We start from the raw sequence: 144,179 nt of genomic DNA, 5'->3' as shown, positions 1-144,179 counted from the left end.
GAAGAGAAGGCTGAGGGGAGACATGATAGCTATGTATAAATATGTGAAGGGAAGTCATAGGGAGGAGAGAGATTAGGACATGGAACGACAGCTTCAAACTACAGGAAAGGAGATTCCACCTGAACATTAGGAAGAACTTTCTAACTGTGAGAGCTGTTTAGCAGTGGAATTCTCTGCCCTGGAATGTGGTAGAGCTCCTTCTTTGGTCCATGAGGTCTCTTCCAACTCTATGATTCTAAGAAGACCTTACCACCTCTCTAGGGGCCCTTCCAGGCCTGTAGCGAGGGGGGGGGGGTTTAGGGGTTCAACCCCCCCCCCCCCGAAATTTTTCAAGTTATAAAAAAAATCTCGTTTACTCATGAATTTTAACTGGTTAACCAAATCTCCATGCTAAGTCTATGAGATGCAAAACATTAAGAGTCCCTCCAGGCACTATCTCAAGCAGATATTGACAGGTTTGTAGCGGGGAGGGGTATGTGCTAGGGGTTCAAACCCCCACCCCCACCCCGAAATTTTCAAAACCCCTCCCGAATTTTTTTTCTGGCTACGGCCCTGGGCCCTTCTACACTGCCCTATAATCCAGAATATCGAGGCAGATAATCCATATTAGCTGCTTTAACCTGGATTATCTGAGTCTACACTGCCATATAATCCAGTTCGAAAGCAGATAATCTGTTTGCTTTTTTATCAACAGCAGCGAGAATAGTTTTTGCTAGAAGCTGGAAGTTAGACATGATCCCAAATACAAATGATTGGATTATTAAAATAATGGATATAAAAGACATGGACAAATTAACCTTTTTATTAAAAGAAAACAACGGCAAAGGAATGAAGAAAACAGACTGGTCACTTTTAGAACATTATCTTGAGAAACTTTAAAGATACAAGCGGGAAAGAAATTATTATTAATTTTGACATTGACAGTGTTAAGGTGTTATTTTACAGGAAGAGTAAGAGCGGAAGTCACAAAATTCCCAACCCAACATCCCCGTTTTTTGTTTGTTTGGGATTTTTTTTTTGCTGCTTTTCTTGCTTTCCTATACACATATTGTTCCCCCACTTTTATGTACATATTATCTTCTTTATATATATATATATATATATATATATATATATATATATATATATCTTTTCTTTTCTTTCTTCCTACTTTCTATACTTTATATTGTTCCCCCACTTTTTATGTATCTAAATCATTTTTTCTTTCTTAATAAAAAATTTTTTAAAAAAGAAAGCAAGCAGATAATCTGGATTTATACAGCTGTGAAGAAGAGGCCTAGGTCAGGAGTTGTCAAACTTTTTCATCCATAGAGCCCTTTTTAAAGCAAAAGTTTCTTGTGAAGCCCCAATAAATGTTTAAGATGGATGGGCAATAAAGGAGAAACTCTGCAGCAGAAGATTCTTCCTATGAGGGAATTGCAAGCATTTTTGGGCAACCTCAACTTTGCATGCAAAATCTCCCTTATAATTTTCGTTTCACCTGTTCTTCTGTATGAAAATCTCACAGAGCATGGAGGGGGACTTAAAAGTATCCCTTTACTTTTTTTTGTCTAACTTTACACCTTCTCCTTCTAGTTTGATCTTATGTCTGAGGCACCAAATCTCCAGGTACAGTCCAATATATTGAGGAGCCTTACGCCTTGGATGTACTTCTAAAACCATAAATAAATAAAATATTGCAAGCATTTTTCTCACACTAAACAATCATGACTGAATTGTGAACATGTAGCATTGAAAAATGCAAAAATCTCATTGCATTGAGATAATTCGTTGTTTTTATTAGCAGCCAAAGTTGGATGCCACAGAGAATCATCGGTATGGTGCTTTTTTCTGTATCATGTACTAATCTTTCCTTGTTATTTTAATAGGAAGAATTTATAGTGTTTTCATAGAACTTTTAAACATCAGCTTCAAGAAAAAAATCCATTAATGTTATGCCAAAATGAATTCTCTTCTTTCTCCAAAAGCTGCACAAATACATGTTTCCTTACATGGAAACTGCTCAACTTAACAGGGTGAAGCTGTCAATAAGCAGCATGATGTACTAAAAATAGTTTGTTTTCTGTCTTTAGCTTGCTGCCACCCAGATACTTAACATTTGGCCTGAAAAGGAGATAGAGAGGGATAAGGGAGATAGATTTAACCCCCCAAGGCCAAGTATGTTTCTCAATAAAAAGTATTTATTTCAGAGGTAGTGATGGCTTATCTCAAAGTGTATATTTACCACACTTCAGTCCCAGAACATCTCTCTTCAGACTGTGGTTCATAAGTTACTGGAGGAAACCACATGCTGTTAAGACTAAACATTCCTTGAGTAAGTCTCCATTAGGGAAAGCTGTGGAGAGGGCAGTTACTAAATTTTTCCAAATAAATAAAGCAAACAAGTTACTTCAGGAAGAAAATCACAGCTATATGATTTATGATAGCAAGTTGGTCTGCTGAATGTAGAATGAACCCAGTGAATTGGCTGTCACAGGCCACCCATGGCGGTCTGCTCTGCCTCCGATGCTTTGCCTCACACTTAAGTGGTACACAACCGCCAGGCATTGAGGCCTGTCTGGCCATCACAAATGTGGGCAGATTCCTAGCAAGTTCCACCAGCCTGCAACTTACCTCCAAGCTCTAGCATGGACTGATATTCATGAAAGAATATAGAGATCCTATTTACAACTTTCTGGCATTAGGCATGTACAGAGACATTTTTAAAAAGACTCCTCCAAAATCAATGTTTGCTTTGCTGAGGGCCTCTTTCGGTGTACATTGGAAACAATTTCACCTATCTAACACAGTTAAGTCATCCTGCCACTGGGTGCGACAGCCAGTAGTAGCTCCGAGTCCAGAATCAACAGCCTAATGTGCTTGAGCAATACCAGATCCCCTGGATGGAAAATTGTGCATGATACAAATGGTGTTTAGAGGTGATATGGTCAGGGCAAATACCGTATATACCCGAGTATAAGCCGACCTGAATACAAGCCGAGGCACCTAATTTTACCACAAAAAACTGGGAAAACTTATTGACTTGAGTATAAGCCAAGGGTGGGAAATGCAGCAGCTACTGGTAACTTTAAAAAATAAAAATAATCTCTGCCTCTTTCTTTCCTTCCTTCCTGAGTGCTTGCTTTGCTTCCTCTTTATCTGTCCTGGGCCCGGTTCTGTACATCTTTATTTATTTATTTATTTATTTATTTATTTATTTATTTACATCACTTTTACCCTGCCTTTCTCCCCAAGGGGACTCAAAGCGGCTTACAATAAATAGGCAAAAATTCAATGCCTAAAAACAATGTAAAAACAACAATTCATATAAAACAATCTACAAAACAACAATTCATATAAAACAGATACCGGCCGGACTCCGTACCCGATAGTTTCCATTGGTGCCTTGAGGCTGTTACTGGATGGTTACGTGCCAGCAGGTTGAGGGTGAATCCAGCGAAGACGGAGATCCTTTGGCTGGGCCGTCCGGGTGGGAGGGAGATCCAGCTGCCTACCCTGGACGGCGAGACACTACGTCCGTCATCTTCTGTAAAAAGTCTTGGTGTCTTATTGGACCCTCTGCTCACAATGGAGGCCCAGGTCTCTGCTGTGAGCAGATCTGCGTTTTTCCACCTACATCAGGCCAGGTGACTGGCTCCCTACCTATCTAGGAACGACCTGGCTACGGTGATCCAGGTGATGGTCATCTCAAGGCTTGACTACTATAACGCTCTCTACATTGGCCTTCCTCTGTCAGTGATCCGGAAACTGAAGCTGGTGCAAAATGTGGTGGCTCACCTTCTCGCCGGGGTGCCGGAGAGGTGGTGTATCACTCCAATTCTACAACAGCTGCACTGGCTACCGATAGAGTACCAGATTACTTTCAAGATACTGGTTCTAACCTTTAAGGCCTTACATGGTTTGGGGCCGGCGTACCTGAGGGCCCGCTTATCCCCCTACCAACCCTAGAGATTACTTCGGTCCGAAGACCAAAATTTGCTTGAAGTCCCTAACATACAGACTTATCATTTGTCTTCTACTAGGCAGAGAGCCTTCTCGATTGTAGCCCCTCATTTATGGAATGCCTTGCCAGTTGAAACTCGGACTATCCAAGACCTACTTGCCTTTTGGAAAGCTTGCAAAACCTTGCTCTTCCGACAAGCTTTCAATGGGTGAAAAACTCAGGGCTATGTCTGTTTTTATTGTTGCTTTTATTGTTGTTTTTATTGTTATTTTAAAGCTAAGTGTATTGTTTTAATCTATTTCTGTAAACCGCTCCGAGCCAAACTGGGACTAGCGGTATACAAGTCTAATAAACAAATAAATTAATTAAAATAAAATAAAATCACATTATATAAAATTTTAAACATGTCCAAGATTAGAAACATGTCCATCTTTATTTTTCTTTACTTAGATGAAGAGTTAGAAGACATGATCATCAAGTTTGCAGATGTCACCAAATTGGGAGGGATAGCTAATACTCCAGAACACAGGAGCAGAATTCAAAATGATCTTAACAGATTAGAGAGATGGGCCAAAACCATCAAAAGGAAGTTCAATAGGGACAAATGCAAGATACGCCACTTAGGTAGAAAAAATGAAGTGCATTATTAGAGGTTGGGTTGCCACTTTTTGGGGCTTTTATTGTGGTGTTTCTGCATGGAAGCAGGAGGGCGTTGGACTACATGGCCTTTGGGGGTCTCTTTCTACATCATCATCATCATCATCATCATCATCGGCTGGGGTTGCCACTTTCGGGAGCTTTTATTATGGTTTTCCTGTATGGGAGCAGGAGGAGGTTGGACTACATGGCCTTTGGGGGTCTCCTCCTACATGATGATGATGATGATGATTTTTATTATTATTATTCTTATAGGCTGGGTTGCCACTTTTGGGAGCTTTTATTGTGTTTTTCCTGCATGGGAGCAGGAGAGTGTTGTACTGCATGGCCTTTGGGGGTCTCTTCCTACATGATGATGATGATAATTATTATTATTATTATAGGCTGGGTTGCCACTTTTGGGAGCTTTTATTGTGCTTTTCCTGCATGGGAGCAAGAGGGGGTTGGACTACATGGCCTTTGGGGTCTCTTCCTACAACATCATCATCATTATAGGCTGGGCTGCCACTTTTGGGAGTTTTTATTGTGCTTTTCCTGCATGGGAGCAGGAGAGGGTTGCACTGCATGGCCTTTGGGGGTCTCTTCCTACTCTATTCTTCCCTCCGTGGAGCATGCCTTCTCTTGAAATGCACAAGCGTGTGGACAATTTCAACAGAAAGGAGGAAACCATGAAAATGAACAAAATCTGGCTTCCATTATTTAAAAACTCTACAATCAGAACAGTAAATAAAGAGCAAGACTCAAAAAGCAGGGGAATTCCAGACAAGAATCAATCAGTAAGCGGAGTTTATATATCTGTGGAATGTTCAGGGTGGGGAAAGAACTCTTGTCTGCTTGAGTTAAGTGTGAATGTTGCAATTGACCACCTTGATTAGCACTGAATGGGCTTACAGTGTCAAGGCCTGGCTTTTTTCTACCTGAGGGAATTCTTTGTTGGGAGGTGTTAGCTAACACCTCCCAACAAAGGATTCTCCCAGGCAGAAAAATGCCAGGCCTTGAACGGAGGGGGGAAGCGAAGGGGGGAGGGAGGAGGAGGAGGAGGAGGAGGAGGGAGCAAACACAGCCATCCTCCTGACTCTCACCCAATATGGCAGGGACAACACAGGAGAACAGAGGACCCTCACCCGAGTATAAGCTGAGGGACACTTTTTCAGCTTTAAGAAAGGGCTGAAAAACTCGATCTATACTCGAGTATATACGGTAGATCTCTTGGCTCCCTTTCTCTTTATTCCTATTATCAAATATACTATATATAGTCTTGTGGCTATATAGTTTCAGGCAAGCAGGTTCTGTGAATCTTTTGCAGAATTAATTTCCCACACTAGGCTTCACAATGGAAGATTCACAGAACCTGTCTTGCCTGAAATTATATAGCCACAAGACATATATACAGAATGGTGTACATCTGAAAGTAGGAATAAATGACACTATGGGTGCTTCAAGACATGACTTCAACATGGGTTTAAGTCCCCACAATATCCCCAAACCCGGGCTTTCCTTGGGAGAGTGGTTACATTCTAGCCCAATAACTATCAGGATAGAATGATAGTAGCCCCCCCCCCCCTCCATAAAGCGCAACAAAAGAACCCCTAAAAAGTAAAACAAACAAACAAACAAATAAACCCTTACCCAGCCACTATTACAGTCCTCCTCACAATCTCCTGGCATTTTTTTTGTGTCAGGAACAACTTGAGAAACTGCAAGTCACTTCTGGTGTGAGAGAATTGGCCTTCTGCAAGGACGTTGCCCAGGGGATGCCCGGATGTCTTAGACGTTTTTACCATCCTTGTGGGAGGCTTCTCTCATGTCCCCGCATGGAGGTGGAGGGTGTGAGGAGGACTGTAATGGTGGCAGGGCAAGGCTTTTTTTAACTTTGTAGGAGCCCCGGTGGCGAAGTGCGTTAAAGCACTGAGCTGGAGACCAAAAGGTCCAAGGTTCAAACCCTGGGAGCGGCGTGAGCGCCCGCTGTTAGCTCCAGCTCCTGCCAACCTAGCAGTTCGAAAACATGCCAATGTGAGTAGATCAATAGGTACCGCTCCGGCGGGAAGGTAACGCCTCTCCATGCTGTCATGCCGGCCACATGACCTTCGGCTTAGAAATGGAGATGAGCACCAACCCCCAGAGTCAGACATGACTGGACTTAACGTCAGGGGAAAACTTTATCTTTACTAGGGGTTCTTTTGGGGGCTGGTGGGAGGGTTTGGGCACCATCCCAGACTTTTGGGCTCCAAAAGCCCAAAAGGTTCAGGATAGCAAATGGAGACTCACCCTCAGGAAGTCCCAGAACTACCCAGAAATGAGTCCCCACAGGCCCAATGCCCCATTAGACCCAGACCTTTCAAGATTTAAAGTGGAATGATCCTGGCCTTGGCTGACCCAAAATAGAGCATCAACATGGAAATATGCCTCTGCGGGCTCATCCAGACAGCACCCATAATCCGGGAGCTCCCACGGTTTTACCAGAAGCATCCAAATAATATCTCCAGTAAAATCAAATTAATGTGAAAACCCTGATTTGTCCCAAATTAATTTGATATTACATTAGACTTGGGTCTTCCTGAAAGAGTTGGGTCTAATGAAGAATGAGCCCTTTGGGGACTGACCTCTCAATCAGCCTGGGACGACCTAGGATTCAGTCCGCACAGCCCAATTCACTTCTTCGAGCCCCTTCGGCCTGGAGACGCTAAGAGAGTACCCCCCCCCCCCCCAGAAACCTTTAAAATAAAAGAAAAACTTCTTAGAACATGTAAAATCAGTTGGTGAGTGTGTTAACTGAGCACAAAACTGATTGTTTGGGCTACACCTGGGGAACTAACTGAGCCAGGGAGTTTTGGCAACAGTTACATATAGTTCTCTGTGCATGAGCTTACCAAGAGGTTTGCTTTCAGGGCTGCTGGAAGATCTTCTACATGGACAACTAAGGACTATTTGATTTTCTCTCAAAGGACATTGTGTGAGACAATACAACTGTTCATATGACTGTATATATGTTGCTCTGCATTTTAAAAGAGTAAACTTCTTGTTCTTTACTGATCATCTGCATGGCATATTTTTTTCCCTGGCAAGACAATGTGTTGTAGTTGAGCCAGTAAGTAATGATGCAAGCAGTAGTAGGAATACCAGTAGAGGGAAAAGGGCTAATCGCAAGCAGGTGTCAGATGAAGAACAACAAAGGAAAAGGATCCGGGATATACTTATGGCACCTACTGATGAAGACACATTCGAAGGGTTTTCAAGTGGCGGGGAGTCAATGAGCGAGGAAGGAGATGTGGTGGATGGGAATAGAGGCCCTAAGAGGGTTACTCAGGAGCAGGAATCAGATGAAGAACGGGAGAGGAAGAAGATACGGGATATACTTACTGCTCCCACAGATGATGAGTAGTTTATGGGTTTCTCTGGGAATGATGGGTCTGGGAGTGATGAGGATAGGGAGAACACATGGATTGGACTAAGGTACAAGAGATAAGGAATATATGTGCAGAGCCAACTTCTAGTGACACGTTTGTGGGGGTTTTGGGACATGGGGATTGGCAAACGGGAGATACATCCGAGTCATGGGGAAACCTGTCTTGACAGGAGATGGAGGAACTGGAGAGATGGAAACAGGGGTTCATGTGTGAAAACAAGGACAGCTGTAAGAGATGATGATGGGGTCCACCAGCTCATCATCGGATAATGATGTGTAAGTTAAAAATAGGCTCTGAAATGGGAAATCTTTGCAGAAGGCAAAGTGTCAGTATTGTGTGGATTTGTTGCTGCTTGTTTTCCTGTTGGGTTTTGGGTTCAGGTTCTACAGCCTGGTGTTTGTGGTTCCTGTGGTTCTTCAACTTGGATTGGCTTATCGTGAGTGTGGCTTTCTCCCTTCCTGGACTCTTGGACTGATTCCACTATGGCTCTGTTTGACCACCTTGGAAACGATGTTTGTTTGGACTTCCTCTATGGCGACTCTGGGACCTTGGCTGGCTTGGACAACTCTTCTTTGCATTTAACTCTTTGGGTGCAGCGCTGCTTGTTGGAACTCTTTTGTTACAGCGCTGTTTGCTTGCTATTTGCTTTGACTGTGTTTTAATCCGGGTTATTTTCCGTTTGTTTTTTGGAGCTCAGTTTGGGCAAATTCTTTGTGTTTTGGCCAGAGACACTAAAGTTAAGTGTCTCTGAGCATATTTTTGTTTTGCAATAAACCTTTTGTTGGACTAAAAGGTGTGTGTGGCTCTTTAAGGCCTCTGTGTCTTGACACAATGTGTGGACTGGTCAAACATGAACTACACATGATTTTTCATTCCATCACAAAATTTACTCAGCTGCCATTATGCCTTTTGGCATGGTTTTTGAGATGTTAAAAACCTAAACAAAAATCTAAGATCAAATAAGATGAGGAAATAGTAGAGGTTATCTATCTGCTCATTGCCTCTTACCACTGCTTTAAACTTTTTTGTTTCAAAAAGTGTTGCAGATTGTAACTGGTCCAGCATTGGTCTGTAAGCTTCATCATGTATAAAGAACAAAATTAGATCTGAAGTTTCTGCAGACACATTGTCTCAAACAGGTTTCTAATACCCACGCTAGTTCCCTAAACCAATTTCTAATGATTGCACAGGGATTATCCAATATTCATGTTCCATGTGGTTGGATAAAAACTGCATGTTAAATAGCCATTCTCATCCTCACGTGATTTCTTCATCCATCTTTTACAGCATGTGAAGAAGTATAATATTTCTGCATGGAAAGATTTTCTGTTCAACAAATGTGGCTTCCTGTATAGTTCTTTGTGAAATTTGTACTTTTTTGCACAGAAAACAGCATTTTTATCCGTATTTTTTTATACAGAAAATGCTGTTTCCTTCAAAGAAAGTACTGTTTTCTATGGAGGAAACAGCATTTTTGAGGGTAGAATTGCACAATGTAGTGATCTTTATAACTATGTCTCCTAGGGCAGGTTCTCAGTTGTGTTTTTTCCTCACAAAAAATATCAGCCCAGATATTTTACTACAGTATAATTTATAATGAGGATCAAGCTTGTTCCTTTCTTTGCTAGACTCTATGTAGCTGGGAATTGACATGTTGTTGTTAAACTTCTGCCTTGACAATTTGACTGCCCTGCTTGAGAGATCTATCCCCCACATCTCACAACAAAATGTAATCCTCAAAAGACACGTATCAGGAGACCGATTTAAGAGTTCTAGGAAATAGACATTGTCTAGCAACAGTTGGGATACATGAGAGGCAACCTGACTTTTTTTTTGCATATAATTCTACCATGCATTTGGCAGTTCACCTAATGTTGATGAAAAGACCTTTAATAGATTTGTATTGTGCATAAATTGTTGTTGATAATAGTGATGTGTTTTAAAGAAGCTTTTCCATTAAATGCTTTTAATATCATGATTTAATTATGGTTCAACACGATAAACTATTATCTGCTTCTAAGCAGTATTTGATTGATTGATTTGCTTGTTTTAACTTATTTATTTTTAGTTGTGTTGTAAGTTGCTTTGGGTCCTAGTTCTGGAAGGAAGATCAGACATAAATTGAATAATTTAATTTCGAAGAACTGTGCTTCAGCTCCATATTTCAGTATCCATTTTTTCTCTCTCTCTAAAACTATCTAATCAGTGACTGATTGCATGTTTGTTTAACTTTCCATTTTCTGTAGCCTGGCATAGGACCATCCTCCACTAGTTAGATTTACCTCTTACCAGAAATGATGTAAGAAATCTATTTTAAAGTTATTTTAATTAACGTTTCTGGGCCTAATGTTGCAAGCAGCCGTTATGAAGTCATTCATGACACATACAGTTCAGGAGCCAAAACAAAGACTGTAAATGAAATTCCAAAAGGATGGAATAATGGTCAACGGAAGCAACATATATACAATTTGCTTTTTTTGTCTTTTTAACTAGATGAAAGAGGAAGCAGCAAACTGAGGCCCATCTACACTGCCATATAAATCCAGATAATCTGATTTGAAGTGGATTATATGGCAGTGAGTAGGAGCCCCAGTGGCGAAGTGCATTAAAGCGCTGAGCTGCTGAACTTACAGACCGAAAGGTCCCAGGTTCAAATCCTGGGAGCAGCTTGAGCGCCCGCTGTTAGCTCCAGCTCCTGCCAACCTAGCAGTTCGAAAACATGCAAATGTGAGTAGATCAATAGGTACCGCTCCGGTGGGAAGGTAACGGTGCTCCATGCAGTCATGCCGGCCACATGACCTTGGAGGTGTCTACGGGCAACGCCGGCTCTTTGGCTTAGAAATGGAGATGAGCACCAACCCCCAGAGTCAGACATGACTGGACTTAACATCAGGGGAAACCTTTACCTTTTATATGGCAGTGTAGACTAATATAATCCAGTTCAAAGTAGATAATGTGGATTCTCTGCTTTTATAATCTGGATTATATGGCAGTGTAGAACCAGCCTGGATGGTCCTTTGAGACCACATATAATCCAGATTGCTATATAATGCAGATTATCAAAGCAGATAATCTGGATTTTATACAGCAGTGTAGAAGGGGCCAGAGTTTCCTCCAATTCTCTTTTCCCTGAATTTCTATGGCCTGATCTACACAGTCTTATACCACAGAATCTAATCCCATGTTATCTGATTAGAACTGGATTATATGAGTCTATACTGCCAGATAATCTGAGATAAGTAGATAATCTAGGATCAGATCCTGGGATATAGGGTAGTGTAGATCCAGTCTAAGATATAGATAGCCTCATGGTTTTAAGTTACACGAGGATATAACCTCATTGAGTATTAGAAGAAACTTCTTGACAGTAAGCACAAATCAACAATGGATTGAGTTACTTAGAGAAGAAGGGGTCTTGTTCTCTGGACATATTAAAAAAGAAGCTAAGCAGCTATTTGCTAGGGAGGGACTGGAGTTGATGACCGATTGGACCTTTTTCAGTTCTATGATTCATTAGGCCCATCCAGACAGGCCCAAAACCAGGAACTGTCTTAGTTTTTACCAGAGGTGTCCCAACAGTACCTCCTGTAAAAACATATTAATTTGTAACAAAGGTGTCACTAGTTTAGAGTGTTCCCTCACTTATTGCTGGGGTTAGGTTCCAGGACCACCCGCAATAAGTGAAAATCTGCGAAGTAGGGACACTATATTTATTGTAATATTTATACATTATTTTAGTAGTTATACACTATATTAAGTCTTTATCAACCAATCGTGTGTTGATAAATCGCCTCCTTCTCCTCCCGTTGCCGCTTGGGCTCCTTTTCTCTTCCTTTGGCTTCTCCTTCCTCCCTTCCTTAGGCTGTAAATTGTAATTTTTTATGATTTATAATAGTCTTTTAGAATTTATTGAAAAACCGTGAAACAGCGAATCCGCAAAAAGTGAACCGCGAAGTAGTGAGGGAACACTGTATTCTGAATTAATATGACACTGCATTAGAACTGGGCATTCCTGAAAGGCCCAGGTCTAATCGGGCATTGGGCCTGTGGAGACTCACATCTGGGTAGTCTCAGGACTACCTGGGGGTGAGTCACCATTGCCACCCCAAACCTTTGGGAATCCTGGCACCCACCCCCTCCCCCTCAAGCCCCCCATTTACCTCTAAAAGTTAAGTAAAAGTTACCTGGCTACCATAAATTCCCGCCTCGCATCCTACTTGCACAAGAAAATGCACTCCCCCCTCCTTCCCTGATCTCCTGGTGCATCATTTTCTCAGGCCAGTAGAATGCGAGGAGGGAACTTATGGCAGCCAGGTAGCTTTTATTTAAGTTTTAGGGGAAAATTGTGGGCTTTCGGGTGGCTACATGCCATCCCAATTTTAACTGGAATGGCATGTAGCCTCCCCCCAGGAAAGCCCGGGGTATTTTTGCGGTAGTGGGGACTGAAACTTGTGTTGAAGAGGGTTTATATTAAACCCAATTGAGCACAGGTTTTAGTCCTGTCTGAAAGTGCCCTTTGATTCTAGATAATTCTAAGTCGAGCATCTTCAAATTACGGCCATCTAGTTGTTTTGACCTCCAACTTCAATAGGCAGCTTGTTTGATGGTTTAGGAATTTTGTGGGTTGGTGGGCCAAACAGTTTGAGGACTGCATTTTGAGAATAGCTGTTTTAGGTAATCTGCCTTTGTGATCAAAATCCATAGCATTCAGTGGGTTGAAGAAGTTGATCCTCTGAATTGCATGGTTAATCTAGACCACCAGAAAGACCCAGAATTTGGCCTACTGGAGTCTCTCCATCCCCTTCACACCCTCTCTGGCCCCTTCTACACTGCCATATAAAATCCAGATTATCTGCTTTGAACTGGATTACATGGTAGTGTAGACTCATATAATCCAGTTCAAAGCACATAATGTGGATAATCTGCTTTGATGATCTGAATTATATGGCAGTGTAGAAGGGGCCTAAGAGATCACTTGTCTCACTGCCAATCTATCCGGTAACTATGATCACCAGGAGAGGCAGTCTAGAAAGGGCCTCACAAGTAGCAAAGGAAGACAGCACATTGGTTCCAGTGCCAGTACAAGGATACTACTTTTGTGACCTGATTTCAGCTGCAATGGCATCATAAAATCATACAAAATATGTTTTCATCATACAGGATTTCCTGCATTATGCTTGGCATACCTTCCATTTCCTCTTACTTTATAGATCAGTAGTGTCACTAGGGTTGGTGTCATCTACAGACTTATCACATTGAGGCTATAACATGGGCACCCCTGGTATTCTGAAGTGAGCAGAATTAAGGGAAATGTAGTTTAGAGAGGGAAGGAATTATTTGCCACTGGGGTCCTCACCTTCCCAAACTACGTTTCCCAAAATTCTGTTCGTGCAAGAATGGGGCTGTTCACATTAAAGCCTTAAAGTTATAAGGCTTCTAGTGTTTGTGGTTATAACTCACTATAGGGATATTTATATTAAAATTATATTTCTACTGAAACACAGCATACATTTCATAGACAGTAATTTTGGTGTCACTACTCTCTGATGGTATCACTGGGTGAGGTCTGCAGACCTTGCACACAGTGATGTCATTGATATAGATACCAAATAAATATCCACCTGTTTAATCACTGATTTTCTACAAATAGATGGTGTATTTGAGGTCTAACACTCACTTTTAAACGATTAGATGTTGCTAAGAATGTCTAAGCATCTGATGAAATATTTTGAGGCTCACTGTCAACGTCCCATTGAACATCATGGCTCTGGGATTCTGGGAGTTGTCACCCCAAAAGGAAACTTTTCCAACCATATGTATCTGGTCACATTTGAATCCGTTCTTGTTGCTTGTTCCTGTTAATAGGCAAATCAATATATTGAAATGTTTTGATTAGATGAATATTGCTTTTATTATAATTTCTGAAAAATAATACCATATATTTGAACTTGCGGACCAAAAGGTGCCAGGTTCAAATCCTGGGAGCGGAATGAGCGCCCGCTGTTAGCCCCAGCTCCTGCCAACCTAGCAGTTCGAAAACATGCCAATGTGAGTAGATCAATAGGTACCGCTCCGGCGGGAAGGTAATGGCGCTCGATGCAGTCATGCCGGCCACATGACCTTGGAGGTGTCTATGGACAACGCTGGCTCTTTGGCTTAGAAATGGAGATGAGCACCAACCCCCAGAGTCAGACATGACTGGACTTAACATCAGGGGAAACCTTTACCTTTACCTAATACCATATATATACCTATTCTGAAATAAGTCCCACTAAGTTAAATTTGACCTACTCTTGCTTACATACACAGAAGATTGCAGACACTGTATAATGCAGAAATGGAGATAAGAGCTGTGTGCGGAATTCATTCCTACCGTTTCAATCGTTTTTCGTGTCTTCTGTTTCTTTGGGAGCACGAAACGAGAAGCCTCCTCCCCACACAAAAATCTGCTCAAGATGAAAGCCTGCTTTCGTCTGCAGCCGCGCGCCTCCTAGAACTTGTCTCCTTGACTTGGAAAGAGAGTGTGTGTGTAGCATGCGGCATGCAGGCAGGCCTGGAGAGTGCCGCTGAGTGTCTCTTACTCTAAAGTAGAAACAGCAGCAGGTAAGAAGCTGCCTTAAAGCGAGCGCTGGGAAGGGGAGCCTGGGTTGGAAGCCATCTCCCCCATAATGTTCAATTTTTCAGAGCCCCAAACCGAAAATAGAGATCTACCCTCCTGATTTCAGGAGGCTACCATAAAATGGATCAGGGGCCCCAACAAAAACCAGGACACAAAACGGGGCAAGGTTTACCCCAAATCCACAACCCTAGTGGAGAATATTTATTTATTTATTGCAACGTTTATATCCCACCCTCCTCACCCAAGAGGGGACTGAGGGCAGCTTACAATAAACACACATATAAAAATTATACAATACACTATAAATCAGATTAAAAATTATTAACTTACATCAACATTCATTAAAACATTCTAAAATACAAATGGACATGTTCAAGTTCAAAAGACTGGGTCTGTCAATTGAGTTCTGGCGTACATAATAACTGGCGCTGCTGATTCTTATTCGAAAGCCTGGCCCCACAACCAAGTTTTAACCTTCCTACAGAAGGATAGGAGGGAGGGAGCCTGCCTGACTTCACTGGGGAGGGCGTTCCATAGGCGGGGAGTCATCACTGAAAAGGCCCTGTCTCTCGTCCCCGCCAGCCGCACCTGTGAGGCTGACGGGACCGTGAGCAGGGCCTCATCTGATGATCTTAAGCTTCGAGATGGGTTGTAGCGGAAGACACGTTCGGACAGATAAGCTGGGCCGGAACCGTTTAGAGCTTTATAGGCTAAAGCCAGCACCTTGAATTGTGCTCTTTAGCTAATCGGTAGCCAGTGGAGCTGGCGTAACAGAGTAGTACGCTCCGTAAATGCCGCTCCAGTTATTAACCTGGCAGCCTCCCGCTGGACTAATTGAAGCTTCCAAACAGTCTTCAAAGGCAGCCCCAAGTAGAGTGTGTTGCAGTAGTCTAAACGGGGATGTAACGAGAGCGTGGACCACCGTGGCCAAGTCCGGCTTCCCAAGGTACGGTCGCAGCTGGCGTATGAGTTTTAACTGTGCAAAGACTCCCCTGGCCACCGCTGAGACCTGGGGCTCCAGGCTCAACGATGAGTCTAGGATCACCCCCAGACTGCGAACCTGCACCTTCAGGGGGAGTGTGACCCCATCCAGCACAGGCTGTAACCCAGAACCCTGATCGCTCTTCCGACTGACCAGGACCTCTGTTTTGTCTGGATTCAATTTCAATTTGTTGGCCCTCATCCAGTCCGAAACAGCGGCCAAACTGTTCAGGACCTGAACAGCCTCCTTAGTGACAGGTGAAAAGGAGTGACAGAGCTGGACATCATCTGCGTATAGATGACACTGGACCCCGAAACTCCTGATGATCTCTCCCAGTGGCTTCATGTAGATGTTAAACAACATGGGAGACAATACAGAGCCCTGCGAGACCCCACAAGTCAACGGTTGTGGGGCCGAGCAGGCGTCCCCCATGACACCATCTGGGACTTTACTTTACTTACTTACTTAGGCGATCCCTCGTAGCTCGAGGACGATTGTCTTCCATCTTGGGGGTGGGTTCTTAGGTGGCTGAAGAGACCGATTCTTGACCCGCATATTCTCCCGCAGTGAGGACATTGGTTTCCAGGTGGAAGGCGGTCCCGGTCGGGGTTAGCTTGACGCTCCTTCCTCTTGGCACGTTTCTCCCTTAAGCCCTCCGTTCGTGCCTCTTCGAACTCCGCAGCACTGCTGGTCACAGCTGATCTCCAATTAGAGCGCTCAAGGGCCAGGGCTTCCCAGTTCTCAGTGTCTATGCCACAGTTTTTAAGGTTGGCTTTGAGCCCATCTTTAAATCTCTTTTCCTGCCCACCAACATTCCGTTTTCCATTCTTGAGTTCGGAGTAGAGTAACTGCTTTGGGAGTTACTGGGAACTGGAGGGTCTGGGAACGACCCTCCAGGAATGAGTGGAGCCACTGCAGGACAGTACCTCCAAGCCCCATCCCCGCAAGGCGTCCCAGAAGGATACCGTGATCGACGGTATCGAAGGCCGCTGAGAGGTCCAGCAGAACCAGCAGGGACACACTCCCCCTGTCCAGTTCCCAGCGAAGATCATTGACTAAGGCGACCAAGGCTATCTTGGTACCATGCCCCGGCCTGAAGCCAGACTGTGCCGGATCCAGAAAATCAGTGTCAACAATAGTAGTGCTTTGAATATTGTTGCACTACAATTCCCACTTTTTCTTCACCATTGGTTATGCTGTTAAAGGCTGCTGGGACTTGCCATCTATCAACATCCCGAGTGCCTTCCCCACTATAAGATTGCCTAGTGATGTTAATAAAAGTGGGTCACATCTTCCCACCTTATGTGCAACACACTGAGATCACCGATTGCTCTCCTGCAACATCCATTAATAACCTTTTTCTAAGTGCTGGCTTTAAAAACTTTGCTAGGATCAACTGTCAAACTGTTTTAAAATACCACAGATGGGGAAAAAATGACAAGCAGCACAAGTGTTTATTCCTCATAATTCCTGTGCACATTAGTTATGAACAACAATGGAAAAAATCTTTAAAATGTCTGTTTAATAAAATGGTCAGAAATTCAGGAAATTGCAAATGAAATAAACAAATTACAACTGGCACGTATTAAAATGTCTATTTCTTTATACAACTTTTAGGATGAGAAAAATACAGATGTCTCATTTTCTGCAGAAATGTATTAATCTTAAAGTGATGCCAGGAATATAAATTACTGTCTACTAAATAAGTAGGGTTCCAAGTGCAGTAAAGCCATGTATTTTAATTTTCTAAACACTGTGCCATTGACTCAGCACTGTAAAGTCTTGCAGGTCCTTATAAAGGAAAACATTGGAAACTACCCATGATTCTATGTTTTGTCTCACAATCATGGACAAATAAAGCAAGTTGTAAATGCAAACAATTCACTCCTTGTACAAATGACACCATCAGGTTGTTTTTATACACCACCTCACTGGATTAGTGAGATCTCTGTGCAATGGCCAATGAATGCAAGGTTCTTCTAAACAGAGAATTGAGTGTGTGGTGAAAAAGGACACAAAGCTGTGGACTAGGATTATTATGTGAATTTCAGCTTCTCCAGGAACCGCAGGTTCAAAATCTAGTGTGTCTAGCTTTCTAGAAGGTCAGATAAGACACAAACAGGTTGAAGGCAAAATCATAGGCTTTATTCTCAATGGCCAAAAAGGCTGTCGGTGGAGACAACACTCCAAAAAACTGACTTATCGCAATTGCAAATACATAGAATGTTTATTTTATATTTTACAGCTATTCAAGACATATGCTAGCTCCTGATTAGTCCAGGAAGTGTCCAGCTAGAATCCATTCCTTGGTTGGTCCAGGTCTCCAGTCAATGTCATATCGGTTGGTCTTCATTGTGGCAAGAAAATGTAATAAACTATCAATGGATTATTTTGAAGAGTGTGTCCATTTATTTATCCACCCGAGAGAGAGAAATGATCAGGAAGGAATGTAGTGAAACAAGCAACAATGGACTGAAATAGGCCTTGATATCTCAGTTCTGGTTAATTAATACAATGAGTGCCAGACCAGAAAAACAAACAAGTGCTTATGATTTTTGATATTTTAGTGGGAGCCCCAGGAATGGGTCCGTTTTGGGGACATGGACAAGGAAATGTTCTCAGAAATAGATCTGGATCATGATAATTAGCTATTTCATCCTGAAGTTGGAGGTGTGGTGGGGCAACATTCCAGAGCAATTCACAAAAAGGTTGCTACAGGACAAAGGGGGAAGTCAAAATAGGCTCACTATATGTCACAATGGAGCCACATATCACAATTCATATTTTGAGTCCAATTTTAATAACCTGGTTTGAAATTATAAATGAGCCCCCTTGCATGCCATTATCATAAGGATGAGACTTGACCCAATACTTTTTAACATGTACATGAAAACACTGAGAGATAATCTGGAGGCATGGACAGAGTGGTATAAGTATATATTTCTCCAGACCTTCAAAAACTGCCTTAGATAAGGATAGTGTGTTCCCTCTGAATGAATGCTTGGAGGAGGTAACTGTTTGCATGAAGAAAAATAAATTGAATCTAAATCCACATAAGACAGAGGTGCATGCCACTAATGAAACTAACCTGAGGTTGGAGATGTGTTAACCAGTTCTGGATGAGGTTTCACTGTTTGCAGTTTGGGAGTGCTCCTAGATGTCTCTTCAAATGTTAGCCAAGATAGATGTGACTGTCAGAAGTCACCTAAAAATGGTCCTAAAAATGGTAGTGCACATGCTGAAAACCTCAAGGTTGGACTTCTACAATGTGCTGTGCATTGAGCTACCTCTGTGGCTATGCCCCTGGTGGCGTAGTGGGTTAAATCCTTGTGCCGGCAAGGTTGATGACTTGAAGGTTGGGTTGCTGACCTGAATGTTGCCGGTTTGAATCCAACCTGGGGAGAGTGCAGATGAGCTCCCTCTATCAGCTCCAGCTCCATGTGGGGACATGAGAGAAGCCTCCCACAAGAATGGCAAAAACATCAAAACATCCAGGTGTCCCCTGGGCAACGTCCTAGCAGACGGCCAATTCTCTCACACCAGACCTGCAATTTCTCAAGTTGCTCCTGACACGGAAAAAAAAATTCAAAGCATGGTTACTAGGTTGGCTATGGATACAACTTGGAAGGAGCATATTACACCTATGCTAAATCATTTCACTGGTTGCCAATTAGTTTCCAGGCAAAGTATAAACTGTTATAACCGTTAAAGCCTACATGGTTTGGGTCCAGGTTACCTACAGGATTGCTTTTCCCCATATAATCCTCCCTGTATACTTTGGTTCCCTGGAGGACGTTTACTTCAACCAGCCAGAACCTGATCAGGACCTTTTCATTAGCTGCAGAATGTGGAATGACCTGCCAACGAGATTTAACAGCTAAATGAGCTGTCAAAATTTAAAACATAATTACAGATCCAACTCTTCTGGCAGGCCTACCTCTTTTGCTGTCCCTAACAGTTGACTGGTAGAGACAAGAATTCTGCCTAAGCTTCTTACTCTTATGGGTTGGTGTGCATGTGTGGGAGAAACAAATTAGGATAATTGTGGCCCTAGCACACAACCCGGGATTTTTATTTTTTAAAGTTTTTTTTATTGTACTTACATCGTGCCCTTCTCACCCCTAAAGAGGGACTCAGGGTGGCTTACAAACTATGGCAATAATTCAATGCCGGATTCAGATAATAACAATAGCAATAAAAAAACAATATTATAAAACTTTAAAAAATCCACATACATATACATTAAAATAGTCTTTCAAATAATTAAAACATGTCAAACATATCAAACTTACATCCTTTGAGGCATAATTACAGGTCTTACAGTCCAGTGGCTTAAACAGCCAGAACCCTGATAAATAGCAGCTCAAATCGTTGTCATGCACAGCCCACCCCCACCCAAAATTAGTCCAATCCACCCTACACCCAATTGTCCTTAAGGAATGCCCAACCGGCTGATGAAAGACTCCCAAAAAGGCATCCAGCTGGTCCAGTCTATTTTGCCCAGACCGAGGGGGGGGGGGGGGTGCTGGTGGTGGTGGTGGCTTGCTAATAAAAATTCAAACACTGAGCAATGGTAAGCCACAGCATCTCCTCCAAGGGCAACAATGACAATGGTGGTAGAACAAGACAATAGTGGAACACATCAACTAAGGGGGCGATGGTGGAAGAGGCCCCAAGACTGCCTGTCTAGTTTGAATGCTGCAGCGGCAACACCAGAGGGGGTGACGATTTATTTTATTTATTTATTTACAGTATTTATATTCCGCCCTTCTCACCCCGAAGGGGACTCAGGGCGGATTACAATGAACACATATATGGCAAACATTCAATGCCAACACACAAACAACATACATTAGACAGACTCAGAGGCATTTTTAACATTTTTCCAGTTTCACGATTCCGGCCACAGGGGGAGCTGTTGCTTCACCGTCCAGTAGTGGCTGTACTTCCTCATTCCTTTCCTCGTGTTTTGCTGGCAGTTTTATGGTGTTGTAAATTAGCCTCCCGCATAAAGCGTCCCTAAATTTCCCTAATTGACAGGTGCAACTGTTTTTTGGGGCTGCATAGGTCAACAGCAAGCCGGGGTTATTAATGGTCGGAGGCTTAACCCGACCCGGACTTCGAACTCATGACCTCTCGGTCAGTAGTGATTTATAGCAGCTGGTTACTAGCCAGCTGCGCCACAGCCCGGCCCCTCTAAGGTCCAACATTAGAGGCAGCCCAATGCGGCCACTCATCAGAGGCTCCTCTCTCAGCTGCTCTTACCAGTTTGGGCTGCAAGGTTTTAAAATGGCCAGCAGCGTGTGGGAGAGTGAAGCTTCTCTGTCACTTCTAAGTAAAAACTGACTTTAATTAAAATATTTGATATCTGATTGATCTTAGAAACAAGGAATGCTATTGGGGGCAGTCCCTCCCATTGTATGTCAATGAAATCATAGAATCCTAGAGTTGGAAAGGACTGCAGCGGACATCTTGCATTCTCACACAAGTACGGAAAGAGTAGGCAATAAGTTTGCATCCCATCTGAAATCCTGTGGCTGCCTCCTACAGAATTCTGGGGCTTGTAGTTTAGTGAGATTCACTCTCTGGCTGAACATTTTAAAGCCACCCCCCCCCCTCCTAAATTACAAGCCCCAGAATTCTGCAGGAGGCAGCCACAGGATTTCAGATGGAATGCCTACTCTTTCACCTCTAGTGTGATACCAGCCACTGCCGCACAGGTTTACACAATCTATCGTTCCTGCAGAATGGAAGAAAAAAGAGGTCCTTTGCACTCCGACCTTTCAGTCAATGGGAACACAAATGACAGAGCCTTATGTAAGTGATGATGGGTCTCTTCTTATTCTTTTTGCGAGCAAAAGACTGGGAGGAACCATGGAGAATGTTTGTTATTCTTCTTCCTCTTGTCTTCTCTGCTTTGGGTGTCTAAATATACTGCAACAACAACTGAATTGCTGTGAGTTTCTCACAGCATTCTCTCCTGACGTTTCTCCTACATCTATGGCAGGCATCCTCAGAGGTTGTGAGGTCTGTTGGAAACTAGGCAAGTGGAGTTTATGTATCTGTGGAATGATGTCCAGGGTGGGAGATGATCTCTTCTGGAGATGATGGGAGTTGCAGGTCAAGTTTTCCTAATACAGTAGAGTCTCACTTATCCAAGCTAAACGGGCCGGCAGAAGCTTGGATAAGCGAATATCTTGGATAATAAGGAGGGATTAAGGAAAAACCTATTAAACATCAAATTAGGCTATGATTTTACAAATTAAGTGCCAAAACATCATGTTACACAACAAAACTGACAGAAAAAGTAGTTCAATACACAGTAATATTATGTTGTAATTACTGTATTTATGAATTTAGCACCAAAATATCACGATATATTGAAAACGACTACAAAAATGGCTTGGATTATCCAGAAGCTTGGATAAGCGGGGCTTGGATAAGTGAGACTCTACTGTATATTGCTCAATTACAGTAGAGTCTCACTTGTCCAACATGGACAGGCCGGCGGAGTGTTTGGATGGGCAAATGTGTTGGATAGTGGGGAGGGATTGGGGAGAAGCCTATTGAACACCAAGTTGGGTTATGATTTTGCAAATTGGGCACCAAGGCATCATGTACTACTGTATTTCATTTCGGGCTGTGGCGCAGGCTGGAGAGCAGCTGCAATGAATCACTGCAATGAATCACTCTGACCAGGAGGTCATGAGTTCGAGGCCCGCTTGGAGCCTATGTTTGTCTTGTCTTTGTTCTATGTTAAAAGGCATTGAATGTTTGCTTATATATGTAATGTGATCCGCCCTGAGTCCCCTTCGGGGTGAGAAGGGCGGAATATAAATGCTGTAAATAAATAAATAAAATAAATAAATATTTCATATTGTATATTTTATATTGCTATATTTTTATTGTATGATGTTGGCTTGGTCCCCATGTGAGCTGCCCTGAGTCACCTTGGGGAGATGGAGCGGGATATAAAAATAAAGTTGTTGTTGTTATGCTATGATGGTACATCTTAGGCAAGGGGCATTATGTATTTTTGAATAAACACATAAATAATACAGTAGAGTCTCACTTATCCAACATAAACGAGCCAGCAGAAGCTTGGATAAACGAATATCTTGGATAATAAGGAGGGATTAAGGAAAAGCCTATTAAACATCAAATTAGGTTATGATTTTACAAATTAAGCACCAAAACATCATGTTATACAACAAATTTGACAGAAAAAGTAGTTCAATACGCAATAAAAACTTGGCTCTTCCAAATAGCCTTTGAGGATTAATTATTGTAGGGCTGATCTATCTGCCCATCTAACAATAGGATGCCTGACCATGATTATTTTGCACTTTATTGACTGTTTTAACTGTGAAACTACCTCTCCCATGTTGAAGTTTTCTGCACTCTGGCCCAGGTCCGTGTTTTTAGCCTTCCCGTTTTTAATCATTTTATGCTGTATGCCGACTGTTTACTGTATGACTGTTTACTGATGTTGATGTTTTATTGATGCAACATTTGTTTTATTCTCGATATTTGTTTTATTGCTGCTGTTGTATTGTTGTCGGGCATGGCCCCATGTAAGCCGCTCTGAGTCCCCCCGGGGAGATGGGGCGGGGTATAAAAATAAAGTTGTTGTTGTTATTATTATTATTATTATTATTATTATTATTATTATTATTATTATTATTATAATGTTATGTTGTAATTACTGTATTTACGAATTTAGCACCAAAATATCACGATATACTGAAAACATAGACTACAAAAATGGTTTGGATAATCCAGAAGCTTGGATAAGCGAGGCTTGGATAAATGAGACTCTACTGTACTTGCAAGCATTGTAGCCCCTTCTAGGTTGCTAACTAGAGCAAATTATAGGGAGCGGACACCCCCTATTAAAACAGCTCCAATGGCTGTGGATAAGTTTCCGGTCCCAATTCAAGGTGCAGGTTATCACTTATAAAGCCCTAAATGGTTCGGGTCCAGCCTATCTTCGTGGTCGCACCTTCCCCTATGAACTGGCACAAGCTTTAGGATCTCCTGGGGAGGCCCATCTGTTGCTCCTGCATCTGTCACAAGCACGGTTGGTGGGGACGAGGGAGAGGGCCTTCCCAATGGTGCCCCCCCAGCTCTGGAATTCCTTCCCCAGGGAGATTAGATTAGCGCCCGTCCTGCAAACCTTCGGTAAAGCCCTGAAAACTTGGATGTTCCAATGTGCCTTTGATTAATCGGTTCATCAATGAACTTGGCAATTCTAGCCCTAACTTAATATCTGCCTTTTGCACTTTACTACCAGCCCCACCCTTGCAATTGTATTGCACAAGCCCTTGCCCCACTCTTTCAGCTCTGAACACACCCACTGTGCTCGGTTATTGGTTGTTGGTGGTTTATGTTTTTTTGTTTTAATTTATTGTAATTCAATGCATTTTATCATGCTATATTTTAATTCTGTTTCACTGGTCCTGGTCCTCATGTAAGCCACCCCAAGTCCCTTCAGGGAGATGGTGGCGGGATATAAGAATAAAGTTGTTGTTGTTATTATTATACATTTGAAGTTTGCCCAATTTCAGAAAAAATGTGTAAGATACTTGAAATCTTGATTTCATTTTTTTTAAAAAAAGAATTGCTTGTACGTTTTATAATTATTGGAAGCACTAGACTAGGTGCAGTTGTCTGATTGAGGGCGGGGGAGGGGGGAGGGGAGGAATGCTTCCAAATTTCAGACATAAAATTAAAGAAGTTTGGGGCAGACGGAATGTTTAAAATCTGGGGATCAGCATTTGGTGCAGGTAATTTGATCAAAGACACCAGACATCACAGAGCTTCCATCCCAGGCCAAGAAAGATGGAAATTTTTCAGTAGGCTATGTATTGATGCCAATATGCAGTGATGATGAATGAAAAGGTTTTAGATTTTTGTTTATTTCTGCTTCATTTGACACCAGAGCCAAAGAAATGTAAATTCTTTCATCCTTGGCAGAGTGGAGGAATGGTATTTTATTGAGAAAATATATGAAACAAAGCATACACTATAAAGGTCTCCACACTGTATAGTGCAAAGGGAATTTTCAAGGTTTTGAGTGTTTTAAAAAGGAATTCCTTTCTTCCTTTATGTGGGCAACCTTTTGTGGGAAAAGGGCCCTAATTCCACAGTTACAGAGTTACTAAAAGTTATAGTTACACTTGTACAAGAGTGAGAGTATCCTGCATCAATGTTGCAAACATAATATAATGTAGTATCCTGATGAAGAAGCCAGAGGACACACAAGGAGAGGTGAAGCACAGGGGTGAAAAACAATTATGTAAATTTTACCATCATGCACTTGGGCTGTATCTTTTCCAGGTTGCCTTAACCCAGTGGGTCTCAACCTGTGGGTCCACAGGTGCCTACAACTCCCAGAAATCCCATCCAGTTTACTAGCTGTTAGGATTTCTGGGAGTTGAAAGCCAAAACATCTGGAGACCCACAGCTGTAGAGCATCATGTTTCCTTTAACTTTAACTTAACTTAATATTTGGTTTCTTGTCTCTCTTTTGGCTATCAAAATATTGTCCCGATCTCAGGAAAAGGGTACACAGGCAAAGACCACCGTCTTCCATACATTTGGCTAATCCCGGTTTCTCCCAACAGGTCTGAAAGTTTCAGTAATAAACATAAATCAAAAACTTTCTTCCTTTGAATATTGCTTGATGAGATTCAACAAACACCCCATATTTGAAATAACCACTTTCAACATTGCTAGAACTTAAGCTTTAAGTGTGGCTAAACATTAAAATAAAATTAATTTTGTTCCAATCCATTGTTTGTTTGCACAACTAAAACATTTTGGACTTTTCAAAATAAGCAGTGCAACCTTGTATATATCCATTGAGAAGCACGATTCACTGAATTCAAAGCATGTCAATTCTTACCAAGTGTATTTTGAATTGCAGTATAACATAAATATACAGCATGAATCAATTTGCTCTGTGTCTTCATTGTAAGCTGCATGAAGAACTTGTCTCTCATTATTATAAAACTGAAGGACTAGTAAATGTTTACATTTTCTTTTGTCAGCAAGACAGGTTTTTATTTCAATTAAAATAAAATACACTTATAGTAATGTTGATTATAATCCTTTTCATGTTCATTATCTGGTGCAAAAGAAAAAGGAGAAAAAAAGATCTAGGAGGGAATTACCACTGTTGTCTCTCCACTCCTTTTCCTTTGCACATTTGATATGGCTTCCGTTGTGGAGGAAATGGGTGTGGGTGTTACTGCTACCAGCAAAAGCACTGATTTCAGTACTGGCACTCTTAAATTATCCTTGATTTGTGGGATGGGTCATACTGCCAGAAAAACATGGAGTAAAAGAGTAAAACAGGACCGCTATTTTGATATAGCTAATGCTATAAGGTAATTATTTCAGTTTTCTCTGAGATGCTTTTGCTTTGTTTGCCTCTCCAATTTTGGTCTTAATCAGTTACCGGAATGTGTTTTTCCCCATCCCTTTTGGGGTAATATTTCCCAGGTTTTAATCTTGATCACAATTGATCATTCTTCCTCCCTAAATGATAACCATTTTTAAACATCTGTTTAGTTTATACTGAAGAAATGGATTTTTGTTTTTTGCATTCTAGATTCTATCATGCCTCATGTTAATTCTTCTCTACACAGTATCTTAATTTTTTGTCCAATCCATGAATGTCTGCCATAGTCTTTTGCCTGCCTGGATTTCCCTGCTTGGGTGCCTTACTTGATGGTTTCTTGGTTTCAGAAGTTGGTGTTTAATTAACTGAATTCCTGGGTACGATGATGGCCTTGCCTTCTTGTTGACTGATTTCACTTAACACAAAGCAGAGGGTTCAGAAGCCTGAAGTGCCTGCTAATTCAAAAAGCCAAATCAGACATACGAGTTCGAAGGCAAAAACAGAGGTATTTATTCGCATTGGCCAGAGAGGATGTCAGCACAGAAAGTACTCCAAAGTATATTTGTATATTTTAAATTGTAATGATGAGGATGATGATGGTGATGAACTGGCATACCACAATTGTGAATCCAGAGCATTTTTATTTCATTTGGCAGCTATTCAAGAAACTCGCACCAGCTCCTGATGGGACAATAAATGGTCTAGCTAGAATTCATACTCCGGTTGTTGAGGATTCTGTGGAGCGTCTTCGCTGGTTGGCTCTTGGTGGTGGCATGAAATTCAATAAATTGTCATTGAAGCATTTGAAGTATCAGTTGGTTTAATGGTCTGCCTCCAAGAGATGCACAATCAAATACGATGTGGCAATATGCAAAAAGTTCCTTGGTGTATTTAATAGTCACGTTCTGGTGAATATAATACAGTTAGTCTAATGTACACAATAGACAATTGGGGATGATGTCCACTTCAATAGGTGAAACTAACTTGGGGCATGGGTGCTAGATCCTTTACAGAGATAACCCCTATCTTATTAATGGAAGCAGAGAACATTCTGATGTACACACGTTGAGTAATTTCTCCCCCTGTCCCCTTGTTCACTGTGAGAGGATTATGAAAATTGAGGCAGAGGTCCTGGGTGCAACCTGACAAAGTTCCAGAAGTGATTTATAACAAAGGTTAAGGCAGTGGTTCTCAGCCTCTGGGTCCTCAGATGTTTTAGCCTTCAACACCCAGAAATCCTAACAACTGGTAAACTGGCTGGGATTTTTGGGAATTGTAGACCAAAACACCTGGAGACCTACATGTTGAGAACCACTGGGTTAAGGTAAAACAGAAAACACAACTTGCTGGGTTTCACGAAGCCAGTTTCCATTTCAATTAATTGTATATATTTCATCATTTTGGGTTGCAGGGTGGGTTGATTTCTCAATTCCATATTGATTCTCAGAAACTGAAAGATCTTATTTTCTTCTTCAAATTCTTAGGGAGTGGGGTGAATTACAATGGAAATTAGATGATTACATGATTGGCATTATCTACTTATAAAAATATGAGCTTAGTGGAGATATCTCTCCTGACTACACACTTTCTGTGTATTCAAACTCCATTTTAAGTTTTTGTTCACAATTCTAAATATCTGGTTACATTTTGTGAGAAAGGAGACCCCTCTCGTCTTCACAATAGCCTCAGATTTCAGCCTAATAGTTCCAGCTTCAATTTATGCATCTGTTTTCCTTTCTCTCCCCACCCCACATCTTCTCAAGTCCCCCAGAGAGATAGGGCAGAATACAAATAAAGTTTTATATTTTTTCTCTTTTTCTCTTTATTTTTGTTTGTTGTTTGTTTTTAAGAACTTTATTTATTCCGCACACATACCCCTCTTCTTTCCTCTGTTCTTTCTTGATATTGTTGTGTGATGAATTACTCAGTGGGAGAATGAGTAATGGCTCCTCTGATAAAAAATGCATTCTCTATCAGAAAATATTTTTGGCTCTATTTTTATATTATCTACTTTTGGTTTTGGTATTAATCTATATGCGTGATTTAATGAAGAAATTGTGGGCACTCCCTTCCACTTTCCTAAATCATTTGACGTGCTTATTATATTTTTGCATTTTTCTTTCATTCAATTCCTTAATACTGTACTTATGTGATTTTATACGTTTTCTTGCGTATTGAAAGATTAATATAGCAACTGTAAACAGAATGATGATTTATGGAATTAGAAATTACATATGGCAATTTAGGAAATACATACAAATGTTTCCAGATGATTAAAGCTGTGGCAATCTTACTTCCTAAATACGTTTCCACTCCAGTTCAGTGAGTGATAATAGGCCTAGTTGACAGGGGTTTTTTTTATTAAAAAAAACAGTAGAAAGTTATTTGGAAAAGTTAATTGCCTTCATTAATGTTTTAGATCAAAGAGTGATGTTCCATCATTGTTTTAATAATTTTGTGACTTAGTAAAACTATTTCAATTTTGTTGATTTTAGCGAGGCTTTGAACCCTTTGCTTGACAGATGTACATCACCAAGAAAATAATCCTTGGTAAGAACTACTCTACAGGCATTTAAGATTGAACATGTTTTAACTGATGTGTGGAGAACCCTGAATGTAGGGATATACTTCAATTTCTCAGGCCCACCATAATTGTTTCAGATTAGATTATTTTTTAAACTTTGCATATTTGGTTGGTAATATAAATACATGTAAAATTAAATCTTTAATAATATTGGACCAGACCTTGTCTGTGAGCTGCCTTAGGTCCTATTTTGGGAGAAAGGTAGAATATAAATATAGTGGATGATGTTATTTCGGATATCAAAGAGGAAAGCAACATTTTATATACTTCATATGCAAACATAAATCGAGTTCTTTGCTGATCCAGCTTTAATTATGAAATGTATCAACAAGATATTCTTCTCTCATATTAACCCCCACTTCTCAGCACATTACAGCATTTTCTATCAGAAGGTACATTTGAAAGTACTGTAATGGCTAACGTCATAGTCCATTTAAAAAATGGAATATCTCCCTGATGGACTTCCAGTTAAATTGAAAACTTTTTCCAGTTCATCAGTGTCAAGACTACTTCAACTTTATAGCTTTTTTAAAGAATCTGACTCCCTCTTCTCAACATTAAGTAACACTTATATTACTCTGATACTAAAATATGGCAAGGGTTGACCTATATCATTAATTAGTGTTGACATAAAAGTGTTGATGGCTATTTGAGAATACATTACAAAAAAAAAAGAATTTCACATATCAAAAATAGGGTGCTAATAACATTTAAATGGTTGTGAATAATGAAAATTCAGATAGAGTTGATCAAGCAACTATATCCAATGTACTTTATTCTATCCCATCAGTTAGAAATGATTTCAACGTTTGCCTCCGTCCAAATCCCCTATCAATTGCAGCACTTTGGCTTTCTACTGCATTTTCTAGTTCACAATATACTCTTTGCACACTTTGGCCCAGTTCATTTTATAATTTTTACTCAGGTTTAGATTATGTTAAATTGATTTTACTGTTTTTAATATTTATTGAGTATCACCGTGATATGATGTGTTTTTATGCCATGTATTTTAAATTTTTTTGATGACTGTAATTACCCGGGCTTGACACCATGTAAGCCGCTCCGAGTCCCTTTGGGGAGATGGAGGCGGGGTATAAAAATAAAATTGTTGCTGCTGCTGCTGCTGTTGTTGTTGTTGTTGTTGTTATTATTATTATTATTATTATTTCTTTAAGCACTAAAAGTACATTGATTAAAAAGCTGGCTTAATTTGATTTCACTGAATTAGTTAAGTACTCAGGAGGGCTCTCAGCTGCTGCATGCCTTCTTCAAGCCATCCTCCTGGCATAAGGATGGGGAGGAGGGCGAGACACTCAGTGGCTGAGAGCGTTCCAGAGGGCTTTCAGCTGCTGCTGCTTCCTCCCTTGTCTTTTTGGCATTAGGATGCAGTGGACCACTATGTCCTTATGCCAGGAAGACAAGAAAAATAAGGAGGCCCTGAGATAAGCGCCCAGGGGGCAAAAAGTGCATGCTTTGTAACTTGACCAAAAAAGGTATGCATTACAGCTGCAGTGCGCTTAGAACTCCTCCTTTAAAAAGAAAAGTATTAGAATACGAAATCATCCAGCAATTAAAAGGAACACCAAATAAATAGATCACCCTTCCCTCAAGGCACTTCCACTTTTTATCCCACCTCAGCTTCCCTGGAGTGCATCTATGCTGTAGATGTTCTACAATATTAATTATACAAGGCTTTATTCTTCTTTGCCAAAGAATACTAGTGCCTCCCCAAACATCAAATCCCAGGATTCCATACCACTGGGCTATGGAAGTTAAAGTGGCTTCCCAACAGGAAGGCAACTAAATGTGATGGGTGTGCTGCCATCGTTTTCCATTTGCTCACCTTTGCCTCTCTTTGTATGGCAGAAGGAATGTAATTCTAGCAAAGCTAAATGCTCTGGGGAAACTCTCTCACGTTTTAGGCTCACCCTTCCCTTGGAGGCAAGAGGCACTGAAGAAAAATACATCTTTCTCCTCCACACCCTTTTCTTATTTGCCTCCTCTTTTCTTCTAGAGAGGTAGAGGAGTGCAACTGTGGCAAGGCTTGGCTGTGAGGGGAAATTCGTTTACTTCTCCAGCTTTCTCTCCCCCTTCAGATGGAGCACTAAAATTACCATAGATTTTCACTCTGCAATTTGCGCACTAGACTCAAATAAATGTGGAATTTTATATCCATAGTCTTGTTTAATTTTAGTTTCAATTTGCATTAACTCTTTTTTGAATTCCAATAACTATGACCAGGCCTGTAGCAAGGGGGGGGGGGGGGGTTAGAGGTTCAACCCCCCCCCCCGAAATTTTTCAGGTTATAAAAAAACCTGGTTTACTCATGAATTTTAACTGGTTAACCAAATCCCCATGCTAAGTCTATGAGACGCAAAACATTACGAGTCCCTCCAGGCACTATCTCAAGCAGATATTGACAGGTTTGTAGTGGGGGTGGGGGGTGCTCAGGGTTCAACCCCCCCCCCCCCCCCCCCGAAATTTTCAAAACACCTCCTGAAATTTTTTTCTGGCTACAGCCCTGACTATGACAACATTTGAAGCTCTGACATTTTCAAAATATTTGTATGAAGCAAAAGCAAGGGTAGAAGGTAGTAGTTTCACTTTCTGACAGCAAATATAAATTGGTCACTTGCTGCAACTGGCTTATCTATTCTTGGAATGTGGATTGTTAATTACAATTCTTTAATTTTTAGAATGATTTAGTTTTGAGTTTCCTTAGAAGTATCTTCAAATTAGTAATATTTTTTCAACTTGTAGATTACCTGGCCTTTACCCCTCTCCAGCAGCCCAAAATGAAAGGGGGGGGGGGGGTCTTAGCCAGCTAGCAAGTTTGCTTTTAAATCTTCTAGTTGACTTTAAACTGTTAAGTGAGAAGTAGAAAAAATTGCCTTCAGTTGAAGAGGTTCATTCTTCAATCAAGTTGATTTATAACACCAGTGGAATGATGGTCTATACAGGAGTTTTTTTTTTCAGTTTTACAGTTGAGGCAAATACTGCAGAGGGCCTAAGGTGGCAACCCAAGCCTCTGTCTTATCAGTTTTATCTTCCTTTGGGGATCACAGATCATTAAGAAAAATATTGGCTCATGGAGTTAGTTCTCTGATGCCATTTATGCCTAAAAGGCATAAACTGCCCATTTTGGAGACACCAAATTCGATTTTTCTGTGAATTGCTTCTCCTCCACATTAAGACAGAGTGAGTGAGAACTCTCACTCCAGGCCATGTCTCTAAATATTGCAGTGTTTTCAAGGCAACATGACAAGAAGTGATATTATACATTAGAGAATAGTATGACAATAATCACTCAAAGTGATCCCATAAGAATGAGCCCAAAATCAGAAGCAGACAACAGGGGCCTATTCCAATGTGTAAATTAATAACATTTTATTGTTGGAAATAGTATTTATTGCTAAATGCAGGACAGTTTAAGATAGGTATGTGAATATTGGATCAACTTATAATTGCATTGACAATAACTCCATGATGATTTCTCAAGAAACCATACCATTTATACATGTAAAAAAAGTTATGAAAATCTTAAAAGACACTTTATCTTTTGATTTGATTCTAAAAAAAAGGAACCAACAGACTTTCAGACTCTACTCAAGACTTTGAATACAGTCTCCACTGTCATATCAACCTTCAGAGTCTCCTTGCATAAAGTAAGATTTTAATCCAAAACCTATTGAGAAAATAAGCCTCTCTGAATACAATAGGATTCACTTCCAGGTAGCATTTCTGAATGTGTGGCTAATGTTTTCAAATTAAAATGTCAGGAATCCAAATTTCTGCAGTACTAGTTCTATGCTCCTAAGAACATTTTGGGAGCTTTGTTTTTTTTCTCAATTAATGGAGTTTTAAGAAAAAAAGCTTACATCTCAGTTACTATTCCTGAAGAACAAACAAACATTTAAGATCAGAACCTATGTTTTTGACTGTATTTCCGTTAGTGAAGATTATTCCTTCCACCTTTTGTTTGAAGTCAAACTTGTATGGCATAGTTTACTACAGCCATACAGCACTCTGATAAATATATTTAGTGTTGAAAATGAGGACATCAAAGAACTTCTATTTAATGAATTTTATACTTAACTAGGACTTAGCAATTACTGCAATTATTATTGAAATTATGTGGAAGCAGCGCATCAATAAATTCATTATCTTCAAATACCTCATTTGACTAAATTTCATAAGGCCATTTGTCTTGTTGACAGCATTGCAAAACTGAAAATCAACAAATGAGATCACTGAGCTCATTCTGAATTATTAATGCGATTCCAATCATCTCAAAGAAATTACCTCCAGCATTTAGTGTGGACACTTCTGTCATCTTAAAGTGACGTTTTATCTTGTTCCGTAACTGTTGCAGTATATTCTTCATTTAATAAGGAGTTTACCTGTTTCTGTGCACAAGAAAGGAACAATTCCAAACTGGATAGGCTACGCTGACGGATAACTTGATCAAGCTGCTGGGACAGAGGAAAATATATTTAGGAGAATGATCTGTTTATAGAAGGATATACAATTACATAAGAGATCAACATTTTACTGTACCTGTATCTTAACATTTAGAAATGGAGTATATTCTATATTGTACACTGCACATGACTGATTTACCTCTAACTTCAAATATGAAAGATTAAAACAAAAGCTACTAATGACTTTGTCCATGTGAAGATAACTTTGGTTATTATGAGGCAACCAATGGCTTTAGACTATTTATGTAGGCTGGTCTACTACAACAACAACAACAATAATAATAATAATAATAATAATAATAATAATAATAATAATAATAATAATAATAATTTTATTTTTATATCCTGCCACCATCTCCCCAGAGGGACTAGAAAGTTTGGCCATCCAAATGACAGAGCTGGAGATTTATAATCTGAAACATCTGGTTTCCAAAGCATGTCCAGTATTTCTCCACTCCTGCATTAAATAATATCATGGATTATCAGTGGGTTTCCCTTAAATCTATGGTGGTGGTGGTGGTGGTGGTGGTGGTAATAATAATAATAATAATAATAATAATAATACACTTTATTTATATTCTGCCCTATTTCCCTGAAGAGACTCATGGCAGATTCCAATTACAAAGAGGCAAACATTCAATGCCTGAATACAACAACCAATACAAACATAATAGGAAAAAATAAACCAGTATATAAGAACAAATTATAACATGGCATCTAAAATAAATTGTATCAACATGAAGTGAAACAACAAATAGAAACATCAAATAGCCAGAGCCGACTGCATTCCTTAGGAGTTAACTATTGCCAGAAATGTTAACTGGGCTAGCAAGGTAAACATGGCCCAGATACTGGTAGCAGATAGTGATCAAAGATATAGTAATATTATTATCTAATCCTCCTCCTCGTCATAAGCCAGTGAGCAGAAGTGTGTTTTCAGTTGTTTTTTGAAAGCAAGGAGGGAGGGGGGCATCCTTATTTCCTTAGGGAGGGAATTCCAGAAGTAGGGGGGCCATCACTGAGAAGGCCCTTTCTCTCGTTCCCACCAGTCATACTTGAGAGGGGGTGTGACCGAGATGTAGTGATGTCCAATTTATCAGGAAGAGTAAGATTTATATAATGAAGAATCTACTTTTACAAATGCTGAAAGAAATGGCCCATCATTCCCTCTTGTTAGTGAATTCTTCTAACATGGAAATCTGTCAGAAGCCAGTGGCCTCCAGATACTGCCATAACTAAATCCATTCATAGCAACTGGCTAGTGTGATTAGATTTATTTATGTAGTAATTAATATCTTAAATTACTCCCAGTATACAAATCTTTTGAAAAAAAAACCAATATAACAAGTCTCAGTATAAAAGTTAAAATACATTTAAAATACAATTAAAACTTGATTTAAAATGCAAGTGTCCTTCATCTACTAGCTAGCAAACACGTCCTTATTTACATAGGATTAGAGTTCTCCAAGGTTTTGATGGGGCATGTCACACTTTTTCTCATTTTGTTCTTAGCTTTATTGATACACTACCTATATTGTAATTAAAGCATAAAAAGCCACATTGAAGAATTAAAATATTGATAGACTGAAGAGTATCAACAACACTAGAACAATTTAGAACCAAAAATTAAAAATGATAAGGGATTTAAAAATGGTAAAAATTAAACTATACAACATGCTAAGGTTTGTTATATTTTAAATACTTTTAAACTGTTCTTATCAGTGCTTGATTTCCGAATGATCTTATTTGAGATGCTATTTTTCTCTTTAATTACTGATTAGATTTAGATGTGTATAATTTGTAATAATCTGTTTTGAAGTTCATCTACACTGATGTAAAAATTATGCTTGGCCTCTCATTTTCTTAGTTCACATTAGCTTCAGCAAAGACTTTGTTAAAAGTCATACAATCATAGTATGGCCTCATTTTCCCCTCTACCATTAGAAGTGCAGACTGAGAATTGGCTACTAGAGATATTAAAGCGTCTAAAGATTCTGCTTTTGAATTCTAAAAACTGGGTGAAAGAAAACTTGTCAACTTTATTTTGAGTTTTGGTTGAGGTTTGGAACCATCAGACTCTTGTGAGAACATTGTGAAACCAACCTATCAATTTGGGGGACAGATTGTGGCAAACCAAATAATTTTGTGAGCCCACAAACTATCTGTTTATATACTAGAAGCAGTTACTGCGTTTTCTGAATGCCCCCTATTGTTAAGCAAAAGTTCACTATTGTTAAGCAAAAGTGAAACTTCACTTCACCTTACCAGGCAAATATTGATCACCTTCAGGGACTACACCGAATTCCTTCTTTCCTCTCCTTTTCCTAATCATCATCATCATCATCATCATCATCATCATCATCATTCCGCTCCCACATACAGATGGTATGAACACTGGCAGCTGGTAGCTTGCATGCCAGTGGGCCCATGAATCCACCCTAGTTTTTCTTCTTCTAAATGTATATATGCTTGAGGCACCATATGATTACTTTCCAACAGCAGATGTCCATGCAAACTGCCCTTATAAACATGCTTGCCCTAATACCCAAATAGTAACTAGTTTCCTAAATGAAATTACACACTTAGTATTCATATTATATAGCATATAAAGATATTAGTCTACATCACAAGTTAGTACTAAGTACAGTAGTTTGGGGATATTAGAGGCAAAAGTACTTTGGCCACATAATGAGAAAACAGGAAAGCTTGGAAAAGATCATGATGCTGGGGAAAATGGAAGGAAAAAGGAAGAGAGGCTGACCAAGATGGATGGATGGTATCCGTGAAGTGACTGGCCTGACCTTGAAGGAACTGGGGGCGGAGACGGCCGACAGGGAGCTCTGGCGTGGGCTGGTCCATGAGGTCACAAAGAGTGGGAAGCGACTGAATGAACAACATCACCACAGTAGTTTTGTAAAACAGAGGTTTTTTATATATAATGGATTTCCAAAACCTGATCAACTGGTGTGATATGTCAGACACCTTATAATTTTACCAAGTGCCTTTTCTGTTTTCAAAAATATTTTACAAGACTCAAAAATATTATAATCTAAATAAATGCTTTCTTGGAAAAATAGCTTCCTAACCTTAAACATAATGAATTGTATGGACTGTGACAGAAATTGAGAAAATGGAAAGCTTTAAGAACTTTGCAATCCTCACAAGATGCCATATATTGTAGGGGAATTTCTTATCCTTTCTTCCACCACCTCATAAGGGTAGTACTTCTAAGTGAAAGAGGGAAAAGGTTGGAACTTCGTACATTTAGGGGTTTTCTTGCCAGATAGTTTGATCAAAATATATGACTGAGGTGCAGGATCAAAGTTTGTGGTGGAAAAACCTCAGTTCAAAAGAGTGAAAGCAGAGAAAAGAGGTAGCAGAATAGTCAGTAACATGGGAATAAAGGAAAGCTTGTAAGAGCAAGCTTTGTCCTATACTTAATAGGTTCTTTGATCCACAAATCCACTAAACATGAGCAGGAAAGGGCAGTAGGTAACTAGTCATGGTTGAGTGTAGTGCAGCAATATTTTAAGGAACAAGATTTTGGCCTGCCTCCTGAAAGTTCTGTGGTTTGATCTGGCACAGTAATACAGTCTAGATGAGGAGGATGCTGAAGAACTATGATGCTACCATTAGAAGCAGGACTTGTTACAACTCCTGGTTCTACTGCAGAATGCTGGGAGAAAATAGCATCCTGTTGCACCCTGACTGCCAGCAGAATATGCTTCCACTGCCTAGCTTGGCTGCTAAGAGATTTGAGGAGCTAGTCAGGAAACAATATTCATAGAACTCCTTTCCAGCACTACATTTCAAATGAGTTGATTTTCTCCCTATCAGTTTTCTTCACTATCCAGACTTTACATACAAATTGAAAATATAACTGTATAGACAGGCCTCTTCAACCCGTGGCCCCTCAAGGTGTTTGCGCATCCAACTTCCCAAAGCCCTAGCCACCTTGTTTAGTAGTCAGGAATACTGGGAGCTGAAGTACAAAACACCTGGAGGACCGTAGGTGGAAGAAGCCTAGTATAGAAAATCATAATTTCATTGTTCATTATTTTCCACTGATTTCTTGACTGCATCTCCATTGTAATGAATAAATGAACAAAATATCAAAAATCTTAAACTATTTAAATATCTTCAACACATACTTTAAAGTTATATACATAATCTGTCGTCATTATTTTTGTTTTCTTAATGTTGAACTGTAAACCTGCCTTTGAAATTGATTTTCTTCAGTAATTGTTCCAAACTTTTAATATTTTCTGCAAGCAATTGAGTACAGGCCTGGTCCAACGTGGAAGCGGACTAAGCCGCCACGTTGGGCGCACGTCAAGAGGGGGCACTGTCGAGCCCTCAACAACGCCCCTGTGTAAATTTACTGAGGAAGGAGGAGATGGAGGCGGCGGGAACCATTGCCTCCCTCCTCGGCGAAGGCCTCAACTGAGGCCTAGCTCTTCTTAGCTAGGCCTCAGTTGAGGCCTTTGCCGAGGAGGGAGGCGATGGTCCCTGCCGCCGCCGCCTCCCTACTCGGCAAACGCGGAAGCAAAATCTTAATTTGATACATAATAACCGACTTTGATTCAGAATTCTTTAAATTCCTTTCCTTTTTTGGGGCTTAATATTACATTTGTTTTCTAGTGTTCCTTTTTAAGTTTGGAGTTTTGCTGGACGAAGCACCCTCTCTTGAAAGCTTTACTCGCATCCCAAACTATTCTAGATAAGTAGAACTTACCAAAGATTACACAGAACATGAAGGACGGGCTATGAGTTGTTTTATAACAGTAAGGAAGGTTTATGATGTCATTAAAAATCAAAACAGGACAGGCACCTGATCCAGATGGTTTATTGGCTCTATTATAAATGCTTTGAGAATGAATTTTTATTACCTTTGCAATACTATTTTGCAGAATTGAAAGATTCCTGATATTTGGAAATAAGCTAATATAAGTATTAATACTGAATGACAACCAAGAGTTGACATTAACAGAAAATATTCAATAATTGCATTCAATAAGGCTAAACATTATTTATTATTCCAGCTGAAAGATTGAAAACAGTTTTCCAAGATCCTCTGAAGATGTCAGCCACAGTTGTAGGTGAAATATCAGGAGAAGATGTTGCTAGAACATAGCCATACAACACCCCGGTTTTCCAAGACTTTATCAATGGGGACCAGTGTAGGTTTTTACAGTGTGGGTAAAACTGCACTATAGACTACACTGAAAAGTAGTGTTTCTTGGGCTATCTGATGTAGAGAATCAGCAATTTCCCCCCAGTATGCCAGGAACCATATTGGTGTCCATTAACTGCCTCTTTCTTTCAGTCTTTCTGTTTTTCTTTCTTTCCGGGACGCTTTCCTATTTCCAGCAGCCGATGGCTCAGGGAATGGAACTAGCTTATCGAACATCACTTTAGACTATTGCTGGCATAGAGGATGACACTTTTATTATATAACTTGCACCACATTTCTATTTGCTTACTGAACAATTCAAAACATATTTTATCTCAAGCTGCATGTATCTGATGCACTACAGCCAATTGGTTTTTCTGAGGTGAGCCAGGTGTAACAACTCATTGTACACCAGAACTTTATACAAATCCCTTACTTAATCCTCTGGGTTTACACTCCTGTTTGAGTAAGAGCAAGCAGCAGTATCAAATGCTCTAGAATCTCAGTGTAAATGTTTTGTTAATCTTATAAAAGCCACAAAACAGGCCTAGCTGAATGAGCATGAAAGTGAGCTTGGGAACTCTCCATGACCTTGTCTGCACTATCACTCTTGGCACTGAGATGGTGGTCACAAGGTCATAAGAACTGGTAAAGTGACAGAAATTAACTTGTAAGACCTTTTTTATATGTATCAGTTGGACCAATCTGTGTTCTGCGGCATTTAGTGTTTCCAGTGCTTTGATCAGCAATGTTTGATACAGATCTCTATGACTGCAGATAGATTACAAAATTTTGTAAAAAAAAAAACTGTTTCCAAGTTTGGACATTTCAACAATCCAGCATGTTTTTACTTTTTAGTTTTAAAGTGTCTGGATGTTAGGGAATAAGCAGAACAATGAAGAAGGGTTGAAAGTACTTGAGAGAACAAGTTATTTAAAAACACTTGACAGCTACATGCTTAAAAGCAGAGAAAGAGATCTGTTAACATATGTTGGTGGTAAAATGTAAGTTTTGGAAAACTATCATTAACATTGCCTCTGAGAAAATATAAACAGATGTTCTGAAATTAAATCCTTGACTTTGCCCTCTGCATGCAGTTTGCATGTCAGGTTGTAGCTGAGACCTTGCATCAAATGCCAAATCAAACACTATGGAACAAGACAGAAGAACACCTTATTGTTGCTATTTAGTTATACAGTAGAGTTCCGGTTATCCCTTCCCTTCAGTAAAGGCCTGACAAGGGCTCGCCTCTTGGGAAGCACCCCGCGAGCGTTGCTAGGCAGCAGCAATTGCGGGGCGCTTCGTTCTCCCTCTCCCTCTCCTGAACTCGAACTCGGCGGCACCTCAAATAACACAGAGCCTTGGTTAACCGGAGCTCGGTTAACTGGGGCTCTACTTTATTAAATCATAGAAAAAGGACAGAGATCCATAAATCTGAGGCTTAAATATAGGCATATATCACTTAACAAAGCTGCTAACAAAGAAGCTCTTCCATATAAAGATTTGTGGTCATTAAGCGGAATACATGAGTATCAATCCTGGATGCTATAGAACAGGGGTCCCCAAACTAAGGCCCGGGGGCCAGATGTGGCCCTCCAAGGCCATTTACCTGGCCCCCACCCTCAGTTTTAGACTCAGGCTCATCCAAAGTCTGAAATGACTTGAAGGCACAACAACAACATTCCTACTTGATTATCCCATTGGCCAGAAGCAGGCCCACACTTCCCACTGAAATCCTGATTAGTTTACAGTATGTTGGTTAAAATTATTTTTATTTTTAAATATTGTATTGTTATTTCATTTACTAATATTGTAAATGAATGATATGGTAATAATATAATATATTTTGTATACATAAGATATTGATAATAATATTATAATATAATACAATATAATATTTATTTATTTATTACACTATTTCTACCCCGCCCTTCTCACCCAATAGGGGACTCAGAGCGGCTAATAATAATAATAATACAATATAATAATATTAAATATATATTATATATTAAATGTAATATTACTAATAATATTACGGTACAATGGTATAGTACAATATAGTAATATATAATGCTAATATTGTGCTATGTTAATAATATAATATATTGTATGCACATACAACTTGTAAGCCGCTCTGGGTCCCCTTCGGGGTGAGAAAGGGTGGAGTATAAATGTAGTAAATCAATAAATAAGTAATTGTTGCTGGGGGGGTTTTTTGCACCACAAATAAGACATGTGCAGTGAGCATAGGAATTTGTTCGTTTTTTTCCCCCAAATGATAATTCGGCCCCTCAACAATCTGAGGGACCATGAATCGGCCCTCCACTTAAAACGTTTGAGGACCCCTGCTATAGAAGGTTCAAATGTTTTTGTTTACTTATACGAAGGCTTGTTGTCTCACTATACATGTGCTTGTTGTTAGTTTTGAATCAAATGTTTGCTGAAAAATGTTGAATTGCTATTCTTTATCATCAAACACTATATTATATATAAATAAATGAATGTAGTTTCATTTGTAGAATGTAGATAGGCTTTTACAAATCACAACCAAACTGTTACATTCACAGTATGATACAAAGTAGTTACATTCACAATATAATGAAATTTGTTTTCTTCCTGAGAGATTAGTATACTCCTAATCCACAACTGGTTTCAACTCCCACATTGAGTCTTTGTCTGGTGGTTGGGTAAAGAGTTCTATTTCCAAACAATGATACTCTGCTTGAAATATTATTCCATTGTGAGTATAACAAATAAAAATTTAAGCAGAGTATCACTGTTTGGAGATAGAACTCTTTACTGAACCACCAGATGAAGACTCAATGTGGGAGTCGAAACCAGTTGTGGATTAGGAGTGTACTCATCTCTCAGGAAGAAATAAGAAAACAAATTTCATTATATTGTGAATGTAACTCATACCTTGAATGTAACAGTTTGATTGTGATTTGTAACAGCCTACTTGGAATCTACATTCATTTATTGTATGTAACATAATGTTTAATAATATTTAACATCTTGCTATTATTCCAATAGTGGATACTTGTCAGTTAATCCCCTTCCACTGCCGTTGCTCACTATCTCACTTCGTGTTACCCTCTGCCATACTGTTGCTCCCATTTTTCTTACTATTGGCCTTTATGCTGGTATGGTTTGCATGAAATTTTTGCTTCTTTCTATGGATGAGCCCAAGGCAGACCTTGCAGTTATAGTCAAACTACTGAAACTTCCTTTGATTGTATTCCCAGTAAACCCACTTTCTGGAATCTTTCATACGCGCCCAACAAAAAATGCAGTGAGGTGAAGAAGCTAGGCATGAGCGATCCATGAAAAAAATGGTTCTAAACTTGCTTCTAAAGTAGGGGGCGCTGGCGCTTCATGAGGACTCCCGCCCTCATTTTTTAGCTATCTTCTTCAAACTTGGTACAGTGGTAGAACCCACTTAACACTGCTAGCTCACCAAAATTCAGAACGTTTGCCTTATCCTCTGATTTTTGGTGAATTTTCATAGCTTTTATAATAAACCATTTTTAATAATTGCAGAAATCTGTTCCTGGTTTGAAAGTCTTATTTCCTGTTTAATTGGGTTGTCTTTACTTTGAAAGTCATTGTTCTATTTCAGAAACTTTGTTTTTGTGGCTGAAACTTTGTTAAATTGGTGGACAGTGTCCCAGCAAACCATGATATGCTCTATGCCCCCTGTGCAAAGACAAAGTTCAGGAAGTGTCATAAATTTTGCCATGTTTCTATGACAGAAACAATTAGGAAATGACATTTATCACCCAGGAACAGAAATCATAGTACACTATCAAATCATTCCTGACAGATGGCCATCAGCCTCTGAATAAGGAAATCAGTTCATGGTTTGAAAGTGCTATTTCCTGTTTCATTGGCTTTTCTGGGGCTGAGAGTGTGTGACTTGCCCAAGTGGGTGGGTAAGTGGGGAATCAAGCCACAATCGGAGTCCAACAGTCAAACCTCTCCCTCCCTCCCTCCCCCGCTCTCTCTAAACTTCTCATACCTTCCAAGAATTCACATACCTTATGAAAGTTTGGTCAAGATGGCCAGAGGAGGGCAACTAAAATGATCTAGGGTCTGGAAAACAAGCCCTATGAGGAGCGGCTTAAAGAACTGGGCATGTTTAGCCTGCAGAAGAGAAGGCGGAGAGAGAGGAGACATGAGGAGGGCCATGTGTGAGGGGAAGGAGGGCCATATGTGAGGGGAAGGGCCATATGTGAGGAGGGCCATATGTGAGGGGAAGTCATAGGGAGGAGAAAATAAGCTTGTTTTCTGCTGCCCTGACTAGGAACTATGGCTGCAAACTACAGGAAAGGAGATTTCACCTGAACATGAGGAGGAACTTCCTCACTGTAAGAGCTGTTCGGCAGTGGAAATCTCTGCCACGGAATGTGGTGGAGGCTCCTTCTTTGGAGGCTTTTAAGCAGAGGCTGGATGGCCATCTGTCGGGGGTGCTTTGAATGCGATTTCCTGCTTCTTGGCAGGGAGTTGGACCGGATGGCCCACGAGGTCTCTTCCAACTCTATTATTCTATGATTCTAAGTGAGGACAAAAGGAGGTGGGGAATGTTAAGAGGAGAGAGGGCCTGGGACATCTGGGAATTGTAGTTTCAAAGTGGGCATAGTACTATTGGAGAAACGTCTGCTTTAGCCCAATGCTTTTATAATTGGGGAAAATTCAGAGGCTTCGTTCTGCTTAATTTTTAAATCTATTGAGATGAAATTTGCCAGAATGGAAGCAGATATTCATAACTCTATGCCTATCAAGTTTCATAATGTTTGACCCATCCACTGATTTTTTGGGAATTTTCAAACAACATTTTTTTAGAATGCTACCAGAACAATGGCCCCGCCTCTCCGTCCCTCTTCCTTCCGCCCTGATTGGCTGAGAGGCATGCCAACATGGCTTCACCTCTCAGAGGGGCTACAGCTACATCCGAAGACATCAGAGACAGACGAAAAAAAGGTCCTTTTTATTCAAATTCTTAATATTTGGAAGGCAGTGAGCAGATGTTTCAAAACTCGTTTCAAAAGTGCTTTCAAACCAAATTTGAAACGAATTTATTGGACTAATGAAAATTTTGCCCAACCCTAGAAAAAGCACTATTAAAATAAGACCCCCATAAAGGAAGTTGATGTATTTCCCACTCCTCCTTCCAACTGGCTGGGTGAAGGATGCCCCGGCTGGCCTGCTGTTGTTCCACTAACCAGTTGCCCCTGTGGCAAAAGCCATTCATTCAATCAATCATGGGTACTTCACTGTTAGTTGCTTCTGTCCCTCACTGCTTTAGTCTCTCATTGTCTCCTTGGTCATTGCCACCAATGTTCTTAGCTTTTTATCTACCCAACACTGCTCTTGCTCTCACAACATTCCAAAAGTAACTGGTGAACATTAGACAGAACAGGTAGGACTTCTAACTTGAACTGGGTGAAGCCAAAATCTGAGTTATTCTGGTTAGGCCCCATCCGTCCATTGATTAAAAACCCAGATTGAATTCATTGACAGGTGGTTCCTGCTTCCCTGCAAGGCCATACTAAGCTGCCCTGACTCCTGGAAGGAAGAAGTCAGCTGGGTACCATGCTGAAGGGGCAACTGCCAGTATTCTGCTCCCATCTTGGACCACAATATCTCTGTGTACATCACAAAGAATACTTGTTAGCAAAGTATCCCAGTTAGCCAAAGGAAAGGTTAAGTCAATAATCACAGGTTTTCATATTTATCATTTTGTTATGATTAGCAATCAACCCTGATATCAAAATAATAGAATCTGAAGTATGGCTCTTCAAACGTTATTGAGTCATGAGGACTTTGTAGAAAATGCCAAGAAAGACAGCCTTTGAATATCTTGAGCCACTTTCAATAAGGAAAATTAATATTATTATTGTAGAATAAATACTATATGCGATTGTAGGTTATTATATTATAATTATTATAATGTATATTATAATAATGCAAATGCGGATGCGTCCATATCAAGCCACTTGCAACTGTGACAAAAAATACAAACTTACTCCAATTAACAATAACACCCCTTTCTGATACTTTTTTTACTGCTGCTGAACCCCATCTGTAAGTGCCTTAATGTTTTTTCTACTTTCTCTTTTAGATTCTGGACAACATGGCTCCTGACAAAAGAGCCCTTGAAAACTGACCTCTTTTCTTCTTGTTAAAACCAGTTTCTACAGAATCGAAGGCAGGCTCAGAAAGGCTGAAAGGGCTTCAGGAATCCTCCCAAAAAGGCTAAAAGTAATTTTCAGTGTTCTATGTGGAGCTATAGCGGGAGACTTCTCTAACAGTAGTGCACTAGATGGCATTTTCTCGTCAACTGTTCTCAGCCAATGTATTTTACAAACAAACACAAATTGAATTTTTGAAACACACACTTTTGGAGATGAAAATTAGCCAGAAAGTAGGTTTTGGCATATCCTTAATGGCCATGAGCTGCTGTATCAGAATTCATACTTGAATTGAAATGAGTGGAGTAACTTTGTGGACAACACATACAATTCTCTGTCAAATGTTTGTCATTAAATTTAGGGAATGGCACAGTAACAATGGTGTGCGTGTAAGCAAAACAAAAATATTTGCAAAGTTTGGCTTATATTTAATTTGAGGGTTAAATGTTTTCTGAAGTTGGCAGGTACAATTAATGTGTACCAAGCCACAGGCTGCGTTTCTTCGAATGCATTTTGTTCTTAGGAAACAGACACTGTTTTATGAAAGGAAAATGAGTGTCACAGTCAGCTTAACTTTGACTGTGGTGGGTCCTGAATCACGAGATCATAAAAACCATTCCTGTGAACATTTCTCATTTTAGAAACCTTTTTTGATCAGAGGACATTTCAGTTCTGATCGCTATTCTGCTTGACTTTTGTTGCACCCTCTTTGAATATACAGAACATCAGAAAGTAGATTACTCCATCCTGAATTTAACAAATAAGAGAAATATTCAAGTATATATTTTAGAGTAGGTCCTTATTTATCTCAGGAAATTCTCCTCAGAAAATTGGAATGAGAAGTAACTGGACGAAGCCAGGTTGCACCATAACACTATTAGTCAGCTATTATAATGTGCTGATTTGAAGAATTCAAATAAAAAGATGAGTTATACCAAGCTAAATCTTCTCAATATTTTTTCAATCCCTATCTGACCCCCCCCCCCCCCCCCAATTCCTGGCCTTAACAAATTGTTTAACAATTACTTGAGGGTTATATCCTAGCTCCACTGTGTTTTGCCTCAGTTTAACCACTTCACTGATACATACAGTTGTTTTTAATCCAAACTAAAATCAGTTTACAAAGCCACATGGGATGCCCTTCATATAATCACATTAGTAAGGGGGGAGGATGTTGCTACTGTGTGCATGTTTTCACCAATTTGATTTATTTATGTCCAGTCATATGAACACTGACTGTAATAGGCGAAGGTTTTATCAGTTCCTGCCATGCATGGACACATTCACATAATCAAATAGTCTTTATGTGTTCCTTTAATTGTGACCTGACCACCTATCTGCACACCTACTGCATTGACTGCATACCTGGGCAGAGACAGGAGACAGACAAGGTGACTTGGTATCCCCATACCACAAAGAACTTGCCACAATTTATTATGATCCACACAGTCAAAGGCTTTAGTCACTGTCCCTAACCATCTGAAAACAATGCTTTTGACTTTGTGACTATTAGTTAGTTATTCTTTCAAAATTTCTTCATTCATACACGTAATAAAAATGAAAATGTGTATGTATCTATGTGGCACAGACAGCCTCCAGTCCCCACAAACAGGCTATAATTCCCAGTGCTAAGGAGCCACCAAGTCACTCCATCAACTGACATTGCAGGTTACAGTGAACACAATGAACATGTAGCCCAACCCTTGCCAATGTCCTTCCCAAACACTACAGCCCACCACCCAAGGAATGTGTTCGTTTGGGGACCATTTCATCCTAGATTTTGCATTTTCCTTCACCACAGGCAGGCATCCCAGGGTTCTCCATTGCTGTGAAATTTGCATGACCCTGCCTACTGCCCTTCCCTTTCAAATCTGTCTGCATAACAAACACAGCAGAACTGAGCAGCAACTAAACTTACTGACGGAGTTTGGGGGACTGACTCCACAAGGTGGAAGTTGTAGTTCACCCTGCATCAAGTCAGAGCATTGTGACTCCTACTGGGGAATTTAGAGGAGTTGTAGTTCACCTACATCAAGAACACTATGAACCCAAACAATGATGGGTCTGGACCAAACTTGCACTACATACCCGACAGGTCCAGTTTGGAATACTGGTGGGTTTTGAGGGGAACTGGCCTGGACATTTGGGAATAGTACGTACTGGGATTTATAGTTTACCTGCACTGAATGAGCACTTCGAACCCCACCAATGATGGACTAGGACCAAACTTTGCACACAGAGCCCCCATAACCAACATAACATATTGGACAAGTATGGGGAAAAGGGAGTTATAGTTCACCTGCATCCAGAAAAACAGTGACCCCCTACCAACAATGGACCAGGACCAAACTTCACACAGAGAAGCCTCATAACCAACTGAACATACTGCAGGGGTTTGTGGGAATGGGCCTTGATTTTGGGAGTTGTAGTTCACCTGCATCCAAAGAGCATTGACCCCAGCCAATGGATCTGGACCAAACTTGGCACACAGACTCAACATAGCCTGCTGTGGATACTGACAGATGTTTTGGGACAATTGCCCCGGAAATCTGGGAGTTGTAGTAGTTCACCCCCATCCAGAGAGCACTGCAGCCAGGCAATGATCAGCCAAGGACAGATCTGGACCACACTTGGTACACAGATCCAAAATGGCCAACTTTGAATACTGGCAGGGTTTGGGGAGGATTGACCCACGATTCTGGGAATTGTAGTTCACCCACTCCAAACTGAAAATACTTAACATTCAAATACAAATAATGCCTTTTTCAAATAACCTGGGCATTGCCGGGTCCTCAAGCTAGTTTAGAAATTTAAAAAAGTCTAAATATTTGTATTAGTCCCTAACATTTCTAAACATCATGGCTTATGGAAAGAGCAATAATGCATAGGAAATTAATGCAGTGTTTGGAGGAGGACAGTTATACAATTGGTGACTTATCAACTGTTTTGGAACTAAGGAAACTGGTTTATGTTGAACTGGCTAGCTACTTTCAATCATCTTTATTGAAACTTGACATAGTCATACAGTTACATAGTCCAACAGTTTCCAGTCTTGCTCTATGATACTAAAATAGCCATCCTTATCAGATTATTCAGAAGAGCTGATCACTCATCTTAAAACCTGAGGCCAGGAAATAATCATTTCTTTTTGTACCAACACGGCCCTATTGGAACAAGTGTTCTACAGGAATAACTCACCCTTTTCTGTTCTTTGATATATTCCATTAATTCTTTTCTGGATTGTTGCACAGCTTCCTCTATAGCTTTCTCACATTTCTGTTGCTGTTCGATGAGTACTGCCTTTACGGTTGCCTGTTATTTTAAAAAAAGATGAGTACCCTGATTACAGTGCATACATATTTTGCTTTAAACAATAAAAAGCAGGAAGACTGGAAACATTTCTCTATTTAGTACATAACTGATCTGAACATCAGTCTTGAGTCCACATGGTTTGTGCTCCCCTTCCTGTTGTTTAACTATGGAAAGCAGAAATAACAAGTTTCTTACCAGCAACTTCAGTTCTTTGAGTGGTCATCTTTGAATTCAAACACAGGTATTGTTCTAAGCATGCACAAAAACAGTTGGGATCTACTACAGCTGAAGAGTATCTCTATATGAAAGTCCTGCTCCAGTGCTTTATCGTGACTGGCAATGAGTGCTGAAATGCTCAGTGAGGGAGACCATGCAACAAAGAATAGGTCAGAAAAGCAGAGACTGACAATTGGATAGAAAGAGGGAAGGAAGTATGAGTTGACAGACAACTTCTTGAAGAACCAGTTACAAGAAAGCAACCTATTCTTTTTTGTGGTCTCTGTGATCCAAACACCATCATGTACAGGCAAACTCCCATTCAGAAAACAAAAAGCCCTTAAAAGTCAATAACTTTTATTTAAGGAAAAAATTGACTAAACATTTGTTGTTTGGTTTGAAGGATGAAGGAATTCAATTTGGTCACAGGCTTCTATCCCATTTGTCAATGAGCAAAAACATTCCCTCTCTGGCCTCTTCTACACTGCCATATAATCCACATTATCAAATCAGATAGTCCACATTATCTGCTTTGAACTGATTATATGAGTCGACACAGCCATGTAAATCAAATCAGATAATCTAGATTTTATATAGCAATGCAGAAAGGGCCTTTATTAGAACATTACAACAATATAATGTTAGTCCTGTCTGTAGATCTTATCAACCTCCCAACAAAAATCTTTGTGTGGAACTTCCAAAAAATCAGCAAGAGCCCACATATCTTCCCTCTACTATTCTGGTAGTTTTTTCCCCAGTCCTGGAGGTCTACAAGTGCCAGTACAACCAAAGCCATTTGCTTGTTGCTTGCCGATCTGGCTATTAAATTTTCCGATTTCTGAGTTTAGGATTTCAGTTTTCTAGTTTCTGGTTCACTGTATATCTTTCATATATGCAGAGAGGTTTCTCCTCATTGATCTCGATTTGTCAAAAAAATTGGGCTAATTGAATGAGAATAATAGAGTTGGAAGAGACCACATGGGCCATCCAGTCCAAACCCCTGCCATGCAAGAAAAGAACAATCAAGGCACCCCCAATAGATGGCCATTCAGCTTCTATTTAAAAGCTTCCAAGGAAGGAGCTTCCACCATGATCTGGGGCAGGCAGTTCCACTGCTAAACAGCTCTTACAGTTAGGAAGTTCTTCTTAATGTTCAAGTGGAATCTCCTTTCCTGTTATTTGAACCCAGAAAACCAGCTTGCTCCCTCTTCCTTATGACATCCTTTCAAACATTTAAACTTTGCTATAATGTTTAATCTTCTCTTCTGCAGGATAAACAAGTTTCTACATCTTTGATCATTTTAGTCACCCTTCTCTGGACACATTCTAGCTTGTCAATATCCTTTCTGTATTGTGTTGTCCAGAACAGGACCCAATATCCCAAGTGAGGTCTGACCAAAGCAGAATAAAGTGGGGCTATTACTCCCTCAATCTAGACACTGTACTCTTATTAATGATGCCTAGAATCACACTGGTCATTCTAGCTGTTGACTGATGTTCAGTTTATGATTTACCAAGACTCCTAGACCCTTTCACATGTACTTTTTTCGAGCCAGGTCTCATTCATCCTCTATCTGTGAATTTTTATTGCCTAAATATAGTACCATACATTTCTCCCTGTTGAAATTCATTTTGTTACTTAGTTCTGGCCCAGCTCTCTAATTTCTTATGGTCATTTCAAATTCTGATCCGTCCCAATTTGATGTCATCTGCAAATTTGATAAGCATGTCTTCTATCCACAGAAGCCTTTTTTTTCTTTCCAGGATGAAGAGGAGCCACTGGTAAGCTATTTTTGGGTTTGGCCAATTAAACAATTCCCAAACTACCGGTCTAGCCCAGATTTTATTAGGTTCTTTGTGAGAATGTCATGGGGATCTTGTCAAAGGCTTTACTGGAATCAAGATATGCTACAGCATTCCCTTCATCTACCGAACTACAACTCCTCTAAATTCCCCAGTAGTCATCAGAGTGCTTTGACTTGATGCAGGGTGAACTACAACTTCCACCATGTGGAGTCAATCCCCAAACTCCTCCAGGAAATTTAGTTGCTGCTCAAGTCTGCTCTGTTTATTATGCAGACAGATTTGAAAGGAAAGGGCAGTAGGTGGGGTCATGCAAATTTCACATCAATGGGAGAACCCTGGGATGCCTGCCTGTGGTGGAGGACAATGCAAAATCTAGGATGAAATGGTCCCTAAATGAAAGCATTCCTTGGGTGGTGGCTCGTAGTCTTTAAGAAGGACATTGGCAGGGGTTGGGCTACATGTTCATGGAGCTCGCTTAACGGCAATGTCAGTGGAAAAGAGTGACTTGGTGGCTCCTCAGCACTGGGAACTATAGCCTGTTTGTGGAGACCGGAGGCTGTCTGTGTGAGCAGACACCCATGCCACATACAGATTTTCACTTTTATTATAGAATATAGATATAGATAGAATACAGATATAGATAGATAGAATATAGATATAGATATATAGATATAGCTATTGAAGGAGCAATATTGAAAGAGTACACACTAGAATAATTTTTTAAATTATGTAATAAAAACCATAAATATTTTAAATTAGCAATAAATGAGCATGATAAACAGGAACATAAAAACAACAAACCTCATTGCATTGTCTTTCTTCTTGGACTGCATTTTCAATAGCTTGAGCAATCTCTTTATGATCTTTTTTCCGCTCAGCTTTCCATATTTCCCTTTCTTCTGCGTGAAGTTTTTCCATGCTCTCCCTCTCTGCTTTTATTGCTGTCATAACTGAAGCTTGCATCTCCTCTTTTTCAATCTACAAATAAAAGAATGTGGACAAACTGAATATATATTAATACTTAAACTATTTATGTATATGTGTGCAAAGGGATGTTGCAAAACCTTACAGATTTAGGGAAAGAATTGTAGCATAAGTTTATATAGACTGCTTCATTAGATGCATAGGATAATGTGCCTATAGACAAAAATTTATGCCTATGAAATTAGCAGATGTATCTGTGAATTTTAACAGAAATTAAAAAACTTTGGGATGCCATGATAAGGTAAAAAATTCAGGTTTAATGATGGCCATTGAGGAACAAAGATTTTTTTTCGTGTCAGGAGCAACTTGAGTTGCTTCTGGAGTGACAGAATTGGCCGTCTGCAAGGACACTGCCCAGGGGACGCCTGGATGTTTTGATGTTTTTGCCATCCTAAAGCCAAGATGAGTAGATAACCGTATGAACATTGGAAGGAGTTCTTAGAATGTGGTATGATGCTGAGAAATAGAAAGGAGTAGTGATGAAATGGTCAAGAGAGCCCTCATGAGGCTGAGGTGTTAACTAAGGTTATAATATGTGTCGTGTGGCAGGAAACCATTATCTCTGTTCAAACCACTGCTGATGGACTGAAATTTGTGGATATATTATGCGGTTTCTCTTTCAAAACCCCTTTGGAGTTTTGTTTTGTTTTTTGTTCAAGGACTGCTGAGATGGAATGTTCTATGGTTTTATGAAATCCTATTGCTAATGTTTGATTTATATCTATTTATCCTCTGGTGCAAAGATTGGTCTGTTTGCCCAATGGACCTTGCTACAAAGCCGGTTGCCAATTCTGCCCATTCATCTATTCAGGAAATGTATAATCACAGGACCTAATCACATCACATACAATATCACCTTCAGCTGCTTATCCTTTAATGTGATATGTCATTTCAGTGAACAATGCCCTTCAGAATTTTACATTGGGCAAATAATCCAGCCTGTGCCAGAGAATAAAGGGACAGTACTGAAGACACAAAAATCAGTTTTAGAAGACCTTGGTGTTCTTTGATCTTTCATTGTAGTAATCCAAGAACAAAAAAAAACTGGAAATAAACTACAGAATTGGGATATAACCACAAACTCCTGTCCATCAACAGTGGGTTGAACACACAATGGTTTCCTAGTACAATAAAGATCACATAACACTAGCTAACACCCCAGCCGCATGAGATATGTCTTGCAGTATTAGAACACTACAACTGAGCATGATCATCACAAGAAAAAGGAAAGGATCAAATTTCATTACCTATGAATCTTCTATAACTCAAAAAGCATACAGGTCTAACAACCAATTTCAAGCTACCTTTATAGCAGCTGCCAAGGCTTCCTCATTGGTTTTCCTTTCAGTTTCCATACAATTTTCCAATATTTCCTACATAGTATGAAGAAAAAGATAAATCAAGCAGGAAAAATACGAGTTATTCAAAAGGATATTGTTTTTAAATATATATATTTACTACAGTGACTTTAAAATATTTTAATACACAATTTTTGTGGTTGTGAAGTTGAAGAAAATTCTCTCTCAAAACTAATTGGCAGCCAGAATAAAGATTTTACTTTTGTGAATGTTCCGCACTTTTTGCTTCAGCTCTTGTTTTATTTTCCCATGGAAACAAAGTAGTTTCTAGTTTTAGTTTTATGCTTGTTTTTGATGGGGCAAGACACTCACGCCTGGACTAGGTCAACACTGATGAGAGGGAGCCACTTTGTAATCAAGGAAATAATCTGGAGCCCAATTCTTACAAGGAAAGATCAGAAAAGGTGCCAAGGCAACCATAGCAGTTCGTGCTGGCTCTTGTCAAAACTGCACTGCCAAAATTACTGGTACTTGTGCCAAAGCCATATCCTTCTTCTGCATCCACCCTATTTACAATGCAATTGATATGTTTTCCTCCATCCCCAAAAGCCTCATTTCTCACTGAGTTGCAGCCGTATCAAGCTTATTTTGTTCTTTGTGATGGAAAAAGTGAAGATACTCTGATATATGGTCTCGTGACTCTCTATGATGCACAAGAACATTCTGGCACACACACACATCATAAACCAATCATAATTATTGTGGTAAACTACAAGGCAACTATACAGCTTCAGCAAAAATGGCCATAACCAATACGGATATAGCCTCCAAATGGTTGAGGATATCCAATGCAGCCTCCTGACAAGAAGTATTCTAAAATAAGAGGTCTATTAATCTCAATAACACTCTGACAGCAACAGCCTGAGAAATGCAGACTTCACATATATAAGATACCTTGTATTTCTGAAACTGCTGAAACAAAGACTCTTCTGATTTTTTACCCAGAACTTCACACTCCTTGTCCAACATATCAATAAGTTTTTGATGCTGTAAAAAAATGATCTTATTGCAATGATTTGTATTTTTAAAAATGAAAATGCATAAACATTTAAAACATTTGTTAAGTTAGAACAAATAGGACAACTGGTCTTTTCATTCAATGATGAACAAATGATATTAATTGTAGCTAGGAGGATTAAAGGAAATCATACATTGTATTCAGACTTGGAATTAAACACTAAAAGTTAGTATAACAGTTAGCCCCTGACACATCAGCTTTCTCACTATTTCAACACCTGATGGATTTACTTAAGCCTTTCTTTTTAAAAACGCCTTCTGCATTCAAGAGCCACTTGGGGGCATGTTAAAGACTGAAAAGATATGTGACAAAATTTAACATTCTATCCTTTACAGTTACTCTTTACTGCTACAAGTTGTCTAGAACTTATAAGACAATTCAATAAAAAAACCTTTTTATAAGGTAAATCTTCCTTTGCACTTTCCCCCATTTTGCATTCTAAATACCTATGATTGCCAACATGTCTATGTGTGTGAGTGATCCATTTCCCCCTGAACTTCAACATAACTCACAGTTTCTTCCTCTTTCGCCTCTGTAGTTACAACATAAACTTAAATGATAATAGTGACAGGTTTTTCTCGATGTCTTATTGATACTCTTGAGTCAGACTTTGCATTACATCCTTGACTGCTTGTGCTACATCTCTTCTCACTGTTAATGCATTTTTTCTTTTCATCTTCTGAATAAAAACAGTGTAAATGTCTGACTCAAAATAACCCATTCTTGCGTACCTTTGCTTGTTCACCCCAAGTGCTGAAATATCTATACATCCAATTTCTTCTTACTATGTCTCACCTCTTACATTCCACATTACTATGTGTGTTGTGCAGCTTCAGACTTTGCATTCACCTCTAACCATGTAAACAGCTGAACATCGGTTTGGCTTTAATCCAGTTAAGTTATTAGCCACAGGGCTACTCCTAGTCACTATTCTTTCCCAATAGCCCATTCAGTGCTTTCCAAACTCTAAATCTCATCTTCTGACACTATCTCGTTTCATGTGGTTTTCAACGTAATAGTTCTCAGAAGTGGTTTACCATTGCTTTCTTCTGCGCAACACTAACAAGTTTCAGCTATGGTGCCACTTTCGTCTGTGAGAGATTACCCCACCAGTGTCATCCCAATTACTGCTGTTGGCCACTTGCTGTTTGGCAGATTTAATCTGGCACCAAAAATCTATCTGACATGAGAGAACATTCCATTATCCGCCTAGCCTCCCTTTCCACTAACATGAAAAGTCAGTGCCATGGTGGGGCATGTTGACTGTATCTCTGTTTTTCCTCACCAACCAAACACTTTCCCTTCCACACTGTAGTAGTTCTCATCTATTAAAAAAGATGCAGGGATGACCCATGTAATTATAAACCAGTCAATCTTACTGATGTTCCAGGGGAAATATATGCCATATGTCTTTTGGAGAAACTGGAGAATGAAGAAAAGGAAAAAAAAATCTTCACTCACACCAAAACAAGTTGGTTTTTGTACAGGGCAATCAACAGTTCACTGAAAATACTTGGTGTTTTTATGGATTTAGAAGTTGCATTTGATTCCATCCCTAGGATACCCCTGTGGATTAAGCTACACTCTTGGGGAACTGAGTCACAATTAAATAGTATTATGAGCCTACACTCAGAAACAGCTCTAAAAACCAGAGCAAGCCGAAAGGGAAAATGAATGAGAGATTATGTCAGGAACAAAACTGATAATCCTATTTCTTCCCATTCATCCCATAATAGTATGTTTCCTACAATGTTGCTGCTAAAAATGATACTTCTCCTTCTACTTCCTCCAAGGCCATGGCCTGTTTATTTGCACTGTGATACCCCTCCCCTTTGTTGGCTTGTACTGTTGGCAGAGGTAGGGGAGAATTTTGGCAGGAGGAGAGGAGGGGGCAGAATCAGAAATATGAAAAGGCAGCTTTATAGAAAAGAAACCCAAAAGCAAAAGTTCAGAAATAGGCTACACTTTTCTTGCAAGCAGTTTTTAAAGCAACAAATCTAGATGAAATTGTTTGATGTAGAGTCAAATATAAACAATTATGTGGGTTTTGCTGATTCCTGTAAAAAATGCAAGTAAAAGAAACTCTTTCCTGGAATGTGAGTCAAAGAAGATAATGTAAACAGATTAAATCATGTTCACAATGAGCTTTTTTTATATATTAAGGTTGTTTGTCTGTAATGACAGGTACAGTTGTATAGTCACAGGTGCTTCAATAAACCCATCTACAAAAAAGTATTTAATTAAAATGTTTAAATAAATAATTAAATAAATCTAGCTCTAGAAGTGTTCGAAGAGACTATTGTGAAATGCCAGCAAGGTCTCTCTTCCTCTATTTTTATTTCATACAATTTTGCTCAAAGCAAAAAACCAAATCACAAAGATTTTGACTCATCTAAGTTGCTATGAAGATATTTTTGCTGATGCTATTGAGTTTGAATTATATAAATATTATTTATAACATGAACAATGTTTAGCTCATAAATCAATACTCAGTACCAATACTCAGTACCCCTTTCAGTTAGACGTTCCCAAATTAATTAGAATCCTTCAGAATATATGAAGACAAAAACCAGCGAGGATGGCAGGACAGAGAGCAAGGCCACCCCATATCTCAAAACATATCTCATACAGGAAAGTACATTTCTTAAAATAACTTGGATATTAACTGTATAGGACTGTATAGGTCATCACAATCACTTTGAATTCTCCATAGAAATGGCTGGGTAGCCACTTGAGCCATTGCAGCAAGGGAACTGTGTTTTTTCTGTACCAGCCCCAGTTAACAATCTGACTGTTATTCTTTAGACTACTGAAGTTTTCAAACACACTTCCATGAAGAGACCATTACAGTGATTCATACAAGATATAGCTAAGGCGGGTGTCACTGTGGTAAGTCTGATGTTCCAAGGAAAGAACTCAGCTGGCACATGAGCTTAACTGGGCAAATGGACTCCTGGCCATTACCAAGACCTGAGCTTGAAAGCTCAGGGTTGAATTCAGGAGCACTCTCAATCTGCGGACTTGAGGAAATGTAACCTCTCTGTCTTGCCTTTCAAGTGACCAAGGATAGCTGTTTTATCTGTGTTAAATTCAATGTGTCCACCCTCACCAAGTTCATTACTGACAAAAAGCAAAATTTAGGACCAAAACACCTTCTTTGTATTGAGAGGGAAATAGGTAATGGTTGAGTGACATCTGTATACTTATGGCATAAAATTAGAAACTCTGGACAACGTCTCCCAATAGTTTCACTTATATGTTAAGTATCATGAGAGATAGAACTGAGTTCTGGGGGACTCCATAAACTGATGGCCAAGGGGAACACACCAGAACCACTGTCTAGGTTTATCCCTAGAAGGAAGGAATGAACATATCTGTAAAACAGTGCCTCCAAATTCTATCCCAAAAAAGCAGCTCAGAAGGTTAGTAGGATGCCGAAAGCAACTGAGGGGTGAAGCAGAACCAAAAGGGAGTCACTCCCCCTTCCAGTTTCGAGCAAAGGTCATAAATGTGATCAAAGTAATCTCTGCTCCATAACCAGGCCCAAAATCCGATTGAAATCGATCAGGTCTCATCTTGAAACCCCTGGTAATAGGAAACCACCACATGCTTCAGTAACTAACCAAACATGGAATATAACCTGCAAATGAGTATACAAATTGATATTATATGGTGGGATCCAAGGAGGGTTTTTTAAATAATGACTTTATTTATTTCAGATAATTTTACCCCGCCTTGCTCCACCAAGCAGGGTTTTTAGTGGTCTGGGTTTTCCTCTCGTGGCCCACATGTAAAATACCTCCAAACCATGTTGATACAGGTCTATTAGTTAGCACTTTGCAGATGCAGCGGAGGCAAAAAGGAAATTTATAGTTGCTGCCTATATTGCCACATGGCGGGTCCTCAGATAAGCTTTAGATGGTGTTGAGAGGGCCTCACTAGAACTTTTCTGCCAATAAGTCTTTAGTCACATTTTACACCAGCTGCTTGGAAGGGATACTTTGATTTCACAACATGAGAAATGGTGCTCAGAAGCAATTGCGCCCACTGCCCTGGCCATTTCCCCATTCCAAAGATTGGCAAAAACTTTGACAGAGAAAGCAGTAAACTTTCTTACAATTTCTATGAAGGAATTCTAAAAATAAAAAAACACTAAAATATCTAATAAATATTCAATTACAATAAAATTCAATTTACTAACAACAATAGGGAAATTGTAATTAATTGTAAGAAATGTACTCAAAACAAAACAGCTATTCATCTCTTGCTTCAAACTACAGGAAAGGAGATTCCACCTGAACATCAGGAAGAACTTCCTCACTGTGAGAGCTGTTCGACAGTGGAACTCTCTCCCCGGGGCCGTGGTGGAGGCTCCTTCTTTGGAGGCTTTTAAGCAGAGGCTGGATGGCCATCTGTCGGGGGTGCTTTGAATGCGATTTCCTGCTTCTTAGCAGGGGGTTGGACTGGATGGCCCATGTGGTCTCTTCCAATTCTACTATTCTATGATTCTATGCTTACAAATCTGTATTAGAGCCTGTTTCATAAGAGTCTAATTCTTCTGAGCTGTCCTTATCTTCATTATCCCATAATATATCGTCTTTCAAGCCACCAGAGCATTTGTTGATGCAACATTTTTAAAAAGAGTGCTGCAATATTCTTTCTGGGATACACTTCTAAGCTGTTGATACCCATTTCTACCTATTGTGATGTTGTTCCTCTTTTTCTGAAAGGCATCAACAAAAGGTTGTCAGTCAACAGCCAAGATTCATATTCTTTTCTCAAATAATCCTTAAATGGTTTGGTGACTGAAGCGTAAAGTGGCTGCTGTTGGGTAGGAGTCACATACCACTAGGAATCAAAACTAAGTCACTACTTTTTTGCCTGATTTTATTTTTAACCTTTTCAGGCAAATTTCCATGATTTGCATCAAGTATTTACATGTTAGGTATGTTACGAAGACTTCCAGGCTGTTTATCCCAAACAACACCTAGCCAGTCTTCCACAAACTCTGCTATAATCCATCCATTTATCTGTGCACACACAATAACATATTTGGGGAAAATCTCATTTTTGATGTTTTTTCAATTTAAAATTAAATATGGTGGTCATTGTTAGACCTTGGACTTCTGATGACCAAATGAAAATTCAATTAGTGCAAAATCCACAGACTCAATCGCCACAATATGTATTTCTTGTGAATAGGAAGAGGCATGTAAGATTTCAGCCTAAATGGTCCAACAGATTTCCCTGGTTAGCCTAATTTCATGTAAAAGGTGCATTCTGTAAGTACTGTGTGGTGTTGGAGAAGAGGTTGGGGATAAAGGTGGTCATCAGAATCTTGGTGTATTGTTTGCTAAACCATCTGCGTGATGGAAAAAGGCAATACAAGTTTTCAATGGACACCAAAAAATAGAGTACCATCATAACAACTTGTGCTTGGTTAAAAACTTCTCAATAATTCACAGTGGAAAACATCTTGATGAAATAATTGGAAAGATTTCATGAAACCTTTTACCACTGATGTTCAAATGATGTCACAGGATCTTTGAGGGGTATTCTGAAACTAATGCTTGATTCATTTTCAGAGTCAATACTCAGGGAATCAGCTTGGTCAAAATACCATCAAACCTTTCTGAATTTCATTTTATGCATTTTAGATTAACAAAATAAAGCAGCACCACCGGTTACAGTTCCAATGTTGTGCAGTATCTTCTGGAAAGCAATTAGTTCACTGTCTCACTGATTACTATTCAAAGTAATGGTAGCAACATTATTGGAACAGTTTTGGAATTTGTGCATGAAAAATCGAGCTAGGGAAGCCTTAGTGCAGTCAGCCAATAATAGCTTGTGGGTTGTGTTTAGCAAATAAGCTTCAGACAAGGTGGTTTGTCTGAAGCTTATTTGTTAAATTACCGGCAAAGACCAGCTAGAAACAGAGATAAGAACCATAAAGATAGGAATGGGCTAAATCCTGAGTGGAACAGATAACAGTTAGGAATAGAGGAATTGATACAATGTTTGATCTGATGGAAGCTGGAACTATGGGAAATATTTGGGAGAAGTGCTACTTTTTTAAAAAAATAAGTTGCAATGTACTATGCATAGAACTCATGTAAGACTATATATTTAACTTAGTTGTTATACAAAATATCTTACTGGTTTTATTTTCTCCATCTTTATTTGGATGTTTGCATTTAAGAATTAATAGGAAGAACATACCATGCCTTGAACTAGGACCAAAATTGGTTACCACATTGAACTCAGCGATTAATGCATTCATGTGTCACCAGGGGGCTGAGATATTCAGGGCAAAAGGGACATATGAGAGTCAGAGGTCTAGTGCTGGAACTGTGGAGTCAGTCTGCGTAAATCAGATTATTGTTATCAGAAGGGAAATATTAACAATGATTGCGTTTCAAATGATTGAATTACAGCAAACAAACATCTTTGCAAATAAATATGTAGAATCAGTTCTAAAATCATGTTATGACTGCTCTGTGTCTTCAAGCTGTTTCTTATTAATGATGACATTAAGGTGAACCTGGCAAGATTTATTCAGAGGGTTTGTCTTTGCCTTCCTCTGAGGTTGAAAGGGTGTGACTTTCCTAAAGAAATCAAATGGGTTTCCATGGTTGAATCATAATCCAATGCTGTAGGCACTAAACCATGTCTCATAGCTTCAATGAGCTCTTGTCAGCCCTTGAAAGTTTGGGAAATAGGTGTGAATCTTACACTAGGCCATATAACCACAGCAGACCTGCAAGGTGAACATCTTCCGGTATGTTAGAACAAGGTAAATAAGAGAAATCATCAAGTGGATCAATAACTTTGGGACAGAGATAAGGACTGTGCTAGTTGGCTGGGACAAAGTGGGGTTAAGGGCATGCTGTGGCTGGTAGAGACACATCTAAGAAATAAGCAACTTAGTTATGATTACAGAGTAAAACAATATCTGGTTTTAGTTATGTTTTAAAATGGATATTATTTTACCCTTATAGACCAGGATAGGCAGCATCCAACCCACAGGCTGATGCAGTTAATGGGAGGTCCCGATCTATCCCACCAGCATCCACTCTAAGCAGTCTCCTTCCTGGGATCAAGCCCTTTTCTTCTGTACAGGAAATACTGCCTGTGCCAAACACCTCAGATGAATCCCCTAAAACCAATAATGATCTTTAAATGATAGAGATGGAAAAGGTCACCCAAATAGCCCCTATCTATATAAATTTGGGAATATTTGGAACACCCTGTTATTGAGGTCTGAAATTCATTGTATTCATATTTTCAAGTTTCAAGAAATTAATCTCATAATCTCATAATTAAATATTACACCCAAATGCAGCTGAACTACATATATTTCATGTATAATAATTATTACACATTTATTTATTCTAAAGAACTAGAACTACACAATTTCAAAAAATATTTCTTGCCTTGCATTTCTCAAAAAGCAGCCTCTCATTGTCATGCAGCAAACACATCTGAAAATGATGAAAATTCCAAAAACTATTTGTGACAAAACATGGAGGGTTACCTCCACTTTCTCTCAGAAAATTCCACAAGACAAGAACATGTTGTTCTTTCTGTCTGTTTGCTTTTTTGATTCCAGCCAAAATATGTACTTATAAGAACATATGTGCAAACATTTTTATTACCTGAGCAAGAAGCAGTCCTTCACACTTCTGTGCCTGTTTTACAATTGCAGATACATACTGCTTTTCAATGGCTTCTCCACGCAGTTGAACTACAGTTTGTAGTAAGGCCTGAAACAAAGAATATAACAGACCAGTATAAAGAGAGAAAACAATAAGCTTGGGCGGGGGTGGGGTGTCCTAACACATTTTGTATTAAGTAACATGTCCATACAAATGGAATCTAATTAGAAACATGCAATTTCTAAGAGAAAGTCATCTACAAGAGTATTTTATTCCTCAAACCAAAATTATTTTTTGGTTCTCATGTTCCTCAGAGAATCTTATACAGAAAAACTAGTAACAGACAGAGAAAGTGAGTAGTGTTGTTAAGCCTTAGGTTCAGTTAGACCACACAAGATGAAAAGCCTCTGAGCTCTGTGTGAGTGTGCGCACAGGGAGGAGGTGTGGGGGGAAGAGCCAGACATACTTCACTGGCTGACAAAACTCCACATCCTCTCAGCACACACTGTTAGATCCCATGGGCCAAGCATGATCTTCACAACCACAAGACAAGTAAAAACAGATGGGAGCTATGAGTTATTTAAAAATATAGAAGCAATGCCCCCAAAATAGTTCACTTGAACTGATGAAGAATCACCAACTGCAGCACCAAAGGCTAAAGACAAAAGCCCGTTGTGTCAAAACAATACCAAAACACAAGAGAAAAAGGAACAAAATGATGCGGCTCAGGGAAATTTAACCAATTAAAATAAGTGTAAGATAAAAGAAGTATTACGTGCATCATTCAGCTGATTAATAGTTTTACCAGTCTCGCCCACCCCTTCCATAGTGGCATTGCCTGATGCCAATGTCTTTTAATACCATGGGTTGTTTACATTATTATTTTCTCAAAGATATTTCATCCATTTTGGTTTAGGCACAAAAAGCAATGCTTAAATAAATTTGAGTTCTTAACTGCTTGAAATTGTAATTATGCTAAAAGAAACTTACAATATATATAACAGAATCCTGTCACGCACTTATATGTAAGCAAAGTATTTCAAATCACTTCCAATTCCAAACAATACTTTAATTTTGAAAAAAAAATAAAAGTGGATGGTGGTGGGATGCATTACGTAAGAGGGTGTTTACATGCAAGAACTCTGAAGCAAATTGTCACCATTTTCCATGTAGTTGTTTTTGCAAATGCTATACAAGAGTTTGCCCATGCCTAGTATACAATAACCTTAAAATATTAACACTTTGTAACTCAAGTACTGATTTAGCACAACTCCTAAAGTCTGAATGTATTTTCTTCTTCCTATCTATACAATGGAATCTGCAGAACATAATCAACTTAGTTTTGGAAACATAAATGAAAACAAAATGCTCCTTTGTTAAGAAAAATTTTCTGGAAAAGACACTGGCTTCTCATGTAGCTCAGTAAAGGATGTGCTGTTAAAAGAAACCAGAGAAAAACAAAACCTGGCACGCAAAATATACACATTTTCAAGGTGACACCAAATGACCATCAGGAGTTCAACAATGTTTTTAAGACAAATGTTTACCTATCATGCAAAATTATGCATATCTAACCCTGCTCACTTCACTTAATACTAATGCCAGGTTCTCTATTTATTTTTTTGTAACAAGGGTCTGACAGCATCATTTTTAAGGAATGTGGCCCAGTTTTAAATGTGCAAGGTTACACCCTTCTTACACATAATGACTTTCATGTCAACTTTGATTTTGTATCCAAAAACTGAATAGCTAATCAGTCAAACTTCTTAAGTTGTTTATAGTGATTGAGCAGACAATACTACAGTAGAGTCCCAGTTTTCCAAGATAAAGGGGCAGGCCCAATCTCGGATAACCAAACTGCTCGGATAAACCAGGAATCCGGTTTAGGGAAGCGCACTGAGATAGCTGCTGCCTAGCAACGCTCGCAGGGTGCTTCCCAAGGGGCGAGGGCTCACCGACAGGGAAGGCCTGTCCCTCCGAGAAACGAGGAACGTGCCACAGGTTTTTCTTGGCCAGGCCATTGCTGGAGGAAACTCTTTCTTCCAGCAAGAGCCTGGCCGAGGGAGATCCAGGGAGACGTCCCTGGGCCAAGCCCTTGCCCCTTGGGAAGCACCCCATGAGCACTGCTGCCTAGCAGCGCTCATGGCGTGCTTCCCAAGGGGCGAAGGCTCGGCCCAGGGAAGCGCCCCACGAGTGCTGCTGCAGCAGCAATCGCAGGGTACTTCCGGGGCACTTCCTCCTCCCTCTCCCTCTCCTTCTCTCGAGCTCCCTTCGCTCGAGAGAAGGAGAGGGAGAGGGAGGAGCGCTCCTAGCGGTGCCTTGGATAATACGGAGGCTCGGTTAACTGGGAATCAGTTAACCAGGACTTGGTTAACTGGGACTCTACTGTATATTCTCTATAGCAAATACGGCAATATTTGTTCAGTAACATTCCTACGAATGTTTTTGAACAATAAAGTATTGTAATTTAGAAGAGATAATACAGAGCAATGGTTTGAATTATATCCTTTTTGTCATCCAATTCTTCACTTTTCACATATGCTTAATCTCCATTTCATCATACTAAGTAGGATGAGAAAGGGACATGGAAAATAAAGATTTAATTTTTAAATTGATGGTGGCTGACTAAACTTGGCTCTGCAGATAGCTCTTAAATTTCCACGTTGGCACAGCCTTCAATAGCTAGTTGGCTAATCAAAGATCAAATTTTTCCAAGTTTTAAATCTCACAATAAAATCTACAGCTAACATCCAGATCACATATCAGGTTAAATAAGCTGATAGTTTTATTTGTTGTAGAAATAAAACTAAGCAAGTTATCCTCTGATCAATGTGCCAATATTGAGATGGAAAATAAAGTTACGTTTAGAACTGCTAGAGATTACCATTGTTATTTTTAAAAAACTCAAGTACAGTAGAGTCTTACAACCTCATCAGATGGCATGATTTTAGTGTCCTAGGAAACTTCCAGCCTGTCTGGAGGGCTGATGGGCTCACTGCCCATCAGATGACGTAAGGGAGCTTCCTGTGGAAGCCCCACCCTCAAGCAGGATGAAAGCGTCACTGGATATGATAGGGAAAGCATCGCCAAGAGGGAGCTGCACACAGGGCGGCAGATTCGCCCCAATGCTCCCTCTTTCCTTCCCAGAAGCCCGTCAAAGTGGGATGCTTCGCCAGATCTGATAAGGTTGTTAGTTAATTGGCACCTGTGATGATTGCTAGATGTTGGATAAAAGCAGTGAGGATTGCTTGAGAGTTACTATTAAAATAGGTCCAATTAATACTATACCCAATATTAAACCATACCATAAAGCTGTATTGACTTGATATTAATATTGAAATACAGCAATTAAAAGCAAATGAAGACAAATACAGGCAGTCTCCGAGTTACAAACATCCGATTTACAAAGAATAGTTAAAAACTAGTGTGAGACAACAGCAAGTGAGAGAAATCTATCCCTCGGAAAGGAAATTCACTCCTAAAAGAGTTATCATGGCAAAAATATGTCTCCACTGAACTTTCTCACCAATCCTTGTTTCCACATCAAGCTAAATTTTTCAAAATCTAATTATCACATGGAAAGTGATCTTCTGAACACAGACAGCAAAACAAACTCCACAGTGTTAACCCTTCTCTATGCTATCCAAAGCATGTGTGTGTGTGTGTGTGTGTGTGTCCATGTCCAGGGCAAGGTTATTGCCTGCTCAATACTAAAAATAAATATGTAATATGTGAATGATTAGTGAGTAGAAAGTTGGATTCCCTTTGAGGTTTCCCTTCAGTCAGGCAGAAAAGGGCCGACTCTTTCCAGAAAACATGCAGAAGTAATGTCTTCCTATTTTTGGAATATTCCCTCTCCGTTGAACTCACAGTATTAGTACAGTAATATCTTCCAGATCTCCTACTTGATTATAACTTCAATTTCCTAGTCTCAGTTAATGAGTATGCCTCCAGGAAACCAAAGGACACACCTGTTTGGGGTTCAGATTCTCCAAAGGCAAGGCAGTTTACAAAATCTGAAATGCAGATCAGATCTTCCCTTAACAAGGCAGTTAAAAAAAACAATACAAATGGAGCTGTTTATTTAGAATTGGAATTATCCCTCCTCCTAATCTGGGAGGTAAGGTTTGTTTTGTTTGTTTGAAAAAAACAAATCCGAGAATTAAGGGAAATTTTTTTCATCACATAATAGTCGCATCCCTCTTTTTTTGGTTAAAAAGGGATAAAGGTGCAGCTATTATGCGATGAAATACCATATAAAATTAATCCTGTGACTCTATGAAATATAGACTTGAGAATGAGAACAGAAGGAAGCACTATGGATAGACTCCATAAGAAGAACTGCTCAACTCTAGGGAATAAAAGTAAGATGACTATTAACCCAAATTTAAGCTTGCAACATAACATACAGACTATGCTTATAATATATAGCTAGGAAGAATTAAATGGGACACAGTGGTTATCATAATGGGTGTCCATGCAATTGTTTGATCAGCTGAAGAATTTCACCATGAGTTGTTGATCAATATAGCAACCTTGAAGTCAGGAAGGTATTTGCATTTATCTAGAGTTGCCAAGCTTTGCATATCACAGAAGGGTAATTCCTTTGAGCACAGCCAAAGTAGATTGACTTTAATTATAGGCTAAATTTAATTATGAGTTAACTTTAATTACAATAAAGGGAGGTACCTTCTGGACCATGAAATTGTCTGCAAGGCAAGTGGGGAATTTCTTGGACCTGATATTCTTGCCAGAATTTGTTTCCCAACAAATATCAGAATAGTTGAAATCTCCCATTACTATTATATTTCTCTTTTCTGAATGTGTGATCAACTATTCTAGGAAGACATCATCCGGGTCCTTAGTCTGGCTTGGAGGTCTGTAGTAACCCTTCACAGTGATATCTCTGATGCTTCTTTCCCCTTAATTTTTACCCAGATACTCTCAAACTGGCTCTCTCAAACTAGCTCCCAGAATTTACATCATGGACCTCATTACAGGTTCAAGAACCCTTGATATACCATGCAACTATTCCTCCTTTCCTGTTTGGTGTATTCTTCTTTAGTTGATGTCTTGTACTTTTTGCCGAGTTCTCTCTATAACAGTTCGGGTATTATCTCCTGACAAATTCCTCCCTACCTCCCATAACTCAGATTAAAATCTTCCTGATCAGGTTTATGAGATTCTTCACAAAAATGTTCTTGCCAACCATCTCTTGCCAGAAGCTTTATTAAAGCTCAAGACAATGTTCCAGGAAGCCGAATTGTTTCTGGTGGCATCATCTGCAAAGGCAATCCTTCTCTCCCTTTCATAGTGGCTATTATCAAGGGCAGTACTAGTCCCACTCTATTCTGCTTTAGTCAGACCTCATTTGGAATACTGGGTCCAGTTTTGGTTGCCACAGTTCATGAAGGTCATTGATAAGCTGGAACATGTCAATGTCCTTCAAGAAGGATATTGATTGCTTGAATGTATTCAGATTACAATTATCATAATAATCAAAGGTTTGGAAGCCAAGCACTATGAGGTATGGCTGAGGGAGCTGGGTGTTGGGTTATCTAAGCAATCATGCATGCATTTTCAATGTGGGATGGTTTATGTAGTTAGTTATGTCTGTTGCTTAGTAACCTGAGCCAAGCTGCATTCCAGAGTTGATGACACCATTTAAGGGTTTTGCATATGAAATGGGAAATGGGTGTATCCTTTCTGGGGACACACAGGAAGTGATGTACAGATGCCTCTTCCTGTCTCTTCCTCTTCGCTCCTGATCATGCCATGCTGATGTTCCTGTCTGTTAAGAGATATGTAGTTTCCTGAACTGTTTTTCTTTGGAACTAAGATGTTTTTGCCTGTATGACCATCATCATACAAGATTGTGAGTAAACATATTTTTGCTATTTTATTTGATGTCTCTGATGCTTATTTTATGCGCATGACTTTTTAAAGGGAAAGGGAGGCTGGATATTTTGTCTTATTGTTTAATTTCTTTTTACCTCTGCTCACATAAACCCCTAGTCTTCTGCGTTTTTACTGCTTCACTAATATTTAACCATATTGGAATCCTAATCTTAACAGGTTATGAAAATATATTCCTATTACTGGGTGTGTATAGCTTGGAGAAAAGAAGATTGGGAGGGGACATGATAGACATGTTTAAATATTTGAAAGGATGCCACACTGAGGAGGGGGCAAGCAAATTTCTGTTGCTGTGAAGACTATGACATGAAGCAATTGATTCAAATTGCAAGAAAAAGGATTCCACCTAAACATTAGGAAGATCTTCCTGATAGGAAGAGCTGTGCAGCAGTGGAATAAGATGGCTTGGAGAGTGGAGCTTTCTTCTCAAGAGGTTTTCAAGCAGAGACTGGATGGCCATCTGATGGGGGTGCTATGATTGTGTGTTCCTGCATGGCAGGGGATTAGACTGGATGGCCTTTGTGGTCTCTTCCAACTCTATGCTTCTGTGTCCAGAGGAGGGGAACCGAAATGGCAGACAGACTGGAAACCATGCCTTTTGAGTAGTGTGTATGTTTAGTCTGCAAAAGAGAATGATAAGAGATGATTCTGAATACAGCAGGACCTCATATCTTACATATCTATCTTCATTGCCATTTTCTATAATTTATTTGAGCCTTGAAATTGTTATAGCTCAATCTATGCATTCTTTAGCCTGTTATATGTGTATTCATCTCATATAATATCCCCTCTACTAAACTTTAAAGATATATAACCAGTGTATATCTATACTGAGTAAGTTGAGCAAATGTTTACATCCTTCAGTTCTAAAAGTCTGCATTAATGATAGAATCATAGAGCTGGAAGAGAGCTTGTGGGCCATCCAGTCCAACCCCCTGCCAAGAAGGAAAATTGCATTCAAAGCACCTCCAACAGATGGCCATCAAGCCTCTGTTTAAAAGCCTCCAAAGAAGGAGCCTCCACCATACTCCTGGGCAGAGAGTTCCACTGCTGAACAGCTCTCACAGTGAGGAAGTTCTTCCTAATGTTCAGATGGAATCTCCTTTCCTGTAGTTTGAAGCCATTGTTCCACATCCTAGTATCCAGGGCAGCAGAAAACAAGTTTTCTCCCTCCTCTGTATGATTTTTCCCTCACATACATGGCTATCAATAGTTCACAGAAAGTCTTCCTTTCATTGAAACACGACTTGAGAAAAATGACAGCTGACAGAATAGCCTCTCACTCATAGGAAGTGTAACTTTAGGGGAGAGGGGAATAAAACAGAGCTGACAAAAGGAGATATGAGAAACCATACTAAGGGAACGTGAATCTACTTCATGAACTTCAAAAGCAAAAACTACTTTTTATTTTGCTTTTTGAACTATAGGTTTCTTATTCTATTGATAGTTTCATTAAATTCAAATTTGACTTACTATTTGGGGGGATATGGAGTCTGATTTTTTAATAAACACAGGTCCTTGGGTACATTAAACCAGCTGTGAAAGTCTATAGTTTATGCTCTTTCATATGAAATCTCTTGAAGCTAAATTAAGAATACACTGTAATAACACATTGCTTTGTATGGAGTATGATATTTTTGTTAATTCTACACAGGACTTTCATTTCCACAATTAATGAATAATTTTGCAGAAGAATTTTCCAAGGGAAATATTGGCTAAGCTAATATTTAAAAGTTCAAAGTAGTAATATGTATGAAAAGCTTTAGTTAACATGTCTAAATAAGAGTGGGAAAATGTTCAGAAAATGTAAGTGAACATTTTATTATTGTTTATTCCACTTAAATTGAGTTTCCTTAAAAATAAAAAATACCACTTTGGTGCATCAATGATGGTGGTCTTTAAAAAAAAGTACAAAAATATGGAAAATCTTGTAATTGCTAACTTTTCAATTTCATTTCATTTAATCGCATAGTCAGAGGTCAAAGCGGTCAGCACTGGAGTACATGTCCCAGTGTGACACACAGGAGTCCCTTTGGGTAAGAAAGGCAGGATATAAATGTTGTAAATAAATAAATAAAGGAAGGCAGCAGATGGTTTTTGACATATACGCTAGAAAAGGTCTATCAGAGGGATGCAAACTCAATTGTTGCATCCCACCACATTTCACTTAGTTGCTTTACTGGTCTTTCTCTCTTCTACTTTAGCATGTGGATTGCTTTTCCTGAGAACCAGAAATAAAGTGTTTCAACTGTTTACACAGTTTCTTCATAGAATATGACTGAGAAAAAACTGAAATAAAAAGGTTACATGTTTTCACTGTTCGCCATTTCTAACCTACAAAAATATATATAACAATTTACACTGGATCAGTTTCTGAATTTGACACAATGGTAGAGTTCTTCCAGATTTTGAGGAGATAGGAAGTTGTGTCTTTTGGAAGCGGGTGTTTTGTTTGGATCACATGCTCTTTCTGAGCACACAGTATAGAGGTGCATGGCTTCTGCTCAGCCAATGGCTTTGGCGGAGATAGGGCTATTACCAAGACAGATGTTAAATATCTATTTTTTATTAATCCAAATTAGAAAAGCACTCAGAACAATGATCAACAGAGCAAATGCAATACAAGAAATATAAAATATTTTAATAAGTAGTTGACCAATGCAGCAGAAACAAAATCAGAGTTATATATTCTGTTCTCACCCAATTACTGCTTCTGCCAGAAGTCTTCTGCTGCATCTTATGCAGTATGCTTCATGTAAGGAAGAAAAGCTTAGGAATAGAGAAGCAGGAGAAACCTGAATCCTCCCAAAATGAGTAGAGTTCCCCAAGAACTCACTTTTAAGGGGGGGGGGGGGAGAGAAACACTTCCAGCATTATTTATGGCAGTCAATCAAACTATTTTTCTTCATAGCAGGAAAATGTATCTATGAGACTCTCTTTTGTTATTTTTAACACTACAATCTTCTAAAGTGATTAAGATTGAGGAAACACAATTCAAAAGAGGAGGACAGTAAATAGAAATCTTCTAGTAATAGGAATAAATTTAGGAAACAACTGAAAACTGGAATGTATCACTGTTGAAATTTAATACTGCTGGAATGTAACATTTACCTTGAATTCTTCTACGATAATAGTTAAGGCTTCGTGACCAGCCCTCCTCAAGTCTTCTAACTCAAGTTTATGCTTTTCCTGTAAGAAAATATGTAATTACACATATATGAATAGATACAGATATATATAGATATATATTCACAAACATACATGTATGTATATACAATATATACAATACACAAGCACTCACACATCTGTATATACAGACAAGCTTATGTGCAGGTGCCTAAAATTAATTAATAATACAATCTGGTCAATTTGCTAAAAACAGAAATGTAACATACTTTTTTGGTATAGTATGTTGGGACATGGGTGGGGCCAGACTCTGTCGGAACACACTTTTTCCAGACAAAAGTAAGTGTGAGCAGTCTTTCCCAACTTTCAGCAGTAATTCACTATTAAATACAATGCAACCCCCTTCTCTGTACCAACACAGTTCAACACCAAAGAAATACACTTTTTCAAACTCATTTTATTCTATTTGTCTATCCTTCTCCTATCCCACCCCCCAACTGAGAGCCTTTTAGATTCACCTGGTTGAAAACGGATCTCTTGACTCACACCTGCATTAGGGTAACTTACCAAGATGCTAATGAGAAGCCATCTGGTATGATGGCCATCCATATGAACAAAGCAGTGATTTGGAGAACAGTTTAACTAAAATGCTCCTCAACAGGTAGGTGGAGAGTGGGGTAGAAAAACAGAACAAAATGAATTGTCCAGATATGACTAAATTGAAACAGATGATTTTTCATTACAATCTGGTCAGTTACCCTAATGCAAGTGTGTGTCAAAAGATCAACTTTTAACCCATGAAACCTTCCAGGGGCTGCAATTAAGATGTATCTGTGGTAATGCATTTTGAAACATAACTGTCACATGAAAGTCAGTTTTCTGTGTCCACAATGTATGAACCGTTAATATCTTAAAGATAGAACCAAAATCAAACTGGCCAAAGATGCAGAAACAGGAAAATAAACTAACATTTCTGGACCCAAATGTTGTTTTCTGTGCAGAAAATGCTGTTCCTCCCCCCTTCACATAATTATATTCTACAGAACGTCTTAACTACACACACACTTCAAAAACTCTTCAGTTTTGACAACTTTCCCACAGCAAGGAAAAATGATAACATTATTCATTCTTCCTCAGTGAAAACAAAATAAATGAAAATGTATTCCTAACATATATATAGTATTCCACTATACAAGGTCAACCAAATTACTCCTATACATTGAGAGTTAGAAGTAGACATAACATATTTAATATTTAAACCTCCTTGCTTATACTAAATTTAAGGGTGATTCAATAACCAAAAGGCTTACTTCTTACAGTCACTCTGTTGGCTTTATAACTGCAACGAACCCTATTGAAATTTTCTAAGATTGCCCTTTTTAAAAGGTTCCAAGGCATTTTACCATTTTTTTTTATGCCCAGCTATATTAGTGCCCAATATGTTGAGGTCACTAAAGTTTAGTGCTCTGTGAGATAATTATATTAATTGTACATCTTGAAAGGAAAAGAAAATAATAATAATAATAATAATAATAATAATTTTATTTTTGTACCCCGCCACCATCTCCTCAGAGGGACTCGGGGCGGCTTACAGATATAAAACCAACATACAATAATATCAAATACAAAAACACACAAATAAATTTAAAAGGCATTAAAAATCACAATCATTATAAACACTTGAGAAACACAGCAATAAAAACATAAAATGAGCTGGGCAAAGTGCACTGAGTGGAATTTGTAAACAAGAAGGAAGTTAAGGTGCTACAAGGTCATGGGAAGAGCCTTAGACTGGGGTGAACACTGAGGCTATGTCAAGGAGTTAACCAACAGGTACAACTAGTCAGAAAAACCCGCTAGTACCAGGGTTTAGTATACAGTGGGCGGTACTTCTTCAAAGGCCTGTTTGAAGAGCCAGGTTTTCAGGCTCTTCCTGAACACTTCCAAGGTGGCAGCTTGCCTAATTTCCCTGGGGAACGCGTTCCAGAGTCGGGGGTCACCACGGAGGAGGCCCTCTCCCTCGTCCCCACCAACCGCGCTTGTGACGGAGGCGGAAGCGAGAGGAGGGCCTCCCCCGATGAATGAAGAGATCGTGCGGGTTCGTAGGGGGAGATGCGGTCAGAAAGGTAAGTGGGTCCCAAACCGTTCAAGGCTTTGTCTTCTCGAATGGCCCCACAATTGAGGAATGCATGTCTGCTAATATGCATGATTACAAGCCTTTCAAAAACTCTGAAGCCCAACTGTTTTTTATACTTTTTCGTGAGATTTTTTAAATTAGGCTGCTGCAGATTTTTAGTTACAATTAGCTTGGGTAACCGGTATTGCCCAGGTTATTTGAAAAAGTCAATTTTTTAATTGTCCAAAAGTTGGCGAACTACAATTCACATCATGCAAGGTTGTTGGTGAACTACAACTCACATCATGCCAGGTTAAGCTTGAGAAACTCCACAGGTGCTTAAAGTTTGTCATGTTGGGAAAGTCCGCTCTCTAGATCCATCACCAGTGGGGTTCAGTGTACTCTCTGGCTTGAGGGTGAACTACAGCTCCCACCATAGTGTGTCAATTCCCTCCAGTAGGTTAGGTTGGTCATGGTGGTTCAGTGTGCCTAGTTTGGTCCCTATCTATTGTCGGTGGTGGTCACAGTGTATCTGAGAGCCATGGTGGTGCAATGTGTTAAACCCTTGTGCCGACTGAACTGATTACGTGAAGACTGGCAGTTCAAATCCATGAAATGGGGTGAGCTCCTATCTGTCAGCGCCAACTTCCTATGCGCGGGCATGAGAAAAGCCTCCCACAGGATGGTAACACATCCGGGTGTCCCCTGGGCAATGTAGACGGCCGGTTCTCGGACACCAAAAGCAACTTGTAGTATATTCTCTCTCATTTTTTTATTTGATGCGACACTTTCTTTTATTTGGGGTGTTTAGTCCATTAATGTTGTTTGAATATAGCTTAATTCTCTGTGTCATCATCTATCTCTTTTTCCTCCTCACTGTCCGGTATCTCTCTGTCTGCGTCTGATTGGTTTGTGTAATCCTCTGGTGATTTCTCTCTTGGTCTTTTCTTTTGCCTACCTAGCTCATCCTCTTCTACTAGTTGTAGTTCTTCCCTTCTTTCCCCTTCCTCTTCCCCTTTTTGGGGGTTACCCCCCTTACCTTGCCCTTTTTCGCTTTTTAAAGGTTTTTTTCATAGAAGGCCTTTGCTTTATGCTCGCTTGTTATCCAATGTCTGCTTCCCTCCCAGGTCACCATCAGACCCTCTCTTCTCTCCCATTTGAATCTAATATTTCTTTTTAATTCATCCGACAGAAAGCACTTCCGCCTTCTTTCTAACACTGACATGGGATGTTCTTTTAGGATTGCAATTCTATTTCCTTTATAAAACATGGGGTTTCTTGCATTCTCTCTTAAGACCTCATCCCTTAAGCTCTTCCTCCCAAAATAGACAATTACATCCCTAGGGGCACTGAATCTTTTGGCATAATTTGATGGAATTCTGAACACTCTGTCTATATTCATTTCCACGCTCTCTCTGGATTTTTGGGAGATATGTGCCACTATTTCTACAATTGATTCTTATATTTTCATTTTCTGCCTCCTGCATATTTTGAAATCTTAATCGGAATTCCTTCTCTTTAGATTCCATAATTTCTTGTAATTTTAGTGAATTTATTGACTTTTCTAGAACTCCCATTTTTTTCTTCATCTCCTCCTGCTGGCTCTTCATTTGTATATTTTCTCTCCTTATTTCCTTGTTTTGTTATTTCTAAATCCTCTCTGATCTTATTTATTTCATATTTCACCAATGTTTGGAGTTCCTCCTTTATTTCTCTTTTCATTTTTATCATCCCTTCCTTGATTTTTGTGTACTGTCTGTCCTGTTTTCCTTTATCCTTTTTACCTCCATTTGTATTTTTAATATTTCTCTCATTACATCTTTCATACTATATTCTTCTGATAGTGATTATTTCCTTGCAGTTCCATTTTTCTCCTTCTCCTTTTCCATCTTAAGTTTTGGCATGGTCATTTCTTCTCTTTTTAGTTTTTTTTGGTTCTAAAGATTTAATTTATTTTCTCTCCACTTTGTTATCCTTTTTTTAAATTTTATTTTTGATTCTCTTACTGGGTTTGGTTTTAATAATAGTCTTTTCCCTTTTGTTTCTTGTTCTGAGTTTGTGCTATGCATTAAATTTATATTTTATTTATAAATTTTATTAATATTTTAAAAGAAAATTTCCCCTGTATTTTATTGCCTGTATTATCCTTTATTTTATTTGTCTTGTTTATTTTATTCATTTTGATTTTATTTAATTTGATTTAATTTGATTTCTTTGGTTTAATTTCATTCCTTTAATATCTATTATTACTTTTTGTCTGCATCTTGTTTTGTTTATTAAATACCTGAATATAGATCTTAATTTTATTTTATCTCATTTGTTTCTTACTTTTTTGTTTTGTTTTTTTGTTTCTAATCTATTTTCTTTAATACTGTTTATACTTGTTTTGTTGTTGTTTACTATTCTCTATTTTATGTATCTTTGTATATCTATATGATTCTGTTTCTTTTTATTATTTTTTATTATTTTATATTCTATTATTTTATGTTCTTCAATTATTTTGTTGTTGCCTGTCTTTCCTAGACCTCTTTCCTTCACTGAGGGAGCATAACAATTGTTTGAGTCCAGTATTGAATATATGTCTAGTGTCTCGTGTCTGTTGTCTACATTATTCCTAGTAATCCCCCCCCCCCTCCAACAGAACTTAGAAAAAGAACAGGGAAAAGGAAAATCTGGTAGCCCTGGTTTTTCCCTTCTTCCGGTTGTATCTTCTTTTTCTTCTTGGTAGAGTCACTTTTTCTTTCTTTCCTTCTCTCTTCACACCTCCCCCCCCCACTGGTCTGGCCTTCGCTGCTCTGACCTTCGCTTGCCAATGTATCCCTTTCCTCTGTATCCTGGTGTCTTTTTATTTCCTTCCTCTTATAATTGTTATTGTCTTACTTCTGCTCTTACTCTACACTGGCTTTGCCCCTTCTTCCTCTTCTCTGCTGCGTTGCACCCCGCTGCGTCATGTCGTGTCACATCACGTCATCCCACCTCTCCCCTATGCCACGTCGCCCCGCCTCTCTTCTTCTCCTCCCCTCTCTTTTATTTTGTTTGTTAGTTTGTTAGTTTCCCTCACAATTTCACAATTTCCCTCACCTCGCCGCCAACTGCTGTCAACCAAGATACACAGGGACCCTCGAGCGTCTCTCCAGTCCTTGTGTCCTCTCTACTGGCTTGGAGGAGGTTACAGCCCTCTTCTGGGTGAGTGTATATTTTCTCTTATCCCACAGGCCTTTGGGATTCCTTGCCGACCCTCTGTGATGCCCCATGGGCCTCAGAGTCCTGACCCTAGCGCCATTATGGACCATGGAGATGAAGACATGGGATTTCTGCCATCTCAGCAAGAGATTGGTCCGTTCCAGATGCCTTTTGTTGACAATTCTTGCCAAGAGCTCATTAAAACGGACCTTGAACAAGCTATCCCAAGCACTTCTCCCCCCTTCGCGAGAAGGGAATTCTTTGAGACTAGTCGCTCGGAAAAAGCGCAAACAAGAAAGAGCGCGAGATTAGCAGCCAGACAGAGTGCTAATTAGCTCGGTTCTCCTGGGAATTTTCAGGGAGGAACGCATCTGGATGAAGATGTTTCAGTTCTTTTCCCTTGGGAAAGAAGCCCTGGACACCTGTTTGTAGGAAGATTTGAAGTTCTTTAAAACTTCCCCGCACGGGTTAGCCCGCGCGGAGTCAACGAGTCAGTTGAAGGATTAACTTCGGTTCCAGCTAAGTGTGGACTGCATTTTGAGTCTGCTATCTCCAGTCTCTCCATGCCTTGCCTTGCCGTGTTCTTGACCGGTCTCACAGTGTTCCCAGCCTTGCATCTTGTGCCAAGTACCCAGTCTTGTCTTCAGTTTCCTGCCTTGGACTTACTTTGAACTCTAGTAAAACTTTTGGACGCTTTCCCCACTCTAACTGCTTGGAAGTTGAGTGTGTTTCAGTTTTGGGATTATAACTTTGAACTCTAATATTATATACTGGACAATATATTTCTGGACTATATTTGACCTTCCCTGAAAGGTCTATTGCTGAACTACAATTTCTACTTGTTTTTATTCTCCTATATTATTTCCTTAATAAAGATATTAGATTGTTATTGGCCTCCGTGTGTTGGTTCTTAGTGCTCCGCTACCAGGGCGTGACACCCTCTAGGTTCCCCTCCAATGTTGTATACAGCAGCTCTGAATCTCTTTTTTCTTGTTTGGATTCCCTTCTTCTTTCTCCTTAAAGTTTAAAATAGTGGCTGGTGTTCTGACCTAGCCTTAGCTAGGAGTCCTTACACTACGCTCTGCCTCCCTGCGGGCCTGTCTGAGTTTTCCCAAACCAGCCCCCTCGTGGGAGCTGGTTCGTCTGTTTGCCTTTCTGGCCCCTACGGGTTTTGCATCTCACCCACCTCAATCCGTTGGTGTGGGGGAGCCTTTGGCTCAACCGGGGCACCTGGTGAGGGCAGAACGCTGAGGGTTTGCGAGGAGCCTCAGCGTCCTGCTGCATCCGCCATCGTAGCCACTACCAGAAGTTGTTGACTTGCAGTATATTCTCAATTCTCTTCTGACACAATTTAAAAAAACAGTGCCTCCTGATGTAGATGAACTACAACTCCCAGAAATGAAGATCAGTCCTCTCTAACCCCTCCAGTAGGTTCAGTTGGTCATGGTGGTTCTATGTGCCAAGTTTGGTCCCGGTCTATTGTCGGTGGTGGTCACGGTGTCTCCGAATGTAGATGAACTACAACTCCCAGAAATGAAGGTCAGTTTCCTCAAATTCTTCCTGTATGTTCGGTTAGTCATGGGGGTTCTGTGAGCCAAGTTAGGTCCAGGCCCATTGTTGGTGGGAATCACAGTGCTGTTGATTGTAGCTGAAGTATAAATCCCAGTACCTACAACTCCCAAATGTGAAGGCCAATCCCCCCCTAAAATCCTTCCTGTATGTTATGGTGGTCATGAGGCTTCTGTTTGCTAAATGTAGTCCAGGTCCATTGTCAGTGGATGTTACAGTGTTGCGTTTTGATGCAGGGTGAACTACAACTTCCATCATGTTGAGTTAGTCCCCCAAACCCCTCCAGTATGTTTAGTTATTCAGTTGCTGATCAATTCCACTATTTGCTATGTGCCATAGAAAGGATAGGAAAAAGGTTAAGAGAGAAGCATTGGGCAAGGTCATGCAAATTCCATACCAATGGAGAAAGAGAGGAACACTGGGAAGTGTCTTTGGTGGAGGAAAAACAGAAAATCTAGGATGAAATGGTCCCCGTGTCTGTAGTGTTTGTGAAGGACATTAGCAGGGCTCTTGGAGATGTTCATAGTGCCTGCTATAACCTGCAACATTCCTTAGAGGGAGGACCATTGGTGACTCCTCAGCACTGGGAATTGTAGCTGTTTGTGGAGGCAGGAGCCTGTCTGTCTAAATGGACACCTGTGCCACATACGCACATACAGATTTTTACTTTTATTATGTGTTAGAATCTTGTATTTTATCCTTTATTTGAAATGCATTGTTATTTGCATTTTTCTAGAAAGCAGATTTGATAGCTGCTGCTTAAAGACTGCCTAAAACAGTTGAAATAACAAATAGGAAGCAAATGAACCTTATTTTCTTCTTCCTGGATTAGATTAAAATTCCATAATGGCTGATGTACAGGCTGACATATCTGAGAAATGTGCTACCAAGATTGTTAAAAGAGTCTAATCCTACTAAGTTGTATGCCGGCAAGTACATGTGCACACACCTGAAAATCCAAGAAAAAGAAACCTACCAATACCCACCATTTTTGCTCTCTGAGGTATGGAAGAAAGAAGTCACAGAGTAAAACAAGGGGAATGAATTATTTTAAAGCACAAAGCTAATTGCAAAAACCACTGGTAGAAAAGTTTAACATACGTGGAAAGATTGTTACCATGTGCCTGTACTGTATTTCACTGAGCAGCAAATAAGCTAAGCTAGTGACTAAGAAAGTACTTTTGTGTTGTCTTCAACAATTTTCTCACTACACCATATTGGCAAATTCCCATGACTTGTAGAAGTTCCCAGAACCCCATCTATAAATGTAGTGGCAGGTATAGTAGGTAGCTTTTTAACACTTATTTTTCACTAATAACGTTCTGTCTCCTCTATGTCTGGACCAAAAACCAACCTAAATATTTTGTTAGAAGATGGCATTTAACAGGAAGAAAGTCATATTACTTTTTAAAAGAAAACATAGATTTTCTAGTACTTTAGGTACAGAAAACAGCACTCTCCAAGATATACTACCAACCTTCATTAAACTTGCTGTTTATATCCATGTGTATTAAGTGAAACAACATTGTCCTACATTTAAGAGGAAATCCAAATGTCTTAGTTTCTAACTAAACGTGGAGCAGATTTGGGTTCAACATGGCAAAAAAGGCAACTGAAGCATCGCTCCCCCCAAATATGCCTTGGATCCAACCCAGAACAGTAACCTCTGCTTGGCAATCAGAGAAACAAGTTTGATTTATATGAGAATGTTATGGTAATAAACAGAGGAATTTAATTTAATGAAATACAGATACAGGATATAAACATAGGTATCCATATGAGAAGCGTAGTAAGGTGGGCAGGTGTGGTGTGTATTCACAGAAGATCACTAGAAGAACTACAGTTCCAGGTAAGCACCCTATGTTTCTTCTTAATGGTTTCTGTGAATGCACAGGGAGACAAGTGAACTACCACAAAGAGGAGAGTGACATTCTACAGTGGTTGGTCAAAGAAATCAGAGACAAGAATATCAAAGTAACAAGAAATGTACCTGAATATGTGAAGTGTGAAATATCAAAAATAAAGCATTTCAATATAAAATTTCAATTACTAAAATAAAGGTTACAGCAAATGTTAAAAACATAGAGCACCAATTCTCTTCATTGGTAGCAATAAAATACTGCAAGCAAATTGAAAATTGCACATAGGTAAGAGGGCACTGTAAGCATCAGAACATCATAAATGCCATATATAACACCATGTCGTAAGTGCATAAGTTGCTTGCAGTTGAGGGCAATATCAAAATGTAAAACAATAAACAACGAGGTCATAGAACCAGAACACTGATATGGTACTCCCCAAAAGGGCACATGACTTCAGAGTTACACACAATCAGTGCAAACATTGATTGAATAATCAGGCAATGCAGGAGAACAAAACTTTCCGACCAAAGGCAATGTCCCTATTAGCTGCAAAGTCCACCCTGTAATGGGACACAAAGGGAAAGGGTTGTGACCATGTCACAGCTCAAAAAATGTCTTGTAGAAGAACACCTTGTAAGAATGCAGCTGAAGCCGAAGTCGATCTTGTAGAATGGCTCCCGACAGTCTTCGGAACAAGGTCTCTCACCAGTGTATTGCTGTTGCCTGGAAGATGGAATGCAACTGGAAATAAGTTCTGAGGGATGCTAGAAGTCGAGGGATACACTGAAGAGGGTCCAAGACCTGGTACCACCCTTATTATTGATGTACTAGACAATTGTGGAGTTATCTGTGACAATGCAAATGTGTCAACATTGAAAAAGGAATTATAAGGCTACAAGATGCTTTTCCATTGTGAAGTGTTGATGTGAAGGGAGTTTTTCAGAGACCAATCTTCTTTATAGTTAAGCAGCAGCAGTGAGCTTTTCATGCTAGAAGGGAGGCAACTGTTGAGTTGGATGGGCAGACATTGGAATTTGTGAAAGGCATGCCAGCACAGACATTGTTCTGTGAGAGCCACCAGGCCAGGGGAATTGCAGACTGGCCAAGGGGTCTTTCAGGGAGTCGAAGAATGAGGCGATTTGAGAGGTCACAGGTGAGGTCTTCCAAACAGTGTGACTGAAGTTATAGAAGCTAGTGATGTGTGAGGTATTTGTTTCATATGTTTCATTCGTCTATTTGTTTAGTATCATCCATCTGAATGCATGCAACAAAAGATGCCATTTTCGGATGAAACAAAAGGCGACGTGAAAGAGAAAGCTTTTTTTCATTTTGCTTTCATTTTCCTTTCATTTCAGGCTGGGTATCACCCTACTATGTACACTGCGCAGATGCAGTTAACCCATTAGTGTGCTGTCGGAATCCTGCCCAGCTCGTCTCTGTAAAGCAGCCGAACACACAAATGTAGTCGAAAGGCAGTCCAAGGTCAACACAGTAATCAATCAGCTAAGCGAAAAGGAGACAGAAGGGTAAGCCGTATGTCCATTCTAATATTCCAAAGTCAGATTATCTCACCAACAGTTCCAGGAATACTCTACAATCCACGATCCAACATTGAAAGTACAGTCCATCTTTCAAGGGTTCAGGGCACAAGACATGATGCTCAAGGTTGTAGCTCAAAAACCGATGTTGCTACCAGTAGCTTAGGTATTCCAAACTTCAGCTATTTATGCAGATCTTTCAAGTGCTCCCACCTGCTGGCTCTCTTCACAGTCAAATGACTAAATCTTCGCACTTGAATCCCATCTGTCCTCAATTGTAGCCAGTCTGGAATACTTAACCTCTGGCCTCACAACTCAAGGTCAGATTCTGCCTTTGCTGTGAGCCCAGAGTTGCTGTGAGCCTAGAGGAGTAGTAAGTCTTTCAATGGCCACTTGAAGTTTGTTCAAAGGGGTTTTGACTTTACCTTTCCCTGAAGCTGTGACTTACCCAATATCAACCCGGGGGGGGGGGGGGTTGAACCCTGAGATCCAGAGTCATAGTCCAACACTCAAAACCACTACATCACACTGGCTCTTCATTCCTACTGAACATCATAGATAACCAATAATACAACAGATAAGCAAATTTTTGAGATATAATATACTAAAAACCACTGTCATGAACTTAACCACATTATAAGGAGTTTAATTTCAACAAACAGCAGGAGAGTCAGCCAAAGTCAAGAGTTCAATATCAGAGAAGCCAAATTCATGAGTCCTTGGAAGTCAATAACAAGACGTACAAACCACAAACAGAGATATGTGGGCCAATGCCAAGATCCAAAGTCCAAGTAGCTGAAGTCAACCTGCTGAAGCAACAGTGTCAAATCAGGAGTAAATGAGTCAGATAAATAAAAGCCAAGGACACAGTCCAGGGTCAGAAATCCCAGTAGTTAGAAGAGCAGCAGTCAGGTTTCAAGACAAGAAAAATTAATGTTGTCTGCCAGAAGAAGACTCAACATTGCGGTTTATTTATTCAACAATTTCAGATGTTGCTTGTTCAATTATAGATTCTCTGCTAATTTCGTAGACCTGCAATAATCTACTCGCTCCCTCCTAGGCTCCAAGCCTGTTCAGATGTGCTTGCTTCAGGTTGCTCAGAATGCTGGGGAATGGTTGTTTCTGCTGAATGCTCATCTTCAGCAATGGCTGAGCTAGGCTGGGGGGGGGGGGGGGCTGCTGGGAGTTGTTTATCTCCATCTCCTCTGTTGGCCCTTCCAACACCTTGTCCTCACTATCAGACCTGACCATGCCAACTACACAATTACATTCTGCCTACTACTACTCCTACAGAACTACAACTTAATACCTATTAAAATAACAGAACGCAAATACAAAACAAAAACACACATACACACAAAAATGAAACTAATGTGCAAACACAAGGACAGATTTACAAACGTTAAACCTACTATCTGATGTTTTTATTCCTTATTAGTCTACTCCTTCCGATGATGTTCCATCAAACCAGGCAAAGATACTTATCCTTCCTTACCTTCTAAACACCAATTTCAGTTGCAGAGTCACATCCCAAAATGGTGGAGAGTAAGGCGGGAATACACGGAGTACAAAAATAGAATTGGGTGCCCATCTATGTCCACCCACCTCACCCAGTTCCCCACCAGCAAGTGAATATTGGAGAGGCCATTAGCTGAAATTTGGATTTGAAAAGTGAGGGAGAATTGGTACCTTTGATGGCTTGATGGAGCTTTAAGGTCATTCATCCTGCTCTAAGATCTGTTCAGGATTAAAGTTACAAAAGTTCGGCCCCATATCCAACATGGCAACCCAAAATTAATCCCAAACAATGTATAATATCAATTAAAATGTTACCATATTAATTTTCAAAACACTATTAGTGTATTAGTTTATTATCTCATGATTCAATCCCAACTTCACATTGGGTACACTAAAGTCTGATTAAAGACACAGGAAATGGGATTGGGAGGTCATGTTGTTCCTAAACTTCCTAAGCAATTAACATAAACTACCTCACTGAAATATAGCCCTTTAAAAACATTATGCCATTGGCCCTTCTTACTCTAAACTGTAATGAAGTAATTCTAGTCTTGGATTGTTCTAAATAAAAAACCCGAACCATTTTTATCCTACCAATCAATGAAGATGATACTTTACTGAATAATATTTGCCCGTCTTCTAACCATAATAGGGATATTATGAACTAAAACTAAAATAATTCATCCAACTTTAAAATATGCAAGAAAACAAGGGTGGGAGGTGAATAAAGAAGTATTTAAGTGCTTCCAAATCAAATCCATAGTTTAAGTTTAAATCAAAAGGACAAAGATAGTTTTAATAGAAACATAACTGTTTGAAATCAAAGTCCAAACCCACATAAGTAGCATTTTTAAGAACAAGAGCCTGCTGACATTCAAATTATAACAATCTAAAAATCATTTGAATAATAATTATAATTAAAGATTTCCAAAGACATAAATGGAAAGCATAAACTGCTGTATGCAAATCGCTCAATCCCCTATATACAGATCTTGTATTTACAGTATGTCATTGTTACTTTATCCTCAGTCAGCAATGAGAGTTCTCCTCGATGAAAAAGGTTTAAGAAAAACTAACTCCACAGTAGCCATCTCTGATTTTATCTTGCAAACATTTCAGCTCTGAAACTGTGACAGATACTCCACTTACACCCTTTTTGGTCTTATGACTTACAAACATTTCCTTTTCATTCTCTTTATGTGTATCTACTTAATCTGAACATTTCATAAAATACATTGTATCCTAGCTCTGGCTGTAATTCACTAGATATGATGAGGCAGAGGTCATAGGAGAAAAGATGTATGGCCTCTAAGGGTCCTTGCAATCACTCTTATCTAACAGTCAGGTACATCACTTATAAGGCTGCCTACACTTGTGCTTGCTGACAAATCATCCCATCCATTGTCACAGTGATTACCTGTAGAAGGACTCAACACCCAATGCTCCACATCAGTCTCCTGATTGCCTCCAAGGACAAAGAGTACATATATAGAACCAGACTGGCCAGTAGTCCCTCCTGAATGGTTGTAAGGCTTCTCAATTCCAGCTGTGTTGCTGTGGGTTAGTCTTCTTCGGAAGAATACACCAAGACAAACAATGAGTGAAGATACCATACGGCTTTATTGTTCGGAATACAAGAGTCTACTCTACTGCCCATCTATATAGGCCCTAGCTACAGTGTTATAAATCATTCTTAGAGTCCTGGCGCCTGGAGGTTGCCCATTCTCACATTCCAGAGTCCCTTTCCCCCCACCTCAGGGCAATTGAGTTTTATGGCTGGTTCATATGTCCTATCCTCCCTTTTGGCCCATGGCCATGGGTTCTGTGTCAGCACTCTGTGTCCGGAGATGGCATGAGATGGGGATCATGACATCGGTGGAGGATAGAGCTTAATGAGTGAGCACATATAGTGATGTTACTCCTCTGTCCATACAACAATGATACGACAACATTGTATTGGTGGTGGCACATGAACTTCTAAATAGTTACACAGAAATACACCAGAATCATTTCAGAGAAAATAGGCATTAATTTAGAAGTGCATTTGTCAACATTATTGCCAATAAAGAACTTCGCAGTTGTATCAATAGTTGGGCACTGGAGGTTTGTGGGAAAAAGACACACAGAAAAGCTCACACAAACTGACCTACCCCACCTATTCTTGCTCATGAAAGCTTTACACTATGATAATTTTGTTAACCTTCTGAAGGTGTTACAAAATGTTTTGCTATTTTTACTAAAAGCGAACAGAAGTGGTAAGTCAGAATTGGCCCCCTACAAACTTATCTGGAATGTTACCAAGGCTTCCTTAGTCACTGATTCACGTTGACTATTTCTTAACTATTTAAGAGTTAATACGCAGCTGTTTCTGCTGGAAAAAAATGTTGCTAAGCTGGGTATTTTTCATTTACTAAGTTTACTTTGCATGTAGCCACAGGTGCTAGCCTCAGCACTGCAGAAAGCAAACAGCTGAAGACAAAACTGAATTGGAATAAAAGGCTATACAATATTTTATGATGTTCAATGATTCATCCAAACAAAATTCCAAATGGCCATGTTAAGTCCTTGACGTAAGTACATAGGAACTAAAAATGATTTTGCCTAGAACTATGATGGTGAACCTGTTTATCTGCTGATATTGTTCAAACTCAGCCCTTGCAATCCAGACCAACAACGAAGAGATTTGGGAGTAGTCATTTCTCAAGATTTGCAGCACAACAATAAAAACAGAAATAGAAATATGTATATACCCAAAGTGTACATGGATTCCAATGAGACAGTTGTATAAAATTACATTACATTCCTTAAAATCAGGAATGATTAATCTTTTGAGGTTAGCTGTAAAAACATATACTTCTGGTATCAGTGTAAAAGATTCACAACTTCAACATTTTTAGTTGTGTATACAACTTGTTACTGAATTATGAAACAAAACTTTATGGCCATGTGTTGATTTGGATTGTTTGTGGATGAGAGCAACACCTATAGAGCAACTCTAGATCACACTAAAAGTCACACTAGTCCTATTTTCTATGTGTACATAGTCAGTCGCCTGTAGGAAGCCTTTCAGAAGAACAGGAACATTACTGTATTCCTTACTGTATCAGAAGCAAAGAAAAATGGTTGGATATCTAAAGTTTGGTCATCTACAGTAAACTAACACCCAAGTTCAAGAAGACTTATGTTCACTGACACCATGATGAAATGTTGCAGCTCTGTGAAGCCACGGTAGCGATGCCACTATGCCCTTGAAAATGGAATGTGAAACACAATACTGGAAGACTACCACTGAAGAACATTTTTTGCAGAGGGCTAACAAGGATGTCTGATGACAAGACAATGCCTGCACCAAAAACTGTTCCCAATGAAAAAGTATTTCATTGTTTTATAATTTAATTACCTTTTAAAATATTGTCTATCATTTCAATAAATGTTATTTAAATTTCCTTTACCTATGACAGGGGTCTGAAATGACTTGAAGGTATACAACAACAATCCTAATTAACTTGACTATCTCATCAGCCAAAAGACCTACACTTCCCACTGAGATATTGGTAAGTTTATGTTGATTAAAATTGTTCTTAATTTTAGTATTGTATTGCTCTTATATTTATTTATTTATTTTTGCACAACAAGATATGTGCTGTGTGCATAGGAATTTGTTCATTTTTCCCCAAACAATATTCTGCACTGCCCCCCCCCCCCCCACAGTCTGAGGGACCATGAACCAACACTCTGCTTAAAAAGTTTGAGGACCTCTAACCGATAGTATACTAGTGGTTCCAAAATCACTGTCCCTGCTCATTGGAGTCTAAAACCAAAAGTGGAAAATAAAAGAATCCAAGCTTTTACTGATTTTATGGGTAAGCTTCAACCGAAAATTTAGATACTTGTTTCTGTTTCTGGCATATAAAATATGTAATGTTATTGTTGTCATTCAAGTCATGTTATTACTAAAAACATTTTTCTTTAGTGTGGCAAAGAGTAGAAAAATAAAGGCTGGTTTTGAGGCATAGTCATTGGCATTGAAGTTGCAGCATGTGTTCTCAGCACTTATCCTAAACTTCACTTAAGATTGTTCACTTTGCCAGTAAAAACCATCTTCCCTTTCTGCTAGCCAAACTGGCCAATTCCTAATTTATAGACGAATGCATATCTTCTTCTCAAAGGGCTACATTAATTGTGTGCTGATGGAGTGCTGCTTGTGGTGGTGGATTACATTAATGGGACTGTGACATTCTTGAAAACTGTCTTGGCTCTATAACTTTGTACAGTTCACTGGTTATACTGAACAAAAATGCTACAAAAGAAAGAAAGAAAGAGTATCATGGTATTATAAGAATATGCCGGTGAACTTATACCAGTGTCAGAACTTGTGATCTTTAATATTTGTGTATTTTTTTTCTTCCGTCTCTATATCTAGCACATTCTTGTTTTCTGAGACTTGTAAAATGTATCACAAACAAATGTTTCAGAGGTTTTTGATTAAAGTAAATGCTTGTTATATCAAAATGGCTATCAGTATAAGAATTAAAAGGAATTATTTCCTTTACATGAATTGTAATCAAAACAGAAGCCAACCTATGTAAATAAATAAATAAATCTGCTTTCATTCAAGTGAGTATCAGATTAACACTGAAAAGATGTGCCAGTGTTGTGGTTCAGTCTGATGATGAAGGGAGATTTGAAAGGGGATTTGGGTTTCAGCAGTCTGTTCCAGGAAATGTGAAACAGCAGTTTGAACTGCAATTTCTCCCTGGGAATGTTGACGATTCTGAAATGCAGGTGGATTTGGGAAGTGTTGATGGCTTAGAAAAACTGATGGAACAGGGGAATGTGGAAAGCTCTAAGTTTAGCAGAGATGCTGCTGAAGTTTGTGATAAGGATGACCTTTCACAGGAGTCTGAGAATTGTCAATATCAACAAAGCCCAGATAGCAATGAGGGGGATGAATTCGTGTTAGACAGGGATTCCAGGTTGAAGTTGAGACCAGGCCCCAGATGCTCCGTGAGAATTGGAGGCAGGTGTGGGGGAGCTTGAGCCCAGAGGAATGTGTTTCTAGCTTGCAAGGAGGGCTTAAAGGAGATGTAATTTGGAAAGATTTCAGTCAGAGCAACATCGCTGTTGGAGATTCAACTCTTGCTTAGTTTCGGTTCATGCCTCGTCTCATGTTTAGAATCTGTGTTTGGATCATACTTTTGGAAGCTCATGTTACCTAGTTTCTTCAGAACTATTCTTCAGAAAATAACCTTGCTATTTTTGGGACTCTGTACTATTATCTACAAAGACTCTGAACTGTGTTTTATGGATTGCACTTGCACTTGGATTACTGCTTTCTTTATTGCTTTTTATTAAGTTTTGATATTCTTTATCAATAAACTGGAAAAATCAAGCCTGCTGTGGTGGGGTGTGTGTGTTGTAGCAAGGTGAACCAGTGCAGAGGTGCGACAGTTTGCGCTGACTCAAAAAATCAAAATCCTTGCTCTTCACCAGCCACCATGAATCCAGCTGACATTCAACAGATGCAACAGCAGATCCTGGTGTTGCAGACGGAGTTGGCCGTCCTAAGGCAGACTTCAAAGACTCCTTTGGCTATGCCAGACAAATACTGTGGGGAAGCCAAGTGGGTGGCGGAGTTCATAGGACAATGTGACTCCTACATCACCGCACACATCAGAGATTTTCCCACTGAGAAGGCCAAAGTGGCATTTATCTACAGTTTGCTTGGGGGGCCTGTTTTGCCTTGGGCTACTGCATTGCGAGCAGCTCGCCCCCCCGTAATGGCTACTACTTGTGCCTTCATGGACCATCTGTGGGCCACCTGGGGGAGTCCAGCTACGCAGGAAGTTGCGGACCATAAGTTGCGGGGTTTGACGCAGAAGGAGGGCCAGTTGGCCCAGTACATCCCGGAGTTCCGTGTTTTGGCGCAGCAGCTCACCTGGAACGATCCTGCGTTCATGACCCAGTTCAAGGGGGGCTCATTTATTTGGACGATTTCCTGATTTTTTCTCTGAATCAACAGGTGCATGATCAGTAGGTGCGCGATGTACTCCAGCGCCTTTGGACTGTATGCCAAACTGGAAAAATGCACCTTTGATTTGAGGGAAGTGGACTTTCTGGGATGCCGTATTTCAGCTGAGGGGATCTCCATGGACCCTGCCAAAGTCTCAGCAGTGCTAGACTGAAGTCCCCCATGAACAAGAAAGATGTCCAATGGTTCACGGGTTTTGCCAACTATTACTGCAAGTTCATTCCTGATTTTGCCAAATGGGCTGACCCATCACCCAGTGTCTGAGGGGAAAGGCACCTTTCCAGTGGACTAAGGAAGCCAAGGGAGGGTTTCAGAAGCTCAAGAGACTGTTCACTTCCCAGGCAATCCTGCGACATCCTGATCTTGCCACTCCATTTGTGGTCCAGGCTGACGCCTCGGATGTGGCAATCGGAGCCGTTTTGCTGCAACCTGTGGACGAACATCTGTAACCCTGCGCATACTACTCCCGACAGCTGACGGTGCCAGAGCGGAACTATACCATTTGGGAGAAGGAGCTGTTAGGCATCAAGTTTATGTTCGAGACTTGGAGACATTGGCTGGAAGGAGCTTGACACCCTGTGGAGGTCCATACATATCATCATAACCTGAAGTACCTGCGTACCTCTCGAAAACTTAATCAGCGGCAGCAATGCTGGGCCCTATTCTTAGAGCGTTTTGACTTCCAAGTCCGTTATGTGCCTCTGGCACGGAATAGGCAAGCTGACGCGTTGACTCGTAAGCTGGAGTACACTCGGGAGCAGGAGGACACTCCAGAATCCTGCATTTTGCACCCTGAGAACTTTGCCGTGGCAGCTGCTGTGGCGAAAGACCTTGCCAACGGACCTGAGGACTTAGAGCAGCCACCTCCCCGACCTGTTGCGAGTGGTTCCTTGGCTGACAGAATCCGGGCTTGCCAGGAAGAAGACCTGTGGGTACAAGAAAAGCTGATTGCCGGCCTGTCTTTCCCTTTCCATGTGGCGGATGGCCTGATCTGCAATCGCTCCTGGGTGTACATGCCGCCTGGGCCACAGCGGGCTGAAATTCTGAAGTTGTGTCACAACACTCAGCCTGCAGGGCATTTTGGAATTTTTAAACCATGCAACTGGTGTTACTGGATTTTTGGTGGCCTAAGGTTCAGCGAGAGGTGGAGAAGTATGTGGCCAGTTGCCCGGTGTGTCAATGCACCAAGAATCCTGTGGGCAAGCCAGCAAGTTTGCTACAACCTTTGCCTACCTCGGCTTGACCCTGGGAAATAGTCTCTGCAGACTTCCATAACAGATTTGCCCTTGTCTCAGGGATTTACAACTGTCTTGGTGGCCATGGACCTGTTCACCAAGATGAGTCATTTCATTCCTTATTCTAGATTGCCTACAGCCAAGGAGATGGCAGATTTGTTCCTGCGCCAGGTTTTCCGCCTACATGGACTACCCAAGAGCCTTGTCACTGATCGGAGTGCTCAATTCACTTCGCATTTCTGGAACTACAACGTCAACTGGGCATTGAAGAGCACATGTCAACCGCGCATCATCCGCAGGTGGATGGTCAGACCGAGAAAACCAATGCCACTCTTGAACAGTATCTGAGATGTTTTGTGAACTATCAACAGTACAATTGGTCATCGTTGCTGAGGTGCGACAGCCAGCTTATACTGAAAAGCCAAAGAGGTCAGTATAACTGAAGTTTAGACTTTCTGAATATAGTATTGCTCATGGAAAGCGATTTTCTCTTTTGGAAGTTGATAATGATCGCCAAGACACAGTGGGGAGAGGGATATTTGTTGATTCCTTAGGTATAATTTGCAGGTGAAAAGATGATTGTGCCCAACAATAACATTTACTGAAAAAGAATCTGAATGTCTTCCTTAATATAATTTGACTCAAGCTTGAATATTATAAAACATTAAAAAGGTCCATATATAGCCTTATGAAAAAGAAAAGCCATTACCTGAATCTTGTCATACTCTTCCTGGTGTGAAATTAATTTATCTTCATTTTCTTTGAGAAAATTTGTTTCCAAAATTTCGTATTTTCCCAAAAGATCTTTTAACTCCTAAAATAAATAAATAAATAAATAATACTATTTAAGAAGTAGTGTTCGTGAAATGCTAGGTCAACCATCCACACAATATTACTAGATAAAGCATGACCATATACACTGGCTCTGGTGGTGGCAGTAAGCTCCTCTCCTTGCGTTCCTGGGCAGCAAAATGGGCACATTGACTGGGGGCTGGTGGGAGCAACAGCTTTGGAACAGACCTACAGCATCACTGGAGCTCAGGAACTAAGGGAGAGGAGTATGTAGCTGTCACTGCCACTGTCAGAGCTGGTGAAGGAGCTGGAGTATGAACATGGGCCTTTGCAGGTCAAGAAGGGGTTGATGGCAGTGTCTGAAGCAGCAGCAACAGATGAGATGGGAGGAGGAAGCCTTCTCTTTAGACATTTCTATAGCCTTCTAGTGCTGGCGGATCTAGAAACACCTAGAGATTTTTTTTTCAGACACATATAGGGTGGCACCAGTAATCTGCAAAGAATCAAATTAGTAAATACCTCCCCACCAAAAAAAATGTGAAGAGAAAACTGGAATAATTATCTAGCATTATGTCAGACCTTTATGAATGCCTGGACTGAAAAACAGCAGCTGCAACCAGAGTTAACTGGCTCTCTAAGGGGTACTGTCACTTGCCTCTCCATATCAAAATCTATAGTTTAGGTCCCAAAATGTGCTCTCAATTTATATCTGAGGTGGACTTTTACACAAATATATATGGCAGTTAATCCCCTTGCTAAAGATCAATGAGGTGCTGTTTTTAAGTTCAGCAGCATTAGAAGTAGTTCATTGACCTCATTAACTTTATACATTAAATGAAAGACCCCAGAGCACCAATAAAATAGTGTTTTTCAACCTTGCTCTCAAAACACACCCTGAATTTTTTCTAATTTACCACACTGAGTAGGGATAGCAAACATGAAAAGAAAGCAAAATGGTTAGAATTTCAATACTAACAGCAACTAAAGACAAGATATTGAACTGGAAAGTTTTAGATAACCTTACATGTGGCTATTGTTGCCAGCTATAACTACAATGAAACTATCCACAAATTTTAAAGAATGATTCTGCAGAGTTGTAGCTCTACCTGTTTTATTCTACATTTTTCATCATCAGCTGTCTTAAGTTTAACTTCTAGAGTTGAAAGAGTTTGTTGAAAATGCTTGTCTGAATCATTCAATCCCAATTCTTCATCACCATTCTCATCTGTCACTGCTTCTAAATCTTCAGTTAGATTCAAAGAGGAAACCGCTACTTCCAATGAGGGAGAGGTTGATAATGGAGTCTATTTCAGAAGGAAAAGAAATGTACAAATATTGCAAAAGAAAATTACAATGCTGCACAATATTCATGCATTCCCAAAGTATACCTTATATTTTAGTTGCATGCAGATATTCTTCCATACTAATCTAAAGTCTAAATTCCAAACAAGGAATGTTGTCATATTTCCAAGAACCCTACAGCTCACTCTGTATGCCCCAAAGTAACTTCAGGTTGATGTTTCCCAAAAAGCATTCCTTACTTTACCAAGCAGTAAAGTAAAGTATTTTGCCACAGAGGTACATGGCAAAAACAGTCATCTGTTTGGGCATGGTTCCCATGTAAGCCTCCTCGAGTCTCTTTGGGGAGATGGAGGCAGGTTATAAGAACAAAGTTGTTGTTACGGTTGTTGTTGTTATTATTATTGTGGAGAGGGGGAGGTAATACTATGATCAAGTATGCCTGAGTTTTTAGAACCACCTGAAGTGGCTCAGTGGGTGCTAGCAACTGTATATACAAAATGAAAGATTAAAATTACTATTACATCCCATGGAACTATAGCAAAATATATAATATTGAAAATTTGATCATTTCAATTCTATTAATATCAATTTCTGTTTCAAAATACACATATCACCTTGCCATAAGCTAAAACAGAATGAAAATGTTGGCTCATATGATTCACCGAAATCTAATTGTGGCTAATACTAACAGGCATAACTTAATCATTGTTAAGTTGTTCCAGGGTTTCAACAAACTCCACTTGCTTTTTAGAGATTAAAAAAAAACTGGAATCAAAATTGCAGCCCCCAATTTTGCCTACAAAAAATAAATTTCTCTCTTCTCCTTGCCAAATAATCTCTCAGCAAAGAGGTTCGCTTTTCAATCCTACACATGCTTACTGTGGTACTAATATCAGTGGCTATATTTTCAAATAAATAGCTATGGGACTGCAGATTAAACAAATTTATTTTGATTGAGATTTTATATATATATAGATAGATATAGATATATAGCACAACAGAATTTTCTTCTCCTCCCCTTTCTTTCCTTGGCAGCCTCTACACCATTTGAAAAACTGCTCCAAAGAGGTTCTTAGCATGCTAGAGCCAGTTCTGGGGTAAATTAGTATCTGCAGTGTGTGTGTGCGTGCTGGGGAGGGGGTGCTGACCCTACTATTGCCACTGATTTTTGCCATTCTGCCAGAAGTCCATTGTCTTATCCTGTCCAGATGTTTTTACCTGCTTTTTCAGATCATCTGAATTTAAAACGCTGTTTGAAGGTTGACTATCTAACCGAATATCATCAACTGAAGAAACAGCTACATGAGAAGAATCCAAGCAGGAGGAAGTGACAGGTTGCTCCAGAAGAATTTCAGCAGAAACTGTTTGAGGCATATGGATTTCAGATACTGTATTTAAATGAAAATAGGAAACAAAAAGGAATACCACTGAAGAGAATGTTTTCCTAAACAGCACTGCACATAATAATGAAAAAATGGACAAGAAACCTACCAGCACAAAACTGTGACATGACACAGACTTTATCACAAGTGCCCACTTGTCGTGCATTTTTGCCATGGTATGCTCAACTGTTGTAACACCAAATAGGGGGAATCCAACCAAACTACAGTAGTAGCGTTTTCATGATGATATAGAAAAGGAAAAAAAAAACTTCCACAGACTCTTGCTCTGCATTGCCATTTAAAGTGAAAAATTACAGTAGAAGGTCGTGAGTATAGGCGCATGTCAAATAAATTTGGATGGAGGTTCTGGATTATTACTTTCCAAGTCCACTTTTGATTTCAAAATTAAAAACATTAGTATCAAGGGTATCAACCTGGGAGAACAAGTTGTAAGAGATTGAGTACCAACAACAAATATAGTTCAAAGTCAACTTGTGCCATTCCATTGTCTCTTCTTTCATTGCAATTAGCCAAAAGGGTAGAATGATAAAAAGGATAGAGGGAAACTCCCTCTCTTCCTTTTCCCTTTCTCCACAACTAAATTTAAATACCTGCAGGAAATGCTGCCCAAGGAATAGCAGGAGAAGTAGTCTGTGGTTCACCACTTCCATCTTTAAAGGTTTCTGCTGCCTGAAAATGCAAGGTATACTTTTAAATTTCAAGGCAGGCACTTATCTATAGTTTCTTTTGATCCTGCACGGTAGTTATTTCATTTACAATAATCTATACAGTACTTCACAGATTAAAATTGTTTTATCATTTTCTAACATGAACCTTTGTAGATAAGACTGTCAAAGTTGGAAGATAAACTATATGCATTTTAATGTATACTATATATAATGTATATAATCCCCTCCTCCATTAATCATGCAAGCAATTTTAGCACTTCACTGGGGGAGAGGGGGGACGATAAAAATATTTCCCTCTAAATTCACAATTTATGATCTGAAAATTCGTAATTCATTTCATTCACAATTTGGGCTCCAAAAGCTCCAAAGGCCTTTACTCAAGCACATACAGTTTCACAACTAATGATTCAAAAAGATTTATAACTAGCTTTGATTTATCCACAACTCAATGGAGTGTTCAAAAAACAAAACAAACAATTCAAATATCACTAGTCTTGTGCTTTCGGGGCAAAGCTTGCCCAGTTCCGTGTCCTGATTTTCATTTGGGGCCCCAAATTTGTTTTCAATAGCTTCCCAAAATAGGGGGGGGGGGGCGGTTTGGATCGGGCCCCTGAAATTTAAACCATTATGGAGGGAGTATCCCACCCACTGCCTCCACTCTCTGGCATTATTTATACCTGCTGGCACCTGCTGTTGCTCCTCTGGAGTATGGCGTTCAACTGCAGGTGCGCTCGGGCCTGCCCTCACACCCTGCCAGCCACCACACATGCCCTGCCACACTCTCGGAGTGTGTGTGTGCATGTGGCGGGGCCTGCAAGCTGGCCCAGAGCTTGCCTGCAAGCTGCGCCAGCCACCAAACATGTTCTCGGAGTGTGTGTGTGTGTGGCAGGGCCTACAGGCAGGCCCGGAGCATGCCTGCAGCTTAGCTCCAGGCAAGGAGACCATTTTGGCTCGACACGAAAGCAGGCTTTTGTGTTGAGCAGATTTCCATTTCAGGAGGGGGCTTCCTGTTTTGTGCTTCCAAATAAGCAGAAGACACAAAAGAAACAGGAAAAACGGCAGGAACAAATTTCGCGCACATGACTAATTATCACCAATATGTGAGTGTGTTTACTTAGCTAATTTTCAAATGCAGTTAATATCCAAAATTGGACAATGAAAGTACACTTTAAGGAGCAATTAAAAAGAAAATATGGTAAAACAGATTATAGTAATTCATAATATTCAATTTAAAACTAACCACATGGAACATTGGAAGCATTCACAACGACCACCTCAAATTTAAACCAGATAAATCGGGGTGTGCAACTGGCAAGGACTGCATCTCCTTGCTCCAATGAGTCACACCTCCTATCTTCTGCCCATCCCCAAAACAATTTGGGTGGGACAGGAAAAAATGTTTGGCCTCAATGGCCAACAGGATCTCCAAGACTCTGGATGTTATTGGCAATTTTATGAGGTTTAGGACCCTTTTTCCTGCCTCTTCCTTTTAGTCTCCACAGCGTCCCCTCCCCCCACCAAAGTAATGTTTCATTAAGGATGAAAGAATCTTAAAGAGGTAGGGTTCTTTCATCTTCCAATTCTCCAATATAGGTTAATAAGATGTCCAGAGTGACAATAAGGCATTCCATAATTACAGACTGGAGGGTGCTAGTGCCCTGGGGTGGGGTGGGGGATCAAATACATACAGTCAAAAAATTAAGGTTGCAGGAAAATAAGCTAACACCCCCCCCCCCGCCGCCGCCGCCGTCGCCGATTAAACATGAAGTGCTTCAGTACTATCCCTTCAAATCCCTCCATCCTTCTATGAAATTAGTAAAATCAAATTTTAAGTTATGCAAAATAATATGTAAAATAAATATTAGCTCCATACCTCAAATCCTCCAAAGTCATCATCATCCATTATTCAGGAAATAGCTATAGAGGATACAAGATATTAATCCACAACTCTCTTCCACATTGATACTTCTTTCTCATTATACTACAGACCAAAACTTCTTAAACTGTGGATCGCATAACTGAATGTGGGGGTTGTGAAAAATTTAGCAACAGTAAAAGGTTTCTGAATTCCACCTGATGTCTGTTTAAACATTTACATTAATCTGTTAACAACAATGTGCAGTGTATAACACTGGACTCTCCAGCAAATGCTTCATCTGTACTTCCTAAAAAGGGGAAATCAGCCTACCTTCTTTAGCAAGCTTTGTAAATGTGAATTCTGCTTGATGTTTTCAATTTCAGAAATTCTTCCCTTCAAATTTTGATTCTGAAAAAACTAAGTTGAGTTCATAAATCATACTCAATTGAACTCAAAAACATCAGTAAACTCTTTAAATGTTCAGGAAGAATTTACCTAGTTATCAAGTGACACAGGTTTAAAACTTGAGTTTCCTTTTAAAACGTTAAATGAATTTTGTTTTAGGATTAGGGCAGAATTTGCAATGATTTCTCAAATGGCTTGAAACAGAATTATGGTATCTTGTACTACATATTTAGGCAAAATGGAGTTCTCGGGATTGGTGATTATAAAATCGTAATAGTGATAAACTCTGAAAATTCTCCCAAAATTGAATACTTTATGTAAAAATAAACAAGCACATCCATCTCATTAGGATGCAAATTTGATTTGATCTTTAATGAATTGAAAAATATGTATATCAAATAATTATTTTAATACAAATTTAATTACAATTTATTATCAATAAATGTTTGATTTCTATACTTATATATCCGGGGTTGCATAAAAAGTTGTCAAGCAAAAAGGTGCCACAACTGAAAAAATGTTTAAGAAGCCCTGCCATGGACAAGTAAGTTAGAGAATCTTTTTAATAATACTTCACTAAATGATTTCTTTGTTTTTAAGTCATTGCACTACCAGAATTTAATACATAACCTTTAAGTTTGAAAGAGACAATGAACACTTCTCAGGTTATCAGGGTCTATCCTTTTCACCTGTTAAGTCATAGAAATGGACTGAAACTTTGCACAAGTTGAAAGATATACTTTTTCTTTACTTGAGCCTGCATCAAGTGACATACACTAAAAAGCCAATTCATCTGACCATATTATTTGTTTGTTTCCTTATCCCCTAGTTTTACAACCATTGTTTGTTGTTGCTGTGTGCCTTCAAGTCATCTCCAATGTGGGACAACCCAAAGGTGCAGGCCTGTAGCCCGGTTGGGGGAGGGTTAAGGGTGTTTCGGGTTTTAACAGGTTAACCTGTTAAAATTCATGAGTAAACAAGGTTTTTATTGTTTTTTAACCTGAAATATTTGGGGGGGGGGGGGGTGAACCCTTTACTCACCCCCCACAAACTGGCTACAGGCCTGCAAAAGTGACCCTATCCTACCCTCTGGAAGGCGTGACTTAAATTTACAAGAAACTATGACACCAAAGAAAATTTTTACAAAATGATACATAGATGGTATATAACACCAGAACAGCTATCAAAGATGTGTAAAAGGTCCAACCTATATTGGAAATGTAAACAGAAGATTGGAACTTTCTACCATTTGTGGTGGACTTGCCCAAGAGCAAAGAAATTCTGGACAAAAACACACAGAGATATTGAAACTACTTTAAAGATCAAAATCTCACTGAAACCAGATTTTTTAAAAATGGGATTGTTAGACAAACAAATATTAGAACAACAGGAAATATTTTTTCTTCAAATGATGGCAGCAGCTGAAACGGAATATGCAAAGTTATGGAAACAACAAACTATACCAACATCAGAAGACTGGATTACAAAAGTTTTTGAGATGGGTGAAATGAACAAATTAATTTTTGCTCTACAACAAGTAAACACCCCAAAATTTCAGGTAGAAACCTTTCATGGAATTTATAAAAAAACTAGCTTTGCCCGGCCACGTGTTGCTGTGGCTTATGGGAATCATTTGTTGGCCAGGTGGAATAGCAGTGAATAGCCTTGCAGCCTCAGAGCCTGGCCATTTTCTGGAGTAGCTGGAGTAGCACCCTCAATCAAAGAGCCGCTTTGAAGCCTGGCTACTTCCTTAGTAGGGGAATCCTTGTTTGGCCAGCTTGAACTGCACTGAACAGTCTTGCCGCTTAAAAGCCTGGCTGTTTTCTACATAGGGCATCCTTTCTAGGCCTGGTTGTATGGGACAGAGTAGCCTCGTGGCTTCAGAGCTTGGGGGTTTTCTATCTAGGGGAAATCTTGGTTGGCCAGGTTGAATAGCACTGAATAGCCTCGCTGCTTGCAAGCCTGGCCGCTTTCTACCGTGGTATCCTTGGTTGGCCAGGTTGAATAGCAATTAATCTCAGAGTGGCAGGTATGAATGCTGCAATTGGCCACCTTGATTAGCATTTAATGGCCTTGCAGCTTCAAAGCCTGTTTGTTTCCTGCCTGGGAGAATCCTTTGTTGGGAAGTGTTAGCTGGCCCCAATTGTTTTCTTTCTGGAATTCCCAATTTCCCTGCTTTCAGAGTGTTGCTCTTTATTTACTGTCCTGGTTTTAGAGATTACATTGTTCTGTATTATTATACCACAGTAAATATTTCATATTACAGTAGAGTCTCACTTATCCAACATTCTCTTATCCAATGGTCTGGATTATCCAACGCAGTCGGCCTTTTAGTAGTCAATGTTTTTGTAGTCAGTGTTTTAAATACATTGTGATGTTTTGGTGCTAAATTCGTAAATACAGCAATTACTACATAGCATTACCGTGCATTGAACTACTTTTTCTGTCAAATTTGTTGTATAACATGATGTTTTGATGTTTAATTTGTAATTTGACGTTCAATAGACTTTTCCTTAATCCCTTCTTATTCAACATATTTGCTTATCCAACATTCTGCCGGGGTGATTATGTTGGATAAGTGAAACTCTACAGCATATTTATAATCTTATATATGCTATCTGCTTAGAAATGGATTATATGAGGCTCTGTCTTCACAGCTGTATAAAATGCACACTGAAGTGGCAGTTCAATGCAGATAACAGAAGACTATAAATGGGTAATATAGCTGTGTGGAAGGGCCTTGAGTCTACACTGCCATATAATCCAGTTCAAATCAGATAATCTGTATTTTATAGGCAGTGTGGAAGAGGCCTGATTGAAAAGGCCCTGGGCACCATTAAATGGCTGAGTGGGTTGCTAGGAGACAAAGTGGGTGGAGCTTAGCCTTCTAACTGGCAGCAATGGGAAAGAAACAGTTATTCCTCTCCCTCTTAGGACTTTTTCTTGTTTTTTTATGTAAAAAAAACAGTCCGGAGGACCATGTCTGTTGTGGCCAAATTTGGTGTGTCTTGGTTGTGTACTTTTGTTGTTTAAGTTAAGGGAAAAACTATCAGAACATACATATATATATATATATATATATATATATATATATATATATCGTTGTTTGAGTCCACAGTGGTCTCTGGATGTAGGTGAACTACAACTGCCAAACTCATGGTCAATACCCACCAAACCCTTCAAAAAAAAAAAAAAAGAGATCAGATGAGTCTGGAATGACTTGTTTTTGAGAAATACATGTTGACTATTTACGATGACCGCATTCATTTCTAAGTGTTTGCAGACCACATCTTAATCATCTTTTCCAGGATCTTACCTGGTATCAATGTGAGGCTGACTAGATTATAATTGTTTGGGCTGTCAAATCAAATCAAATCAAATCAAATCACGTTTTACTGATTAGCCTATCGGCTGTATCAAAACATTTAACACATAGACATACATACAACATACAACACACAACCCGCGATAAAAAGAGAAGTTAAAATAAACAAGCTGTTAACAAGACCCCGTTCAGGTCAAATATCTGCATCACCTCCACAGTTTACCCCAATTGATTCCAGATATGCAATTCTCAGCTGTGTTGCTTTGAATAGGAAAAGGGCTGTTTTGTCTGTTATTTTAGGATTCTGGCCGGCAAACAAAAATGAAATTTTAATATGTGGGTCCCAGTGTGTTTTGTGAATAATGTATGGTCCGAGGCATTGGTCCCTCTCTTTCTTATACAATTCACAGCCGAACACAACATGTGCGATATCCTCCACCTCTGATGCTCCACAAATACAAATATGTTTGGGTTATCCTTTTTTCCCTTCTTGAAGATAGGGACTACATTTGCCCTCCTCCAATCTGCTGGGACTTGTTCTGTTCTCCAAGAATTCTCAAAGATGATTGCCAGTGGTTCCAAAATGACTTCTGCTAGTTCCTTCAATGCTTTTGGATTCATTTAGAGTGGCCAGTTATTCCTGAATGACTTGTTTCCCTATTTGGAGTTGGATTTCCCCTAATCCTTTGTCCACTCCATGTTGCTGAGATTGAGGATGGCTTTCTTTTTGTTTTTATGTCAAGCCGCTTCAAGTCCCAGTTTGGGAGATAAAGCGAGGTATAAATAAATATAGTAGTAGTAGTAGTAGTAGTAGTAATTTTAATTGGAACTTACTGTAAAAGCCTCTGTGCCCTTATTAAAAATGGCTACCATAATCTCACTGTAAAAAACTCCCCTGGTTTGGGAAAGGAAAAGATAATGAGGTAGGAGTACCTCTCTTAATCTGCCTCTTTTCACTTTCTTTGCACTGGGTCCTTCCCTATTCCAGCACTCATCCGTGCATACGTCAAGTCGGGGGGGGGGGGGGGGGGGTGTAAAAAAATAATTCAATACACACAAATATAGTTCAGCTTTACAATTTATACTGTTGTTTCCACACCACATTTTTCTATTTAATATATTTCTTCAGTTCTAAGATACCATTAACTGAAAGATGCACACTAATTTTAATACCACCTAAAAGTGCTTATGTGTGTGCGTGTGTGTATGCATCCGCTATTCTAAGATACACCCTGTTCTTAAGGATGTTTATATGGGGTGAAAGGGCATCTCAAAATTGAAGAAATACAGTATTAGCTAAAATAATCTTATCCCACTAGATCTCAGGGTAAGTTGTAAATTTCCGACTTACCCTACAAAGCAATTAAAAGGGCTGAAAAACCACACAAAATGAATGAAAAAAATAGAACAATACTTAAGGTAATATGGATATGCCAAAAAGTCTGGCACTTTTATTTAGGAATCCTTTTCTGGGGAACAGAGTGGAAGCCACAAAAGTGTTGCCCAGTGGTCTCCTTTTCCTAATTTCCCCCATCATTTCAATACATGTTTGAAGGACATTAAAAGAACACATTCATCTATCCATTCTTAAGGGATCAAGCAGAGTCCTCACTTGGATTTAGTTCTAGTTATGTCAACATGTAATTAAATCTGACTGAAAATGTCAATCTATGACATCACTACATTGGCTAGCCATTTCCTGATCAGCTGGATTATGTCACTAGGCATGAAGAATTTTTTTAAAAAAAATAAAGACAAGTAATTGCCAACAAAAAGGCAAGAAGAGTGATGATATAACTTTGGGAACATTTTTGATAGCTTGAAAAAGGACTGCTTATGCTGAAATGTGGCACATCACAAATATTTAGTACAACCGGTCTCTTAAATATTCAAGGAAAATCTTAAATCTCAATGTCAAACTACAGCGATCTAAGGATTGTTCTTTCCACATTCACCTACAAAAATGTCCACCTGAATCACTACAGATTTTTCAATATATATGTAACCATAATGTGAATTCTAAAACAAATATAACTGAGATTTAACTATACTATTTAAACACAAAGCAAATGAATCACATTTTCTGGAATGGACTATGAAGATCTCTATTGCAAAGGCTATTTTTAGAGTGAATAGTAATGGAATTGATTTTATCTTTTACTAGAGTGACTGGTAACAGAACCAATTTTTTTAGAGAGATTGTGGGGTCTTTCTCTGGATGTCTTCAAAAATAATCTGGACAGCTACACTGTGTAACAGTTATGCTATAGGTGGAATTCTTGCATTGAGCAGGAAGTGGATTTGGCCCCTTCCAACTTTGTGTGTGTGCATGTATGTTTATATCTATGTATTTTTGTATTTTCCAAGATGGCTCCCATTTCCATAGAGCACTGTGACTCCCGCAAAAAACTGATCTGGACCAAATTTGGCACACATATTCACCATGACCAACAGAAAATACTGGAGGGTATTTGGGGATGTGGGACAATGGGAATTGCAGTTCACTACACACCCAGGGAGAAATTCCAGAGAGCACTGTAATCCCATTGATGATGGATCTGGACCAAACGTGGCGCACATACCCACCATGACAGAAAATACTAGAGGGATCGGGGGCAGGGGGAGAGAGATTGATCCCGGATGATAGCAATTATAGTTCACCATGCATAAAGAACTTCCAGAGAGCACTGTGACCACCATTGATGATGGATATGGGCCAGGCATGAGCAAACTTTGGTCCTCCGGATGTTTAGGACTTCAACTCCCATAACACCTAACAGCCAGTAAGCTGGCTGGGATTTCTGGGAGTTGAAGTCCAAAACACCTGGATGGTCGAAGTCTGGAAGTCTGGACCAAACCTGTCACACATAACCAACATGGCCAAGAGAAAATACTGGAGGGGTTTGGAAGGTGGGATTAACTTGGGATGATGGGAGCTGCAGTTCACCTCACATTCGGAGACCACTGTGAACCCCAATGATGATGGATCTGGACCAAATTTGGCACACATACCCACCATGACCAACTTTAATTACTGGAGGGATCTGCAGGAGATCTGCCCAGGATTATGGGAATTACAGTTTACCTCACATCCAGAGAGCACTGTGACCACCACCAAAGATGGTTCTGGATCAAACTTGGTACACATACCCATCATGACTAACTTGCAGTTTGGAAGCAATCACAGATTATGAAGGGAGTTGTAGTTTACCCACATCCTTATGCATTTTCAAATGGAAATATTTATATAATAATATAATAATATACTTCAAATATTTATCATTATAAATTACATAACCCAAGCATCGCTGGGTACATAAGCTAGTTCTTTCAATAAAAGTAGGTCACGGATCCTATAGGACACTGATGTTTCTAAATAGTTTCACTTTTGAATTCACGTCTTGACAATCATTCACACACTGTATATAGGACAGATATTTTCAGATTATGCTACCCAGTACTATAGTTCTATGGACAATTATATCTCTAAAAGGACTATCATAAATAGATTTTTGTATGCTTATTTGTGTATAGTGTGTGTGCCCTCAAGCCACCTATCCATCTAGGGTGCCTTTACATGGTTTTCTTCGATAATGAATACTCATAGGTAGCTCTAATTGTTATCTAAAATTTATGAACAAAATTGATTTTTGATATTTTTATTCCCAATCTTGCTTAATTCTGGAATGGGGTTTTCCCAGCACAAGGGCACCATCTTGTGGACACACAAGCTTACTGGGAGACTGGTGTCTTCAGAACCTATGGAGTTAGAAAGAAGGTATACTTTCCGCTATCTTCAAAAAGTGGTGGAACCACCAAGAGAATATTTCCTTTTCTGCTTATTCAAAATGAAAATAATTTCTGTAACAATCAAAAATATATTTTTTCAGGTCAAGCCACCACGTTGGAATCCAATACAGAATAGCCAATCACGTTCTCAAATGGAATCAGGTGCTCACTAAATATTCTTGGAGAAGACTATGTCTAAGTCATCACCAATGGACAAATTTGCTCTTTTGATTCATTGATCTTTCTTTAGTTTCCACAACAAAGAAGCATCAATAATAGGTCTGTATCACGCCTGGCCATTATTGCATGACAACTCTTGATCACAAGAGAATCTGGGAAATTTAAGTTCTTCAGTACGCAATCCAGTTCACTTTTAATATACAAGTTTTAAATGTCTAAAATATTCACATTCTAGCACATTAGTACAATAACATACAATTTCTTATTTGATAAATCCACTAATCAATAATTAGAAATGTTAAATTATTTGTTGATGATGTGTGCATTTAATTTAAAGAAAGTATAATCAAAGGAAATCTTTCTTCTTTTATTCCAAAAGAAATAATGTACTTGTAACAGAACTTGAAAAAGAAAAGGAAGTGGGTGGGATCTTTCCCAAAACATCAACTCACAGTTTCCAACTAAAAAGGCAAATATCTTATAGCTAAGCTTTAATGGTGAGTGAGCAATCCAGTCCTGGCTACAGTTATATCACCAAAGCAGTAATATGTATGAATAGGAAGTTGAAACGTAAAGCTTTGAGGTATAATTTAACATAGGTGTGATTTTAACTAATCAAGGTGAGATGTTAACTCTTGGTCATTAAGATGAGAATATCATCCTTAAGATGTGTAGAGAGAAATTTAACTTTCAGTATGAAAATATAATAAAAGGGATGGAAATATGGTGCGAGGTACCATCCCACATTAGGAAATTGGTGCTGGAGAAATAACATTATTGACAGAAGACATATACACACTCCAAGCATTTAATAAATATTCACTTCAATTGAGAGCCAGGAATCCAAGATGTACCATTAGCCATTCACTCAATAACCAAAGGTGGAAAAAATGACCATTGTTGTTTTTTGTTGTTGTTTTTTTTTGTTTTTACACTCTGCCAGGATAATGTAAGTAAAAAGAAAAAAAACCACAAGGTCATATGTTCTACTTGGACATTAGAAGAAGAAAGTATTGGGAACCAATAGAATCATAGAATCATAGAATAGTAGAGTTGGAAGAGACCACATGGGCCATCTAGTCCAACCCCCTGCTAAGAAGCAGGAAATCGCATTCAAAGCACCCCCGACAGATGGCCATCCAGCCTCTGCTTAAAAGCCTCCAAGGAAGGAGCCTCCACCACGGCCCTGGGGAGAGAGTTCCACTGTCGAACAGCTCTCACAGTGAGGAAGTTCTTCCTGATGTTCAGGTGGAATCTCCTTTCCTGTAGTTTGAAGCCATTGTTCCGTGTCCTAGTCTGCAGGGCAGCAGAAAACAAGCTTGCTCCCTCTTCCCTATGACTTCCCTTCACATATTTGTACATGGCTATCATGTCTCCTCTCAGCCTTCTCTTCTGCAGGCTAAACATGCCCAGCTCTTTAAGCCGCTCCTCATAGGGCTTGTTCTCCAGACCCTTAATCATTTTAGTCGCCCTCCTCTGGACGCTTTCCAGCTTGTCAACATCTCCCTTCAACTGTGGTGCCCAAAATTGGACACAGTATTCCAGGTGTGGTCTGACCAAGGCAGAATAGAGGGGGAGCATAACTTCCCTGGATCTAGACGCTATTCCCCTATTGATGCAGGCCAGAATCCCATTGGCTTTTTTAGCAGCCGCATCACATTGTTGGCTCATGTTTAACTTGTTGTCCACGAGGACTCCAAGGTCTTTTTCGCACACACTGCTGTCAAGCCAGGCGTCCCCCATTCTGTATCTTTGATTTCCATTTTTTCTGCCGAAGTGAAGTATCTTGCATTTGTCCCTGTTGAACTTCATTTTGTTAGTTTTGGCCCATCTCTCTAGTCTGTCAAGATCGTTTTGAATTCTGCTCCTGTCTTCTGGAGTGTTAGCTATCCCTCCCAGTTTTGTGTCGTCTGCAAACTTGATGATCGTGCCTTCTAACCCTTCGTCTAAGTCGTTAATAAAGATGTTGAACAGAACCGGGCCCAGGACGGAGCCCTGCGGCACTCCACTTGTCACTTTTTTCCATGATGAAGACGACGCATTGGTGAGCACCCTTTGGGTTCGTTCGCTTACAGATCCACCTAACCGTAGTTTTGTCTAGCCCACATTTTACTAGTTTGTTTGCCAGAAGGTCGTGGGGGACTTTGTCGAAGGCCTTACTGAAATCCAGGTACGCTACATCCACAGCATTCCCTGTATCGACCCAACTCGTAACTCTATCGAAAAAAGAGATCAGATTAGTCTGGCATGACTTGTTTTTGGTAAATCCGTGTTGACTATTAGCAATGACCGCATTTGTTTCTAAGTGTTCGCAGACCACTTCCTTAATGATCTTTTCCAGAATTTTGCCTGGTATTGATGTGAGGCTGACCGGACGGTAATTGTTTGGGTCGTTCTTTTTTCCCTTCTTGAAGATGGGGACCACATTCGCCCTCCTCCAATCTGCTGGGACTTCTCCCGTTCTCCAAGAACTCTCGAAGATAATTGCCAGTGGTTCTGAAATAACTTCCGCTAGTTCCTTCAGTACTCTTGGGTGTAGCTGATCTGGCCCTGGGGACTTGAATTCGTTTAGAGAGGCCAGGTGTTCCTGGACAACTTGTTTCCCTATTTGGGGTTGGATTTCCCCCAATCCTTCGTCCATTCCGTGTTGCTGAGGTTGAAGATGGCTTTCTTTTTCTGAGAAGACCGAGGCAAAGAAGGCATTAAGTAGTTCTGCCTTTTCCCTGTTCCCTGTCGCCATCACCCCATCTTCTCCTTGCAATGGCCCTATCGCCTCCTTTTTCTTCCTTTTTCTACCAACGTAAGCAAAAAAGCCTTTTTTGTTGTTTTTTATGTCCCTGGCAAGCCTGAGCTCATTTTGCGCTTTAGCCTTGCGAACCTTTTCCCTACAGGTGTTGGCTATACGTTTGAATTCTTCTTTGGTGATTTCTCCCCTTTTCCACTTCTTGTGCATGTCACTTTTGAGCTTTAGCTCAGTTAGAAGTTCTTTGGACATCCATTCTGGCTTCTTTGCACTTGTCTTATTTTTCTTCTTTGTTGGCACTGTTTGCATTTGCGCCTTGAGTATTTCACTTTTGAAAAACTCCCATCCATCCTTAACTCCCTTGTTTTTTAATATCGGCGTCCATGGAATGCCGCTCAGTAATTCCTTCATTTTTTGGAAGTCAGCTCTCTTAAAGTCCAGAATGCGTGTTTGACTTGTCTTAGTTTCAGCATTCCTTTGTATTGCAAACTGCAGGAGCACATGGTCACTTGCCCCTAAGGATCCAACCACTTCAACTGTATTGATCAGGTCTTCCACATTTGTTAAGATTAGATCAAGAGTTGCTGATCCCCTTGTTGCCTCTTCTACCTTCTGGACCATAAAATTATCTGCAAGGCAAGTGAGGAATTTGTTGGACTTTGTACTCTTGGCTGAGTTTGTTTTCCAGCAGATATCGGGATAATTGAAATCGCCCATGACTACTGTATCTCTTCTTTGTGCCTGTTTGGTCAGCTGTTGACAGAAGGCTTCATCAAGTCCTTCATCCTGACTCGGAGGTCTGTAGTAGACACCCACGACAAGATCTTTTTGAGTCCCGGTTCCCTTGATTCTTATCCAGATGCTTTCAAGCTGGTTTCCCGGATTACAGTCTTGCATTTCTTCTGCAACGTAACTGTTTTTGACATATAAAGCTACCCCCCCTCCTCTCCCCTTTGTTCTATTTCTGTGAAAGAGGTTATAGCCCTCAATGGTTAAATTCCAGTGATGGGAGTCATCCCACCAGGTTTCAGTGATGCCTATGACATCGTATGTGTGGTGCTGTGCTAGGAGTTGGAGTTCGTCTTGCTTATTTCCCATGCTCTGAGCATTAGTGTAAAGACATGTAAGCCCCTGTGACCTCCCCTCGAACTGTTTATTTGGGATTATTGTGCTCTCTGTACTTGGTCCTTGCTGTGTTTGTGCAGCCCTCCGTTTAGCCTTTCGGCGGTTCCCTGTGGTCGTGGGTAATATAGTGTTCGCCAGGCTGTTGTTCCCCTCCCCCAGTGGATCTAGTTTAAAGTGCGCCTGATGAGGTTTGTGAGTCTGTGTGCAAAAAGATGTTTTCCTACTTGTGTGAGATGCACCCCATCGCTTGCCAGTAGTCCATCCTCTTGGAAGAGTAGACCATGGTCAAGGACGCCAAAATGCTCCTCTTGACACCATTTTCTGAGCCAGTTATTGACCTGTACTATTTTTCCGGCCCTTGTAGAGCCGTGTCCTACAACAGGGAGGAGGGATGAAAAGATCACATGTACATTATACAGTTTTAGCTTTGTTCCCAGAGCTCGAAAATCATTTGTGATCTTTTGAAAAGTATGCCTAGCGGTGTCATTGGTACCTACATGAATCAACATAAGGTGGGGAGGGTGATGGGGCTTTAGGAGCCTGCTGAGCCTCTGAGTGATATGGTGTATTTTTGCCCCCGGGAGGCAGCATGTTTCTCGAGCCATCCCATCCGGTCTGGAAATGATGGCTTCCGTTCCTCTAAGGAGGGAGTCACCTACTACCAAGACCTGTTTCCTTTGAGGATTGACAGGGTCCCTTTTGTGCAAGACAGTGTGTATGTCCCCTGAAGAGTGTTCCTGTTGAAGTGAATCATGTAGGTGTAAAGTGTTGTCCTCCTCCTCAACATCCCCAGTGCATTCATCAATGACAATCCATTGAGATACATCCGAGAGCCCATTACTCTCCCAAGGATGTTCCTGTTGCTCCTGGTCTATGATTGGGGATGGAGAATTTGCATGATTACATAAGTGTGACTGTGGTGATGCACTGTCCCCGTCAGGGCTATCCCCTGCGCATTGATCCAGGGTGGTCCACTGAGTGGTATCTAAGAAACTGTGGTCCTCCACAAGATGTGTTTCCTGATTGTATGTTAATGATGTAAGAATTTCAAATCTGTTGTGTAAATGCAGCTGAGGAGAGGAGTTCTGCGGAGGCTGCCTGGTCCTGCGTCTCCTTCTATGGGTGACCTCCTTCCAAGCCTGAGGGTTGTCTACCTTTGAGTTGATCTCCCCATAAGGTTCCTGATCATGGTCTTGGTGGTGTTGGTGTGATGCAGGCTGCTGATCTACAGCAGCGTGTTGTGCAGTGTCCAAGAAGAGCTCGAGTGCCTGAATGTCCTTAAGGGTCTTAATACGGTGCTCGAGCTGTTGGATCCTCTGCTCCATCAGAGTCATCTGTTTGCATTTGGAGCAGATGTAGTTGTCTAGTTTTTGTGTGAAAAAGCGGAACATGCCACAGCTGGTGCATGTGATGGGAATGTTTTGCTTTTGTTGCATCTCTTGGTGAGCGTGGTGGCCAAGTGGGATCTTTGTACAGTTAAGTAATATGCACGCACTTTATGTGCAAACTGCAACAAACCACCTCTTTGTGTATTTGTTTATGTTGCTTTGTTTCCTGTATGTACTGCAAAGGATAGTTAGTAAAGGTGCCTTTTTCGTGCGCGCCGTCAGGCGCGCTCGACACTGGCAAATAAAGCTTTCCCAGAAACTCAATTAACAGGGGACAATGCCTGCTGTCAATCAACTTAAGTACCTGGCTCTCTTTCAACACAACAGTCACACAACAGTTAGACTTTGACCACAGGAGCCAAGCCCACACTCAGTTTAAACTCTTAGCCAAATCTTAGCCAAATCCTACCTGAAGCCAGGGAGCAAAAATGTCCTCCTGCTGCCTCTGCTTCTGCGAGAACCAACTGCCCTTCTGGGATCAGGCTCTGGCAGAAACTCACACTGGCAAATAAAGCTTTCCCAGAAACTCAATTAACAGGGGACAATGCCTGTTGTCAATCAACTTAAGTACCTGGCTCTCTTTCAACACAACAGTCACACAACAGTTAGACTTTGACCACAGGAGCCAAGCCCACACTCAGTTTAAAATCTTAGCCAAATCCTACCTGAAGCCAGGGAGCAAAAATGTCCTCCTGCTGCCTCTGCTTCTGCGAGAACCAACTGCCCTTCTGGGATCAGGCTCTGGCAGAAACTCACACTGGCAAATAAAGCTTTCCCAGAAACTCAATTAACAGGGGACAATGCCTGTTGTCAATCAACTTAAGTACCTGGCTCTCTTTCAACACAACAGTCACACAACAGTTAGACTTTGACCACAGGAGCCAAGCCCACACTCAGTTTAAAATCTTAGCCAAATCCTACCTGAAGCCAGGGAGCAAAAATGTCCTCCTGCTGCCTCTGCTTCTGCGAGAACCAACTGCCCTTCTGGGATCACTGCCCTTCTGGGATCAAAGTGAGCACTCTTGAAAACAAAGCTGTGGTGCTGTAAGCAAAGAGCTTACAGCACCACAGCTCCGGCTCAAGCTCTTCATACACACTATGATAATCTCCTTCCACAGAGTATTTAGTCAGGATGGATAACCAACTTCTGAAGAATCATTTGCAAAGTCTGGGGAAATCAGAATATAAGAAAAGGATAAAATGTATTGCACATCATTACACTGAACACCTCTTCTGCATCTTCAAGAAAACCAATGACTAATTTCAAGCAAAAGCAATTAAGATATGTTAATTTCTAAACTGCCAAAAGACGTTATTACCCCATCAAATGAAAGGGGAAAAAACAAAGAATCTCAGGCAAAAAGCCATCCAGGCATCATGTTTTCAACTGAAAATCATCTCTGACAATCATGAGTAGCAGCCAAGAGGCTTGACCAACGTTACCTTCCTTGATATACTTTCTCTCCCCAACCATCATTATTAAAGACTGCAGCATAGAAAGCCGGGCAACTCAATAGTCACCTAAAAGATAGTCATTTTTGATCCCCCTGCCCCTGAACTGCTTCCATTCCAAATAGTTGTTACAAGTGCTATGTAACTTGTGCCTGAGTTCAATGATTTTCCTTCATCTTTTCTCCTTTTATACTCTTACTTTTCGATTCGAAAAGCGATAACTCATCTAATGTAAGGCATTCTGATGTCTCTTTTATTTCAGTGGGGTCAAGTTTTTTTCCAGCTCTTAAAAAAGTCATGTTCTCCATGACATTGCTCAATACATGTTTCTCAGCTGTATTCATTTCATATAGAATATATTTCCCTAAAAATATTTTGCATGTTTCATGTGTTATGATGCTTTAGGTAGATTTTTAACCCATTATCAACAAACTGACTTAACATGACAAGTTGCCATAAGCAACACAGAAACCACGCTAGTCAACTGTAATCCAAAGAGCAAGCTGAGGACTGAACAGAGCTAGAACAGGGATGCCATAGTGAAAAGAAACATGCTTATATTCCTTGGTTAAGAAAGATATGGTGCCCTATATCTCATATTAAATATTACTATGGGGAAGCAACTGCTGACTAGTGCTTTTTTATGAATACCTTGAGTGAAACAGATGTCAATGGAAAAATGTTCCTAGAAAAAACAAGTTCTATTGAAAAGCAGGTCTTAGGAAAAGATCTCTTAGCAGTTGGAAGCAAGCCACTCCCTGCTTTTGATATACTTTAAATGTTTTATTATGTTATTTAACTGCCATTTTATTACTAACTTTTTTCATTGTTCTAAAGATTACTGATTTAAATTGAAAGCTTCCTAAAGATTCATTTTAATAGCTAGAAGTACTCTTCATCTAAGTAAATGTCTAACTTATCTACCTTCAACCAGGAAGTGAATCAGTTAAAGGGGGGGGGGGGGGGGCTTGAGAAATTTTGTGAATCTTTTGTGTTGTCGAATTTTGTGAATCTTTCTTTGCTCCCTACTCCTTTACTCCATGTCTTAAAATTGCCAATCAGGTGGGAATCATACCTAATCCACACTCTGAAGCAGCTCATTCTGTTGTTTGGATGTCCAGCACCATGATCTGCAAAATGAGATGATGCTTATGAAAAGATTATCAAGTCTGCTTGTGTACATTGTAGCTTTTATTTTTATATTGCTATTAGGCAGTTGTGTAATCTATATATATAAAAGGATAATTAAATTTCGGCCTAGGACAAAACAACAAAACTAAACACCCCACAACCAAACACTGACTACAAAAAATTGATTACTAAAAGGAAGAATGTGTTGGATAATCCAGAACATTGGATAAGCAAATGTTGGATAAGTTAGATTCTACTATAATATGAAATAATTACTGTGGTAGAATAATTCAGAATAATATAATCTCTAAAACCAGGACAGTAAATAAACAGCAACACTCTGAAAGCAGTGAAATTGGGAATTCCACAAAGGAAACAATCGGGGCCAGCTAACACCTCCCAAGAAAGGATTCTTCCAGAAAGGAAGCTGAGAAGGGAGTGAAGCAGTGTGTATTACCAAAGTCATTATTATTACTATCATTACTACTACTACTACTACTATTATTATTATTATTATTATTATTATTGTGTTGCTGTGAACCGTGAAAATGAATACAATCTGGCTCCAAGAATTCAAAAACACTAAAGTCATAATATATAAAAATTACTGTTGCCAGTCACTCTGGTATAATAAAACAATACAATACAATACAATCTCTAAAATCAAAACCCTAAATAAAGAACAACACTCTGAAAACAGGGGAATTCCACACAGGAAACAATCAGGGCCAGCTAACACCTCCCAACAAAAAATTCACTCAGGGAGGAAACAGCCAGGCTTTAAAGCTCCAAGGCCATTACATGCTAATCATTTTGCCTAATTGAAGCATTCATACTTGCCTCCAACAGACAAAAAAACCACAATCAGAAATATTGTATATTCACAAGCTTTAGGAAATAATATCCCCTGATGGCACAGCATGTTAAAGCGCTGAGCTGCTGAACTTCTGGACCGAAAGGTCACAGGTTTGAACTGGGGGAGCACAGAGAGCCCCCACTGTTAGCCCCAGCTTCTGCCAACCCTAAAGTTCAAAAACATGCAAATGAGAGTAGATGAATAGGTACTGCTCCGGCAGGAAGTTAACGCCGCTCCATGCAGTCATGCCACATGACCTTTGAGGAGTCTACGGACAACGGCAGCTCTTCGGCTTAGAAATGGAGATAAGCACCAACCCCCAGAGTCAGACACGGCTGAATTTAATGTCAGGGGAAAACCTTTATCATTTACCTTAACTGCCAACAATTCCTCAATACTTTAATTCCCATACCACCATACTTCACCACAGCAATGCGTGGCTGGGCACAGCTAGTTAAAATATAAAGTTGAAACAAGGTATGAACTAATAAGAACTGCACAGTAGTCCCTACTATTTAATAAAATTACATTTTATCCTTCATCAGCTTTACTAAAACCAGATGTTTCAGTTATTTAGTTTAGCCTAACTAAACATAGATGAGTGTTCTTTCATATGATCCAATGTTGACATGGATCAAAAATATCCTTAATTCAGGACTTCATTAATTCTGAAATATTAAAGTATATTTTAAATTTAATTTTACGTAATGAAATCAAACCTTTATGAGAAAGCACACAACTAACTACTGCAATGCCCTAACATTGAGGAAATCTTAAAAGACTTTGATACCCTATTTACTCAAATCTAATGCTCACCTTTTTTGACTAAATGACCTCACCAAAATTGGGGTGTGCATTAGATTCGCGACATATGGTAATTTTAGTGCTGAGCCAAAGCAAAAGGGGAAGCTGCTTCCAGAGTACCTGGAACTCCTATTTGTGGGATGGCATGTCTCATTTAATGGCCCAATGCTATGCAATCCTAAAATTTGTAGTTTGGTGAGTAATTAGTATTCTTTGGCAGAGAAGTCTCAAGGTCTTGTCAAACTACAGCCCCCATGATTCCATAGCATTGAACCAAATGGATTCATTCTACAGCATTGATGCTGCTCAAGGTTTTCTTTTCTATTGCTGGAAGCTTCGGTGCTGTAACACTTTTGGTTTAAAGAAGGAATTCTAAGCAAGCAGAAACTGTAATGCACACCTTTTTGGCCAAATTACAAAAAGTGCACTTTTTGCCACTGCATATTACATTTGGTCGCAAATATTTTTTTGGTTTCAGGGTTTTAAAGTGCATATAAGATTTGATGATTAATTAGACTTGAGTAAATATAGATAGTTCTTCAGCCGTTTTTGTTACCCCCATTCCGTTTTTAAAATAAAAAGTGCCTTAAAGCTTGAAGAACTGGACATCTCTCAGCACATCTCCATAGTCAATCAGACCAGATTTCTGCCCAAGTCAATTGTCAACAATTTTGTAGTACTGTGTAAAGAGCTTCAGCATACCTCCTTATGCAACATCAAAAAAGCAATAGCCATATTCTAAGCTGCAGTGACACTAGTGTAAAGCCCCAAGAGAATTCTAGCCAAAAAGTGATGTTAAAATTGAGTACTCATATTTGCTCAGCTCTCATGTTAAATCTTTTTATACCATGGTATATTATTTGTTATCTGTCATAGAGGGCAAACACACTCCTTACTAGATCACTTCATTTGAGTAGAATAAACATAAAACCTTTTTGTGTATGGAATCTGTACAAACAAATACAATAATCTTCACTCACTAACTCTGGTATCCTTGTAATGCATTCATTCCCACATTTGCACTCCCTCCCTGCTAGCTGTTTCTGATGGCATAGATGAGATGTCTGGATGAAAAAGTGAACACACTGAGCTAGTGAGCTGGTCTAAGCAATATAAAACCAACTTGCCATCTCTCTCAAAAAATGGACTTATTACCATCTTCAATAGATTTGAATAGAAAGGTTGACTAGAAAGGAGAGATAAGAAATTTGTTTACAAGCATATTGTTGTTGTTGGTTGTTAAATTCTAAAAAAAAATCCAGTGAAAACACGTATTATACCAAAAATACGTTTTAACTTTCACTTTTCATAAAATCTGGTATTTTTTAAACAGATTTGTATGGAAATAGAACTGTGCTTCTCAGCACAAATCCAAATTTCCTTTCCAGCACTTAAAAGAATGGAAAAGGGGCTTTCCAAAATTCACAAGTTTTGTTGGGATTGGAGGGCTGCGTGGGGTTGGAACTAAAGAAAGCTTGGATAGCAAGTTCAATTTTATGATAAAATTAGTGCAGAAAGATAACTTCTGGGCTGTAGAGGAGATGGTAGACTTCTTCTGAAGAAATCTTGACAAGAAAAGCATACAATAGTGTCAATATGGCATTGATTTGAAGGCACACACAAACATGACTTTCTTAAAAACAGTGGGTAAAGCATAATATCTAAAAAGCTGAGATGCTCAGAAATAAAACTTCATACACAGCCTGTACATAAGGAAATTTTGTTTTTGTCACGTCTGTTGCTATTCTTTTGTAGAACATGGCATTGCCTCTTTTAATCTCATACAACCTTTGAGATCAGGACTAGGTCAGAGACAGCAACAAAGGCTGGATGGCCATCTGTCAGGGGTGCTTTGGTTGTGCTTTTCCTGCATGGCAGGAGATTGGACTAGATGGCCCATGTGGTCTCTTCCAACTCTATTATTCTGATTCTATGAACTCACCCACACCCACCCAAGAAGCAGTCCAAGCCCAACACAATAACTACATGTTACATGTTAGGTAAAAGTAAAGGCTTTCCCCTAGTCTAGTTGTGTCCGACTCTGGGGGTTGGTGCTCACCTCCATTTCTAAGCTGAAGAGCTGGCATTGTAAGTAGACACCTCCAAGGTCATGTGGCCAGCATGACTGCATGGAGCACCGTCATCTTCCCTGCCGGAGCGGTATCTATTATCTACTCACATCTGCATGTTTTCAAACTGCAAGGTTGGCAGAAGCTGGAGCTAACAGCAGGAGCTCACCCCACTCCCCTGATTTGAACTGCAGACCTTTTGGTCAACAAATTCAGCAGCTCAGCGGTTTAACCCACTGCCCCACTGGGGTATCCTGCATATTAAATATTGTCAAATATGAAATTCCATTTTATAACTTGCTTGTGCACATGTTGTCCTTTTAACAGCAACAAAGCCATCGGATTGTATGCAGGAATTCTCTACATCACATGTATCAAACTCAAGGCCTGCAACATCATTATACATGGCCCTACAACACCTGTATTCCTCATCATTAGACATCATGACTAAAGCTGATGAGAACTGTGATACAGTAACACCTGAAAGGCTGAATTTCTGTTTAATCAGGGCAGTGGGGTTTGGATTAAAATACAAAAACTTGTGCTTATGATGCCCGACTTCAAATGTCCTTTATTCTTTCCCCAACCTCAGAACCACAGGTGTTGCTGGGTTGCTATTCCCATTCTCCCCTGTCCACATGGAAGATAATAAAAAGTGATGGCCATTGTCATTCAATAACATCTGGAGACCCAAAGATGGTAAAAACTAAAGAGCAATGATTTACTGGATTACTGTAACATCCTCTGAAGAGTGCTCAGAAACTTCATCTGGTCCAAAGAGTTGCAGCCAGGTTGCTCACTGGGGCTGGCTACAGGGAGCGGACAACCCCCCTGTTGCAGCAGCTCCACTGGCTGCCGGACTGTTTCTGGGCACAATTCTAAGTGCTTGTTCTGACCTTTAAAGCTCTAGATGGTTCAGGTCTAGACTATTTGGCTGACTGTTTCTCCTTGTATGAACCTACCCAGGCCTTAAGATCCCCTTCAGAAGAGACCATTCTCTCGGTCCCACCTCCATCTCCAGCTCCATTTCTAAGGCAAAGAGCCAGCGTTGTTCACAGACGTCTCCAAGGTTATGTGGCCAGCATGACTGCATGGGGTGACGTTACATTCTGGCCGGAGCATTACCTATTGATCTACTCACCAACCTTTTGTTCAGCAAGTTCTGCAGTTTAGCAGTTTAACCCACTGCGCCATCACGGCCCCTAATAATAATGACCACCATGTAAAAATAAAATTAGCTTTCTGTATCAATGGAGAGAAAAAGTGGTATATAAATAACCATAATAATAATAATGACCATTATGATAGAAAATAGTGGTCTTTCTGTATCCACGGATTCTCCATCCATGGATTCAACAGCCCTTATCAACCATAAGGCTGATGTTTGGAGTTCACATAGCTGTTTTATATACTAGTGGTTTTATTTTATATTGTACTGTATGTTTATGTTATGTATTGTTTTAGGCACTTTGTGCCATATGTAAGTTGCCCTGAGTCCCTTTGGGGAGATGGAAGTAGGGTGCAAAAATTATTATTATTATGTGGCCCTCGTTGAAAATGGGTTTGACACCTCCTGCTCTACATTCTAGAGCAGGTATGGGCAAACTTCAGCCCTCCGGGTGTTATGGATTTCAATTCCTAACAGCCGGAATTGTGGAGTGGAGTGCCGCAGGGTTCCGTCCTGGGCCCAGTTCTGTTTAACATCTTTATTAACGACTTAGACGAAGGGTTAGAAGGCACGATCATCAAGTTTGCAGATGACACCAAACTGGGAGGGATAGCCAACACTCCAGAAGAAAGGAGCAGAATTCAAAACGATCTTGACAGACTAGAGAGATGGGCCGAAACTAGCAAAATGAAGTTCAACAGGGACAAATGCAAGATACTTCACTTCGGCACAAAAAATGGAATGCAAAGATACAGAATGGGGGACGCCTGGCTAGACAGCAGTACATGTAAAAAAGATCTTGGAGTCCTTGTGGACAACAAGATAAACATGCGCCAGCAATGTGATGCGGCTGCTAAGAAAGCCAATGGGATTCTGGCCTGCATAAATAGGGGTATAGCATCTAGATCCAGGGAAGTCATGCTCCCTCTCTAATTTGCCTTGGTCAGGCCACACCTGGAATACTGTGTCCAATTCTGGGCACCGCAGTTGAAGGGAGATGTTGACAAGCTGGAAAGCGTCCAGAGGAGGGCAACTAAAATGATCAAAGGTCTGGAGAACAAGCCCTATGAGGAGCGGCTTAAAGAACTGGGCATGTTTAGCCTGCAGAAGAGAAGGCTAAGAGGAGACATGGTAGCCATGTACAAATATGTGAGGGGAAGTCATAGGCAGGAGGGAGCAAGCTTGTTTTCTGCTGCCCTGCAGACTAGGACACGGAACAATGGCTTCAAACTACAGGGAGATTCCACCTGAACATCAGGAAGAACTTCCTCACTGTGAGAGCTGTTTGGCAGTGCAAGTCTCTGCCCCGGACTGTGGTGGGGGCTCCTTCCTTGGAGGCTGGATGGCCATCTGTCGGGGGTGCTTTGAATACGATTCCCTGCTTCTTGGCAGGGGGTTAGACTGGATGGCCCATGAGGTCTCTTCCAACTCTACTATTCTATTATTCTAAGTCCAAACAGCTGGAGGGCCAAAGTTTGCCCATGCCTGTTCTAGAGGGAAAAGGAAAGGGAGAATACCCCAAATCACCATAACTTTACGAATTTCAGGGCATTATATCCAAAAGCCATGTACAGCCATTCAAAAACAGTAAGGACAGTTAGTTTCCCAAGAGAGAAATTACAAGGGGGTGATGCAGTCAGTCAGAGCAGGCCGACCTGGAAGATCTCTTAACTGTACCTTGTAAGGTGTGCTGCTTGGCTACGGGAGAGGCTAAGGGCCTGTGGGAAGGAAAGGCTGCGGTGAGGAGGGGGCCCAACCGAGAAGGCGTCGAGAGCAGCAGCGCGGAGACCGGGATGCCTCTCAGGGCAAAGCCTGGCTCCGAACGCGGCCTGCCAGGGTTTTCCTGAAAGGGAAGCCAAGGCCTCGCGCCAGGTCTTAAGAGAGGAGTCGCACGCCGCTTTGAGTCTCACTTGAAGGACTGCTCCTGCGCTCTTCACGACCTCCTCTAGGGAATCATCCGTCCGCTTCCGCCTAGCACGCCACGCCCCCTCCTCCGCCCCAAGGCGCGCGCATGCGCCTCCTCGTGGCGAGACCACGCCCACCCCACGTGCCGCGTCCTATCAGCGCCAACAGAAGCAGGCCCGCCGGCGGCGCGTGTCCCAGGTCGCTCTCCGGTTCCAAAGTCACGTGGCAACCAAAGGCGGGGGAATTCCCAAGCACGCGAGGGCCTAGGCTTGCATCCAGTCGCTGACGGGTCCTACAGTTGACTTCCCCTGAAATCCTAAGGGGATGGTTGTATTCTTCTAGGGAACCCACAGCCCATGAGTCCGGCCCCTTTTAGTGTACTGTGTTGACTTTCTACCCAGGAGAAATGTGTTTATATCATGTGTTGTCGAAGGCTTTCATGGCCGGAATTACTGGATTGCTGTGAGTTTTCCGGGCTGTATGGCCATGTTCCAGAAGCATTCTCTCCTGACGTTTCGCCCACATCCATGGCAGGCATCCTCAGAGGTTGCGAGGTCTGTTGGAAACTTGGACAAGGGAGGTTTATATATCTGTGGAAGGTCCAGGGAGGGATAAAGAACTCTTGTTAGTTGGCAGCAAGCGTGATTGTTGCAATTACAGTAGATGTGGGCGAAACGTCAGGAGAGAATACTTCTGGAACATGGCCACACAACCCGAAAGACATACAACAACCCCAATTACAGTAGAGTCTCACTTATCCAACATAAACGGGCCAGCAGAACATTGAATAAGCAAATATATTGGATAATAAGGAGGGATTAAGGAAAAGCCTATTAAACATCAAATTAGGTTATGATTTTACAAATTAAGCACCAAAACATCATATTATACAACACATTTGACAGAAAAAGTAGTTCAATATGCAGTAATGCTAAGTAGTAATTACTGTATTTACGAATTTAGCACCAAAATATCATGATGTATTGAAAACATTGACTACAAAAATGCATTGGATAATCCAGAACGTTGGATAAGCGAATGTTGAATAAGTGAGACTCTACTGTAATTACCTTGATTAGCATTGAAAACCTTGCAGCTTTAAGGCCTGGCTGATTCCTGCCTGGGGAATCCTTTGTTGGGAGGTATTAGCTGGTCCTGGTTGTTTCCTGTCTGGAATTCCCCTATTTCAGAGTGTTCTTCTTTATTTACTGTCCTGATTCTAGGGTTTTGTTTTGCTTTTTTACACTGGTAGCCAAATTTTGTTCATTTTCATGGTTTTCTTTCTTTTGAAATTGTCCACATGCTTGTGGATTTCAATGGCTTCTCTGTGTAGTCTAACATGGTGGTTGTTACAGTGGTTCAGCATTTCTGTGTTCTCAAATAATATGCTGTGTCCAGGTTGGTTACTCTAGTGTTCTGCTATGGCTGACTTCTCTGGTTGAGTTAGTCTGCAGTGCCTTTTATGTAACTTGATACGTGTCTGGGCAATGCTGGGTTTGGTGGTCCTTATGTGGACTTGACCACAGCTGCATGGTATATGGTAGACTCCTGCAGAAGTGGGAGGATCTACAATTCAAAAGAGATAATGACAAATTAGATGGTCTCCAGAGGAGGGCAACTAAAACCATCAAACATCTGGAGACCAGTCCCTATGAGGAGCATCTTCAAGAAGTAGGTATTTTTAGCCTGCAGAAGAAAAGGTTGAGAGGAGACGTGATAGGCATGTATAAATACGTGAAAAGGTGTCAAATGGAAGAAAGATCAGGCTTGTTTTCTGCTGTCCTTGAAACTAGGGCTGGGAACAATGAGTTCAAATCATAGGAAAGGAGATTCCACCTGAACATTAGGACGAACTTCGTGACCATAGGAGCTGTTCAACAGTGGAACTCTCTGTTTCAGAGTGTGATGGAAGCTCCTTCCTTGAAAACTTTTATACAAAGTCTGGATGGCCATCTGTCAGGGGTACTTTTGATTGTGTTTTTCCTGCATATATATATATATATATATATATATATATATATACATACACATATACACACACACACACACACACACACACAGTAGAGTCTCACTTATCCAACATAAACGGGCCGGCAGAATGTTGGATAAGCGAATATGTTGGATAATAAGGAGGCATTAAGGAAAAGCCTATTAAACATCAAATTAGGTTATGATTTTACAAATTAAGCACCAAAACATCATGTTATACAACAAATTTGACAGAAAAAGTAGTTCAATACGCAGTAACGTTATGTAGTAATTACTTTATTTACGAATTTAGCACCAAAATATCATGATGTATTGAAAACATTGACTACAAAAATGTGTTGGATAATCCAGAACGTTGGATAAGCGACGCCCAAAAAAAAAAAAGTATTGATATACAGCAGATCTGGAGGTAATGAAGTCCCTCTATATTCACAAGTTCTACATTCAAAAAAGCAAGGCTCAAAAATATATGGGGGGGAATTTTTTTAAAAAAATCCCACCTTGACTTTACTGTATATTCTGGTGACATTTAGGTCTACCCTGCTGTAGCTCCTTGTCTTTTCTCAGACACTAGGTCTCTCTCCATCATTCAATTGAACGATTTGCTATTTTACTGCTGCTGTAATAGGGGCAAGGTTGACAAACATGAAAATGCATTTATTCCTTCGAAATTGTATGAGGTATGTAAAATTCCTGAAAATTATTGCAATGAAAATATTTTAGTATGCATCATTAATCTTGAGAACATCCCGTCTGCCAAAATGTAGGCAATTTTTGGATGCAGTTTCAGGTACAATTATGTGTGCATCAAAAACCAGTTTTCTGTGAGCTTCTGACATTTCCTAATTACCTGGCACCCTGAGGATTCGTGTCTTATTATTGCACCTGCAATGCCCTGTTTTTGTTTAGCGAAGACCATTGCCAGCCTAGCAGTTGGGGTTAGTGTGTTTGGCTATATTTTCAATCAAGTTCACATAGCAAATGAGAGATTTCCAGCTGTTAATATTACAATATTGGGTTATTCAGAAGAAGACCTACAAGCCGCTCTAAACACCTTTGCAGAAGCGTTCGAAAAGCTTGGGCTCTCACTGAACATCGAGAAAGCCAAAGTGCTCGTCCAGCAGGCACAATCCAATCCTTCTACAATGCCAGAAATACAGCTCAATGATGTAACATTAAAAAATGTTGACCATTTACGCGACCTTGGCAGCCACCTCTCCACTAAAGTCAACATTGACACTGAAATACAACATCATCTGAGCTCTGCGAGTGCAGCATTTTTCCAATTGAAGCAGAGTGTTTGCGGACTGGAACATTCATAGGGATACCAAGATGTTTGTTTATAAAGCTATTGTTCTCCCAACCCTGTTACACACCTACAAAATGTGGACTGTACAGACGTCACACTCTTGAATGATTCCATCAGCATTGCCTCTGAAAAATCCTGCAAATCTCTTGGGAAGACAGGTGGACAAATGTCAGCATTCTGGAAGAAGCAAAAACCACCAGCAATGAAGCAGTGATCCTTCACTATCAACTTCACTGCACTGGAAACGTCCGAATACCCAATCACCATCTCCCAAAGCAGTTACTATACTCCCAACTCAAGAACAGAAAATGGAATGTTGGTGGACAGGAAAAGATATTTTAAAATGGCCTTAAAGCTAACCTTTAAAACTGGCATAGACACTGAGAACTGGGAACCTGACCCTTGAGCATTCTGACTGAAGGTCTGCTGTTACCAATAGTGCTGTAGAATTTGAAGAGACACGAATGGAGGGCGAAAAGGAGAAACATGTGAAGAGAAAGGTGCATCAAGTCAATTCTGTCCGGGACTGCCTTCCATCTGGAAACAGGACTCTGAAAGAATATGCAGATCAAGAATAGGTCTCTACAGTCACCTGTGGACCCATCACCAAGATCCTACACTCAGAAGACAATCATACTCAGACACGAGGGATCGCTGATGATGATTGGGTTGTTGTCAAGCAATTGTGCAACCCTCAAGCTTTCTGTATTCAGGAAAACAAGAGGAAGAATGAATAACAGAGCTATTGTTAAAACACTTGAGCATGAAGAAATGGTTAGCATTTCAATTATTTCAGATTAACAAGTCACAATAAGTTATCGCTGAGTCTTGCCCATGAATTAATCTTTGCTCTGAACAATGTGTACAGTTTGTTGAAAATAAATGGCAAGCACATGCACGTATTGCAACAGCATTTGCATATAAGCTTATGAAACACACACAAGGCTTTATAAGAAATAAGCCCTACAGGCTATGGGACTGAGTAATATCGTTAACTTTTTATCACTAGCTTGCATCTTATCATCATCATCAGAGGAAGTAGATGGATACACCTACTAAATGATAGCCAATATTGATAGCATGTTGTGCTGGCAGTGGGTTGGGAATATCAACTGTATATTTTTGGGATGTAATCACTGCAAAGAGAAGATTGTTAGCATTTATCATATAGCTATTTCAAGAATAATGGCATCCTGAAAATTGTTGCAATGTCAAAATGGCCAGTTTCCTATTGTGCAGTTTTGCCAGTAGAAATGGAAGAGTGGCCACCTCCCAGAGGTTTAAAACCTGGTCTAAAAAGTTGGAGATAACCTTGGGACAGCACATAGGGAGTGGAGGCAAGGGGGCTTACCAGCTGACACAACTGATATTTACAGTCGACGGACAATATTGGATTCTAACCCTTTTCCATGAAGGAAGCTTCACAACTTTCCCTTGCTGTTCTAGGAAAACAAGGTACCTTATCTGAGAAGATTCTGCATATCCCTAGATGCAATTTTGGCTTCTCAGGGGAAGTTCGTTTTTTATTTTTTCTGTGTTGTCTAATTCAAGGTAGTTGTTTTCAAAGTGTGCATATGTTATATATAGGAATTAATGCCTTGTGTTAAAGGCTGCCTGAAGCGTGGGGTGATTATTATCATCATCATCACTATTGAGCATCCCCAAGGGGATTTCTCTGTTGCAGCACTATTTTCCAGATTGTTCTAACTTGGAAACAATTTGGCACCTCTGTGTTAATCATGCTTTTTCATGGTGACTTGAGGGAAAAGCCTGGACAAATGTGCCACTCAGTACATAGGATGAACATGGATGGTAATGATATTAATAACACATTATTTATATTCTGCCCTTCTCACCGAGCGGACTCAGAGAAGATTACAGTATACAAACAGATACAGGCAAACATTCAAGTCCTCATTATAATGACATACAATGAGACGCAAATACACAGACAAAGGCCAAGGCTTCTCCTTTCATTTCCGGCTTTGGAGGCAGTGCTCATCTCTGGCATTGGGGGAAGTTCTCTTTCTCCATTACCAAGCCAAGAAACCTGCGTCTGTAGACACCACCTGCTTCTGTGGCCAGCATGGCTGCTTGGAGTATCTTTTGGGCTTTTCTCACCAAAGTAGTACCTATTGATCTACTCACATTTGCATGTTTTCGAACTGCTAGGTTGGCAGGAGCTAGGACTAACAGTGAGAGCTCATCCTGTCCCGCAGATTTGAATTGCAGACCTTCAGGTCAGCAGTTCAGCAGCACAAGGGTTTAACCAACTGTACTGCAGTGATGATGGACTTCTTACAGTGACCTGCAACATCTGTGCCATGTTTGGTTTCTTGCCAGATAATCTGCAAGGCTATACCTGCAGCAAGTATAAGCTGGTTGTCCTGCTTGTGGTCTCTGTATCTGACTTAACATGGAGGCTTTTTTGTTGTAAGAATGGATCAGTGGAGAAATGGGGACAAGCACATCATATCTCTACAATCATGTAGTTGACCTTGGAGAGTCAATTGGATGCAAGACCTATTGTCACATGCTAGGGAAGAAGAGATGTATGATAATAGTTGTGAGAGGTACAATATTTCAGAGAGCAGGGGAACACTAAATACTGGAGGAATGGGTTTAATGATGCAGGGTGATTTGACTCAATAGTAAAAGAACAAAACAGTGGACGGAAAAAGCTAATAAGGATTCAGCTGAAGAGAATGATCAATAACGGGAGAGTCAAACTCATTTTTACTGAGGGCCACATCAGCCTTATGGTTGCCTTCAAAGGGCTGTTTGTAATTGTAAAACTATAAATGTAACCGTGTTGCCCTGGCATTGAAAGATGTGTGAGCCACATAAAATGATGTAGTGGGCAGGATTTGTTCATGGTCCTTGCTGTTGGCATGTGTGATCTATAGTCTTAGATGTCTCTATAATACCAACGCATGCAACAGGAAAAGTAAATAAGATGAACTTGAACTCTTAACACAGAAAGCAAATATGGTTAGATAAGAATCACTGAAACCTAATTGGTTGTGTCTCATAATTGGAATGTAGTAATGGAAGGGCACAACTATTCAAATGAAACACACCAAACAGGAATGGAGAAGAGGTCAAGGATGCATGCACCTATGATGAGAACCTTGACGTAAAGCATAAGAAACATGTTGAGAGTCATTGGGTAAATATTAATGTGGAGAGAAACAACAGTGACTTCATTGTAGGTATCTACTATAGACTTTCCCCAGCCTGATGATTTGAATTATTTATTCTTTAAATTTCATTTATACACTGCCTTTCTCTCAGAATGAGACCCATTTAATGATCACATAAGAACAGTATACAATTATTTAACAGTCATGCAAAAGTAAAAACAACACAAATAAAATGCACATCATAATAAGAACCTCTCGGTTTAAAAGCCTGCTTAAACAAACAGATTTTTGCCTGCTGGTGAAAGGAGAGCTGGGATGAGACCATTCTAGCCCCTCATGGAGGGAAATGCTGGGGGGGGAGGGGGTGCAGCCACTGAGAAGGCTCTCTTTTTGGTTCTCAAACCTTCACTGTTTAACCCACTGCACCACCATAGTCCCTCTTTTACATAGTCCAGATCTAAACTAAGAAGTTCTGGTTTGTAATAAATGGTTTGTAAAAGTCTCTTTCTAAAATGTTAATTTCTTTAATAACCTATATGTTCATATATAATATCTTGTATATGTTTTTACATGATTAGATGCCTTTGTTCCCACATTAGTTCCTAATAAGAATATCATGTTGCTATAATTCTTTTTGTCCCAGAACTATATTTAGCCCTTAATCCCTTAATATTAAAAACAGGGATCAGCTTGTTTTTATTTCCTTTTTTTAAACAGGCCATAAACACTAATGTGTGGTCTCCTTTCATCAGATCATGAAATAGATTACTGTTATCAAATTACAGGTTTTTGAAAGAAATGTGATATGATAATTATTGACAAAAGAATAGGCCGCATTATGTTTCCTTGCTATTAATACCTTTTTGAGCCCATTATTTCTATATAAATAGTACAGTGCTAAAATACACAGAAGTATTTGTTGGAACGACCAAAGCTCTGACCTTTCGTTATTTTAGGAATATTTCATTATGATCACACAAAATTTGTAAGAAACTACAACAAAACTTGGAATATGAAACTGTTATTTCAAAATAATAACTTACGTAAATGTTATGGAAACGTTTGTGAAAATAGGAAATCTAGATGAAATAGAATAATAAGCACTTCATGGCTTGTAATTCTTCTGATGTAATTCTCAAAAATTCATACTGTTAGTGGTCATTGGACTGGATTGTTACATTTAAAAATAAAGATGTATGGCATCTTCCCGAAATCTCTCTGTGTCCCATAAGCATTTAAATAACTTCATCAGTTGTTCTGCTGATGCTCAAAAAGCTTACTCTTTTATGAGTTACCAGTAGAAGCTAGTGTGTTAACTTCATCTCCTGGCCACCTCTAAGCAAGTTATGACCAAGGGAAAGAAAGGAGAATCCTTATGCATAATACCTTACTTTAACACACTGGTGCTCAACCTGTGGTCCATGGACCACAAGTGGTCTGCAAGAACTAAAATATGGTCTGCAATGTCACTGTTACTACTATGGATAATAACAGCCCAACCCAAAAACATTTTTTTCCTTTGTGTCTTCATTTTTAGGCCTGTTCCAGGGGTTATTTGGGTTGCTGATTCAGAAAATTGCATTGGATAGACCACATCAGTTCTAGATGATTAAACAGGGTTGTCTGTGGATGAGCAGATGGCGATATGTTCTGTATCAGAAACTGTATCTGATATGTTATGTATCAGAAACTAAAGCTGATGTGGTCTATCCAATACAATTTTCTGAATCAGCAACCCAAATAACCAAACTGAATCTAAAATTGACTAAAAACTGATTCGTAACCCTTTTGGTACTAATGTTGGAGAGTGGTCCCTCGTCAAAGTAGGTTAAGAGCCACTGCTTTAGCATAAAGATAAACATAAGATAATTCAAATGTAGATTTCAGTCTGAAAGTATTGCCTTGCTGATATAAAGGCCACCTTTGCATAAAGACCCATTCTCTCTTGAAGAGAATAAGATCCTTGCTATCTCTGGTCAGCTGTGAGGTAGCAGCAAGGTTTCCCCATGCCATTGCATGGAAATCCCCACTGTTGTCACTAATCTCTGACCAGAAATAATGCAAAATCTTTATCCTGATTTCTCCTCATACTTGCAGTTCCTAGATCAAGGGCTCAGATGGTCCCTTGATATACTAACTGGTATGCAGTATGACATAATGGGCATCACTGAAACCCAATGGAATGAGTCTCATGAATGGAATGTACATAGTAATGCAGGGGTATAACCTATCTTAGAGAAATAGACCAAACAGGAAAGGAGGAGGATTGGTATTATATGTCAAGGATTGCTTACACCTGAGAAGACATCCATGAGTTAAAAACTGGAAGCCAGGTTGGGAAGCATCTGAGTAAAAATTAAGGGGGAGAAAAACAATGATGTTGTTGTGTAAATCTAATCTAGATTCCCAAGCCAAACCGAGGATTTGGATTATGCCTTCCTGGAACGGATGACCAAACATTCAGAAAGGAGAGATGTAGTAGTAGTGGGAGATTTCAGCTATCCTGGTATTTGTCTGAAGTCAAATTCTGCCAAGTATATAAAGTCCAACAAATTTCTCACTTGCCTTGCAGAGGGTGGAAAACACAACCAAAAAAAGCTATTTTAAATCTTGCCCTAATGTCAGCTGCAGACCCCCGGTGGCGTAGTGGATTAAAGCCTTGTGACTTGAAGGTTGGGTTGCTGACCTGAAGGCTGCCAGGTTCGAATCCCACCTGGGGAGAGCGTGGATGAGCTTCCTCTATCAGCTCCAGCGCCATGCGGGGACCTGAGAGAAGCCTCCCATAAGGATGGTAAAAAGACATCAAAACATCCGGGCGTCCCCTGGGCAACGTCCTTGCAGACGGCCAATTCTCTCACACCAGAAGCAACTCAGGTGGCTCCTGACACGAAAAAAAAGCTGCAGAGCTAACCTATCTCTAAAATAAGTCCAATTTGAAGATAGAAGAACTTTATTGAAAATACACACGATAGAATCAGAGTTGGAAGAGACCTCACGGGCCATCCAGTCCAACCCCCTGCCAAGAAGCAGGAAAATCACATTCAAAGCACCCCTGACAGATGGCCATCCATCCTCTGCTTAAACTATTGTTTCCAGAACTGCAGGTTGCTTCAAGAATACAAAATTTATAAGCTAGGCATTCAGACTTTTGATGCACATAATTCTAATTGGTTAAAGGGACAGCTTGCATTACACTTTTCATACACTAATATTCACTGGTTAATTGGTCTAAGCATTACATTACCCTTCTATGTTCTTGATTCACGTGAGAACGGCCTTGGATCCCAGGGCATTTTACCTCCCCAGCTAAAGCTCAACTCCCTACTCTTCCAAGTGCCTTGTTACTATGATATGCTTTTCCTGTCTCTGGCTAACTGTTAATTGCAGGTGGTCGTTATCTAACTCTACTGTAATTCCTACTATCTGTAGGGCTACAAGCACGTAGCTGTGTGAAATGACTATTACTTATAATGAATACTTTCAGTATGAAATTACAGTATGGATATAACAGTAAAACATAGCAACATGATACATCATAATCTCAAAAACATGGCAGGCCCTAAACATAGGATCCTGACAACTAGCCAACAGTTATGACCTGGTCAATAGAATGGAAGTGGTAGGATCCTTAGGCGGGTGACCATGTTCTCCTGGAGTTCGTGATACAGAGGAAAGGGGAAGCCAAGTGTTGTCAGACGTTCATTCTAGACTGCTGATTTCAGTAAACAGAACTATTACATGTGATTACTTGGTCAAAAATACTAAAGGAAAAGGGAGTTCGTTATAGATGGGATTTTTAAAAGTGAATTATTGGAACAGAATTCCAATAAAAACGCAAAATGAGATTTCAAAAAAAAAAAAAACTGAGATGGAGGCGAAGGGCACATCTACGCTATAATGCTGGTTCAAGACTCAAAACCAGAATGGCCACCAAACACATGCCGCCCATACAGGCTATGGAGCAGATAAAAGGGTATACAGAGCATTGAAGAAAGTCTGAGGCTTCAAGACTGACAGTATAATGCAGCTTCAAGATGACTTGAAACCATGGCAGCCACAAAATGCACACCACCAATGCACACTGTAGCATGCATTACAGGGTATGGAGAAACAGATAAGTCCAAGTTAAGCCGTAAAATGCAACAGAGTAGCATTGGTGTGATCAAATAGAGCACAACACAACCCATCTCTCTTTTGTGTCATTATCATCTATACTTTTGCCACTTCAGGATAACAAAGCAAACAACATAAACTAAATGCTATAAAAATAAATGCCATTTTATAGAATTTGTAATACTGCCTAATTATCAGATGTGTTTAAGGAAATAATTTCATCCTTACTGTTTCTCAAAAAGCTTGTGATGCAGGGCAGAAATTGCATTTCCTCCCTCTGGCTTTTCAGCATCCCCTAACAGCCGCTTGACTTTGTCAAAGACCTTGTGTAACTCCACATAAATTATGTCACCAGGTTCTCGCAGTGCTGCTAAATTCTCACACCCCAAATTAACTTTAATCTATTTCAAAGAAATAAATGAAACAAACCAAATTTGATTTATTTGTTCTTAGTGATTTGGTAATAACTGAACTGACGCTATGTCTGGCCTTTAGCCAGTAATGTTCTTGTCAAGGGGAAAAATATGCCCCCAGATTCCTTAAAACACTGAAACGTGCTTAGCCTATGATTTATCAGATGCAGATGGAAGTCCTGTGTTGTCTGCTTTGGTGTCTACCTTTTTGAACAGAGCTTGATGGATGGGTGGTTATCTATTTAGGTGATGATGATCAAAAATGCAGATAACTTTGGAAATATGCTAAATGGCATCACATGTCTTTATGAAGCACAACTCCTTTCCATCCCACTGGGGCCCCTTCTACACAGCTGAATAAAATCCCACGTTTTCTACTTTGAATTGGAATATATGGCAGTATGGATTCAGATAACCCAGTTCAAGGCAGATATTGTGTGGGATTTTCTGCCTTGATATTGTGGGTTATATGGCTATGTGGAAAGGCCCTAAGTCTCTTTTAATATTCTCTCAAGTGTCATTGTGTCACTATGATTTTACAGTTCTCTCCAGCCCAGTGGTTCTCAACCTGGAATCCCCAGATGTTTTTGGCCTACAACTCCCAGAAATCCCAGCCAGTATACCACCTGATAGGATTTCTGGGAGTTGAAGGCCAAAAACACCTGGGGACCCCAGGTTGAGAACCACTGCTCCAACCCTTTTAGTTGCCATTTGCTATATCCTGCAATTGGGGGTGCACATATTTTTGACTGAGTCAGATTTTGCTGGCAGAAAAAATAGTTAAGGTAAAACAGAAAAATTAGTTGGGGTACCCCATAAAGACAGAATTAATAGAGGATAGCTATTTGGTTCTAATTCTTACTGATGGTACACTAAAGAAGAGCTTCTATGGGCCCTTCCACATTGCCATATATTCCAGAATATTAAGGCAGAAAACCCCACAATATCTGCTTTGAACTGAGTTATCTGTGTCTACATTACCAAATTATTGGGGTGACACCTTCTGCTGTCAAGAATTCAATGACTGCACGTTGCTTAAGTCGCATTGACCGACCATCTGTACAGGGTTCTATACTTTGCACTTTAACAACACAACCGTTCCATGCTAAGGCTTCCCGCCAAATGGAACTATAGAGTTTACTGAACAAGCCAGTACCTGCCACATTGCATCTGTTGAGGAGTTATGAAGGTGGAGGCATTACTTTTCATTTAACCCTTGTAATGCAATGGACTGTCTCCTAACAGAAAAGTTAGTCCACCAGATGGAAATATCTGACTGTTTATGGCACTATGATGTGTGTGGTGTTAACAGGGTCACTGCAGGTCATTACAGGAAAATGTGGTGCCAAACAGATTTTATTTTTGACCAGTGTAGACGACCCTATGTGTCTTCCTCAGATATGTTTGGAAGACATGGAACATATGAAGGAGATTAGTGTGACTGGGCATTATGTTTCTGTCTTTCACAGGATGCATCACTATGCCATGTTGGAGCCCTTGCATAATCTTAGCAAAGTCTACTCCCTTCAAACAATAATGTAATCATACTTTTACTTGAAACACTCCACTAATTAATGAATCCCAAAGATGATAAATGCCCCCATTGTTGCTATGAAAAAGAAATTGACAGATCCTAATCTCTATATATTATGAAAGTGAATGTTTTTTATGTGTGTATGTATGTGGCAGCTTTCTGATTGGCTGCCACTTCCACGGACAACTATGATCACCACGAATGATGGACCTGGACCAAACTCGGCACACTTAACCCCCATGACGCACTTTATGTCCTGGTGCCATTTGGGGGAGGATGGATCACAGATGATGGGATTTGCAGTACCTTCACTCACTTCTTGAGACCACTGCAATTGCCAGGAATGACAGAATTGAACCAAACTTGGCACAATATCCCATATGACACACATTACATGCTGCAGCAGTTTGGGGGGGGGGGGGGGGTTAGACCAAGGATTATGGGATTTGCAGTACTTTCAAACACTTTGTCCCCAACAGACCATTCTTACTCTTAACTAATGATGGATCAGGATCAAACTTAGCAGACATACCCCCCATGACCCACTTTACGTCCTGGTGCAGTTTGGGGGCGGACATACCAAGGATAAGGGGACTTGCAGTACCTTCACTCACAGAGACCACTGCAGCTGCCACAAATGACTGATTAAGACCAAACTTGGCAGACAGAGTATCCATGACCAATTCTATATGCTGGTGCAGTTTAGAGGACGATGGACCATGGAAGATGGGATTTGCATATGGGAGTTGTAGTGCACCCGTACGCACAACCCAGCTAACATTGGATCTAGACTACACTTGGTACACAGACAAGCAATGCTTTCCTCAAATGACCCAGTCACCGCCGGGTCCCCAAGCTAGTTGTTCTTAAAAGGCAGTCAAAAATTTCTCCTTTATCAGCATAATCAATATGACAATTTCTGCTATTTCACAGAACTTCAGTCATTCTTCTTGCATTAAGATAACTGATTCCTTCCACCTATGAAACACTTATAATATATTGTAACATTCTCCCAAATTTTCTTTCCTGCTCCCCACATGAGGCATTACTCAGAAGAGAAATTCATTTGAAAGAAAAAAATGTTGAATTATAAGAACTGGTTAATACTAGATGATGATTGATACAGATTAAAGACAAAGAAAGGACAACTAACTGAACAATTTAAAATGGATAAAAATATTTGAGTCTGACACAGTTAAATAGAATTTGAATATTTACTGTGTTCATATGATGACCATTTGAATGCATGTTAAAATATGTAATGTATGAGGAACAAGTGAAAGAGTGTGTTGTCAAATAGGCTCAAACTATAGATACACAAATTCAACGAACAAAGGAAGAAGGTGTAGAAAAAAGTTTGAAATTTACTTTGAGGCATGATTTGAAAAAAAAAATAAGATGACTTGGTAATATATATAAGAGTAGCTCTAATAAATGTTGGAATGGTGGTATTGCAGAAAGGCAACTATTAGACTGAAATACATTTGATGCTGACCCTTTATGCCTAAGGGGGACAGAATCAACTCCTGGTAGCTGCATGATGCACAGAAATTATTTGAGTTTATGTGTCCATGAACCATGAACCAAAAGTTGCAACTCTGAGCCTATGTAAGCAGTTTGGCCAGTTCCGCAATAGAACTGGCTTCAGCTGTTTACATGGCTATCCCATATTTGCCAGACTTGGGTGAGTTATTATTTAGGGAACTTCAAAGCCGCCTTTCTCCGAATGGACCCAAGGTGGCTCACAACATCAATAAAATAAGCAAAGTAACATAAAACATTCATTAAAACAAACTATAAAACCATAAAAAGTTACAAGGATGTTCTATGACATCATTCAACTTGTAGGTAGATAAAATTCAATTAAAATAAATACCTCTAAAAATTCCCGTATAGTCATAAAATCCAGGACTCAATAAAATCAATTAAAAGCTTTTCCGAACAGGGAAGTCTTCACTTCTTTTCTGAAAGACATCAGGTAGGGGGATGCTCGAGTTTTTTTTTTTTTTCTGGCAGCTCATTCCATAGCTTCAGTGCTGCTTCAGAAAAATACCTTCTCTATAAATTTTTAGCCGTAGATTATCCCTAGCCTGAGTGGAGATGAGAGTCTCCTTGCTAGATCCGAGTGGTCTGCCCAGTCTGTATCATAGGACACAATGTCTCAAGTAGCTTGGACTGAAGCTGTGTATAGGTTTATAGGTTAAAACCAGCACCTTGAATTGAACCCGGAAACAAAATCGGCAGTCAGTGGAGCTGTTTCAGCAGGGGAGTAGTATGCTCCCTGGAGTCAGTGAGTAACCTGGCTGCCATTCTTTCAACAAACTGAAGTTTCTGGACAATGTTTATGAGCAGTCCCACGTAGAGCACATTGCGGTAGTCCAAACGGGATGTAACCAGTGCATGTACCACCATGGCCAAGTCAGATTTCTCCAGGAACGGGTGCAGCTGGTGCTCCAATTTTAATTGTGCAAAAACAGTCCTAGTCACTGCCTTCACCTAAGCTTCCAGGATTAAGGCAGAACCCAGTATCACCCCCAAACTATGTACCTGAGCTTTCCGGGGGAGTGTAACCCATCTAGTTCAAGTTGTGACACTTTTCACAAATCAATCTTATGTGGGACTAGCAGTACTTCCATCTTATCTGGATTAAGCTTCAATTTGTTTGCCCTCATCCAGTCCATTACCAGTTTAGATACCAGTTAGATACCAGTTTAGGTGTGGAACTGCTTCCCTGGCATTCAATGGAAATAAGTAATAGAACTGGACACAGGCCCGGCCCAACATGGAGGCGCACGGTCCCTGGGGGCGCCGTCGAGGTGCCCCCCCGGCGGGGACAATGGGCTCGCTCGCCGCCGAACACAAAGGCCTGTTCGGCGGCGAGCGAGCTCTCCAGGAAGGTCTCCCTCTTCTTCCAGCCTGCGCTGGGCCTGTCTTCAGCGTGAGAGGTGGGGTCAGGGTGCATGACGCCGGAGATGAGGCCAGGGTTGGCCCCGCCCCCTGCGCCGCTCGCCCTGGTCTGGCTGGCCTTGCCCAGCCGGCCAGGCTGCAGCGGGAGTTCTTCCAGGCCGCAGCGAAGGCCCAGCCAGCCTGGCTGGGCCTTCGCTGCGGCCTGGAAGGACATTCCCGCCGCTGCCTGGCCGGCTGGGCCAGGGCGCGTGGGGCGGGAGGTGAGGCCATGTCTGGATGGAGCCCCGCCTCCTGCGTCATGCGGCCACGCGCCACCTCCCATGCTGCGTGAGAGGCGGGGTCAGGGCACGTGACACGGGAGGCGGGGCCAGGGCATGTGGCATGGGAGGTGGACCAGGTCTGGCCCCGCCTCCCAGGGCACGTGGCCACGCCTCCTGCAGCGCGGGGGGGCACAAAATTTTTTTTTGCTTAACAGTTGAAATTACCTCGGGCCAGTTCTAACTGGACATCATCCCCATAGGGATAGTACCAAACTCCAAAGCTCTGGATGTTTTCTCCCAGTGATTTAGATGTTAGATGTTCAATAACACTGGGGATAAAGATGAGCCCTGTGGGACCCCATAGTTTTCAGACCATGGGGCTGAGCAGGACTGTATTTGTGTGGATATCTTATAGGTAAAGGTAAAGGTTTCCCCTGACGTTAAGTCCAGTTGTGTCCGACTCTGGGGGTTGGTGCTCATCTCCATTTCTAAGCTGAAGAGCCGGCATTGTCCATAGACACCTCCAAGGTCATGTGGCCAGCATGATTGCATGGAAGCCAGATTGAAATGGATCTTGAATATCAGCATCATCCAAACATCATTGGAGTTGTTTGGCCACCACCCGTTCCAAGACTACAGGTGGTGGGGACTTAGAGACATGGAATGGCACTCACTGTTTCCCTCCCATTCTCGATGTGGCAGCTACTGGATGGCTACTGTCTATTGCTTGTTGCCAGAGCCATCCCTAGGCAATTTTCAAGAGCAGGTGAAGAGAATTTTTGCGCCCCCCCCCCCCCGCCAAAACCAATCGCTGAAATACTTCACCTCTGAGGAGGAGGAGGAGGCGGTGGCAGCGGTGGGCGAGGCCGCGGCAGCCTCCTGTAGAGCGTGCATGCCGGCATGCAGGGAGGGCGCACGCCAGCGTGGGCCCGCCTTCCAGGCGGCGAGTGCACTCTCCAGACACTGCAACCGGTGGAAGGAAACTTCCTTCCACTGGTTGAAGCCGTTTGAGAGCACGCACGCCGCCCGGAAGGCCCAGGCTGGCCGGAAGGTGGCACCATCTTGTAGGGAGCGCCGTTGAGATGCTCCCGCGTGCGCCTCAACATGCATGAGCGCATGCATGTGCATGCACCCGGGAGCACCTCAACGGCGCCCCTTACAAGATGGCACCACACGCAAATGCCTAGTTGGCTTGGTGGTTGAACCGCCTCTGCTTGTTGCCCGGAGTGATGTCAGCCTGGGTATCAGGGTGATTAGACAAGGGAGTGGGGAAAGGTGGAGGTGATTCCTCCTACATGTCATTCTGATGACCCAATGTCACAAGCCATGTCATGCCTCCTGGCCACTACTATGACAAGAACAGGAGACAATAAGAGTGGGTGTTGAACAGCACCAAGCTTGGTTCGAGGCCATTGGACAGTAAGGACTCCTTCCTGCCTGTGCAGCAGCCTGGGAGTTGGAGGTACAGACTCCCTCCCACATTTAGAGCAACCTAGGGGCTGGCAGTAATTTATTTATTATATTTATTTATATCCCACTTTATCTCCCACAAAGGGGACTCAAATGGTGATGATGATGATGATGATGCATCTTGGCTAAGGATGACTCAGTTTGTATTACTGGGCTTCTATTCCACCTAAGAGTTGTTGTAAAGAAGCAGTCTTGAAATATACATTCTAAATATGGTGTTTGTTAGCATTGACCTACTACATTAGAGACATGACTAATTCAGCACCTGAATGTACATCCTCTTTGCCAAAACTGGGCTCCTTGCATATTTTTCTCTCTCTCATCCTTTGCCAAGTGAAAAAAACACATGCATCAGTTTAAAGATAACTTCCTAATGTCATACCCCAAGGCAGCACACCACCCAGTGCTTGACCTTCTTCGCCCTGCAAGAATACCACCCCAGGTGTGGGAAAAGGAAATGCTTTCATGTTTTAGCAACTGTTTCAGCTCCACCTATTTCCTTCTCAGTTTTCTTATACTTCTGTATATTTCACTGTCCACTAACAATAGCTTTGTTTCCACAGCTGCAGTGATTATATTTCTCAGTGCTTCTCAGTTTTTGGGAACGAGCAGGGTGGTTTGTTTTGATTCCTTTTACTTCTCACTTGGAAAAATATTGTACAAGAGTCTGATAATAGAAGGAATAGGACCAAGCCACTTTTACTTCTTTGTATGTTTTCAATTCTGTAAACCCAACTACCACACCCTAGCCTTCTTCAGCAACTTTATGTAACAGAAAATCTGCAATGCTTATGCTGGATAGGCAGCCAGGAAACTGAAATGTTGAATAAAACTATTCCTAAAGGTCATGCTGTTTTTAATATTTTCTATGCATAATCCTGCTTGATTGCCCATGTTTAGATCTTATTCTATCCCATTCCTTATTTAAAACAAAATTATTGTTAAGGGGCACCGCCCAAAACGTAATTCATTTTTGTGTTGGGCCCAAATCTCTCCGGCAAGCTCAACTACACTACAAATAAAGACTGGTCCTTATTCGGGATCTTTTGTTTTGCAGCAATACAGTGTTGTAGAAATATAATTCTAAAACTATATATAAAGGTGCGGGGGTGAATTCGGAAACACCTCGGTCAATTTTTTTACCAAGGTGTCTGTAGCAACAGGACCCCATGAATGACAGCAGCCCCATCTCCATGCTGTTGATGAGACTGATCCCAAGAGTTGATGGGCGAGAGGCTGAAAGAGGAAGAATTTATTTATTTACCTTATTTCTATCCCGCCTTTCTCTACCCTGAAGGGGACTCAAGGCGGCTTACATATGGCAACTATTCGATGCCTTAAAAATACATACAGTAGAGACTAAAAATCGATTAAAATTTAAAATTAATACACATTAATCATTTAAAGCATCACATTCAAGATTAAAATCACATCATTTGAAAATCATAATCCAAGGCGGTTCCATCATCAATTATACATTATTCTAAGTCTATTATTGCACTATACTAATTACTGAAAGCCTGATCCCAAGGCCATGTTTTTACTTTCCTTCCAAACTCTAGAAAGGGGGGGCTGATCTGATATCATTGGGGAGGGAGTTCTACAGCCAAGGGGCCACCACTGAGAAGGCCCTGACTCTCATCCCCATCAGCCGCACTTGCGAGGCAGGCCGGACGGAGAGCAGGGCCTCCCCAGATAATCTTAATCTCTCAGGTGGCTCATAGGGGAAGATATGTTCGGACAGATAAACTTGGTTTTCTTTTTAGTCACCTCCCAGTTGTGAATTGAACACAGGAATGGAACAGCAAGGGGAACCAGTGGGGAGAAAAGCAAGTAGCAAAGAGAGAAGGGAAAGAAAAGTGAGACAGGCCAGAGAAGGCAGCAGGAAAATGGAAGTAGAAGGAAGAAACTTGGTGCAGTTTAAGAAGTTGGGAAAAGATAAGTTGATTGATAAAGTGGAGAAAATACTACGAAAGGTAGAATGGGAAACAATTTGGAATAAAAAACAAAAGTATACATATGCCTCAGATCTACAAGAAAATTGGCTCAAAATGTTCCACCGTTGGCACATTACACCAAAGAAATTAGGAATTATGTATAAAAATACTCAAAACAAATGCTGGAAATGCAAAAAACAAGAAGGGTCTTATTTCCATATTTGGTGGTCTTGCCCAGAAACGATTTTTTTTTGGAAAATAATACATGAGGAAACACAGAAAATACTACAAAAATCATTCCCAATGAAGCCAGAATCTTATTTACTTGGACTGACGGAGAATACAATAAATTTAAATCAGAATGAGGACAAAATATTTACCTATGCAGTGACAGCTGCAAGAATAACCTTTGCTAAGCACTGGAAACAAAAAGATATCCCAACAAAACAGCAATGGCTGGAGAAATTGGATGATATATATGATATGGATAAACTAACATATTTAATGAAAGCAAATAGAGGAAATGTAATAAAATGAACAGACTGGGAAAAATACGAAGAATATAAGAAAAAGTTAAAAGAAAAATAAGCAAAAGGAGAACCCGAGAAAAGATATCACAGAACTAGATCAGATTATTTTAAAAAAGGGAAAGGAAAAGAAATAAAAACTAAACCACAAAAAACAGAAAGCGGAAGGACAAACAGAACTTTTTATTTTTATTTTCCTGTTTAACCCCCTTTTATTACTTAATTTATGTTCTTAATTTATGTACTTGATGTGCCCCCCTTTCTTTTCTCTCTCCCTCTCTTTTTTGTTTTTGTTTTAATATTCACTTATCCCACTCTTTTTAATGTATGTACACAAAAGAAAATTTGAATAAAAAATATATTTTTAAAAAAAGAAACTTGCAAGCAGCAGCAGAAGGGTATTCTGAGGCAGAAGCAGAAAAACACAGAACTATATACTAAAAGGGATGGGAACTCAGAGCCTCTTGAGGCCAGGCAAGGATTGGAGAAGCAGGTGTTTTCTTTTAAGGACAGCTTCTTTGGTAATATCTTCCTCATTCATCCAAGCAGCCAAGAACCAGAACTAAAGAGCACTTGCCCAGCACATTGGCCAAGGGATGAGGGATTGCTGTTGTAGGACCTCCTCTGGTAGAAGATGAAAGTGGAGTCAAAACACATAACAGATAAAAATCACAAGTGGGAGGTGTGTAAAAAGAGAACCACTAAGCATCTGATTTTATGAGCAAATTTTGACTATCTAACTTGCATTTTATACTTACTTTATAAATAGACAGCAGAAATCTACCACTTCATAACACGGGGGGGGGGGGGGGGGGGCTGCAAGTGTTGTAGATATTAGATAATGCTCATTGTACAAATCCAATAGTAATATAGGTTTTAATTGGAAGGAAGGGTAAAGAAAGTTAAAACATACACATTTAAAATGTGGTTCAAATTTAGCCCATCACAGACTGCCTGTCTCTTCAGAGGGCTGACTCATGGCCAGAAAGCGAGAGCTAAAAGGGCACATTCCAGCAAAATCACCACACTGCATTTCACACAATCAAATTAACAGAAAAACTTGGTGGGCCAGATTTTATTGTTTCACATAAGAACAGTGAGAACGGCCTTTCTGAAAAGAAATATGCGAGAAATACTTTACATAATTGTGACCACACCATTCCTGTGAAAAATATAATGTGTCTTCTTAGAAATGACCTTCCGGTTACATATGTCAATATAGAAAATTCTGAAGCTAATATCTCATTAATGCCAGGACTTTTCCTTCTGGGACTAATGGATGAAAGAATTATGGAAATTTACTATGATACATGACTACTGCATTCAGACTGTTATACACATGAAGATGGAAAATTTCAACAATGCCAACAAAAGAGGTCTGGTTATTAAATCTGACAAGACTTTTACAAAATGGATTAATCCCTATTAATTTTAGAAAAAAATATTAAACATATTTCAGAATGATTAGAGACACGTAGTTGTCTTATTACTAAAAAAAGAATGTGATATTAACTGTAGGTATTGGGGATTTTTGTATGTGCAGGAGCGACTTAAGAAACTGCAAGTTGCTTCTGGTGTGAGAGAATTGGATGATTGCAAGGACATTGCCCAGGAAATGCCTAGATGTTTTACCATCCTGTGGGAGGCTTCTCCCATGTCCCCACAAGGGAGGCTGGAGCTGACAAATGGGAGCTCACCCCGCCCCCTGGATTTGAACCGCTGACCTTTTGGTCAGCAGTTCTCTTGTCACAAGGGTTTAACCCATAATGAGTAAGATTCGATTACCAGAATAAGTGTAAAAATTATGTGTAATGGAAGACATTATATAATTTTATAATAATTAAGAAAGTATGTATATTAGACATTTTTTCCTTTTTATGTTACTGAATTTATGTTCTATTGTTTTTCTTTTTTATCAAAATGTATACATTTTCATAGGAGCCCTGATGGCGAAGTATGTTAAAGCGCTGAGCTGCTGAACTTGCAGACCGAAAGGTCCCAGGTTCAAACCCCGGGAGCGGCGTGAGCAGCCGCTGTTAGCTCCAGCCATTCATCGTCATCTCACTCGTTCAGTCATTTTCGACTCTTTGTGACCTCATGGACCAGTCCACGCCAGAGCTCCCTGTTGGCCATCACGGCCCCCAATTCTTTCAAGGTCGAGCCAGTCACTTCAAGGATACCATCCATCCATCTCACCATTACCTACAGTGATATCAGATGGGACAATGGGGTGATGAGGGAGGGGAGAGAGGAAGAATCCCCTCTCTCCCCCTCCCCAATTGCCCTAGCTAATGTAACTGGAGGTAATAGCAGATAGGCAGGACTCACGTTGATGCTGGAGACTGCTGTAGCACAGGGGACAGGAAGTGAAAATAAGTGCCATCCTGTTTCCCTGGGCCACCCATGTCTGGGAAACAAAGGATGGCAGTGGGAACAGTTGCAGTAGGTTCCTTTCCAGAGTCATCCCAACTGTTCAGATAGGCCCAAAGTCAGATTCCCTCTTAAGATTCCAGTTGAGCCCATTACAGCATCTGGCATGCTAGATCAGGCCTGAATTTAGGATCAAAGTTGAAAGGGTCTTGGAAGACTGTCCCAGAATATAGGGACCTTTCACATTTTAGAACTTGTGGATCAATGCCTCTGATTGCCATTCGCTCCAGCTAAGTTCTCTTTTACTCGTCAAAAGTATCTGGATCTACACTGCCATATAATGCATATATGGTCAGTGACTGTTGGCCAGGCATGGGCAAACTTTTTTGCCTTGAGGCAAAAAATTGTGGGCCCAAGAGGGCTGAGATGGGAGGCAGCTGGGCACGCGCTAGGTGGGACAGGTGCAGGAGGGACAGGTGCAGGCATTATTTCCTGGAGGATGGACTGGTTGGATCTTCTTGCGGTCCCAGGCACTCTCAGGATTTTCCTCCAGCACCAAAGTTCAAAAGCGTCTATCTTCCTTCGTTCAGCCTTCCTTATGGTCCAGCTCTCGCAACCATAGGTTACTTATGGGGAATACCATTGCTTTGACTATGCGGACCTTCGTGGCCAGTGTGATGTCTCTGCTCTTCACTATTTTATCAAGGTTGGTCATTGCTCTCCTCCCAAGAAGTAGATGTTTTCTGATTTCCTGGCTGCAGTCTGCATCTGCAGTGATCTTCGCACCTAGAAATATAAAGTCTGTCACTGCCTCCACGTTTTCTCCCTCTATTTGCCAGTTATCAATGGAGTTATCATCTCCATTTAGAACCATCTATTTTAGAGAAATGTTGTTAGGCTCTCTGTGAAGCAGAGACAAATGTATGTGGCTGACACTCCCTTAATTCTTATTCCATTAGAAGAGCATCAAGAATGTATTTTAATACATGTCCAAAGGCTGGTAAAGTTGAACAAATAAGGAGAGTTATTCATTCTTTGCACGCAGTAACAAGTGTGCCCTGCCCTGCCTGTGCTGTTGCAAGGGCCATGCGTGTCTCATTGTTTCCATTTTGCTGCTGCAGAAAAAGATAATAGCAAATCTAGTGACTCAGAAAAAGGCTAATATATCAACATGGTGTTACAGTTCTCTTCTACTAATAAGGTAAAAGGAATGAAAGCTTCCCAATGGTTCTTTCCTTCTGCTGCTTCAGACTGAATTGGATGCCATTTCAGTCGAGTTTACTGCAGAGAACAAACTGAGGACAATAATATCTTCAGTTCCAAATGATAGGAAGATGAGTAAGGTAAAGCTAGAAGGAATGGTGGAGCTTAGACATGAAAACTTTTAAAACCCTAAGACATACAGTAGAGTCTCACTTATCCAACGTTCTGGATTATCCAATGCATTTTGTAGTCAATGTTTTCAATATATCATGATATTTTGGTGCTAAATTCATAAATACAGTAATTACTACATAGCATTACTGTGTATTGAACTACTTTTTCTGTAAAATTTGTTGTATAACATGATGTTCTGGTGCTTAATTTGTAAAATCATAACCTAATTTGATGTTTAATAGGCTTTTCCTTAATCTCTCCTTATTATCCAACATATTCGCTTATCCAACGTTCTGTCAGCCCGTTTACGTTGGATAAGTGAGACTCTACTGTAGTTGGCTTTTTCTGATAAGTTAAAGAAAAATACACCTAACAAAAAGCATAATTAATTTATTGTCTGGGTGGCTGTGAGTTTTCTGGGCTATATGGCCATGTTCCAGAAGCATTCTCTCCTGACGTTTCACCCACCTCTATGGCAGGCATCCTCAGAGGTTGTGAGGTCTGTTGGAAACTATTCAAGTGGGGTTTATATATCTGTGGAAGGTCCAGGGTGGGAGAAAGAACTCTATTCTGTTTGAGGCAAGTGTGAATGCTGCAATTGATCACCATGATTAGAATTGAATGGCCCTGCAGCTTCAAAGCTTCCTGCCTGGGGCAATCCTTTATTGGGAGGTATTAGCTGGCACCGATTGTTTCGTGCCTGGAATTCCCCTGTCTTCTAAGCATTGTTCTTTATTTACTGTCCTGATTTTAGAGGTTTTTTTAAAAATACTGGTAGACAGATTTTGTTTATTTTCATGGTTTCCTCCTTTCTGTTGAAATTGTCCACATGTTTGTGGATTTCAATGGCTTCTCTGTGTAGTCTGGCATGAGAGTTGTTAGAGTGGGAAAGTCAGCTTAGAAATGGAGATGAGCAGCAATCCCCAGAGTCAGACACAACTAGACTTAATGTCAGGGGACAAACTTTCCCTTTACCTATAGCTACTCGATAGGAGCACCGGTGGCGAAGTGCGTTAAAGCACTGAGCTGGAGACTGAAAGGTCCCAGGTTCAAACCCCGGGAGTGGCGTGAGCGGCCGCTGTTAGCTCCAGCTCCTGCCAACCTAGCAGTTCGAAAATATGCCAATGTGAGTAGATCAATAGGTACCGCTCTGGCGGGAAGGTAATGGCGCTCCATGCAGTCATGCCAGCCACATGACCTTGGAGGTGTCTATGGACAACGCCAGCTCTTTGGCTTAGAAATGGAGATGAGCACTAACCCCCAGAGTCAGACACGACTGGACTTAACATCAGGGGAAACCTTTACCTTTACCTACTCGATAGGTGATCATGTTTGCTTCATGATATGAATTAAATATAAAACTTAACATGTAGATTAAACATGTTTGTTGGAAGATCAGAACTGCATCTACATTTAAACACACTAGAGATTTTTTTTAAAAGAATCACAGTGAAGACAAAACAGACATCTCACATCAATTAGAATCAAGCATGCTAGTGTGGGAGGGGGAGGAAAAATTTCATTACCTAAACACACAAGAGAGGCTCATAAACACATATTTATAAAATCAACACATTTTAACATGAAAGGTAAAGCACCCCCAACAGATGGCCATCCAGCCTCTACTTAAAAGCCTCCAAAGAAAGAGCCTCCACTGTATTCCGAGGCAGAGATTTTCACTGCTGAACAGCTCTCACAGTGAGGAAGTTCTTCCTAATGTTCAGATGTAATCTCCTTTCCTGTAGTTTGAAGCTGTTGTTCCACATCCTAGTCTCCAGGGCAGCAGAAAACAAACTTGCTCCCTCCTCCTTATGACTTCCCCCAACATATTTATACATGGCTATCATGTCTCCTCTCAGCCTTCTCTTCTGCAGGCTAAACGTAAAGCTTGTTCTCCAGACCCGTGATCATTTTAGTCGCTCTCCTCTGGACACATTCCAGCTTTTCAACATGTCCCTTCAATTGTGGTGCCCAGAATTGGACACAGTATTCCAGGTGTGGTCTGACCAAGGCAGAATAGAGGGGTATCATGACTTCCCTGGATCTAGACACTAGACTCCTATTTATGCAGGCCAAAATCCCATTAGCTTTTTTTTCCGCCGCATCATATTGTTGGCTCATGTTTAACTTGTTGTCCACAAGGACTCAAAGATCCTTTTCACACATACTGCTGTCGAGCCAGGTGTCCCCCCATTCTGTATCTTTGCATTTCATGTTTTCTGCCTAAGTGGAGTATCCTGCATTTGTCCCGCTTGAACTTCATTTTTTGAGTTTCAGCCCATCTCTTTAATCTGTTAAGATCGTTTTGAATTCTGCTCCTGTCTTCTGGAGTATTAGCTATCCCTCCCGATTTGGTGTCATCTGCAAACTTGATGATCATGCCTTCTAACCTTTCATTTAAATCAGGACTAGGCCAGGACGGAAACCTGCTTATGGCACTCCACTTGTCACTTCTTTCCAGGATTAAGAGGAAGCATTGGTAAGCACCCTTTGGGTTCGTTCGCTTAATCAATTACAGATTCACCTAACTGTAGTTTTGCCTAGCCCACATTTGACTAGTTTGTTTGCCAGAAGGTCATGGGGGACCTTGCCGAAGGCCTTACTGAAATTCAGGTACGCTACATCCACAGCATTCCCTGCATCTACCCAACTTGTATCTCTATCGAAAAAAGAGATCATATTAGACTGTCATGACTTGTTTTTGATAAATCCGTGTTGACTATTAGCAATAACCACATTCACTTCTAAGTGTTTGTAGACCACTTCCTTAATGATCTTTTCCAGAATCTTGCCTGGTATCAACGTGAGGCTGAGCAGACAGTAATTGTTTGGGTCGTCCTTTTTCCCCTTCTTGAACATGGGGACCACATTTGCCCTCCTCCAATCAACAACTGCCTAATTCCTCACAACCACAGTTCTTTTCTACTTTTTGCTACTACTAACAGTTAAAACTGGTTAGCTACTGAAGATATATAGGTCATAATGACACCATTCCTTTCCGCAAATGACGGTGTGGAGACTGCTGTTGAGATTCTTGCCCCAGACTGCATGCCAAGATGGGTGATTCATAAAGTTCATATCCCTTCTTGCCACTCCTGTTCTTCCTTTCCTTCTTTTATTTCAATATTTATTCTCTGTCACAGGATTTCACAGTAACAAGATGAGAGAGAGGGCATTTTCAGTGGTGTCCCCCTGCCTCTGGAACGCCCTACCCAAAGAGCACCACCAATAACATCTTTTCATAGGGATTTGAAAACTTGGTGGTTCCAACAGGTTTTTGGAAATGATAAACCTGAAGCCTTAGATGCCACTTTAGCCATTAAATGGAAACTGGGATCGAAATTGGCTTTTGGAAGTGCTTACTCTCCAATTCTAGACATCACACTTGATTATTGCATGACACTTGTCCTGTACTTTACCCACTCTTTTGATCTTGTTATGGTGTTTATTCTATTAGTCCTACCTGATAGCTATACAGTAGGCCGAAGTGTGGAATTTTGGCCTAAGTTCCTTGCTATCAGTCACAATTTGCCTTGGCTTTATGCCATTTTTACCATATGAGTCCTGTTCCGGCAATACTGC

The 144,179-nt window shown here is 40.2% G+C and overlaps 1 protein-coding gene across 6 annotated transcripts; it reads right to left on the bottom strand.

Moving 5' to 3' along the window:
• Positions 1-31,959: 31,959 nt before the first annotated feature.
• On the bottom strand, positions 31,960-117,390 carry ccdc91 (coiled-coil domain containing 91). Of its 6 annotated transcripts, XM_062981986.1 has the most exons (14): positions 117,021-117,170; positions 110,391-110,445; positions 94,924-94,967; positions 92,973-93,051; positions 92,198-92,367; positions 90,784-90,981; positions 89,595-89,699; positions 69,819-69,896; positions 60,792-60,899; positions 53,013-53,105; positions 52,065-52,133; positions 50,578-50,754; positions 47,641-47,754; positions 31,960-33,066 (listed from the first exon to the last, which is right to left on the bottom strand). In XM_062981986.1, the coding sequence occupies exons 3-14, from the start codon at positions 94,951-94,953 to the stop codon at positions 32,932-32,934; spliced, it is 1,356 nt and encodes a 451-aa protein (XP_062838056.1). In that variant the 5' UTR covers positions 94,954-94,967; positions 110,391-110,445; positions 117,021-117,170; the 3' UTR covers positions 31,960-32,931. The 6 variants fall into 6 exon arrangements, with proteins under 6 accessions (XP_062838056.1, XP_062838055.1, XP_003221420.2 ...); XM_062981985.1 differs by lacking the exons at positions 110,391-110,445; positions 117,021-117,170 and adding an exon at positions 117,254-117,352; XM_003221372.4 differs by lacking the exon at positions 110,391-110,445.
• Positions 117,391-144,179: the final 26,789 nt, after the last annotated feature.

This window comes from Anolis carolinensis, chromosome 5 (genome assembly GCF_035594765.1).
Source record: "Anolis carolinensis isolate JA03-04 chromosome 5, rAnoCar3.1.pri, whole genome shotgun sequence".
Classification (NCBI taxonomy): Eukaryota; Metazoa; Chordata; class Lepidosauria; order Squamata; family Dactyloidae; genus Anolis; species Anolis carolinensis.
The sequence above is the reverse complement of the archived record's forward strand: the minus strand, read 5'-3'. Positions and strand labels throughout refer to the sequence as shown.

Coding starts and splice junctions, on each gene's coding strand:
- ccdc91 (XM_062981985.1), bottom strand. CDS start 94,953: ATGGATGATGATGACTTTGGAGGATTTGAG. Junction 69,897..89,594: donor AAGAGTATGACAAGATTCAG/GTAATGGCTTTT, acceptor ATTTTCTTACAG/GAAAAGCATAAACTTGAGTT. Junction 60,900..69,818: donor TTATCGTAGAAGAATTCAAG/GTAAATGTTACA, acceptor TCTTTGTTTCAG/GCCTTACTACAAACTGTAGT.